Here is a 144179-nt window from a genome sequence, read left to right on the forward strand (position 1 = left end):
TGCAGAAAATTATAAGAGACTAACCAAAAATGGGCAGAAGACCTAAATAGACATTTCTCCAAAGAATATATACTGATTGCCAACAAACACAAGAAAGGATGCTCAACCTCACTTACCATTAGAGCCATGCAAATCATAACTACAATGTGGTATCACCTCACACCAGTCAGAATGGCCATCATCAAAAAATCTAGAAACAATAAATGCTGGAAAGGGTGTGGAGAAAAGCTAACCCTCTTCAACTGTTGGTTGGAATGTAAATTGATGCAGCCACTATAGAGAACAGTATAGAGGTTCCTCAAAAGCTAAAAATAGAACTACTATACCACCCAGCAATCTCACAACTGGGCATATACCCTGAGAAAATCATAATTCATAAAGAGTCATGTACCCCAATGTTCATTTCAGCTCTATTTACAATAGCCAGGGAATGGAAGTCACTTAAGTGTCCATTAACACATCAATGGATAAAGAAGATGTGGCACATATATAAAATGGAATATTACTCAGCCATAAAAAGAAACGCAATTGAGTTATTTGTAGTGAGGTGGATGGACCTAGTGACTGTCATGCAGAGTGAAGTAAGTCAGAAAGAGAAAAAAAATACCGTATGCTAAGACATATATTTGGTATCCAAAAACAAACAAATATTCTTAAAAACCTAGGGGCAGGACAGGAATAAAGACGCAGACATAGAGAATGTTCTTGAGGACACGGCAAGGGGGAAGGGTAAGCTGGGACGACGTGAGAGAGTGTCATGAACATATATACACTACCAAATATAAAATAGATAGCTAGTGGGAAGCAGCCACATAGCACAGGGAGATCAACTCAGTGCCTTGTGTCCACCTAGAGTGGTGGGATAGCGAGGGTGGGAGGGAGACGCAGGAAGGAGGAGGTATGGGGATATATGTTTATGTATAGCTGATTCACTTTGTTATACAGCAGAAACTAACATACCATTGTAAAGCAATTATACTCCAATAAAGATGTTAAAATAAATTGTTCTATTTTTGTGAAAAATGCCATTGGAAGTTTTGCAGGTATTGCATTGTATCTGTATATTGCTTTGCATAGTATGGATATTTTAAAAACATTAATTTTCCAATTCATGAACAATGAAATCCTTTTCCATTTATTTGTGTCTTTTTATTTACTTTCCTTAACGTTTTGTAGTTTTTTAGTATATATGTCTGTCACCTCCTTGGTTAAATTCTTTCTTAGATATTTTATTCTCTTAAATCAATCTTAAATGGGTTTTATTCCTTAATTTCTTTTTGTGATTGCTCATTGTTAATGTAAAGAACCACCAGATATTTTTGAGTACAGATTTTTACCTTGAACTTTACTGAATTTATTCATTAGTTTTAATTTTTTGATGGAGTCTTTAGGGTTTTTTATATATAATATCATATTCTGCAAATAGTAATAGTTTTACTACTTCCTTTCCAATTTAGATTAATTTTCTTTCTTTTTGCCTAATTATTCTGGTAATGACTTTCAAAATGTTGTTGAATAAAAATAATGAAGTTGACATCTTTGTCTTGTTCCTGATCTTAGAAGAAAAGTTTTTAGCTTTTTCCCATTGACTAGGTTGTTGGCTCTGCCAACAAAATTTTATCGAATTTTGTCAAATGCTTTTTCTGCATCTATTGAGAGAATCATATAATTTTGTCCTTCATTTTGTTAATATGATGTATCACACTGACGGATATGGAGATGTTGACCTTACTTGCACCCTTGGAATAAATCTACCCTGATCGTGGTGTCAGATTTTTTAATATATTGTTTTATTTAGTTTCCTAATATTTTGGTAAGGATTTTTGCATTTTTGTTCATCAGGGATATTGGACTGTAATTTTCTGTTTTTCATGTCATTGTCTTCTGGTTTTGGTATCAGGATAATGCTTGCCTTAAAAAATATGTTTATAAAATTTCCCTCTTCTAAATTTTTAATGAGTTTGACAAAGATAGGTATTAATTCTTCTTTGATGTATGGTAGAACTTACCAGTAAAGCAATCTGGTCCTGGATTTTTGTTTGTTAGAAGGTTTTTGGTTACTGGTTTCATTTCATTTCTAGCAATTTGTATGTTCTGATTTTCTATTTCCTTCCGATTAGTTCTTGAAATATTGTATATTTCTAGGAATTTATCCATTTATCCTAGGTTGTCTAATTTGTTGGCATATAATTTTTTATTGAATTCTCTTATGATCCTTTCTAGTTCTGTGGTGTCAACTGTAATTTTTCCTCTTTCATTCTGAGTTTATTTATATGAGATTTCTCTCTTTTTTTCCTTGATGAGTCTGGCTAAATATTTGTCAATTTTGTCTATCTTTTAAAAGAAATGACACTTAATTTCATTGATCTTTTCTATTGCTATTTTGTTTGTTTTCCTCTATTTTGTTTATTTCTGCTTTGATTTTTATTATTACCCTACTTCTACTAACGTTGGACTATATTTGTTCTCTTTTTTTTACTTCCTTTAGGTGTAAGATTAGATTGTTTATTTGAGATTTTTCATCTTTCCTGAGGTAGGCCTGCATCTCTATGAACTTCCCTCTTAGATCTGCATTTGCCACATCCCACAGATTTTGGAAAGCTGTATATCCATTTGCATTTGTTTCAGGGTATTTTTTTTATTCCTTCTATCATTTTTCATTGATCCATTAGTTCTTTACTATCCATGTGGTTTTTATATTTTTCTTGTTTTTTTTCTTGTAGTTGATTTCTCGTTTCATACTGTTGTGGTCAGAAAAGATGTTTGATATGATTTCAATTTTCCTATTTATTGAGAATTGTTTGAAGTCCTAGTATGCGATCTATACTGGAGAATGTTCCATGTACACTTAAAGAATGTGTATTTTGCTGGTTTTTGAATAGAACTATTCTGTAGATATCTATTAACTCCATATGAACTAATGTGTTCTTTGGTTACTGATTTTCTGTCTGGATGATATATTGATTGACATATGTAGAGTATTAAAGTCCCCTACTAGTATTTTATTACTGTGAATTTCTCCCTTTATGTCTGTTAATATTTGCTTTATATATATAGGTACTCCTAGGTTAAGTGCATATATGTTAATGAATATGATTTCTTTTTATATTGACCCCTTTATTGTTATGTAATGCACTTCTCTGTCTTTTGTTACAAACATTGTTTTAAAGTCTGTTTTGGGAGAGACGAGAAGATGGTGGAAGACTAAGAAACGGAGATCACCTTTCTCCCCACAGATACATCAGAAATACATCTACACGTGGAACTGCTACTATAGAACACCCACTGAACTCTGGCAGAAGACCTCAGACCTCCCAAAAGGCAAGAAACTCCCCACGTACCTGGGTAGGGCAAACGAAAAAAGAAAAAACAGAGACAAAAGAATAGGGACGGGACCTGCACCAGTGGAAGGGAGCTGTGAAGGAAGAAAGGTTTCCACACACTAGGAAGGCCCTTCACAGACGGAGACTGTGTGGGGTGGAGTGGGGGAGCTTCAGAGCCACAGAGGAGAGAGCAGCAACAGGGGTGCAGAGGGCAAAACAGAGAGATTCCCGCACAGAGGATTGCTGCCGACCTGCACTCACCAGCCCCAGAGGCTTGTCTGCTCACCCGCTGGGGTGGGCAGTGGCTGGGAGCTGAGGCGGGGGCTTCTGTTGGATCGCAGGGAGAGGACTGGGGTTGGCAACAAGAATACAGCCTGAAGGGGTTAGTGCACCACAGATAGTGGGAGGGAGTCCGGGAAAAGGTCTGGAGCTGAAGAACAGGCAAGAGACTTTTTCTTGCCCCTTTGTTTCCTGGTACACAAGGAGAGGGGATTGAGAGCGCTGCCTAAACGAGCTCCAGAGACGGGCGAAAGTTGCGGCTATCAGCGTGGACCCCAGAGAGGGGCATGAGACGCTAAGGTTGCTGCTGCTGCCACCAAGAAGCCTGTGTGTAAGCACAAGTCACTATCCACACCGCCCGTCCCGGGAGCCTGTGCAGCCCAACACTGCCAGGGTCCCGTGATCCAGGGACAACTTCCCGGGAAGAACGCACGGTGCACCCCAGGCTGCTGCAATGTCACGCTAGTCTCTGCCTCTGCAGGCTCGCCCTGCAACCGTACCCCTCCCTCCCCCTGGCCTGAGTGAGCCAGAGCTCCCAAATCAGCTGCTCCTTTAACCCCATCCTGTATGAGCAAAGAACAGATGCCCTCAGGCGGCCTACACGCAGAGGCCGGTCCAAATCCAAAGCTGAGCCCTGGAGCTGTGCGAACAAAGAAGAAAAAGGGAAATTTCTTCAAGCAGCCTCAGAAGCAGCTGATTAAAGTTCCACAATCAACTTGATGTACCCTGCATCTGTGGAATACCTGAATAGACAACGAATCATCCCAAATTGAGGAGGTGGACTTTGGGAGCAAGATATATTATTTTTTCCCCTTTTCTCCTTTTGGGGAATGTGTATGTGTATGCTTCTGTGTGAGATTTTGTCTGTATAGCTTTGCTTTCACCATTTGTCCTAGGATTCTGTCCGTCCATTGTTTTTTTTCTACTTTGAAAAAATTTTTTTCTTAATAATTATTATTTATTTTAATAAATTTATTTTATTTTAACTTATTTTATTTTATTTTATTTTATCCTCTTTCTTTTTTCTTTCTATTTTTTCTCGCTTTTACTCTGAGCTGTGTGGATGAAAGGCTCTTGGTGCTCCAGCCAGGCATCAGGACTGGTCCTCTGATGTGGGAGAGCCAACTTCAGGACACTGGTACACAAGAGACCTCCCAGCTCCATGTAATACCAAACGACGAAAATCACCGACAGATTTCCATCTCAACACCAAAACCCAGCTTCACTCAACGACCAGCAGGTTACAGTGCTGGGCACCCTATGCCAAACAAATAGCAAGACAGGGACACAGCCCGATCCATTAGCAGAGAGGCTGCCTAAAATAATAATAAGGCCACAGACACCACAAAACACACGACCAGATGTGGACCTGCCCACGAGAAAGAAAAGATCAGGCCTCATCCACCAGAACACAGGCACTAGTCCCCTCCACCAGGAAGCTTACGCAACCCACTGAACCAACCATAGCCACTGGGGCCAGACAACAAAAGCAACAGGAACTACGAACCTGCAGCTTGAGAAAAGGAGACCCCAAACACAGTAAGATAAGCAAACTGAAAAGACAGAAAACACACAGCAGATGAAGGAGCAAAGTAAAAGCACACCGGACCTAACAAATGAAGAGGAAATAGGCAGTCTACCTAAAAAAGAATTCACAATAATAATAGTAAAGATGATCCAAAACCTTGGAAATAGAGTAGACGAAATGCCAGAAACGTTTAACAAGGAACAAGAAGAACTAAAGAGGAACCAAGCAACGATGAAAAACACAATAAGTGAAATTTAAAATACTCCAGAAGGGATCAATAGCAGAATAACTGAGGCAGAAGAACGGATAAGTGACCTGGAATATAAAATAGAGGAAATAACTACTGCAGAGCACAATAAAGAAAAAAGAATGAAAAGAACTGAGGACAGTCTCAGAGACCTCTGGGACAAAATTAAACACACCAATATTCGAATTATACAGGTCCCAGAAGAAGAAGAGCAGGACTGAGAAAATATTTTGAAGAGATTATAGTTGAAAACTTCCCTAATATGGGAAACGAAATAGTTAATCAAGTCCTATATGCACAGAGAGTCCCATACAGGGTAAATGCAAGGAGAAACATGCCAAGACCCATATTAATCAAACTATCAAAAATTAAATACAAAGAAAAATATTAAAAGAAGCACGGGAAAAACAACAAATAACATTCAAGTGAATCCCCATAAGGTTAACAGCTGATCTTTCAGCAGAAACTCTGCAAGCCAGAAGGGAGTGGCAAGACATATTTAAAGTGATGAAGGAGAAAAACCTAAAACCAAGATTACTCTACCCAGCAAGGATCTCATTCAGATTTGATGGAGAAATTAAAATCTTTACAGACAAGCAAAAGCTGAGAGAGTTCAGCACCACCAAACCAGCTTTACAGCAAATTCTAAAGGAACTTCTCTAGGCAAGAAACACAAGAGATGGAAAACACCTACAAAAACAAACCCAAAACATTTAAGAAAATGGGAATAGGAACATACATATTGATAATTACCTTAAATGTAAATAGATTAAATGCTCCCACCAAAAGACACAGACTGGCTGAATGTATACAGAAACAAGACCTGTATATATGCTGTCTAAAAGAGACCCACTTCAGACCTAGGGACACATACAGACTGAAAGTGACGGGATAGAAAAAGATATTCCATGCAAATGGAAATCAAAAGAAACCTGGAGTAGCAATTCTCATATCAGACAAAATAGATTAAAAAAAAAAAGACTATTACAAGAGACAAAGAAGGACACTACATAATGATCAAGGGATTGATCCAAGAAGAAGTTATAACAAATGTAAGTATTTATGCAACCAACATAGTAGCACCTCAACACATAAGGCAAATACTAACAGCCATAAAAGGGGACATTGACAATAACACAATCATAGTAGGGGACTTTAACACCCTACGTTCACCAATGGACAGATCATCCAAAATGAAAATAAATAAGGAAACACAAGCTTTAAATGATACATTAAACAAGATGGACTTAATTGATATGTATAAGACATTCCACCCAAAAACAACAGAATACACATTTTTCTCAAGTGCTCATGGAACATTCTCCAGGATAAATCATATCTTGGGTAACAAATCAAGCCTTGGTAAATTTAAGAAAATTGAAATCGTTTCAAGTATGTTTTCGGACCACAACACTATGAGACTAGATATCAATTACAAGAAAAGTTCTGTAAAAAATACAAAAACATGGAGGCTACACAATACACTACTTAATAACGAAGTGATCACTGAAGAAATCAAAAGGGAAATCAAAAAATACCTAGAAACAAATGACAATGGAGACACGATGACCCAAAACCTATTGGATGCAGCAAAAGCAGTTCTAAGAGGGAAGTTTATAGCAATACAATCCTAAATTAAGAAACAGGAAATATCTCAAAGAAACAGGAAATATCTCAAATAAACAGCCTAACCTTTCACCTAAAGCAATAAGAGAAACAAGAACAAAAAAACTCTGAACTTAGCAAAAGGAAAGAAATCATAAAGATCAGATCAGAAATAAATGAAAAAGAAATGAAGGAAATGATAGCAAAGATCAAGAAAACTAAAAGCTGGTTCTTTGAGAAGATAAACAAAATTGATAAACCATTAGCCAGACTCATCAAGAAAAAAGGGAGAAGACTCGAATCAATACAATTAGAAATGAAAAAGGAGAAGTAACAACTGACACTGCAGTAATACAAACGATCATGAGAGATTACTACAAGCAGCTCTGTGCCAATAAAATGGACAACCTGGAAGAAACGGACAAATTCTTAGAAATGCACAACCTGCCGAGACTGAACCAGGAAGAAATAGAAAATATGAACAGACCAATCACAAGCACGGAAATTGAAACTGTGATTAAAAATCTTCCAACAAACAAAAGCCAAGGACCAGATGGCTTCACAGGCGAATTCTATCAAACATTTAGAGAAGAGCTAACACCTATCTTTCTCAAACTCTTCCAAAATATAGCAGAGGGTGGAGCACTCCCAAACTCATTCTACGAGGCCACCATCACCCTCATACCAAAACCAGACAAAGATGTCACAAGAAAGAAAACTACAGGCCAATATCACTGATGAACCTAGATGAAAAAATCCTCAAGAAAATACTAGCAAACAGACTCCAGAAGCACATTAAAAGGATCATACACCATGATCAAGTGGGGTTTATTCCACAATGCAAGGATTCTTCAATATACGCAAATCAATATACGTGATACACCATATTATCAAATTGAAGGAGAAAAACCATATGATCATCTCAATAGATGCAGAGAAAGCTTTCGAAAAAATTCAACACCCATTTATGATAAAAGCCCTGCAGAAAGTATGCATAGAGGGAACTTTCCTCAACATAATAAACGCCATATATGACCAAACCACAGCCAACATCGTCCTCAGTGGTGAAAAACTGAAACCATTTACACTAAGATCAGGAAGAAGACAAGGTTGTCCACTCTCACCACTATTATTCAACATAGTTTTGGAACTGTTAGCCACAGCAATCAGAGAAGAAAAAGAAATAAAAGGAATCCAAATCGGAAAAGAAGAAATAAAGCTGTCACTGTTTGCAGCTGACATGATACTATACATAGAGTATCCTAAGGATGCTACCGGAAAACTAGTAGGGCTAATCAATGAATCTGGTAAAGTAGCAGGATACAAAATTAATGCACAGAAATCTCTTGCATTCCTATACACTAATGATGAAAAATCTGAAAGTGAAATTAAGAAACACTCCCATTTACCACTGCAACAAAAAGAATAAAATATCTAGGAATAAACCTACCTAAGGAGACAAAAGGCTTGTATGCAGAAAACTATAAGACACTGATGAATGAAACTGAAGATGATACAAAGAGATGGAGAGACATACCGTGCACTTGGATTGGAAGAATCAACATTGTGAAAATGACTCTACTACCCAAAGCAATCTACAGATTCAATGCAATCCTTATCAAACTACCACTGGCATTTTTCACAGAACTAGAACAAAAAATTTCACAATTTGTATGGAAACACAAAAGACTCAGAATAGCCAAAGCAATCTTGAGAACAAAAAATGGAGCTAGAGCAATCAGGCTCCCTGACTTCAGACTATACTACAAAGGTACAGTGACCAAGACAGTATGGTACTGGGACAAAAACAGAAACATAGATCAATGGAATAGGATAGAAAGCCCAGAGATAAACCCACGCACATATGGTCACCTTATCTTTGATAAAGGAGGCAAGCCTATAAGTGGAGCAAAGACAGCCTCTTCAATAAGTGGTACTGGGAAAACTGGACAGGTATATGTGATAGTATGAAACTAGAACACTCCCTAGCACCATACATAAAATTAAGCTCAAAATGGATTAAAGACCTAAATGTAAGGCCAGACACTATCAAACTCTTAGAGGAAAGCATAGGTAGAACACTGTATGACATAAATCACAGCAAGATCCTCTTTGACCCAGCTCCTAGAGAAATGGAAATATAAACAAAAATAAACAAATGGGACCTAATGAAACTTAAAAGCTTTTGCACAGCAAAGGAAACCATAAACAAGACCAAAAGACAGCCCTCAGAATGGGAGAAAATATTTGAAAATGAAGCAACTGACAAAGGATTAATCTCCAAAATTTACATGCAGCTCATGCAGATCAATAACAGAAAAACAAACAACCCAATCCAAAAATGGGCAGAAGACCTAAATAGACATTTCTCCAAAGAAGATATACAGATTGCCAACAAACACATGAAAGAATGCTCAACATCATTAATCATTAGAGAAATGCAAATCAAAACTACAATGAGATATCATCTCATACCAGTCAGAATGGCCATCATCAAAAAATCTAGAAACAATAAATTCTGGAGGTGGTGTGGAGAAAAGGGAACAACCTTGCACTGTTGGTGGGAATGTAAATCGATACAGCCACTATGGAGAACAGTATGGAGGTTCCTTAAAATCTAAAAATAGAACTACCATACGACCCAGCAATCCCATTACTGGGCATATACCTTGAGAAAACCATAATTCAAAAAGAGTCATGTACCAAAATGTTCATTGCAGCTCTATTTACAATAGACAGGACATGGAAGCAACCTAAGTGTCCATCATCGGCTGAATGGGTAAAGAAGATGTGGCACATATATACAATGGAATATTACTCAGTCATAAAAGGAAACGAAATGGAGTTATTTGTAGTGAGGTGGATGGAGTTAGAGTCTGTCATACAGAGTGAAGTAAGTCAGAAAGAGAAAAACAAATACAGTATGCTAACACATATATATGGAATCTCAGGAAAAAAAATTTTTGAAGGACCTAGTGGCAAGATGGGAGTAAAGACACAGACCTACTAGAGAATGGACTTGAGGATATGGGGAGGGGGAAGGTTAAGCTGTGACAAAGTGAGAGAGTGGCATGGACATATATACACTACCAAACGTAAAATAGATAACTGGTGGGAAGCAGCCACATAGCACAGGGAGATCAGCTCTGTGCTTTGTGACCACCTAGAGGGGTGGGATAGGGAGGGTGGGCGGGAGAGACATGCAAGAGGGAAGAGATATGGGAACATATGTATATGTATAACTGATTCACTTTGTTATAAAGCAGGAACTAACACACCATTGTAAAGCAATTATACTCAAATAAAGGTGTGGAAAAAAAATAAAAAAATAAGGTCGGTTTTGTCTGATAAGTGTATTCCTACACCGGCATTATTTTCATTTGCATTTGCATCGAACTCCTTTTTCTCAACCCTTCACTTTCAGTCTGTGTGTGTCTTTAGTTCTAAAATGAGTCTTTGTAGACAGCATATAAATGGTCTTTTTTTTCTATCCATTCAGCCCCCCCTTGTCTTTTGATTGGGACATGAATCCTTTTACATTTTTTGTGATTACTGATAAATGTGTACTTATTTTCTTTTTGTTATCTGTATTCTGGTTGTTTTTGTTGTTATTCTCTACTTTTTCTTCTTCTTTTAGCTTCTTCCTTTGCTGTTTGAAGAATTTTCTTAGTGTTATGTTTGGATTAATTTCTTATTGTTTGTTGTGTATCTATTATAGGCTTTTGTTTTATTGTTATGCTGAGATTCATATATATCTGTCTTGCAATCTGCCTCTATCTATCTATCTATCTATCAATCATCTATCTATCCATCTATTTATTTTAAACTGATAATCATTTCAGTTTGAACACATTCTAACACCTCTTTATTTTTTTACTTTCCACTGCACTTTTTATGCCTAATGAAAACCCTTTAACTTTTCTTGTAAGGCTCATTTACTAGTGATGTAATCTTTTAGGCTTTGTTTATCTGGGAAATATTTTATTTCTCTTTCATTTCTGTATAATGACTTTGTAGTGTAGAGTATCCTTGGTTATAGTTTTTTTTCCTTTTAACACTTTAAATATATCATTCCACTCCCTTTGGTCTGCAATGTTTCTGCTGAAAGATATGCTTATCATCTTATGGGAGTTCCCTTGTATATAAAAAGTTGTTTTTATCTTGCTGCTTTTAATATTGTCTTCTTGTCTTCAATTTTGAAATTTTAATTATAATAAATCTTGGAGTGGTTCTCTTCAGGGTGACCTTATTTGGAAATCTCTAGGCTTCCAGGATCTGAATATTTGTTTCCTTCCCCATGTTAGGGAATTTTTCAGTCATTATTTCCTAAAATATATTTTTTGAGCTTTTTTATTTATTTTCTCCTTCTGAGACTATTATAATGCTAATGTTAGTCTACTTAATGTTGTCCCATAATTTCCTTAAGCTATCTACTTTATTATTTTTTTCTTCTTTGTGTCGGTTTCCTTGCCTTGTCTTCAACCTTACTGTTGATTCTTCTGCTTTATCTAGTCTGTTATTGGACCTCTCTAGTGTATTTTTCAGTTAAGTTATTATATTAATCTTCTATGACTTCTTCAGGTACTTTCTTACATTTTCCATCTGATTGTTGAAGTTCATGCTGTGTTCATCCATTCTTCTCCCAAAATCAATAAGCATTTTCATGATCATTACTTTGAGCTCTTTAACAGGTAAACTATTTATCTTCATTAAATTAAGATTTTTTCTGAGATCTTATGTTGTTCTTCCATTTGGAACATATAGCTTTGCTTCTTTATTTTGCTTGACACTCTGATTTGATTTATATGCATTAGATGAAACAGCCACCTCTCCCAGTCTTGAAGGGTTGACCTTGTGCAGATGAAACTTATTGTTCAAACCTGCCCTGGCTCATGTTTTTGTCAAACCTTTGTGACTGTCCAAGCAGCCTATTTTATTTTTCATAATGCCCAGTGGTTGAGGGTGTTTAAGGATTAGTCAGTGTCCCAAAGGATCTCAATCAGCTCCTAGGACCAGGTTGATTTTAAGCCAGACCCTCAGACAGCATATATTAAAGATTACAAATATATGCATTCTTCTTGGACTGCAAGTGTATGTGCCATTGGCCTCCAGAGCAAGGTGATCTGAAAATTTCCCTTGGGCAGCATTCACAATGATTGGGGCTCCAAATGAGTGTATAAGCCCCTTCATGTTATATAGCAATGAGCTGTCATGAATCAGAGGGAGGAAACAAATAAAATATCCCCCAGCCTCCATTCCCTGAAGAAACCTTCATAGCCTCTAGATATGTGCCAAAACTGAAGCTTGGCCCTAGGTTAGAGCTCCAGGATAAGCAAATAGGCCTTGTTCATGGAAAGGCTGGTGGTGTGTTGTAGACTTCTACCTGTGTAAAGTTCTGAAGGTGGTAGCCTGCCTAGACTGTCTCTCAGATTGTTCCAGTCCCATGGGACATAGGAAAACAAGCCCCCTGTCCACCAGAGCAAGTTGATCAAGGGTTATCACCTAAAAACCAGGGTACCAGACGTGTACAAGAGCTCTCCTCAGGTATATACTTGTGCTCTTGATTTTGACAGATGAAGAGCACAAAGATAGTGCCTACCCACTGAGGTCTCAGAAAAGTTTTACAGTTAGCCCCTAGATGTGTGTTTAATGAGAAGCCTGCCTGTCTGGTTGCAGCTATGATGATAATGTAATAAGTCTGTTTCACAGGATGACAGAACTCCTGTGTCTGTTGCTTCTTGCTCTCCCCTGGGAGTTGTAGCTCTTTAAGAACTCTGTTTACATTGGTTATAATTTAGAGAGACCTGTGAATGGAAGACCATCTGGCTACAAGAACCAGGCAATCTGGAGGTATCCCCTGGCAGTAGCCTCAAAAATCATGGCACCAGGCAAGTGTATAAGCTCTTTTCTGGAAGATAATGTGAACTGGAGCTAGTTAGAAGAAGAGAACAAAGATTGCATCCATTGACCTCTATTTCCTGAGAGCACCACTGTAGTCCCCTATAAGTGAGTCAGACCAGAAGCCTGCCCCAGAAGCCAAAGATCCTGGACAATTAAATAAACCTCTTTCTCAGAAAGTCTGGCAGTGTGTTACATTCTGTTACCTGTATAGTGCCCTGGGAGTGGTAGTCTGACAAGAACTATCTTTTAAATTGTTACAGTACCATGGGACCCAAAATATAAGCCAACCTGTGTTGGCTCCAGATCTAGTTGATCAAGGAGCATCATTTGGGTGGCTGCCACAAAAACCAGGTCACCCGACATGGGTTAAAATTCTGCCCTGGGGGTTATTGGCATTCTGGAGCACAGCAAAGAGAGCATAAAGATGGTACCCACTGGCTGGCTTGAGGCAGAGGGGGAGTGCAAAATGGTACCCACTGAAAAGAAAAAAGAAAAAGAAATAAACAAAGTAAAAAGAGTAAAAGGACAGAAGTTTTTAAAAGTAAAAATGAAAAGAAAAAAGAAAGAAAGAAAAAAATTTAAATGGTGCCTGCCAACTTTAGCAGGGCATAGGGAAAGCAGAGAAGATGGTGTTTTTCAGCTGGAACATAAATATAGTACCCTCTAGAAATGAAAAATAAGGAAAGAAGATTGTGTTCACTTGCTTTAGCAAGGCTGAGGGAGAGCAGGAAAAGGGTGCCCACCAGCCTCTGTCCCAGAAACCCTTGACCCACAGACAAAGGTTTTAAAATTAACAAATGAGTCTTTTCCAGAAAATGTCTGGGTGCTCTTCAAAGGTCTGCATCTGCACTAGGCCCTGGGGCAAGACTGCATGCAAGCACTTTAGGAGCTGTTTCTCATTTCACCACAGCCCTCTTGTTTTCATGAGCACAAGGCCCATTTGTTTTGAAAGCCAGATATCATGTGGGCTCTTCTCTCAGGTGCTAGTCTTAATAGTCAATGCGAGGTACAATCTTTCTCTTTTCTGGGAGAAGTTTGGGTTTTGTGGGCCACTGTGGGTGGGGTTTATGAAGAAATCATGACTCAGTCTTTCCTGCTCACTTCAATGTAGTTTCCCTCTCATTTGCCCATTGTGAATGGGTTGATTCATCACTTATTCTTTTTTAGGGAAAACTATTACATATATAGCTATAGATTTGGTGAGTCTGTGGGAGGAGAGGAATTCAGGGTCTTCTTATGAAAACATATTAACATTGGTATTTATCATTAACAATTTCCCTCTTCCCTGCTCCTAATGCATCCCATTAATTTTGGCATGTTGTATTTCCATTTCCCCATATCTCAGGATATTTTAAAATTTCTCTTTTGATTTTTTCTTTGACCCATTGTTTCTTCACAGCATGCTGTTTTATATCTATGTTTGTGAAATTTTAGTTTGCTTCTTGTAATTAATTTCTAGTTTTATACCATCATGGTCAGAATGATGCTTGATATGATTTCAGTCTTCTTATACTCGTTAAGACTTGTTTGTGGAGTGATGTTAGCAACATGGCAAATGTAATGTTACCTTTATCTCTCCCCCAATTCAAACAGTAAAACCTCCACAATGCAGTCCAACACACCAGGACACTGGATAATTCCACACATCTGTACGTCTAAAGGTGGGTGTGCTGGAACACAAAGAGGAGGTGGAGCCAGGGGAATAGCAAAGGCAGTGTGCCTGGAAACCTGGGATTCTGGCTGCAGCAGCTGAGCCAAGAGATCAAGATAATCTGGTAGTAGCTTTGTCCATTAACAAATGAAGGGATAAAGAAGATATTGTATACATATACAGTGGAACACTGCTCAGACATAAAAAGAATAAAATTTTGCCATTTGTAGCAACATGAATGGACTTGGAGGGTATTATGCTTAGTGAAATAAGTTACACAGAGAAGGACAAATAGTGTATATCACTTATATGTGGAATCTAAAAAATATAACAAACTAGTGAATAAAACAAAAAAGAAGCAGACTCATAGATATAGATAACAAACTAGTGGTTATCAGTAGGGAGAGGGAAGGGGGGAAGGCAATATAAGTGGAGGGGATTAAGAAGTACAAATTATTAGGTATAAAATAAGCCACAAGGATATATTGTACAACAGTGAATATAGCCAATTTTTAAAACAACTATAAATGTAATATAACCTTTAAAATTGTTGAATTACTTGAAAATTATATGATACTGCACAGCAACTATACTTCAATTTTAAAAAAAGGGCAGAGGAGCTGAATAGAGCTGAATAGACATTTTTCCAAAGAAGACATACAGATGGCCAACGAGCACATGAAAAGATTTTCAACATCACTAAGTATTAGGGAAATATAAATCAAAGCCACAATGAGATATCACCTCATGCCTCTTAGAATGGCTATTATCCAAAAGGAAAGGAATAACAAGTGTTGGTGCATATGTGGAAAAAAATGAACCCTCATACACTGTTGATGGGAATGTAAATTGGTCCAGGACTATGGAAGACAGTACAGAGATTCCTCAAAAAATTAAGACTAGAACTACCATATGATCCAGCTATCCCAATTCTTGATATTTATCCAAAGAATACAGAAACACTTATTTGAAGAGATATATTTCACCCCTATGTTTATTGCAACATTACTTAGAATAACCAAGATATAAAACCCACACATGTCCATCAATGATGAATGGACAAAGAGGTCATACATATTGAATACTGCCATAAAATGATGAAATATTGAGATATAAAACAACATGGATTGACCTTGAAGGTATTATAGTAAGTGAAATAAGTCAGATGGAGAAAAACAAATAAAGTATGACTTCACTGAAATGTGGGACATAAAAATCAAACAAACAAGCAAAAAGCAAAATAAATGAACAAACCAAACCAAAGAAAAACAAACACATAAAGAAAGGGGAGGGGGAAATTGGTTAAAAAAAATGTATGGTGACTGATGGAAACTAAATTTTTGGTGGTGAGTATGCCGTATGAAATATAGAGATGGAAATATAATATTGTACATATGAAACATATAATATTACAAATCAATGATACGTCAATAAAAATTAATTTGAAAAATTGTAAACAGATTTGTTTTGTGTCCTAACATATGATTTATCCTGAAAAATGCTTCATGTGCACATGAGAAGTGTGTGTATTCTATTGATTTTAGATGGGATGTTCTGTATATACCTGTTAAAGTTTCATGATTTAACATGTTGTTCAAGGCCAATATTTCCTTATTGATTTTCTGTCTCGATGATCTATATGCTGATGTACATGGGGTATTAAAGTCCTCTACTATTACTTTATTGCTGTCTATATCTCTTTCTTTAATATTTGCACTATGTATTTAGGTACTTCTATATTGTGTACATAAATATTCACAAAGGTTATCCTCTCGCTGGATTGACCCCTATATCATTATATAATGACCTTCATTGTCTCTTCTTCCAGTCTTTATATTAAAGTGTACTTTGAGTGATGTAAGTATGGCTTCGCATCTTTCTTTTTGTTACCATTTGCATGGAATATATTTTTCCAACACTTCACTTTCAGTCTGTGTATGTGTCCATACATCTGAAGTGAGTCTCTTGTAGGCAGCATATAGGTAAGTCTTATATATATATTTTAACATCTTTATTAGAGTATAATTGCTTTACAATGGTGTGTTAGTTTCTGCTTTATAGCAAAGTGAATCAGTTATACATATATATATGTTCCCATATCTCTTCCCTCTTGCATCTCCCTCCCTCCCACACTCCCTATACCACCCCTCTAGGTGGTCACAAAGCACCGAGCTGATCTCCCTGTGCTATGTGGCTGCTTCCCACTAGTTATTTATTTAAAGTTTGGTAGTGTATATATGTCCATGCCACTCTCTCACATTGTCACAGCTTACCTTTCCCCCTCCCCATATCCTCAAGTCCATGCTCTAGTAGGTCTGTGGCTTTATTCCCGTCTAGCCCCTAGTTTCCTCATGACCATTTTTTTCTTCTTCTCAGATTCCATATATATGTGTTATCATACGGTATGTGTTTTTCAGACTTACTTCACTCTGTATGACAGACTCTAGGTCCATCCACCACACTACAAATAACTCAATTTCGTTTCATTTTATGGCTGAGTAATATGCCATTGTATATATGTGAAATATCTTTTTTTTAGTTTCATTTTATTTTATTTTTTTAACATCTTTATTGGAGTATAATTGCTTTACAATGGTGTGTTAGTTTCTGCTTAATAAAGTGAATCAGTTATACATATTCATATGATCCCATATCTCTTCCCTCCTGCATCTCCCTCCTTCCCACCCTCCCCATTTCACGCCTCAGGTGGTCACAAAGCACCGAGCTGATCTCCCTGTGCTATGCAGTTGCTTCCCACTAGCTATCTATTTTACGTTTGGTAGTGTATATATGTCCATGCCACTCTCTAACCTTGTCCCAGCTTACACTTGCCCCTCCCCATAACCTCAAGTCCATTCTCTAGTAGGTCTGTGTCTTTATTCCCGTCTTGCCACTAGGTTCTTCATGATCTCTTTTTCCCCCTTAGATTCCATATAAATGTGTTAGCATACTGTGTCTGTTTTTCTCTTTCTGACTTACTTCACTCTGTATGACAGACTCTAACTCCATCCACCTCACTAGAAATAACTCCATTTCCTTTCCTTTTATGGCTGAGTAATATTCCATTGTATATCTGCGCCACATCTTCTTTATCCATTCATCTGATGGTGGACACTTAGGTTGCTTCCATGTCCTGGCTATTGTAAATAGAGCTGCAATGAATATTTTGGTACATAACTCTTTTTGATTTATGGTTTTCTCAGGGTATATGCCCAGTACTGGGATTGCTGGGTCGTATGGTAGTTCTATTTTTAGTTTTTTAAGGAACCTCCATACTGTTCTCCATTGTGGATATATCAATTTACATTGCCACCAACAGGGCAAGAGTGTTCCCTTTTCTCTACACCCTCTCCAGCATTTATTGTTTCTAGATTTTTTGATGATGGCCATTCTGACCGGTGTGAGATGATATCTCATTGTAGTTTTGATTTGCATTTCTCTAATGATTAATGATGTTGAGCATTCTTTCATGTGTTTGTTGGCAATCTGTATACCTTATTTGGAGAAATGTCTATTTAGGTCTTCTGCCCATTTTTGGATTGGGTTTTTTGTTTTTTTATTATTGAGCTGCATGAGCTGCTTGTAAATTTTGGAGATTAATCCTTTTTCAGTTGCTTCATTTTCAAATATTTTCTCCCATTCTGAGGGTTGTCTTTTGGTCTTGTTTATGGTTTCCTTTGCTGGGCAAAAGCTTTTAAGTTTCATTAGGTCCCATTTATTTATTTTTGTTTTTATTTCCATTTCACTAGGAGGTGAGACAAAAAGGACCTTGCTGTGATTTATGTCTGGCCTTACATTTACATCTTTAATCCATTTTGAGTTTTTTTCTGTTCATGGTGTTAGGGAGTGTTCTGATTTCATGCTTTTACATGTATCTGTCCAGTTTTCCCAGCACCACTTATTGAAGAAGCTGTCTTTTAACCACTATATATTCTTGCCTCCTCTATCAAAGATAAGGTGACCATATGTGCGTGGGTTTATCTCTGGGCTTTCTATCCTGTTCCATTGATCTATATTTCTGTTTTTGTGCCAGTATAATATTGTCTTGATTACCATAGCTTTGTAGTATAGTCTGAAGTCATTGAGCCTGATTCCCCCAGCACCATATTTATTTCTCAAGTTTGCTTTGGCTATTCGGGGTCTTTGGTGTTTCCATACAAAATGTGAAAATTTTTGTTCTAGTTTTCTGATAAATGCCAGTGGTAGTTTGATAGGAATTACTTTGAATCTATAGATGGCTTTGCGTAGTATTGTCATTTTCACAATGTTGATTTTTCCAATCCAAGAACATGGTATATCTCTCCATCTATTTGTATCATCTTTAATTTCTTTCAACAGTGTCTTATAATTATCTACATACAGGTCATCTCCTTACGTAGGTTTATTCCTAGATATTTCATTCTTTTTGTTGCTATGGTAAACAGGAGTGTTTTCTTAATTTCACTTTCAGATTTTTCATCATTAGTGTATAGAAATGCAAGAGATTTCTGTGCATTAATTTTGTATCCTGCTACTTTACCAAATTCATTGATTAGCTCTACTAGTTTTCTGGTAGCATCCTTAGGATACTCTATGTATAGTATTATGTCATGTGCAAACAGTGACAGCTTTACTTCTTCTTTTCCGATTTGGATTCCTTTTATTTCTTTTTCTTCTCTGATTGCTGTGGCTAACACTTCCAAAACTTTGTTGAATAATAATGGTGATAGTGGGCAACCTTGTCTTGTTCCTGATCTTAGTGGAAATGGTTTCAGATTTTCACCATTGAGGATGATGCTGGCTTTGGGTTTGTCATATATGGCCTTTATTATGTTGAGGAAAGTTCCCTCTATGCGTACTTTCTGCAGGGCTTTTATCATAAATGGGTGTTGAATTTTTTTTAAAACTTTCTCTGCATGTATTGAGCTGATCATATGGTTGTTCTCCTTCAATTTGTTAATATTGTGTATCACGTTGATTGATTTACGTATACTGAAGAATCTTTGCATTCCTGGGATAAACCCCACTTGATCACGCTGTTTGATCCTTTTAATGTGCTGTTGGAGTCTGTTTGCTAGTATTTTGTTGAGGATTTTTGCATCAATGTTCATCAGTGATATTGGCCTGTAGATTTCTTTATTTGTGACATCTTTGTCTAGTTTTGGTATCAGGGTGATGGTGGCTTCGTAGAATGAGTTGGGGAGTGTTCCTCCCTCTGCAATATTATGGAAGAGTTTGAGAAGGATAAGTGTTAGCTCTTCTCTAAATGTTTGATAGAATTCGCCTGTGAAGCCATCTGATCCTGGGCTTTTGTTTGTTGGAAGATTTTTAATCACAGTTTCAATTTCCGTGCTTGTGATTGGCCTGTTCATATTTTCTATTTCTTCCTGGTTCAGTCTCGGCAGGTTGTGCATTTCTAAGAATCTATCTATTACTTCCAGGTTGTCCATTTTATTGGCATAGTGTTGCTTGTAGTAATCTCTCATGATCGTTTGTCTTTCTGCAGTGTCAGTGGTTACTTCTCCTTTTTCATTTCTAATTCTATTGATTTGAGTCTTCTCCCTTTTTCTCTTGATGAGTCTGGCTAATGGTTTATCAATTTTGTTTATCTTCTCAAAGAACCAGCTTTTAGTTTTATTGCTCTTTGCTACTCTCTCCTTTATTTCTTTTTCATTTATGTCTGATCTGATCTTTATGATTTCTTTCCTTCTGCTAGCTTTGGGGTTTTTTTTGTTTTTCTTTCTCTAATTGCTTTAGGTGCAAGGTTAGTTTGTTTATTCGAGATGTTTCCTGTTTCTTCAGGTAGGCTTGTATTGTTATAAACTTCCCACTTAGAACTGCTTTTGCTGCATCCCATAGGTTTTAGGTCGTCGTGTCTCCATTGTCATTTGTTTCTAGGTATTTTTGATTTCCTCTTTGATTTCTTCAGTGATCACTTCGTTATTAAGTAGTGTATTGTGTAGCCTCCATGTGTTTGTATTTTTTAAGGATCTTTTCCTATAATTGATATCTAGTCTCATAGCATTGTGGTCGGAAAAGATACTTGACACGATTTCAATTTTCTTAAATTTACCAAGGCTTCATTTGTAACCCAAGATATGATCTATACTGGAGAATGTTCCATGAGCACTTGAGAAAAATGTGTAATCTGTTGTTTTTGGGTGCACTGTCCTATACATATCAATTAAGTCCATCTTGTTTAATGTATCATTTAAAGCTTGTGTTTCCTTAATTATTTTCATTTTGGATGATCGGTCCTTTGGTGAAAGTGGGGTGTTAAAGTCCCCTACTATATTTTTGTTACTGTCAATTTCCCCTTTTATGGCTGTTAGTATTTGCCTTATGTATTGAGGTGCTCCTACGTTGGATGCATAAATATTTACAATTGTTAAACCTTCTTCTTGGATAGATCCCTTGATCAATATATAGTGTCCTTCTTTGTCTCTTGTAATAGTCGTTATTTTAAAGTCTGTTTTCTCTGATATGAGAATTGCTACTCAAGGTTTCTTTTGATTTCCATTTACATGGAATATCTTTTTCCATCCCCTCACTTTCAGTCTGTATGTGTCTCTAGGTCTGAAGTGGGTCTCTTGTAGACAAAATATATATGGGTCTTGTTTTTGTATCCATTCAGCCAGTCTGTGTCTTTTGGTGGGAGCATTTAATCCATTTACATTTAAGGTAATTATCGATATGTATGTTCCTATTCCCATTTTCTTAAATGTTTTGGGTTTGTCATTGTAGGTGTTTTTCTTCTCTTGCGTTTTTGCCTAGAGAAGTTCTTTTAGCATTTGTTGTAAAGCTGGTTTGGTGTTGCTGAACTCTCTCAGCTTTTGATTGTCTGTAAAGGTTTTAATTTCTCCATGAAATCTGAATGAGATCCTTGCTGGGTAGAGTAATCTTTTTTGTAGGTTTTTCTCCTTCATCACTTTAAGTATATCCTGCCACTCCCTTCTGGCTTGCAGAGTTTCTGCTGAAAGATCAGCTGTTAACCTTATGGGGATTCCCTTGTGTGTTATTTGTTGTTTTTCCGTTGCTGCTTTTAATCTTTTTTCTTTATATTTAATAGTTGATAGTTTGATTAATATGTGTCTTGGCGTATTTCTCCTTGGATTTATCCTGTATGGGACTCTCTGTGCTTCCAGTACTTGATTAACTATTTCCTTTCCCATATTAGGGAAGTTTTCAACTATAGTCTCTTCAAATATTTTCTCAGTCCCTTTCTTTTTCTCTTCTTCTTCTAGGACCCCTATAATTCGAATGTTGGTGTGTTTAATGTTGTCCCAGAGTTCTCTGAGACTGTCCTCAGTTCTTTTCATTCTTTTTGCTTTATTCTGCTCTGCAGCAGTTATTTCCACTATTTTATCTTCCAGGTCACTTATCCGTTCTTCTGCCTCAGTTATTCTGCTATTGATCCCTTCTAGAGTATGTTTAATTTCATTTATTGTGTTGTTCATCATTGCTTGTTTCCGCTTTAGTTCTTCTACATCCTTGTTAAATGTTTCTTGCATTTTGTCTATTCTATTTCCAAGATTTTGGATCATCTTTACTATCATTATTCTGAATTCTTTTTCAGGTAGACTGCCTATTTCCTCTTCATTTGTTAGGTCTGGTGTGTTTTGACCCTGCTCCTTCATCTGCTGTGTGATTTTCTGTCTTCTCATTTTGCTTATCTTACTGTGTTTGGGGTCTCCTTTTCACAGGCTGCAGGTTCGTAGTTCCCGTTGTTTTTGGTATCTGTCCCCAGTGGCTAAGGTTGGTTCAGTGGGTTGTGTAGGCTTCCTGGTGGAGGGGACTAGTGCCTGTGTTCTGTTGGATGAGGCTGGATCTTTTCTTTCTGGTGGGCACGTCCACATCTGGTGGTGTGTTTTGTGGTGTCTGTGGCCTTATTATGATTTTAGGCAGGCTGTCTGCTAATGGATGAGGCTGTGTTCCTGTCTTGCTAGTTGTTTGGCATAGGGTGTCCAACACTGTAGCTTGCTGGTCGTTGAGTGAAACTGGGTCTTGATGTTGAGATGGAGATCTCGAGAGATTTTCGTCGTTTGGTATTACATGGAGCTGGGAGGTCTCTTGTGGACCAGGGTCCTGAAGTTGGCTCTCCCACCTCAGAGGCACAGCCCTGATGCCTGGCTGGAGCACCAAGAGCCTTTCATCCACATGGCTCAGAATAAAAGGGAGAAAAAAATAGAAAGAAAGAAATAAAGAGGATAAATTAAAATAAAGCTATTATAATAAAAAATTTAAAAAAATTAAGAAAAAATTTATTAAGAAAATTTTTTTTAAATTTTTTAAAATAAATTTATTAATTTTTATAATAAAAATAAGAAAAAAATATTAAGAAAAGTTTTTTTTTATTTTTTAAAATAAAAAATAGAAAAAACTTATTAAGAAAAATTTTTTTTTAATTTTTAAAAATAGAAAATAAGGGAAAAATTATTAAGAAAACATTTATTAAATAAAAAAAATTTTAAGTAAAAAAAAAACGGACGGACCGAACCCTAGGACAAAAGGTGAAAGCAAAGCTATACAGTCAATATCTCACCCAGAAGTATACATATATACACTCACAAAAAAAGGAAAAGGGGTAAAATTAATATATCCTGCTCCCAAACTCTACTTCCTGAATTTGGGATGATTCGTTGTCTATTCAGGTATTCAACAGATGCAGGTACATCAAGTTGTTTGTGGAACTTTCATCTGCTGATTCTGAAGCTGCTGGGAGAAATTTCCCTTCCTCTTCTTTGTTCGTACAGCTCCCGGGGTTCAGCTTTGGATTTGGACCCGCCTCTGCGTGTAGGTCGCCTGAGGGTCCTGTTCTTCGCTCACACAGGACGGGGTTAAAGGAGCAGCTGCTTCTGGGGCTCTGGCTCACTCAGGCAGGAGGGAGAGAGGGGTACGGATGTGGGGCAAGCCTGCGGCGGCAGAGGCTGGCGTGGCGTTGCAGCAGCCTGAGGCGCACCGTGTGTTCTCCCGGGGAAGTTGTCCCTGGATCATGGGACCCTGGCAGTGGCGGGCTGCACAGGCTCCCGGGAGAGGTGGTGTGGATAGTGACCTGTGCTCGCACACAGGCTTCTTGGTGGCAGCAGCAGCATCCTTAGTGTCTCATGCCCGTCTCTGGGGTTCGCACTGATAGCCGCAGCTCACGCCTGTCTCTGGAGCTCCTTTAAGCTCTGCTCTGAATCCCTTCTCCTTGTGCACCGCGAAACAAAGAGTCAAGAAAAAGTCTCTTGCCTCTTCGGCAACTGCAGACTTTTTCCCGGACTCCCTCCCGGCTAGCTGTGGTGGGATAACCCCTTCAGGCTGTGTTCACGCAGCCAACCCCAGTCCTCTCCCTGCGATCCGACCATAGCCCGAGCCTCAGCTCCCAGCCCCCGCCTGCCCCAGCGGGTGAGCAGACAAGCCTCTCGAGCTGGTGACTCCTGCTCGATGCCGATCCTCCGTGTGGGAATCTCTCCGCTTTGCCCTCCACACCCCTGTGGCTGAGCCCTCCTCCGTGGCTCTGAAGCTTCCCCCCTTTGCCACCTGCAGTCTCCACCCACGAAGGGGCTTCTAGTGTGTGGAAACCTTTCCTCCTTCTCAGCTCCCTCCCACTGGTGCAGGTCCCGTCCCTATTCTTTTGTCTCTGTTATTTCTTTTTTCTTTTGTCCTACCCAAGTACGTGGGGAGTTTCTTGCCTTTTGGGAGGTCTGAGGTCTTCTGCCAGCGTTCAGTGGGTGTTCTGTAGGAGCAGTTCCACGTGTAGATGTATTTCTACTGTATCTGTGGGAAGGAAGTTGATCTCTGCATCTTACTCTGCCGCCATCTTGCCAAGTATCCCCCTTGCTTCTACGTTTCATTAGGTCCCATTTGTTTCTTTTTGTTTTCATTTTCATTACTCTAGGGGGTGGGTTAAAAAGATCTTGCTGTGGTTTATGTCAAAGAGGGTTTTTCCTATGTTTTCCTTTAAGAGTTTTATAGTGTATGGTCTTATGTTTAGGTCATTAATCTATTTCGAGTTTACTTTTGTGTATTGTGTTAGGGAGTGTTCTAATTTCATTCCGTTGCATGTAGCTGTCCAGTTTTCCCAGCACCACTTATTGAAGAGGCTGTCTTTTCTCCATGGTATGTTCTTGCCTCCTTTGTCATAAATTAGGTGACCAGATGTGTGTAGGTTTATCTCTGGGCTTTCTATCCTGTACCATTGATTTATATTTCTGTTTTGGTGCCATTACCATACTGTCTTGATTACTGTAGCTTTGTAGTATACTTTGAAGTCAGGGAGTCTCATTCATCCAGCTCCATTTTTCTTTCTCAGAATTGCTTCAGCTATTCGGGGTCTTTTGTGTTTCCATACAAATTGTAAAATTTTTTGTTCTAATACAGTGAAGAATGCCATTGGTAGTTTGATAGGGATTGCACTGAATCTGTAGATTACTTTGGGTAGTATAGTCATTTTCAAAATATTGATTCTTCCAATTGAAGAACATGGTATACTTCTCGATCTGTTTTTGTCATCTTTGATTTCTTTCATCAGTGTTCTATATTTTTCCGAGTTTAGGTCTTTTGCCTCCTTAGGTAGATTTATTCCTAGGTATTTTATTCTTTTTGTTGTGATGGTAAATGGGATTGTTTCCTAAATTTCTCTTTGATCTTTTGTTGTTAGTTTATAAGAATGTAGAGATTTCTGTTTATTAATTTTGTATCCTGCAACTTTTCCAAATTCATTGATGAGCTCTAGTATTTTTCTGGTAGTATCGTTAGAATTTTCTACATATAGTATCATGCCATCTGCACACAGTGACATTTTTACTTCTTCTTTTCCAATTCGTATTCCTTGTATTTTTCTTCTCTTATTGCCATGTCTAGGACTTCCAAAACTATGTTGAATAATAGTGGCTAGAGTGGACATCATCTTGTTCCTGATCTTAGTGGAAATGCTTTCAGATTTTCACCATTGAGAATGATTTTTGCTGTGGGTTTGTCATATATGACCTTTATTATGTTGAGGTAGGTTCCCTCTGTGCCCAGTTTTTGTAGAGTTTTTGCCGAAAATAGGTGTTGAATTTTGTCAAAAGCTTTTTCTGCATCTACTGAGATGATCATGTGGTTTTTATTCCTTAATTTGTTAATACGGTGTATTACATTGTTTGATTTGCATATATTGAAGAATCCTTGCATTCCTGGGATAACTCCCAATTGATCATGGTCATAATCCTTTCAATGTGTTGTTGGATTCTGTTTGCTAGTATTTTGTTGAAGATTTTTGCATCTATGTTCATCAGTGATATTGGTGTGTAATTTTCTTTTTTTGTGATATCTTTATCTGGTTTTGGTATCTGAGTGATGGTGGCCTCATAGCACGAATTTGGGAGTGTTTCTCCATCTGCAATTTTTTGGAAGAGTTTGAGAAGGATGGGTGTTAGCTCTGCTCTAAATGTTTTATAGAATTCTCCTGTGAAGCTATCTGGTCCTGGACCTGTGCTTGTTGGAAGATTTTTAATTACAGTTTCAATGTCATTACTTGTGACAAGTCTCTTTATATTTTCTAATTCTTCCTGGTTCAGTCTTGGAAATTTATGTTTCCAAGAATTTCTCCATTTCTTCAAGGTTTTCCATTTTATTGGCATATAGTTGTTTGTAGTAGTCTCTTATAATCCCTTGTATTTCTGCAGTGTCAGTTGTGATTTCTCCTATTTCGTTTATAATTTTATTGATTTACATCCTCTCCATTTTTTTCTAGATGAGCCTGGCTAAAGGCTTACCAATTTTGTTTATCTTCTCAAAGAACCAACGTTTAGTTTTATTGATCTTTGCTCTTGTTTTCTTCATTTGTATTTCATTTATTTCTGCTCTGATCTTTATGATTTATTTCCTCCTACTGACTTTGGGTTTTCTTTGTTCTTCTTTCTCTAGCTGCTTTAGGTGTAAATTTAGATTGTTTATTTGAGATTTTTCTTGTTTCTTAAGGTGAGCTTGAATTGCTATAAACTTCCCTCTTAGAACTAATTTTTTTGTTTCCCATAGGTTTTGGGTCATCATATTTTTGTTGTCATGTGTTTCTATGTATTTTTTAATTTTCTCTTTTATTTCTTCAGTGACCTCTTGGTTATTTAGTAACACACTGTTTAGCGCCCTTGTATTTGCTTTTTTTACAGTTTTTTTCCTGTAATTTCTTTCTAATCTCATAGCATTGTGGTTAGAAATGATGCTTGATATGATTTCAATTTTTTAAAATTTACTGAGGTTTGATTTTTGACCTAAGATGTGATCTATCCTGGAGAATGTTCTGTGTGCCCTTGAGAAGAAAGTGTGTTCTGCCAGTTTCTCGTGGAATGTCCTATAAATATCATTAAAGCTATCTGACCTATTGTGTCATTTAAACCTTGTGTTTCCTTATTTATTTTCTGTTTGGATGATCTGTCCTTTGGTGTATGTGGGGCTTTAAAGTCCCCTACTATTATTGTGTTACTGATGATTTCCCCTGTTATTGTTGTTAACACTTGCCTTATGTATTGAGGTGCTCCTATGTTGGGTGCACAAATATTTATAATAATTCTGTCTTCCAGCTCACTTATTCGTTCTTCTGCCTCATTTATTCTGTTATTGATTCCTTCTAGTGTATTGTTCATTTCATTATTGTGTTGTTCATCTCTGTTTGTTTGTTCTTTAAGCGTTCTAGATCTTTGTTAAACATTTATTGCATTTTCTTGATCCATGCCTCTATTCTATTTCCAAGATTCTGGATCATCTTTACTATCATTACTCTGAGTTCTTTTCCAGGTAGGCTGCCTATTTTGTCTTCATTTATTTGGTCTTGTAGGTTTTTACCTTGATCCTTCATTTGTAACATATTTTTTTGTCATCTCATTTTTTTTGATGGGTGGGATTGTGTTCCTGTCTTACTGATTGTTTAGCCTGAGGCGTCCAACCCTGGAGTTTGTAGGCTATTGGGGTGAGCTGGGTCTTGGTGCTGAGATGAGGACCTCTGGGAGACCTCACTCCCTGGGGAAGTGATATTCCCTGGGGACTGAGCTTCTCTGTTAGTCCAGTGGTTTGGACTCAGAGCTCTCACCACAGGAGCTGAGGCCCAAGCCCTGGCTCATGAACCAAGATCCCACAAGCAGCACAGAGCAGCAAAAAAAAAAAAAAAGGAAAAAAGAAAACGAAAAAAACTGGAGCAGAACAATAACAAGGAGCAAAAAACTAAATAAGGTTAGAAAACTAGCAGATATGTTAGAAAAAATAAAAATGTAGATGAAACAACAACCAGATGGTAAAACAGAGCCACAATAGCAAAAAAGAGGGGGAAAAAGGCAGAAAATTCCCTTGGGGGTGGGGGCAGGGCTTAGGCTCAGCACAGCTTGAGGGACCCAGAAGTGCCTCTGGTCTCAGAGAGCAGAGGACAAGGTCCAGAACCCCAGCAGGCTTCCCAGGGCCTGAGTGGGTGGGGGAAATTCTAGGTCCCTTCCCCCGATCCTCTGATCCTGAGAGCCCCCACCCCAAGTCCACCTTTTCTCTTTTTTCTCCCGCCACCCTCCTATGCTTCTAGGACCAATGTGACCAGAGGGGGCCCTGGAAGGCGGAGGACCTGGCCTGGGTCCCCAGCGGGCTTCCTGAGGCCCGATTGGGCAGGGGAAATGTTAGCCGCACTTCCCCTGATCCTCCAAGCCCCCAAGGGTCCCTCCAGGCATGGGGATACCTCCCTTCTCCCAGCCACCCCTCAGGGGCGCCAAGCCTGTCCAGCCTCCACTTCTCCTCCCAGCCCCTTGCTCCCTTTCACGTCCTACCCACTCACTCAGGGGCTCATCCCAACTCCTTGGGTGTCGATGTCCCCCACCAGTGTCTGGTAGGCACCCTAGTTGTGGGGAGACACGAACTCTGCATCCTCCCACCCCTCTATCTTGACTCCAACCCCCTGCAATCTCCCCTGATTTTAATAGGGAAATTACCCTCTCCTCCAGCATACACACAGTATTTCTCATTTTTCACCTCTGGAACAAAAGTTAACTTATCCCATCTCTTTCCCTTAAACTTAGACTGTGTTTGTTTCTTTGCCTAGTACAAACAAATATAAAAAGCTATAATGCACTGGGAAGGCACTATTCAGAAGCTTTACATTCATATCTGATTTAATCTTCATTACACCATAAGGTAGCTGTTAATCTTACTTCACAGATGGCAAAACACACTCAAAGACATTAAGTGATTTGTAAAATGTCACAAACATAATGAGTGGTAGGTCTAGGCTTTGAATCCAGATATGCATGATCTGTTCTCCATCAGTGAGCATTCTCTATACCACAGACTCACGTAATGGTCATTTACAATCTAGATAACATATTAAAGGTGAGAAAACGAAATACTTTGGCAAAGACTGTCTCTGATAAATAAGGTTCACTCAGCTACAGATTTTGCTCAAAACTGTAAAGGAGCCTAGATTATGATGATCTACTCTATTAGCTGAGTTCACTGGACCCATAAGATATGCCTATCATGATTAACCTGCATTCCACTGGGTACTTTCAACTAGGCTAGAAGTGCTATGATGACACCTTCAGAATCCACCTGAGTTATGTAGGTGAAAAAGTGCCTGGAATGACTTTTACATTTCACCTACCTCAAGTCTTAAATGCCAAGCTAAAATTCTATCTTCAGCAATCATTCTTCACAAACTCACACCTTCAGCCTACAAAATGGTACTGACTGCATGCCAAGCCCTGTGTTGGGCTCTGACAATACAAAGATGAATTAGAATGACCCTGTTCTTCACGGAGTTCACATCTAGATAGGGAAGAGACATAAAAACCTAACATGTAAAGAGAGTGATATAAATGCTCTGATATTGTTAATCTGTGGAGTGTGGGATTACAAAAGAGCAGCACCAAACATATTTGGGAGTTCAGGGAAGACTTCCTGAAGGAGGTGGTACTTGTCCTGAGCCAGATGGAAAGGGAGTTGTGAAAACATATGCAAAGGTATGGAGGGGAGAGAGACTCTTCCAATAGTTGAGTTTGGTAGGAGTATAACATGTAAGTGATGCAGTGGGCTAGGGATGACGTACAGAGATTTTCAGATCCCCATTATTAGATCGTTGAATACCAGACAAAGTAGATGGGGCTTGAACCTGAAGAAAATGAGAATTCGCAGCAGAGTCACTGGCAGGGAAGTAATATGGTCAGATTTGTATATTAGAAAGAAAACTCTAAAGGAAGGCAGGGTGATCAGTTAGTTATTTGTAGGAGTTCATGAAAATGTCAGTGAGACCTGAGCTAAGGATGTGTCTGAAGGGAAAGGTATTTACTGGATTTGGTGACTATTCATGAGGATGACAGAGAAGGAAGAATCTGGGATGATCTCCATATTTTTGGCATGACTGACTGGGTGGATGAAAATGTCATTCATGAACCTGGAGGAGCAGCAGGTTTGGGAAGATGAGTTTTGGACTTTGAAGGAAACTGAAACATTCACATAGAGATGTCAAATAGGCAATGGATTCAAGTATTTGGAGTTTAGGAGAGAGATCTGGGCTAAAGATTTGACATTCATCAATACTATCTGTTTGTGATCTTATAAGGATTAAATCATATGGATATAGATAATATGTATTGATATATGCTTGTTATTTAGTTGTTTGTTGAACATACTGAGTACACACAAAGGTATATTTACAACACTATTTTCACAGGTACCATTGAAATAAATTATAACAACTATCACTTATAATACACTATTTGCCATGAATTGTGCTAAGTGTGTGATTATCTAGTGTTTACCGTAACTTTTTGATGTAGGAGTAGTTACTCCAATGTTTCTTTCTTTTTTCTTTTTTGTTTTTTACAAGAGATAAGGAGGGACACTACATAATGATCAAGGGATCAATCCAAGAAGAAGATACAACAATTATAAATGTTTATGCACCCAACAGAGGAGCACCTAAATACATAAGGCAAATGCTAACAACCATGAAAGGATAAATTGACAGTAACATAGTAATAGTAGGGGACTTTAACACCCCACTTACACCAATGGTCAGATCATCCAAACAGAAAATAAATAAGGAAACATAAGCTTTAAATGACACTATAGACCAGATAGATTTAATTGATATTTATAGAACATTCCACCTGAAAGTGGAAGAATACACTTTCTTCTCAAGTGCACATGGAACATTCTCCAGGATAGATCACATCTTGGGTCAGAAATCAAGCCTAGGAAAATGTAAGAAAATTGAAATCATATCTAGCATCTTTTCTGACCACAACGTTATGAGATTGGAAATCAATTAGAGGAAAAAAAAACTATAAAAAGCACAAATACATGGAGGCTAAACAGTGTGCTACTAAGTAACCAAGACATCACTGAAGAAATCAAGGAAGAAATAAAAAAAAAATAGAAACACATGACAATGAAAACATGATGACCCAAAACCTATGGGACACAGCAAAAGCAGTTCTAAGAGGAAAGTTTATAGCAATTCAATCTCACCTCAAGAAACAAGAAAAATCTCAAATAAACAATCTAACCCTACACTTAAAACAACTGGAGAAAGAAGAATAAAGAAAACCCAAATCTCTTGTAGGAGTAGTTACTCCAATTTTTCATATGAGCAAGCTGAGTACGGGAAAAAGTGTAAACTGGCCACGGCCATCTAGTGGCAGGGTTGGGAACTTCAAAGTCAGTGTTATATCTCATTTTCTACATTAGGTTACACCAGCACTAACAAAGGATTGCATTGCACATAAGCAGTTGCTGGGAAGACAACTCTGCCTCCATCTCTGGCCCAGAGACCAGCTGGTGATGACATACATGATCCTGTGGAATCGTGGGTAGATACTGAACTTGTAAATGAAACGGTTTCTAAACACTTCCTTGCTTAGTATTTTCTTCGCCTTTTGCCTGGGGTGCATGCATCCCTCAAGCACTAGGACCTTGTGAAATCTAGGCTGCTATAGCACCACTGTTCACAGTCAGAATCCAGTTGCTGCTCCTGCAGGTGGTCGGCTTTCTTCTTGGCCTTGTAGGCCAAGAAGCTCGAGCCTTTGGCAGCCCCAGGTTTCACTCAAGCACCCCAAGGCCTGTGACTGATCCATTACTCCTGCTTTTGGGGATGCAGATGGCCAAGCTGATCCAACAAAGGAAGGTGAGAGTGCAACGCTGGCTGATTCAAAAGAAGGTGGAGGGACAAGTCTTTTAATGGACAACTCCAGGAAGTTTAGTGGTGGTTGTTGTTGTGGTAATGAGTTTGGGCTTGGTGGAAATCAATTTCCTTTCTACCCTCTACTAGGGAGACCTAGGAAAGGCATTCACTGAGGAAAAAAGAGACTTCTGGGAGTTGTAGTATGCGTTTACCCAGAGCATTTGCTGTGGGCATCAGTTGGACTATTTTGGCACCCTTCGTAGTCCTTCCTGTCCATTTGTCCTGTCTGTGAGTAATGATTGTGTGGGACTAAATCAGGTGCGGTTTACAAACTGATTTTTAGTCATGGAATCTCCCTCTCACCCTCTCTCTCTTTATCAATTTCTTTCAGTCCTAGGTCTACCTGATGCTTCTTTTCTAAGGAACTTTTTAATTAAAAAAATGTACTACCTGCATTAGGATAATAATAGCATGGCAGATCATAGTACATGTCAAATATGGTGTTGGGTACTTAAACATATTCTGTCTCACTGATGCAGTTATCTAGGTAATATCCTCATTTTACACATGAGGAAACAGGTAAAAGGATTTGCACACATACACAGAAACAGGTGGAAATTCTTAATCCAAAGATTTAAGCATCTCAAACAGTTGTTTTCTCTACACTTGTTTAGGCAGGAGTATCCATTTCTGTATCATATGAATAGCTAGTTCCCTAGAGGTACTGGACTATAGTCTAGTATTCTTTCTTGATTACCCTCTTGTCTTATCCCTTGGTTCTCTCAATTGCTTTAACTCATTGCTTTATTACGAAAATCTAGAATGTTTATTCACACCCCTGGTAAACTTTCAGTGACGTGTCGTGGTGTGTTCCTATATCCCATTCCAACCCTCTATCCCCCATGCCTGCTTTTGCTAACAGTTGGTGAGACAGTGAGATATAGTAGAAGACAGTAGGCTTCAAATTTTGGTCTACCTCTCTATAGCTATGTGAACATGGAAAAGGGTTGCCATGAAAATTACAGATTATGCCGTATCAAGCACCTGGCACAGAGTAGACTGTGTAGCATAGTGACTAGGATGGAGTCCAGAACCATACTGCGTGAGTTTGGAAATTCTGGCTCTCCTGCTATGTAGCTATGCAATCTCGGAAACATTCCATAACATTTTTTTAAAGGAATTCCTTTATTTTTATTTATTTATTTATTTATATTTGGCTGTGTTGGGTCTTCGTTTCTGTGCAAGGGCTTTCTCTAGTTGCAGCAAGCGGAGGCCACTCTTCCTCGCGGTGCGTGGGCCTCTCACTATCGTGGCCTCCCTTGTTGCAGAGCACAGGTTCCAGACGCGCAGGCTCAGTAGTTGTGGCTCAGGGGCCTAGTTGCTCCGCAGCATGTGGGATCTTCCCAGACCAGGGCTTGAAACCGTGTCCCCTGCATTCGCAGGCAGATTCTCAACCACTGCACCACCAGGGAAGCCCCATAACATTTTTTAATGTATTTTTTTAAACATCTTTGTTGGAGTATAATTGCTTTACAATGTTGTGTTAGCTTCTGCTGCATAACAGCAGATATGTATATATGATATACATATATTCCCATATTTCCTCCCTCTTGCATCTCCCTCCCACACTCCCTACCCACCCCTCTGGGTGGACACAAAGCACAGAGCTGATCTCCCTGTGCTATCTAACTGCTTCTCACTAGCTATTTTACATTTGGTAGTGCATATATGTCCATGCCACTCACTCACTTCGTCCCAGCTTACACTTCCCCCTCCGCATATTCTCAATCCCATTATCTACGTCTGAAACTTTATTCCTGTCCTGCCCCTAGGTTCTTCAGAACCATTTTTATTTTAGATTCCATATATAAGTATTAGCATATGGTATTTGTTTGTCTCTTTCTGAATTACTTCACTCTGTATGATAGACACTAGGTCCATCCAACTCACCAAAAATAACTCAATTTCATTTCTTTTTATGGCTGAGTAATATTCCATTGTATATATGTGCCACATCTTCTTTATCCATTCATCTGTCAATGGACATTTAGGTTGCTTCCATATCCTGGCTATTGTAAATAGAGCTGCAATGAACATTTTGGTACATGACTCTTTTTGAATTATGGTTTTCTCAGGGTATATGCCCAGTTGTGGGATTGCTGGGTCATATGGTTGTTTTAGTTTTAGTTTTCTGAGGAACTTCCATACTGTTCTCCATAGTGGCTGTATCAATTTACATTCCCACCAGCAGTGCAAGAGGATTCCCTTTCATCCACACTCTCTCCAGCATTTAGTGTTTGTAGATTTTTTGATGATGGCCATTCTGACTGGTGTGAGCTGATACCTCATTGTAGTTTTCATTTTCATTTCTCTAATAATTAGCGACGTTGAGCATCCTTTCATGTGTTTGTTGGCAATCTGTATATCTTCTTTGGAGAAATGGCTATTTAGGTCTTCTACCCATTTTTGGTTTGGGTTATTTGTTTTTTTGATATTGAGCTCCATGAGCTGCTTGTATATTTGGAGATAAATCCTTTGTTAGTTGCTTTGTTTGCAAATATTTTCTCCCATTCTGAGGGTTGTCTTTTCATCTTGTTTATTGTTTCCTTTGCTGTGCAAAAGCTTTTGTCTCATTAGGTCCCATTTGTTTATTTTTGTTTTTATTTCCATTTCTCTGGGAGGTGGGTCAAAAAGGATCTTAATGTGATTAATGTCATGCACTATTCTGCCTATGTTTTCCTCTAAGAGTTTTATACTCTCTGGCTTTACATTTAGGTCTTTAATCCATTTTTAGTTTATTTTGGTGTATGTAGTTAGGGAGTGACCTAATTTCATTCTTTCACATGTACCTGTCCAGTTTTCCCAGCACCACTAACTGGAGAGGCTGTCTTTTCTCCATTGTATATTGTTGCCTCCTTTATCAAAGATAAGGTGACTATATGTTCGTGGGTTTATCTCTGGGCTTTCTATCCTGTTCCATTGATCTATATTTCTGTTTCAGTGCCAGTACCATACTGTCTTGATTACTGTAGCTTTGTAGTATCGTCTGAGGTCAGGGAGCCTGATTACTCCAGCTCCGTTATTTTTCTCAAGATTGCTTTGGCTCTTCGGGGTCTTTTGTGTTTCCATACAAATTGTGCAATTTTTTGTTCTAGTTCTGTGAAAAATGCCATTGGTAGTTTGATAGGGATTGCATTGAATCTGTAGATTGCTTTGGGTAGTATAGCCATTTTCCCAATGTTGATTTTTCCAATCCAAGAACATGGTACATCTCTCCATCTGTTTGTATCATCTTTAGTTTCTTTCATTAGCATCCTATAGTTTTCTACATACGGTTCTTTTGTCTCTTTAGGTAGGTTTATTCCTAGGTATTTTATTCTTCTTGTTGCAGTGGTAAATGGGAGTGTTTCCTCAATTTCTCTTTCCGATTTTTCATCATTAATGTATAGGAATGCAAGAGATTTCTGTGCATTAATTTTGAATCCTGCTACTTTGCCAAATTCATTGATTATCTCTAGTAGTTTTCTGGTAGCATCTTTAGGATTCTCTATGTATAGTATCATGTCATCTGCAAAGAGTGACACTTTTACTACTTCTTTTCCGATTTGGATTTCTTTTTCTTCTCTGAGTGCTGTGGCTAAATCTTCCAAAACTATGTTGAATAATAGTGGTGAGAGTGGACAAACTTGTCCTGTTCCTGATCATAGAGGAAATGGTTTCAGTTTTTCACCATTGAGAACGATGTTGTCTCTGGGTTTGTCATATATGGCCTGTATTATGTTGAGGTAAGTTCCCTCTATGCCTACTTTCTGCAGGGTTTTTATCATAAATGGGTGTTGAATTTGGTTGAAAGCTTTTTCTGCATCTATTGAGATGATAGTATGGTTTTTCTCCTTCAGTTTGTTAATATGGTGTATCACATTGATTGATTTTCATATATTGAAGAATCCTTGCATTCCTGGGATAAACCCCACTTGGTCATGGTGTATGATCCTTTTAATGTGCTGTTGGATTCTGTTTGCTAGTATTTTGTTGAGGATTTTTGCATCGATGTTCATCAGTGATATTGGCCTATAGTTTTCTTTCTTTGTGACATCTTTTTCTGGTTTTGGTGTCAGGGTGATTGTGGCCTCATAGAATGCGTTTGGGAGTGTTCCTCTCTCTTCTATATTTTGGAGAGTTTGATGAGGATAGGTGTTAGCTCTTCTCCAAATGTTTGATAGAATTCACTTGTGGAGTCATCTGTTTCTGGACTTCTGTTTGTTGGAAGATTTTTAATCACAGTCTCAATTTCAGTGCTTGTTGTTTGTCTGTTTATATTTTGTATTTCTTCCTGGTTCAGTTTCAGAAGGTTTTGCTTTTCGAAGAATTTGTCCATTTTATTGGCATGAGTTGCTTGTAGAAGTCTCTTAGAATCCTTTGTATTTCTGTGTGTCTGTTTTAACTTCTACTTTTTTATTTCTAATTTTACTGATTTGAATCCTCTCTGTCTTTTTCTTGATGAGTCTGGCTAATGGATTAACAAGTTAGTTTATCTTCTCAAAGAACCAGCTTTTAATTTTATTGATCTTTGCTATTATTTTGTTTCTATTTCATTTACTGCTGCTCTGATCTTTACGATTTTTTTTTCCTTCTACAAATTTTGGGGGTTTTTGTTCTTCTTTCTCTAGTTCCTATAGGTGTAAGGTTAGATTGATTAATTGAGATTTTTCTTGTTACTTGAGTTGGGCTTGTATTGCTATAAACTTCCCTCTTAGAACTGCTTTTGCTGTATTCCATAAGTTTTCGATCGTCGTGTTTTTGTTGTAATTTGTCTCTGGGTATTTTTTGATTTCCTCTTTGATTTCTTCAACGATCTCTTGGTTATTTACTAACCTATTGTTTAGCTTCCATGTGTTTGTGTTTTTTACGTTTTTCCCCCTGTAATTGATTTCTAATCTCATAGTGTTGTGGTCAGAAAAGTTGCTTGATATGATTTCAGTTTTGTTAAATTTACTGAGGCTTGATTTGTGACCCAAGATGGGATCTATCCTGGAGAATATTCCATATGCACTTGAGAAGAAAGTGTAATCTGCTGTTTTTGGATGGAATGTCCTCTAAATATCAATTAAATCTATGTGGTCTATTGTGTCATTTAAAGCTTGTGTTTCCTTATTTATTTTCTTTTTGGATGATCTGTCCTTTGGTGTAAGTGAGGTGTTAAAGTCCACCACTATTATTGTGTTACTGTCGATTTCCTGTTTTTTAAGTGTTAGACGTTGCCTTATGTTTTGAGGTGCCCCTGTGTTGGGTGCATATATATTTATAATTGTTATACCTTCTTCTTGGATTGATCCCTTGATCATTATGTAGTGTCCTTCCTTGTCTCTTGTAATATTCTTTATTTTAAATTCTATTTTATCTGATATGAGTATTGCTACTCCAGCCCTCTTTTGATTTCCATTTGCATGTAATATCTTTTTCCATGTCCTTACTTTCAGTCTGTATGTGTCACTAGGTCTGAAGTGGGTCTCTTGTAGACAGCATATATATGGGTCTGTTTTTTGTTTCCATTCAGTGAGCCTGTGTCTTTTGGTTGGAGCATTTAATCCATGCACGTTTAAGGTAATTAGCAATTTCTATGTTCCTATTACCATTTTCTGAATTGTTATAGGTTTGTTTTTGTAGGTTCTTTTCTTCTCTTGTGTTTCCCACTTAGAGATATTCCTTTAGCATTTGTTTTGTAGAGCTGGTTTGGTGGTGCTGAATTCTCTTAGCTTTTGCTTGTCTGTAAAGCTTTTGATTTCTCTGTCGAATTTGAATGAGATCCTTGTTGGTAGAGTAATCTTGGTTGTAGGTTCTTCCCTTTCATCACTTTAAGTATATCATGTCATTCCCTTCTGGCTTGCAGAGTTTCTGCTGAGAAATCAGCTGTTAACCTTATGGGAGTTCTCTTGTATGTTATTTGTCATTTTTCTCTTGTTGCTTTCAATAATTTTTCTTTGTCTTTAATTTTTTTCAATTTGATTACTATGTGTCTCAGCGTGTTTCTCCTTGGGTTTATCTTGCCTGGGACTCTCTGCACCTGCTGGACTTGGGTGGCTATTTCCTTTCCCATGTTAGGGAAGTTTTCGACTATAATCTCTTCAAATATTTTCTCGGGTCCTTTCTCTTTCTCTTCTCCTTCTGGGACCGCTATAATGCAAATGTTGTTGCCTTTAATGTTGTCCCAGAAGTTCCTTAAGCAGTCTTCACTTCTTTTCATTCTTTTTTCTTTATTCTTTTCTGCAACAGTGAATTCCACCATTCTGTCTTCCAGGTCACTTATCCGTTCTTCTGCCTCAGGTTTTCTGCTATGGATTCCTTCTAGTGTATTTTTTAAAATTAATTAATTACTTTTTAAATTTTTGGCTGTGTTGTGTCTTCGTTGCTGCTTGTGGGTTTTCTCTGGTTGCATCGAGTGTGGGCTACTCTTTGTTGTGGTGCATGTCTTCTCACTCTGTTCGCTTCTCTTGTTGCAGAGCATGGGCTCTAAGCACATGTGCTTCAGTAGTTGTGGCACTCAGGCTAAGTAGTTGTGGCTCACGTGCTCTAGAGCGCAGGCTCAGTAGTTGTGGGTCACGGGCTTAGTTGCTCCACAGCATGTGGGATCTTCCCGGACCAGGGCTCGAACCCATGTTCCCTGCATTGCCCGATGGATTCTTAACCACTGTGCCACCAGGGAAGTCCCCCTTCTAGTGTATTTTTTATTTCAGTTATTGTAATGTTCATCCCTGTTTGTTCTTTAATTCTTCTAGGTGTTTGTTCTTTAATTCTTCTAGGTCTTTGTTAAACATTTCTTGCATCTTCTTTTTTTTTTGTTTTTAAATAATCTTTTATTTATTTATTTATTTTTGGCTGTGTTGGGTCTTCGTCTCTGTGCAAGGGCTTTCTCTAGTTGTGGCAAGCGGGGGCCACTCTTCATCGCGGTGCGCGGGCCTCTCACCGTCGTGGCCTCTCTTGTTGCAGAGCACAGGCTCCAGACACGCAGGCTCAGTAATTGTGGCTCACGGGCCTAGTTGCTCCGCGGCATGTGGGATCTTCCCAGACCAGGGCTCAAACCCGCGTCCCCTGCATTAGCAGGCAGATTCTCAACCACTGCACCACCAGGGAAGCCCCTCTTGCATCTTCTTGATCTTTGCCTCCATTCTTTTTCCGAGGTCCTAGATCATCTTCACTATCATTATTCTGAATTTTTTTTTCCAGACAGTTCCCTATCTCCACTTCATTTAGTTGTTTTTCTGGGGTTTTATCTTCTTCCATCATCTGGTACATAGCCATGTGCCTTTTCATCTTCTCTATCTTTCTGTGAATGTGGTTTTTGTTCTACAGGCTGCAGGATTGTAGTTCTCCTTGCTTTTGCTGTCTGCCCTCTGGTGGATGAGGCTATCTGAGAGGCTTCTGCAAGTTTCCTGATTGGAGGGAGTGGTGGTGGGTAGAGCTGGGGTTTTCTGTGGTGGGCAGAGCTCAGTAAAACTTTAATCCACTTGTCTGCTGATGGGTGGTGCTGGATTCCCTCACTGTTGATTGTTTGGCCTGAGGTGACCCAACACTGCAGCTTACTTGGCTCTTTGGTGGGGCTAATGGTGGACTCTGGGAGGCCTCACGCCAAGGAGTACTTCCCAGAACTTCTGCTGCCAGTGTTCTTGTACTCACGGTGAGCCACAGCCACCCCTCGCCTCTGCAGGAGACCCTCCAACACTAACAGGTAGGTCTGGTTCAGTCTCCTATGGGGTCACTGCCCCTTTCCCTGGGTCCTGATGTGCACATTACTTTGTGTGTGCCCTCCAAGAGTGGAGTCTCTCTTTCCCCCTGTCCTGTTGAAGTCTGCAATAAAATCCCACTAGGTTTCAAAGTCTGATTCTCTAGGAATTCCTCCTCCCATTTCCGGACCCCCAGGTTGGGAAGCCTGATGTGGGGCTCAGAACCTTCACTCCTGTGGGTGGACTTCTGTGGTATAAGTGTTCTCCAGTTTGTGAGTCACCCACCCCGCAGTTATGGGAATTGATGTTATTGTGATTGCGCCCCTCCTACCATCTCATTTTGGCTTCTCCTTTGTCTTTGGATGTGGGGTATCTTTTTGGTTGATTTCCAGTGTCTTCCTGTCGATAATTGTTCAGCAGTTAGTTGTGATTCTGGTGCTCTCACAAGAGGGAGTGAGTGCACATCCTTCTACTCCACCATCTTGAACCAATCTCTCCCCTACTCACATTCTTAACCCTTGGCCTAGGTTTGTCAGATTTAGCAATTAAAAATATAGGACACACAGTTAACTTTCAGTTTCAGGAAAGCAACACATGATTTTTAGTATAATTATCCCCATGCCATATTTAGGGCATACTTATACTAAAAATTATTCACTAGTTATCTGAAATTCAAATTTAACTTAGCATCCTTTATTTCATCTAGAAATTGTGTTTTAATGTGCTTTTATGTTTCTGCTACTCAACTCCTGGGTTTGCAAGGGTGATATATAATGTTGAGGTTCAGGGTATTACTATAGCATGATGTCTATTACTGTTTATTTAATAGAAAAAATACTCACTAGTTGAGTGTATATATATATATTATATATATATATATATATATATATATATATATATAATATCTATGAACTCCAATTTCTATTTACTTTGTTAACCAAGAATTCCTAGACTGGAGACCTGGCTGAAGCAAAAACAAAGCGCTTTTATTTGGGCTTTGTTAAGACTGCAGCTGGGGAAGCACAAATCCAAGAAAGCACTTGAATAGTGTTCTGCCATACTACAAAATGAAGGAAGCTTATAAAGTCAAAAACTGCAAGGTCACATTTAATTACATAAATTGTTTGTCAAGAACGACAGTTGGAACTCACAAGAAGTAAGGGTGCTTGTTAAGCAAGTGTTGGTTGAGCTTTTGAAACAATAATGATTACATAGTTGTGAAACGGGGGTGGGAATTTTGAAACTACATGATTGCAGCTAGCAGCTGCTAGCTGATGCTGTTTTGAAAATGGCTGGTGGCTGGTGGTGTCCTTGAGTTTGATACAGTTCAGAAAGCTCAAGTTCTCAGTTATGCAGGAATGTCTGAAATGACATCTACAATGCCTATCTTGCTCCATTTTGGCTGCTGGAAACATAGTTACTCCGTTTTGATTTTTAAATGATCTTAAATATGTCATCAACATAGAGGGGAGTTTATGCTTTTTATCTCTACTCATTGTTCAGAGCCTTCTAGTACTGGTGTACTTCTGATTTCTTAGCTTCAAAGTAGACATCTTTTACCCCCTCACAGTGGACTGCACTGGCTAATTCACTGAAGATGTCCCAAATGCAAAGTGATTGATGCACATACCAGACTTTCATTAAATACTTGTTGAATGGATGAATTGTTCAGTAAATAAACGCCCACTAACTAAATTATTGTATTTTTCAGGTGAAATGCATAGATGTTGTTCAGATTTTTATCAACAGAATCAAGGATGTGAACCCAATGATCAATGGAATTATCAAGTACAGGTGAACATTTTTACTCTCTCATGGTTTTCATTTATTGCTACTGCCATGCCATCTTGGTGTATTTCCGGGACTCATTTTCTTCCGATTCCTTCCTTTGATTTCCCACTGGGACCTGCCCTGACTTCTTTTTTTTTTAACATCTTTATTGGAGTATAATTGCTTTACAATGGTGTGTTAGTTTCTGCTTTATAACAAAGTGAATCAGTTATACATATACATATGTACCCATATCTCTTCCCTCTTGCATCTCCCTCCCTCACACCCTCCCTATCCCACCCCTCTAGGTGGTCACAAAGCACCGAGCTGATCTCCCTGTGCTATGCAGCTGCTTCCCACTAGCTATTTATTTTACATTTGGTAGTGTATATATGTCCATGCCACTCTCTCACTTTGTCACAGCTTACCCTTCCTCCTCCCCATATCTTCAAGTCCATTCTCTAGTAGGTCTGTGTCTTTATTCCCGTCTTACCACTAGGTTCTTCATGACCTTTTTTTTCCCCCTTAGATTCCATATATAGGTGTTAGCATACTCTATTTGTTTTTCTCTTTCTGACTTACTTCACTCTGTATGACAGACTCTAACTCCATCCACCTCACTACAAATAACTCAATTTCGTTTCTTTTTATGGCTGAGTAATATTCCATTGTATATATGTGCCACATCTTCTTTATGCATTCATCTGATGATGGACACTTAGGTTGCTTCCATGTCCTGGCTATTGTAAATAGAGCGGCAATGAACATTTTGGTACATGACTCTTTTTGAATTATGGTTTTCTCAGTGTATATTCCCAGTAGTGGGATTGCTGGGTCATATGGTAGTTCTATTTTTAGTTTTTTAAGGATCCTCCATACTGTTCTCCATAGTGGCTGTATCAATTTACATTCCCACCAACAGTGCAAGAGTGTTCCCTTTTCTCCACATCCTCTGCAGCATTTATTGTTTGTAGATTTTTTGACGATGGCCATTCTGACCAGTGTGAGATGATTCAGCACTTCCTACCCTTTGTTGAGCTTTTCTATTTATATGTCTGCTTCCTCCAGTCTCCTATTGACTGTAACATGTTTGATGGCAAAGAATAAATTTCATTGGATTTTACATATCTAACATCCAGAAAAAGCCTTCATCATTGATAGCTTACTGAATTAATGAGTCTTTGATAGTGAATCTAATAAGAGAACCCTCCCTTCACCCTACACTTTCCAATGTGTATTTAGTATAGTAGATGGTATTTTGAAAAGGTATTATATATGTGACTTTTACATCTTAGTTGCCAAGTCAACCCTTTTTGAGAGCTATGAGGTATTAAAGGCACAAAACGTGGATTTATTTTCTATGACATCCTACACAGTGACTAGAACAGTTCCTATCATATCATGACATAGTGTGGCGTTTTCTGGGTCTCAGTCATTCATATACCATCTTTAGGATTTTTGTTTTGTTTGCACAGGAACTCTGTTGTTGTTGAATAACATACTTAATACAATTGAATCACTTGTATTAACTTAATCATTTTTGAATGAAAATTTATATTGCTACAAAAAATTGAAAACTGTAATCACTTGACATACATGGTTGCTCTATATTGACCTAAAATAAAACCAGACAGCCAGATATTTCTCCAGCAAAGATGGATTTATTTGGGACCAGGAGAGATTTGTAATTCAAGGTCTGCAACCATGGTGAGCCAAGTGCAAGCCCCTCACAGGACAAGGCTTTTAAAGAGAGGAAAAGGAATTTGGGAAGGCTATAGTGAACAAAGAGTTCATGGCTTTTCTTTGGCTGAGTCTTTACCAGGAAGAAGAGGAGTCTTTCTTCTCCCTGATGGGCTCTGCTATAGTTGCAGGGCATGACAGCTCCCCATTGTAGTCTTCCTACTCTATTTGATTGATGTTTCTGTTTATTAATTTATATATATAAATAAAATGAAAAATAGCCAGTATTGTGAAATTATAAACATTTAAAACACATTTATGAAATGCAAGCGGCACATCAAATGAATTTTTATCCTACTAGTTATTTTATACATGTTTTCTTATTTAATCATTTCAACTGCTTTTACAAAAATTAATGATTCCAGTGTTATAGATGTGAATAGTGTGACCCAGAGAAATTAAATTATTTTCCTCCAGTCACACAGCTGGTATGTGACAGAGCCATGATCCAAATATACAGACATCCAATGCCCAAAACCGAAGTACATAAAGTCCTTATGTTCCAGGAATTCTCCCTTGTCCCTTTCCTTTTTCTATGGACCAGCATTCCACTGGTCCCATCTTCCAACACTTTCAGCAGCTCCTCATACCAGAGATATTTCCCCAGATTTTGCACTGGGTTTTTTATTTGAACTGTAGTTTAGGGTTAAGTTGTTGACAGAATATGTCTTTAAACATTTGAGAAATAGAGGGAAATTCCATTATTTTTATTTCTCTATTACCATTTAAGTAGTATGAGTCATAAGGAGGGAGGTGTTTTGTTGCAGGGCTTGTTTATGTGTGTGAGGATATTAATAAAGTTTTGACAGAATTAAATTATTGTCCTTTGTTGAAAATGATGGTTTGGACTTACAAATAGAGTGGAGAGGTTGCTGGTGGGTAGATAGGAGGGATTGGGCCATCAGAAATTGAAGATTTGGGGGGCAAAGGAAGATGGCAAAATAGGAGGAGGAGGTGGAATTCATCACTCTTAAAAAGTACATCAAGAATACATCTACAAATGGAACAATTCTCATAGAACACCTGCTGAACATTAGTGGAAGACTTCAGACACCTAAAAGGACAAGAAAAATCCCCACACAACTGGGTAGGATGAAAGAAAGGAGAGAAAAAGAAAAGAGGAATCAAAAAAGGGACCAGCAACCCTGGCGGGAAGCTGAAGGTGAGGGGAGGTCCCCACACTCTGAAAAACTCTCTCATGGTGGGGAAATCAGCTGGGACAGCAAAGGACCTTTCAGGGATCTAAGGAGAATTCAGCAGATGGTCTGTGGAAGGCAGGACTGCACACATGCTCTACACCACAGCTCTGTGCATTCCATCCTGAGTCGTGAGTCTACTGTCGTGGAAGGGACTGGGTGCTGGAAAGTGGGGCTTAGAGCATGGACCTATGGAGGGGACAGCTGTTGGCTGTGAAAAGACAGCCTGAAGGGAAAGGAATAAGGAGCTCCACAACCAGGAAAGTCTGCAGAGAAAGCTCGGGACACCATAGAAGCAAGGTGTCATTGTTGAGTGGTGCACAAAAGGTGGAGCTGCCATTACAGCCCCTTTCCCTGCCCACTGCCTTCTTGGACCTCTGTGGGCACTGGGAGGGGCTCTCATTTGAGCAGGCCTGCCCACCCCTCAGGCGGGGGTCTCCTCTTTCCATGGGTTCCGGGGTCCTGTGTGCCACTCATCCCAAAGCCTCCTTGGGTATCAGCACTGGGCACCCCTACCTGCGACGAGAGTCCACTGATGGTGGCAGGGGCTGAGTGCTAAAGCATGGGGTTGGGAGAATGTATCTGGGGAGAGGAGTGCTGTTGACTGCACGGATACAGCAGAGGGGAAGGGAGTGAGGGCATGTCCAGCAAGGAATATTCCTAGAGGAAGTGTGGTCTGCCTAGAAATGAGGCCCCATTGTTGAGAGGTACATGGTGGAGGCAGGGCTGCCACCTGACCCCCCATGACAGCTCCTGCCTCCACAGGCACTGGGAGGCATTCCCACCAAAGCAAGTGCACCACAGTCTGTTACAAGTGCCTGCTGGTTCCACCACCACAGGCAACTTACACACACCCCAATTGTGGCCACCGTACTTCTCCTAGCTTGAGTGAGTAAGCATGCCCCATGCAGTTGCTGCTTTCCCTCACTCTCACCTAGACAAGGAACAGAAGCCTGAGGGGGTGGTGCACACACAGTGGTGGGGTCAAAACCAAAGCTGAGCACCACAGGTGGTGCGACTAAGGAAGAGGAATGGAAATCTTTCCATGCAGCTGCCCAAGCCATGGATAAAATCCCTGAGATTTGCTTGGTAAATCCTGCATCTCTGGAATACCTGAATAGACAATGAGTGTTCCCACAATTGAGAGCAGTCTAGCCTTTGCAGCAGTGGACTTTGGGTGTAAGTACATGTGGGAGTTGGGCCAGGTCAGTGCCTGAGCTGGTCTTACAGTGCCTGCAGCAGGTCCAGAGACTTACCTAGAGGTATTGGAAGGCCTCCTGGGGAGGGGCGGATTGACTCTGGCTCACTGTGTGGGCAAGGACACTGACAGAGGAGGCCCCAGAAAAATATTTATTACTATTATTCTTTTTTGGTTTGTTTCATTTTGTTCAGTTGTTGATGTTGTTGCTTTTATTACTTTTTCTCATTTACTTTTCCTTTATATATATATATTTTTTTTTATTTTTACTTTATTTTTTGTTGTTTTGTGTTTTTTTTCTTGTTTTTTGTTCTTGTTTATTTTATTTATTTATTTTTCTTTTTTGATTGTTTTTATGTGCATATTTTATGCTTTGTTCACTTTCTGTTGTTTGTTTGTTTTCTGTTTTTGTTTTATTTTTCATTTTTGTTTTTGTTAGTTTAGTCCCTATTGGCTGTTCTCATTTTTGAATTATTTTGTTTGTTTGTTCTCTTGTTTTGTTTTGTCTTGTTTTCTCTTTTTTTCTTTTTTCTATGTGTGTGTGTGTTGTGTTGTTGTTGCTGCTGTTTGTTTGCTGTTGTTTTTGCTATTTGCCTTGGGTTTTGTTTGTTTTCTTTTCTTTCCTTTCTTTTTTCTCTGGCTGAATTGTGCAGCTTGTGGGCTCTTGGTTCCCTGGTTAGGAGTCAGGCCTGGGCCTCTGGGGTGGGAGCACTGAGTCCAGGATGATGGACTGCCAGAGAATTTCTGGGCCTAGGGAATACTAACTGGTATGTGTGCATGCTCTTGGAGGTATCTATATCAACACAAAGACCCAGCCCCACAAAGCTGCCTGTAGGCTCCAGTGCTGGAAACCTCATGCCAAACAACCAGCAAGACAGGAACACAGCCCCACTCATCAGCAGACAGGCTGCCTAAAGTCGTACTAAGCTCAAACACACCCCAAAACGGAACACATGATGCAGCCTTGCCCTTCAGAGGAAAAAGACTCAGTTCTACCCACCAGGTCGCAGGCACCAGTCCTTCCCACGAGGTAGCATACACAAGCCCTAGGACCAACCTAACTCACTAGGGGGCAGACAACAGAAGCAAGAGGAACTACGACCTTGCAGCCTGTAGAAAGGAGACAATACACACAGTAGGTTAGACAAAATGAAATGACAGAGAAATATGTTGCAGACAAAAGAGCATCGTAAAATCCAAAAAGATCAAATAAATGAAGAGGAAATAGGCAATCTACCTGATAAAGAATTCAGAGTAATGATAGTAAAGATGATCCAAGATCTTTCAAATAGAATGGAGGCACGTATCGAGAAGATACAAGAAATATTTAACAAGGACCTAGAAGAACTAAAAAACAATCAGTGATGAAAAACAATAACTAAGTGAAAAATACACTAGAAGGAATCAATAGCAGAATAACTGAGGCAAAAGAACGGATAAGTGAGCTGGAGGATAGAATGGGGGAAATAACTGCCAAGGACCAGAGTAAAGAAAAAACAATGAAAAGGAATAAGGATAGTCTCAGAGACAATTGGGACAACATCAAACACACCAACATTGGAATTATAGTGGTCCCAGAAGAAGAAGAGACAGGGGTAGGGCCTGAGAAAATATTTGAAGAAATTGTAGTTGAAAACTTCCCTAATATGGGAAGGGAAATAGACAATAAAGTACAGGAAGCACAGAGAGTCTCACACAGGATAAACTCAAAAAATACATGCTGAGACATATATTAATCAGACTATCAAAAATTAAATACAAAGAAAAAATATTAAAAGCAGCAAGGGTAAATCAAATAATAACATACAAGGGAATCTCCATAAGGTTATCAGTTGATTTTTCACCAGAAGCTCTTCAGGCCAGAAAAGAGTGGCAGGATATATTTAAAGTGACAGAAGGGAAAAAGCTACAATGAAGATTACTTTACCCAGCGAGAATCTCATTCAGATTTGATGGAGAAATCAAAAGATTTACAGACAAGCAAAACTAAGAGAATTCATCACCACAAAACCAGCTTTAAAACAAATGCTAAAGGAATTTCTCTAAGTGGGAAACACAAGAGAAGAAAAAGACTTACATAAATAAACCTAAAACAATTAAGAAGGTGGTGATAGGAACATACATATCAATAATTACCTTAAAAGTAAATGGATGAAATGCTCTAACCAAAAGACACAGACTGGCTGAATGGATGCAAATATGAGACCCATATATATGCTGTCTACAAGAGACCCACTTCAGACCTAGGGCCACATACAGACTGAAACTGAGGGGATGGAAAAAGATATTCCATGCAAATGGGGATCAAAAGAAAGCTGGAGTATCAATACTAATATCAGAAAAGATAGACTTTAAAATAAAGACTATTACAAGAGACAAGGAAGGACACTACATAATGATTAAGGGAATTATCCAAGAAGAAGATATAACAATTGTAAATATTTATGCACCCAACATAAAAGCACCTCAATACATAAGGACAATGTTAACGGTCATAAAAGGGGAAATAGACATTAACACAATAAATGAGGGGGACATTAACACCCCACTTACACCAATGGACAGATCATCCAGACAGAAAATAAATAAGGAAGCACAAGCTTTAAATGACAAAATAGACCAAAGAGCCTTAATTGATATTTATAGGACATTCCATCAGAAAGTGACAATACACTTTCTTCTCAAGTGCACACGGAATATTTTCCAAGATAGATCACATCTTGGGTCACAAATCAAACCTCGGGAAATTTAAGAAAATTGAAATCAAATCAAACACCTTTTCCTTTTTTTTTTTGTCATTTTCTCCAATTATTTTTTGCTGAAGAATTTCACTCTATCCTTTGGGTATGTCCATTTCTTTCTTTTTTATTAACATCTTTATTAGAGTATAATTGCTTTACAATGGTGTGTTAGTTTTTGCTTTATAACAAAGTGAATCAGTTATACATATACATATGTTCCCATATCTCTTCCATCTTGCATCTCCCTCCCTCCCACCCTCCCTATCCCACCCGACTAGGTGGTCACAAAGCACAGAGCTGATCTCCCTGTGCTATGTGTTTGCTTCCAACTAGCTATCTATTTTACGTTTGGTAGTGTATATATGTCCATGCCACTCTCTCACTTTGTCACATCTTACCCTTCCCCCTCCACATATCCTCAAGTCCAAACATAACCCTCTGAGGTTAGAAATCAAATACAGAACACAAAAACTGTAAAAAGTACAAACACATGGAGCTTAAAAAATATGCTGCTAAATAAGCAAGAGATCACTGAAGAAATAAAAGAGGAAATAAAAAAAATATCTAGAAACAAATGACAATGAAAACACAATGACCCAAAACCTATGGAATGCAGGAAAAGCAGTTCTAATAGGGAACTTTATAGCAATATGATCCTACCTCAAGAAACAAGAAAAATCTCAAATCAACAACCTCACCTTACACCTAAAGCAACTAGAGAAAGAAGACAAACAAAACCCAAATTTAGTAGAAGGAAAGAACTCATAAAGATCGAGCAGAAATGAACAAAATAGAAACAAAGTAAACAATAGCAAAATCAATAAAACTATATGGAGATACATGTGTATCTATAGCCGATTCACTTTGTTACACAGCAGAAACTAACACACAATTGTAAAGTAATTATACTCCAAAAAAGATGTTTTAAAAAGCTGGTTCTTTGAGAAGATAAACAAAATTGATAAAACTTTAGCCAGACACATCAAGAAAAAAAGGGAGAGGACACAAAGCAATACAATTAGAAATGAAAAAGGAGAAGTTACAACAGACACCGAAGAAATAAAAAGGATCATAAGAGACTACTACTAGCAACTATGTGCCAATAAAATGGACAACCTGGAAGAAATAGACAAATTATTAGAAAACTATTTTCTACTTCTTCCAAGACTGAACCAGGAATAAATAGAAAATATGAACAGACCAATCACAAGCACTGAAATTGAAACTGTGATTAAAAATCTTCCAACAAACAGAAGTCCGGGACCAGATGGCTTCACAGGTAAATGCTCTCAAATATTTGGAGAACAGCTAAACCTATCCTTCTCAAACTCTTCCAAAAAATTGCAGAGGGAGGAACACTCCCAAATTCATTCTCTGAGGCCACCATCACCCTGATACCAAAACCAGACAAAGATGTCACAAAGCAAGAAAACTACAGGCCAATATCACTAATGAACATAGATGCAAAACTCCTGAACAAAATACTAGCAAACAGAATCCAACAGCATATAAAAAGGATCATACACCATGATCAAGTGTGGTTTACCCCAGGAATGCAAGGATTCTTCACTATATGCAAACCAATCAATGTGATACACCATATTAACCAATTAAGGAATTAAAACCATTTGATCATCTCAATAGATGCAGAGAAAGCTTTTGACAAAATTGAACACCAATTTATGATTTCTTAAAAAAAACTCTCCATAAAGTGGACATAGAGGGAAACTACCTCAACATAATAAAGGCCATATATGACACACCAACAGCAAAATTTATTCTCAGTGGTGAAAAACTGAAAGCATTTCCTCTAAGATCAGGAAGAAGACAAAGGTGTCCACTCTCACCACTTTTATTCAACATAGTTTTGGAAGTCCTAACCACAGCAATCAGAGAAGAAAAAGAAATAAAAGGAATACAAATTGGAAAAGAAGAAGCAAAACTGTCACTTTTGGAAGACGACATGATACTATACAGAGAAAATCCTAAAGAGCCCACCAGAAAGCTACTAGAGCTCATCAATGAATCTGGGAAAGTTTCAGGATACAAAATTAGTGCACAGAAATCACTTGTATTCCTATACACTATCAATGAAATATCAGAAAGAGAAATTAAGGATAAAATCACATTCACCACTGCAACAAAAAAAAACGAAAATACTTAGGAATATACCTACCTACGGAGGCTAAAGACCTGTAAGCACAAAACTGGAAGATACTGATGAAAGAAGTCAAAGACGACACAAACAGATGGAGAGATATGCTATGTTCTTGGATTGGAAGAATCAATATTGTCAAAATCACTGTACTACTGAAAACAATCTACAGGTTCGGTGAAATACCTATCAAATTACCAATAGCATTTTTCACAGATCTAGAACAAAAGAATTTACAATTTGTATGAAAACATAAAAGACCCTGAAATGCCAAAGCAATCTTAAGAAAGAAAAACGGAACTTGAGGAATCAAGCTCCCTATTTCAGACTATACTACAAATCTACAGTAATAAAGACAGTATAATACTGCCACAAAAACAGAAATATACATCAATGGAACAGGATAGAAAACCCAGAGATAAACCCACCCACCAATGATCACCTAATCTATGACAAAGTAGGCTAAAATATACAGTGCAAAAAAGACAGCCTCTTCAATAAGTGGTGCTGGGAAAACTGGACAGCTACATGTAAAAGAATGAATTTAGAACACTCCCTAACACTGTACGCAAAAATAAAATCAAAATGGGTTAAAGACCTAAATGTAAGCTCAGACACTGTAAAACTCTTAGTGGAAAACATAGGCAGAGTACCCTTTGACATAAATTGTAGGAAAATCTTTTTTGACCCACCTCTTAGAGTAATGAAAATAAAAACAAAAATAAACAAATGGGACCTAATGAAACTTAAAAGCCTTTGCACAGCAAAGGGAACCATAAACAAGACAAAAAGACAACCCTCAAAATGGGAGAAAATATTTGCAAAAGAAGCAACAGACCAAGGATTAATCTCCAAAATATACAAGCAGCTCAATCAGCACAATATCAAAGAAACAAACCCAATCAAAAAATGGACAGAAAACCTAAATAGACATTTCTCCAAAGAAGATATACAGATGGACAACAAACACATGAAAAGATGCTCAATATCACTAATTATTAGAGAAATGAAAATCAAAACTACAATGAGGTATCACCTCACAGCTGTCAGACTGGCCATCATCAGAAAATCTACAAACAATAAATGCTGGAGAGGGTGTGGAGAAAAGGGAACCCTCCAACACTGTTAGTGGGAATATAAATTGATACAGCCACTATGGAGAAAAGTATGGAGGTTCCTTAAAAACCTAAAAATAGAACTACCATATGACCCAGCAATCCCATTACTGGGCATATACCCTGAGAAAACCATAATTGAAATAGTCACACGCACCCCAATGTTCATTGCAGCACTATTTACAATAGCCAGGAAATGGAAGCAACCTAAATGCCCATAGAAAGATGAATGGACAAAGAAGATGTGGTACATATATACAATGGAATATTACTCAGACATTAAAAGGAATGAAATTGGGTCCTTTGTAGAGACATGGATGGAGCTACAGAGTGTCATACAGAGTGAAGGAAGTCGGAAAGAGAAAAACAAACATCGTATATTAACATATATATTGAATCTAGAAAAATGGTATAGGTGATCCTATCTGGAAAGCAGAAATAGAGACACAGACACAGAGAACAAATGTATGGATACCAAGGGGGAAAGGGGGTGTGGGAGGAATTCGGATATTGGGATTGACCCATATACAATATTGATACTACATATTAATAGACAGCAAATGAGAACATACTCTATCGCACAGGGAACTCTACTTAATGCACTGTAGTGACCTAAATGAGAAGGAAATCCAAAAAAGAGGGGATATATGTATATGTATAGCTGATTCATTTTGCTGTACAGTAGAAACTAACACAACATTGTAAAGCAACTATACTCCAGTAAAAATTAATTTTATAAAAATTGAAGATTTGGAGAGAGATAAGACAAGTATGGCTCTAGGAGAGACGTTCAGAAATAATTTTATGAAGTTTATTCATGCTAGGTGTAACATCATTGTTTTGTCCTGCCTCTCTTAAAACACCCGCAAATTGCTAATTATAATGTTTCTATTGTCCTTGAAATTAAGAATATTGGAAATAAAATGAAAAAAATATACATAAAGCACCTAGCATACAACCTTAAATCAATCACTCAATGTTAGCTATTTTTTTAACATCTTTATTGGAGTATAATTGCTTCACAATGGTGTGTTAGTTTCTGCTTTATAACAAAGTGAATCAGTTATAAATATACATATGTTCCCATATCTCTTCCCTCTTGCATCTCCCTCCCTCCCACCCTCCCTATCCTACCCCTCTAGGTGGTCACAAACCACCGAGCTGATCTCCCTGTGCTATGCGGCTGCTTCCCACTAGCCATCTATTTTACGTTTGGTAGTGTATATATGTCCATGCCACTCTCTCACTTTGTCACAGCTTAACCTTCTGCCTCCCCATATCCTCAAGTCCATTCTCTAGTAGGTCTGTGTCTTTATTCCCATCTTACCCCTAGGTTCTTCATGACCTTTTTTGTTTTTTGATTCCATATATATGTGTTAGCATTCAGTATTCAGTTTTTCTCTTTCTGACTTACTTCACTCTGTATGACAGAATCTAGGTCCATCCACCTCACTACAAATAACTCCATTTCGTATCTTTTGATGACTGAGTAATATTCCATTGTATATATGTGCCACATCTTCTTTATCCATTCATCTGTAGAAGGACACTTAGGTTGCTTCCATGTCCTGGCTATTGCAAATAGAGCTGCAATGAACATTTTGGTACATGACTCTTTTTGACTTATGGTTTTCTCAGGGTATATGCCCAGTAGTGGGATGGCTGGGTCGTATGGTAGTTCTATTTTTAGTTTTTTAAGGAACCTCCATACTGTTCTCCATAATGGCTGTATCACTTTACATTCCCACCAAAAGAGCAAGAGGGTTCTCTTTTCTCCACACCCAATACAGCTTTTATTGTTTGTAGATTTTTTGACGATGGCCATTCTGACCGGTGTGAGATAATATCTCATTGTAGTGTTGATTTGCATTTCTCTAATGATTAATGATATTGAGCATTCTTTAATGTGTTTGTTAGCAATCTGTTTATCTTCTTTGCAGACATGTCTATTTAGGTTTTCTGCCCATTTTTGGATTGGGTTGTTTGTTTTTTTCTTATTGAGCTGCATGAGCTGCTTGTAAATTTTGGAGATTAATCCTTTGTCAGTTGCTTCATTTGCAAATATTTTCTCCCATTCTGAGGGTTGTCTTTTGGTCTTGTTTATGGTTTCCTTTGCTGTGCAAAAGCTTTTAAAGTTTCATTAGGTCCCATTTGTTTATTTGTGTTTTTATTTCCATTTCTCTAGAAGCTGGGTCAAAAAGGATCTTGCTGTGATTTATGTCATAGAGTGTTCTGCCTATGATTTCCTCTAAGAGTTTGATACTGTCTGGCCTTACATTTAGGTCTTTAATCCATTTTGATTTTATTTTTGCGTACAGTGTTAGGGAGTGTTCTAATTTCATACTTTTACAAGTACCTGTCCAGTTTTCCCAGCACCACTTATTGAAGAGGCTCTATTTTCTCCACTGTATATTCTTGCCTCCTTTATCAAAGAGAAGATGACCATATGGGCGTGGGTTTATCTCTGGGCTTTTGATCCTGTTCCATTGATCTATATTTCTGTTTTTGTTCCAGTACCATACTGTCTTGATTACAGTAGCTTTGTAGTATAGTCTGAAGTCAGGGAGAATAATTCTTCCAACTCCATACTTCGTTCTCTAGATTGCTTTGGCTATTCGGGGTGTTTTGTGTTTCCATACAAATTGTGAAATTTTTTGTTCTAGTTCTGTGAAAAATGCCAGTGGTAGTTTGATAGGGATTGCATTGAGTCTGTAGATTGCTTTGGGTGGTAGAGTCATTTTCACAATGTTGATTCTTCCAATCTAAGAACATGGTATATCTCTCCATCTATTTGTATCATCTTTAATTTCTTTCATCAGTGTCTTATAATTTTCTGCATACAGGTCTTTTGTCTCCTTAGGTAGGTTTATTCCTAGATATTTTATTCTTTTTGTTGCAGTGGTAAATGGGAGTGCTTTCTTAATTTCACTTTCAGATTTTTCATCATTAGTGTATAGAAATGCAAGAGATTCCTGTGCATTATTTTTGTACCCTGCTACTTTACCAAATTCATTGATTAGCTCTAGTAGTTTTTTGGTAGCATCTTTAGAATTCTCTATGTATACTATTATGTCATCTGCAAACAGTGACAGCTTTACTTCTTCTTTTCTGATTTGGATTCCTTTTATTTCTTTTTCTTCTCTGATTGCTGTGGCTAACACTTCCAAAACTATGTTGAATAATAGTGGTGAGAGTGGGCAACCTTGTCTTGTTCCTGATCTTAGTGGAAATTGTGTCAGTTTTTCACCATTGAGGATGATGTAGGTTTTGTGTTTGTCATTTATGGCCTTTATTATTTTGGGGGAAGTTCCCTCTATGCCTACTTTCTGCAGGGTCTTTATCATAAATGGGTGTTTAATTTTGTTGGAAGCCTTCCCTGCATCTATTGAGATAATGATAGGGTTTTTCTCCTTCAATTTGTTAATATGGTGTATCACATTGATTGATTTTTGTATATTGAAGAATCCTTGCATTCCTGGGATAAACCCCACTTGATCATGCTGTATGATCCTTTTAATGTGCTGTTGGATTCTGTTTCCTAGTATTTTGTTGAGGATTTTTGCATCTATGTTCATCAGTGATATTGGCCTGTAGTTTTCTTTCATTGTGATGTCTTTGTCTGGTTTTGGTATCAGGGTGATGGAGTACTCATAGAATGAGTTTGGGAGTGTTCCTCACTCTGCTATATTTTGGAAGAGTTTGATAAGGATAGGTGTTAGCTCTTTTCTAAATGTTTGATACAATTCGCCTGTGAAGCCACCTGATCCTGGGCTTTTGTTTGATGGAGGATTTTTAATCACAGTTTCAATTTCAGTGTTTGTGATTGGTCTGTTCATATTTTCTATTTCTTCCTGGTTCATTCTTGGCAGGTTGTGCATTTCTAAGAATTTGTCCATTTCTTCCAGGTTGTCCATTTTATTGGCATGGAGTTGCTTGTAGTAATCTCTCATGATCCTTTGTATTTCTGCAGTGTCAGTTGTTACTACTCCTTTTTCATTTCTAATTCTACTGATTTGAGTCTTCTCCCTTTTTTTCTTGATGACTCAGGCTAATGGTTTATAAATTTTCTTTATCTTCTCAAAGAACCTGCTTTTAGTTTTATTGATCTATGCTATCGTTTCCTTCATTTCTTTTTCATTTATTTCTGATCTGATTTTTATGATTTCCTTTCTTCTGCTAACTTTGGGGTTTTTCTGTTCTTCATTCTCTAATTGCATTAGGTTCCAGTTTAGGTTGTTTATTTGAGGTGTTTCCTCTTTCTTGAGGTAAGCTTGTATTGCTATAAATTTCCCTCTTAGAACTGCTTTTGCTGCATCCCATAGGTTTTGGGTTGTCGTGTTTTCATTGTCTTTTGTTTCCAGGTATTTGTTGATTTCCTCTTTGATTTCTTAAGTGATCTCTTGGTTATTAAGTAGTGTGTTGTTTAGCCTCCATGTGTTTGTATGTTTTACAGACCTTTTCCTATAATTTATATCTAGTCTCATAGCGTTGTGGCCAGAAAAGATACTTGATACGATTTCAATTTTCTTAAATTTACCAAGGTTTGATTTGTGACCCAAGATATGATCTATCCTGGAGAATGTGCCAGGAGCACTTGAGAAAAAAGTGTATTGTGCTGTTTTTGCATGGAATGTGCCATAAATATCAATTAAGTCCATCTTGTTTAATGTATCATTTAAAACTTGTGTTTCCTTATTTATTTTCAGTTTGGATGATCTGTCCATTTGTGAAAGTGGGGTGTTAAAATTCCCTATTATGATTGTGTTACTGTCGATTTCCCCTTTTATGGCTGTTAGTATTTGCCTTATGTATTGAGGTGCTCCTATGTTGGGTGCACAAATATTTACAATTATTATATCTTCTTGTTTTGATCCCTTGATCATATGTAGTGTCCTTCTTTGTCTCTTGTAAGAGTCTTTATTTTAAAGTCTATTTTGTTTGATAGGAGAATTGCTGCTCCAGCTTTCTTTTGATTTCCATTTGCATGGAATATCTTTTTCCATCCCCTCACTTTCAGTCTGTATGTGTCCCTAGGTCTGAAGTCGTTCTCTTGTAGACAGCATATATACTGCTCTTGTTTTTGTATCCATTCATACAGTCTGTGTCTTTTGTTGGGAGGATTTAATCCATTTATTTTTAAGGTAATTATCAAAATGTATGTTCTGATTTCCATTTTCTTAATTGTTTTGGTTTGTTATTGTAGGTCTTTTCCTTCTCTTGTGTTTCTTGCCTATAGAAGTTCTTTTAGCATTTGTTGTAAAGCTGGTTTGGTGGTGCTGAACTCTCTCAGCTTTTGCTTGTCAAAGTTTTAATTTCTCCATCAGATCGGAATGAGATCCTTGCTGGGTAGATTAATCTTGGTTGTAGGTTTTTCTCCTTCATCACTTTAAGTATATCCTGCTACTCCCTTCGGGCTTGCAGAATTTCTGCTGAAAGGTCAGCTGTTAACCTTATTGGGATTCCTTTGTGTGTTATTTGTTGTTTTTCCCTTGCTGCATTTAATATGCTGTCTTTGTATTTAATTTTTGATAGTTTGATTAATATATGTCTTGGCATGTTTCTCCTTGGATTTATCCTGTATGGGACTCTCTGTGTTTCCAGGACTTGATTAACTATTTCCTTTCCCACATTAGGGAAGTTTTCAACTATAATCTCTTCAAATATTTTCTCAGTCCCTTTCTTTTTCTCTTCTTCTTCTGGAACCCCTATAATTCAAATGTTGGTGCGTTTAATGTTGTGTGAGAGGTCTCTGAGACTGTCCTCAATTCTTTTCATTCTTTTTTCTTTATTCTGCTCTGCAGTAGTTATTTCCATTATTTTATCTTCCAGGTCACTTATCCGTTCTTCTGCCTCATTTATTCTGCTATTGATCCCGTCTAGAGTATGTTTAATTTCATTTATTGTACTGTTCATCATTGCTTGTTTCCTCTTTAGTTTTTCTAAGTACTGGTTAAATGTTTTTTGCATTTTCTCTATTCTATTTGCAAGATTTTGGATCATCTTTACTATCATTATTCTGAATTCTTTTTCAGGTAGACTGCCTACTTCCTCTTCATTTGTTAGGTCTGGTGTGTTTTTACCTTTCTCCTTCATCTGCTGTGTGTTTTTCTGTCTTCTCATTTTGCTTATCTTACTCTGTTTGGGTCTCCTTTTCACAGGCTGCAGGTTCGTAATTCCCGTTATTTTTGGTGTCTGTCCCCAGTGGCTAAGGTTGGTTCAGTGGGTTGTGTAGGCTTCCTTGTAGAGGGGACTAGTGCCTGTGTTCTGGTGGATGAGGCTGGATCTTGTCTTTCTGGAGGGTTGGTCCACATCTGGTGGTGTGTTTTGAGGTGTCTGTGAACTTATTATGATTTTATGCAGCCTCTCTGCTAATGGATGGGGCTGTGTTCCTGTCTTGCTAGTTGTTTGGCATAGGGTGCCCAGCAATGTAGCTTGCTGGTGGTTGAGTGAAGGTGGGCCTTGGTGTTGAGATGGAGATCTCTGTGAGATTTTCGCCATTTGATATTACGTGGAGCTGGGAGGTCTCTTGTGGACCAGTGTCCTGAAGTTGGCTCTCCCACCTCAGAGGCACAGCACTGACTGTTGTCTGTAGCACCATGAGCCTTTCATCCACATGGCTCAGAATAAAAGGGAGAAAAAATAGAAAGAAGGAAAGAAAGAGGATAAAATAAATAAAATAATATTAAGATACAATAAAATAAAGTTATTAAAATAAAAAAAATTTATGAAAAGAATTTTGAAAAGTTAAAAAAAAATAAGAGAAAAGAAAAAAAGAATGGACGGATAGAATCCTAGGACAAATGGTGAAATTAAAGCTATACAGACAAAATCTCACACAGAAGCATACACATACACACTCAGAAAAAGAGGAAAAGGGGAAAAAAAATAATATTTCTTGCTCCCAATGTTCACCTCCTCAATTTGGGATGATTCGTTGTCTATTCAGGTATTCCACAGATGCAGGGTACATCAAATTGATTGTGGAGCTTTATTTCGCTGCTTCTGATGCTGCTGGGAGAGATTTCCCTTTCTCTTCTTTGTTCGCACAGCTCCCAGGGTTCAGGTTGGGATTTGGCCCTGCCTCTGCGTGTAGGTTGCCTGAGGGCGTCTGTTCTTCGCCCAGACAGGACGGGTTTAAAGGAGCAGCTGCTTTGGGCGCTCTGGCTCACTCAGGCCGTGGGGAGGGAGGGGTACGGATGCGGGGTGAGCCTGCGGCGGCAGAGGCCAGTGTGATGATGCACCAGCCTGAGGCGTTCCGTGCGTTCTCCAGGGGAAGTTGTCCCTGGATCACGGGACTCTGGCAGTGGCGGGCTGCACTGGCTCCCTGGAAGGGAGGTGTGGAGAGTGACCTGTGCTCGCACACAGGCTTCTTGTTGGCTACAGCAGCAGCCTTAGCAACTCATGCCCGTCTCTGGGGTCCGCGCTGATAGCCCTGGCTCGCGCCCGTCTCTTGAGCTCCTTTAAGCAGTGCTCTTAATCCCCTCTCCTCATGTACCAGGAAACAAAGAGGGAAGAAAAAGTCTCTTGCCTCTTCGGCAGGTCCAGACTTTTTCCCGGACTCCTCCCAGCTAGCTTTGGCATACTAGACCCCTTCAGGTTTTGTTCACGCAGCCAAACCCAGTCCTCTCCCTTCGATCCGACCGAAGCCTGAGCCTCAGCTCCCAGCCCCCACCCACCCCGGCGAGTGAGCAGACAAGCGTCTCAGGCTGGTGAGTGCTGGTCGGCACTGATCCTCTGTACGGGAATCTCTCCAATTTGCCCTCCGCACCCCTGTGGCTGCACTCTCCTCCACGGCTCTAAAGCTCCCCCCTCCACCACCCACAATCTCTGCCCGCTAAGGGGCTTCCTAATGTGTGTAAACCTTTCCTCCTTCACAGCTCCCTCCCACTGGTGCAGGTCCCATCCCTATTCTTTCGTCTGTGTTTTTTCTTTTTTCTTTTGCCCTACCCAGGTACATGGGGAGTTTCTTGCCTTTTGGAGGTCTGAGGTCTTCTGCCAGCGTTCAGTAGGTGTGCTATAGGAGCAGTTGCACGTGTAGATGTATTTCTGATGTATCTGTGGGGAGGAAGGTAATCTCCCCGTCTTACTCTTCTGCCATCTTTTTCCCGGCCCTAACTCTCCATTTTTGATGGACAGCTTTTCTTTTGGGTAAAGTATTCTTCCTTGGCAGTGTTTTTGTTTCTTTTTTTAATTTTAGGACTCTGTATTTATCATCCCACTCTTTCTTGACCTTTAAGGTTTTTGCTGAAAAGGCACTGAGAGCCTTATGGGAGTTCTGGTGTATGAGATGAGATTTTTTTCTTCAGCTGCCTCCAAAATTTTTAATTGTCTTTGATTTTTCAGTTTTATTATAATGTGTATCTATGAAGTTGTCTTTGCATTCAATTTGTAAGGGAATCTATGAGTTTCATGTACCTTGATATCCATATCTCTTCCCTGATTTGGGAAGTTTTCAGCCATTATTCTTTAAATAATTTTCTGCTTTTTTCTCTCTCTCTTCTCCTTTTGAGAATCTTATAATAGGAATATTATTTTATTTGATGGTGTCCCTTAATTCATGTAAGTTTTCTTCACTCTTTTTCATTATTTTTCTTCATTAACTATATAATTTCAAATGACCCATCTTCAAGTTCACAAATTCTTTCATCTGATGATTGAGTGTCCTGTTGATGCTCTCTATTTCATTTCATTTTTCATTTCATTTATTGTATTCTTTATATTAACAATTTCTGTTTGGTTCTTTTTATGATTTTTATCTCTCTTTGAATCTCTCATTTTGTGCATATACTGTTTTCCTGACTTTACTGTTTGTGTTGTCTTTTAGCTCACTGACCTTCCTTAAAATATTTATTCAATTTATTTTTCAGGCAATTCTTAGGTCTTCATTTCTATGTCATCAGCTTCTGGAAAATTATTGTGTTCATTTGGAGGTGTTATGTTTCTTTGATTTTTAGTGTTCCTTGTATTGATATGTGCACATTTGATAGTGTGGTCACCTCTTCCCGACTTTATGGACTGCTTTTGGTGGGTTAAGACCTTCACCTGTGGGTGAGTTTGAGAGATCCAGCTGTGTGCAGTGAGGTGTTTTTGGCTCTTGGGAATTCCCAGTAGCATAGTCTTTGTGTGGCTCTGCTTAGCTGAGGTTATTGTCAGTGAAGATTGCAGGGATCCTCAGTGGCCAAGGCAGTAAGTGTCTGCAGTGGTGGTGAGGGCTGCTGTGGACATCTTGATTTCTTTTTCTCTTTTTGTTCTAGCTGAGGGATATGTCTTAGAAATGGTTCTGGCTCTCAGGCTTTCTCCCAGTGGTGGTGCCACTGGTGTCTGATGTACAAGTGCTTGTGGAGCAGCCATGAAGCCATTGGCTGAATTGTGGGTGCTTTCAGAGTGACAGCAGCTATAGTGTCTTGGACACTGGCTTGTCTGCAGTCATAGTGGCTCTGTATCTGATGTATGAGCACACATGGAGCCACCACAGTGTCAGGTACTCAAGCATGGGTGCTCATGGAGGGATAGTGACTCAGGGTTCTGTGGCAATGGCACCACACAGTGGCAGTAACTTTGGTGCCTGACACATGGACGCATGCAGACCAGTCATGAAACCTAAGAGTGTGGGCACATGTGGATAGACAGTGTCTCTGTGGTCCAAGTCTCTGGCTAGCCTGGAGCAGTGGAGTGGTGGCTCCTATGCCTGAGACATAGGTGCTCATAGATCAAGCTGTGGAACTGCGATTTGGAAGGCAGGCACATGAAGAGTGGCGACAGAGCTGAAGTCTGGATCACAGATGTGTATGGGGTGGTTGTAGAGTTGGTGTCTGAAGTGTGAGTGTATATGGAGCAGCCATTGCTATGCGGTCTGAGATGTGTGGGGTTGGAGAATTAGCAGTCCTGATTCCAGAGCAGTACAACAACAGCTGTCTTTTGCAGAAGATACAGAAGTGCTTCCCTCTCTGGTGGGTTCAGGATGGTGATGAGTGTCAGTTACCTCAGTGGCAAAAGCTCCTGGTGTCCCCTGCTGAGCAGTCTGTTGGGGTCTGTGGTGACAAACACTACAGGGTTTCCTTTGTGAAACCTTCATGGAGTCCATGGCTATTGTGGGGGTTGTTGAGGTCCTCAGTGGAAAAGACTGCTGGAGTATTCCAGAAAGCAGGCCATTGGGGACCACCTTGGCATCTCCTGCATGGTTGATGCAGATAAAATCTGTCCTCCTTTGTTCCTAGCTGTCTTCTTACCCATGTTGGTGAGTTAGTAATTCTCAGTAAACAAAAGCTAGACAAATATCTCAATAGAATTTCACTAAAATGGGCCTTTTCTCCTCATTGTATCATCTTTTTATACCTTCTGTTTGGGGTTCTTTTTCTCTCTAATAAGAAACATTAATAATACCTGTAATAGTTAACATTTCAATGCTTGCCATGTTCCAGATACTGCTATTAGTGTTTAACTCATATAAACAATCTTGTGAGGTAAATATTATTAGTTTTGTTATTCATATAAGGAAACTGAAATACAGAAAGTTTAGGTAACATGACTAAAGAGACACAGTAAATAGTGGAGCTAGGATACAAATCTATGTATTCTATCTGTAGATTAGCACTGTATAATATAAATAAATGTGAGCCACACATGTAATTTTGAATATTCTAATAGCCACATTTAAAAAATAAAAAGGAATGGGTAAAATTAATTTTAATAGTATATATTATTTAACTGTGTTAAAAATATTATAATTTCAACATATTTATTTATTTTATTTTATTTTTGGCTGCGTTGGGTCTTCGTCTCTGTGCGAGGGCTTCCTCCAGTTGCGGCGAGCGGGGGCCACTCTTCATCACGGTGTGCGGGCCTCTCACTATCGCGGCCTCTCTCGTTGCGGAGCACAGGCTCCAGACGCGCAGGCTCAGCAGTTGTTGCTCACGGGCCCAGTTGCTCCGCAGCATGTGGGATCCTCCCAGACCAGGGCTCGAACCCGCGTCCCCTGCATTGGCAGGCAGACTCCCAACCACTGCACCACCAGGGAAGCCCTAATTTCAACATATTTTACTAGTCACTTTTCAAATGTTCAGTAGAAATGTATGGCTTACATCTACTATGTTGGACAGCTTAACTCTAGAGTCTGTGTTCTTAGGCTTCAGAACCAAATAAAATTAGTACAAAGTCATGGTTCTGTCATTTATTATCTGTGTGATCTTGAGCACAATTCTGAATGTCTTAGAGCCTGCTTTCTCATGTGTAAATTCTGCATAATAATGATACCTATTTCACATGATTGCTAAGATTGAGTGATTATACAGTGTTTAGAGTACTGCTGGGCACATATCAATGATTGTTAACTATCATCATCAAAATCATCATTATCATTTATTATCCTAGCACACTCTAGAATTTACGTTTCTTCCTATTCTGGCATATTGTCTAACACATCTGGCACTGATAAATCTTCTTTAGGGACTCCTAACAGTACTTTGCACCAATTTTCTCCCTGCATCCTCATAACCACACTGCTAATTAGATATCCCAATTTTTCAATTTAGGGAATGGAAATTCAGTGAGATGAAAGAACTTGCATAGATCACAGAAGTACTAAATAAGAGCTCTAGAATTTTTCTTCGACTTGAAGGCATAGACTTATTATTGTTTGAATACTTTGAATATTTTTTGAAGTAATTAATAAACAACATTAATACTTCCATTCATCCCAAAGGTACTTTTTTTTAACATCTTTTTTTTTCCTTTTTAATTTTTATTTATTTATTTATTTATTTATGGCTGTGTTGGGTCTTTGTTTCTGTGCGAGGGCTTTCTCTAGTTGTGGCAAGTGGGGGCCACTCATCATCACAGTGCACGGGCCTCTCATTATCATGGCCTCTCTTGTTGCGGAGCACAGACTCCAGACGCACAGGCTCATTAATTGTGGCTCATGGGCCTAGTGCTCCGCGGCATGTGGGATCCTCCCAGACCAGGCCTCGAAGCCATGTCCCCTGCATTGGCAGGCAGACCCTCAACCACTGCGCCACCAGGGAAGCCCCTTTTTTAACATCTTTATTGGAGTAAAATTGCTTTACAATGGTGTGTGAGTTTCTGCTTTATAACAAAGTGAATCAGTTATACTTATAATGTTCCCACATTTCTTCCTTCTTGCAACTCCCTTCCTCCCACCCTCCCTATCCCACCCCTCTAGGTGGTTACAAAGCACAGAGCTGATCTCCCTGTGCTATGGGGTTGATTCCCACTAGCTATATATTTTACGTTTGGTAGTGTATATATGTCCATGCCACTCTCTTACTTTGTCACATCTTACCATTCCCCCTCCCCATATCTTCAAGTCCATTCGCTAGTAGGACTGTGTCTCTATTCCTGTCTTGCCACTAGGTTCTTCATGACCTTTTTTTTCCCGTAGATTCCAGATATATGTGTTAGCATACTCTTTTTGTTTTTCTCTTTCTGACTTACTTCACTCTGTATGACAGACCCTAACTCCATCCACCTCAATACAAATAACTCCATGTCGTTACTTTTTATGGCTGAGTAATATTCCGTTGTATATATGTGCCACATCATCTTTATCCATTCATCCGATGATGGACATTTAGGTTGCTTCCATGTCTTGTCTATTGTAAATAGAGCTGCAATGAACATTTTGGTACATGACTTTTTTTAATTTATCGTTTTCATACGGTATATGCCCAGTAGTGGGATTGCTGGGTCGTATGGTAGTTCTATTTGTAGTTTTTTAAGAAACCTCCATACTGTTCTCCATAGTGGCTGTATCAATTTACATTCCCACCAACAGTGAAAGAGGGTTCCCTTTTCTCCACACCCTCTCCAGCATTTATTATTTATAGATTTCTTGATGATGGCCATTCTGACCAGTGTGAGATGATATCTCATTGTAGTTTTGATTTGCATTTCTCTAATGATTATTGATGTTGAGTATTCTTTCATGTGTTTGTTGGCAATCTGTATATCTTCTCTGGAGAAATGTCTTTTTAGGTCTTCTGCCCATTTTTGGATTGGGTTGTTTGTTTTTTTCTTATTGAGCTGCATGAGCTGCTTGTAAATCTTGGTGATTAATCCTTTGTCAGTTGCTTCATTTGCAAATATTTCTCCCCTTCTGAGGGTTGTCTTTTGGTCTTGTTTATGGTTTCCTGTGCTATGAAATAGCTTTTACGTTTCATTAGGTCCCATTTGTTTAGTTTTGTTTTTATTTCCATTTCTCTAGGAGGTGGGTCAAAAAGGATCTTGCTGTGATTTATGTCATAGAGTGTTCTGCCTATGTTTTCCACTAAGAGTTGGATAGTGTCTGGCTTTACACTTAGGTCTTTAATCCATTTTGAGTTTATTTTTGTGCATGGTGTCAGGGAGTGTTCTAATTTCATACTTTTACAAGTACCTGTCCAGTTTTCCCAGCACCACTTATTGAAGAGGCTGTCTTTTCTCCACTGTATATGCTTGCCACCTTTATCAAAGAGAAGTTGACCATATGGGCGTGGGTTTAACTCTGGACTTTCTATCCTGTTCCATTCATCTATGTTTCTGTTTTGTGCCAGTACCATACTGTCTTGATTACTGTAGCTTTGTAGTATAGTCTGAAGTCAGGGAGCCTGATTCTTCCAGCTCCATTTTTCTTTCTCAAGATTGCTTTGGCTGGGGCTTCCCTGGTGGCGCAGTGGTTGAGAATCTGCCTGCTAATGCAGGGGACACGGGTTCGAGCCCTGGTCTGGGAAGATCCCACATGCCGCGGAGCAACTGGGCCCGTGAGCCACAACTACTGAGCCTGCGCGTCTGGAGCCTGTGCTCCGCAACAAGAGAGGCCACGATAGTGAGAGGCCCGCGCACCGTGATGAAGAGTGGCCCCCACTTGCCGCAACTGGAGAAAGCCCTCGCACAGAAACGAAGACCCAACACAGCCAAAAATAAAAATTAATTAATTAATTAATTAAAAAAAAAAAAAAAAAAAAAAAAGATTGCTTTGGCTATTCGGGGTCTTTGGTGTTTCCATACAAATTGTGAAATTTTTTGTTCTAGTTCTGTGAAAAATGCCAGAGGTAGTTTGATAGGGATTGCATTGAATCTGTAGATTGCTTTGGGTAGTAGAGTCATTTTCACAATGTTGATTCTTCCAATCTAATAACATGGTATATCACTCCATCTATTTGTATCATCTTTAATTTCTTTCATCAGTGTCTTATAATTTTCTGCATACAGGTCTTTTTTCTCCTTAGGTAGGTTTATTCCTAGATATTTTTTTCTTTTCGTTGCAATGATAAATGGGAGTGTTTTCTTAATTTCACTTTCAGATATTCATCATTAGGGTATAGGAATGCTAGAGATTTCTGTGCATTAATTTTATATCCTACTACTTTACCAAATTCATTGATTAGCTCTAGTAGTTTCCTGGTAGCATCCTTAGGATTCTCTATGTATAGTATCATGTCATCTGCAAACAGTGACAGCTTTACTTCTTTTTTTCCGATTTGGATTACTTTTATTTCTTTTTCTTCTCTGATCGCTGTGGCTAAAACTTCCAAAACTATGTTCAATAATAGTAGTGAGAGTGGGCAACCTTGTCTTGCTCCTGGTCTTAGTGGAAATGGGTTCAGTTTTTCACAATTGAGGATGATGTTGGCTGTGGGTTTGTCATATATAACCTTTATTATGTTGAGGAAATTTCCCTCTATGCATACTTTCTGCAGGGTTTTTATCATAAATCGGTGTTGAACTTTATTGAAAGCTTTCTCTGCATCTATTGAGATGATCATATAGTTTTTCTCCTTCAATTTGTTAATATGGTGTATCACGTTGATTGATTTGTATATATTGGAGAATCCTTGCATTCCTGGAATAAACCCCACTTGATCATGGTGTATGATCCTTTTAATGTGCTGTTGGATTCTGTTTGCTAGTATTTTGTTGAGGATTTTTGCATCTATGTTCATCAGAGATATTGGCCTGTAGTTTTCTTTCTTTGTGTCATCTTTATCTGGTTTTGGTATCACGGTGATGGTGGCCTCGTAGAATGGGTTGGGGAGTTTTCCCACTCTGTTATATTTTGTAATAGATTGAGAAGGATTGGGGATAGCTCTTCCCTAAATGATTGATAGAATTCGCCTGTGAAGCCATCTAGTCCTGGGCTTTTGTTTGTTGGAAGATTTTTAATCACAGTTTCAATTTCAGTGTTTGTGATTGGTCTGTTCATATTTTCTTTTTCTTTCTGGTTCAGTCTCGGGAGGTTGTGCATTTCTAAGAATTTGTCCATTTCTTCCAGGTTGTCCATTTTATTGGCATAGTGTTGCTTGTAGTAATCTCTCATGATCGTTTGTATTTCTGCAGTGTCAGTGGTCACTTCTCCTTTTTCACTTCTAATTCTATTGATTTGAATCTTCTCCCTTTTTTTCTTGATGATACTGGCTAATGGTTTTTCAATTTTGTTTATTTTCTCAAAGAACCAGCTTTTAGTTTTGTTGATCTTTGCTATTGTTTCCTTCATTTCTTTTTCATTTATTTCTGATCTGATCTTTATGATTTCTTTCCTTCTGCTAACTTTGGGGTTTTTTGTTCTTCTTTCTCTAATTGATATTGGTGCCAAATTAGGTTGTTTATTCTAGATGTTTCCTGTTTCTTGAGGTAGGCTTGTATTGCTATAAACTTTCCTCTTAGAACTGCTTTTGCTACAGCCCATAGGTTTTGGGTCATCGTGTCTCCATTGCCATTTGTTTCCAGCTATTTTTTGATTTCCCCTTTGATTTCTTCAGTGATCACTTCGTTATTAAGTAGTGTATTGTGTAGCCTCCATATGTTAGTATTTTTTACAGATCTTTTCCTGTAATTGATATCTAGTCTCATAGTGTTGTGGTTGGAAAAGATACTTGATACGATTTCAATTTTCTTAAATTTACCAAGGCTTGATTTGTGACCCAAGATATGATCGATCCTGGAGAATATTCATTGAGTACTTGAGAAAAATGTGTATTCTGTTGTGTTTGGGTGAAATGTCCTATAAATATCAATTAAGTCCATTTTGTTTAATGTATCATTTAAAGCTTGTGTTTCCTTATTTATTTTACTTTTGGATTATCTGTCTATTGGTGAAAGTGGGGTGTTAAATTCCCCTATTATGATTGTGTTACTGTCGATTTCCCCCTTTTATGGCTGTTAGTATTTGCCTTATGTATTGAGGTGCTCTTATATTGGGTGCATAAATATTTACAAATGTTATATCTTCTTGAATCGATCCTTTGATCTTTATATAGTGTCCTCTTTGTCTCTTATAATAGTCTTCATTTTAAAGTCTATTTTGTCTGGTATGAGAATTGCTACTCCAGCTTTCCTCTGATGTCCATTTGCATGGAATATCTTTTTCCATCCCCTCACTTTCAGTCTGTATGTGTCCCTAGGTCTGAAGTGGGTCTCTTGTAGACAGCATATATATGGGGCTTGTTTTTGTATCCATTCTGCCAGCCTGTGTCTTTTGGTGCGAGCATTTAATCCATTTACTTTTAAGATAATTATTGATATGTATGTTCCTATTCCCATTTTCTTAAATATTTTGGGTTTGTTATTGTAGGTGTTTTCCTTCTCTTGTGTTTCTTGCCTAGAGAAGTTCCTTTAGCATTTGTTGTAAAGCTGGTTTGGTGGTGCTGAACTCTCTCAGCTTTTGCTTGTCTGTAAAGGTTTTAATTTCTCCATGAAATCTGAATGAGATCCTTGCTGGGTAGAGTAATCTTTTTTGTAGGTTTTTCTCCTTCATCACTTTAAGTATATCCTGCCACTCCCTTCTGGCTTGCAGAGTTTCTGCTGAAAGATCAGCTGTTAACCTTATGGGGATTCCCTTGTGTGTTATTTGTTGTTTTTCCCTTTCTGCTTTTATTATGTTTTCTTTATATTTAATTTTTGACAGTTTGATTAATATGTGTCTTGGCGTGTTTCTCCTTGGATTATCCCGTATGGGACTCTCTGTGCTACCAGGACTTAATTAACTATTTCCTTTCCCATATTAGGGAAGTTTTCAACTATAATCTCTTCAAATATTTTCTCAGCCCCTTTTTTTTTTCTCTTCTTCTTCTGGGACCCTATAATTCGAGTGTTGGTGAGTTTAATGTTGTCTGAGAGGTCTCTGAGACTGTTCTCAGTTCTTTTCATTCTTTTTTCTTTATTCTGCTCTGCAGTATTTTTTTCCACTATTTTATCTTCCAGGTCACTTATCCGTTCTTCTGCCTCAGTTATTCTGCTATTGATCCCTTCTAGAGTATTTTAAATTTCATTTATTCTGTTTTTCATTATTGCTTGGTTCCTCTTTAGTTCTTCTAAGTCCTTGTTAAATGTTTCTTGCATTTCGTCTATTCTATTTGTAAGATTTTGGATCATCTTTACTATCATTATTCTGAATTCTTTTTCAGGTAGACTGCCTATTTCCTCGTCATTTGTTAGGTCTGTTACGTTTTTACCTTTCTCCTTCATCTGCTGTGTGTTTTTCTGTCTTCTCATTTTGCTTATCTTACTGTGTTTGGGGTCTCCTTTTTGCAGGCTGCAGGTTCATAGTTCCTGTTGTTTTTGGTATCTGTCCCCAGTGACTAAGGTTGGTTCAGTGGGTTGTGTAGGTTTTCTGGTGGAGGGGACTAGTGCCTATGTTCTGGTGCATGAGGTTGGACCTTGTCTTTCTGGTGGGCTGATCCACGTCTGGTGGTGTGTTCTGGGGTGTCTGTGGCCTTACTGTAATTTTAAGCAGCCACTCTGTTAATGGATGGGGCTGTGTTCCTGTCTTGCTAGTTGTTTGGCATAGAGTGTCCAGCACTATAGCTTGTTGGTCGTTGAGTGAAGCTGGATCTTGGTGTTGAGTTGGAGATCTCTGGGAGATTTTCGTCTTTTGGTATTACGTGGACCTGGGAAGTCTTTTGTGGACCAGTGTCCTGAAGTTGGCTCACCCACCTCAGTGGCACAGCCATGATGCCTGGATGGAGCACCAAGAGCCTTTCATCCACACGGCTCATAATAAAAGGTAGAAAAAATAGAAGAAAAAAAAAGAAAGAGGATATAATAAAATAAAGTAAGATAAAATAAAATAACGTTATTAAAATCAAAAAAATAATTATTAAGAAAAAATAAAGAAAATTTTTAAAGTATAACAAACAAACCCCCAAAAAACCAGACGGACAGAACCCTAGGACAAATGGTGAAAGCACAGCTATACAGACAAAATTTCACACAGAAGCATACACATACACACTCACAATACGAGGAAAAGGGGAAAAATAATATATCTTTCTCCGAAAGTCCACCTCCTCAATTTGGGATGATTCTTTGTCTATTCAGGTATCCCACAGATGCAGGTACATCAAGTTGTTTGTGTAGCTTTACTCCGCTGCTTCTGAAGCTGCTGGGAGAAACTTCCCTTTCCCTTCTTTTTTCGCACAGCTCCCGGGTTTCAGCTTTGTATTTGGACCCGCCTCTGTGTGTAGGTCACCTGAGGGTGTCTGTTCTTCACTCAGACAAGTCGGGCTTAAAGGAGCAACTGCTTCAGGGGTTCTGGCTCACTCAGCCCGGGGAGAGGGAGGGTTACAGATGCAGGGCGAGCCTGCGGTGGCAGAGGCCGGCATGCCGTTGCAGCAGCCTGAGGCGCACCATGCATTCTCCCGGGGAAGTTGTCTCTGGATGACGGGACCCTGGCAGTGGCAGGATGCACAGGCTCCCAGGAAGCGCAGTGTGGATAGTGACCTGTGCTCGCAACACAGGCTTCTTGGTGGTGGCAGCAGCAGCCTTAGCGTTTCATTCCCTTCTCTCGGGTCCACGCTGATAGCCGCGGCTCACGCCCATTTCTGGGGCTCGTTTAGGCGGCGCTCTGAATTCCCTCTCCTCACGCACCAGGAAACTAAGAGGCAAGAAACAGTCTCTTGCCTTTTCAGCAGCTCCAGACCTTTTCCCGAACTCCCTCCTGTCTAGCTGTGGTGCACTAACCCCTTCAGGCTGTGTTCATGCAACCAACCCCAGTCCTCTCCCTGCAATCCGACTGAAGCGGGAGCCTCAGCTCCCAGCCCCTGCCCTCTCTGACAGGTGAGCAGACAAGCCTCTCGGGCTGGTGAGTTCTGGTGAGCACCGATCCTCTGTGCGGGAATCTCTCCGCTTTGCCCTCCGCACCCCTGTTGCTGTGCTCTCCTCCTTGGCTTCGAAGCTTCCCCCCTCTGCCACTCGCAGTCTCTGCCCACGAAGGGGCTTCCTAGTGTGTGGAAACCTTTCCTCCTTCACAGCTCCCTCCCACTGGTGCAGGTCCCGTCCCTATTCTTTTGTCTCTGTTGTTTCATTTTTCTTTTGCCCTACCCAGGTACGTAGGTAGCTTCTTGCCTTTTGGGAAGTCTGACGTCTTCTGCCAGCATTCAGTGGGTGTTCTATAGGAGCATTTCCACGTGTAGATGTATTTCTGTTGTATCTGTGGGGAGGAAGGTGATCTCTGAGTCTTACTCTTCCGCCATCTTCTCTTCTCTCCAGCCCAAAGGTTCTTTAACAAAGTTACTTTTTAACTTACATGACTGCTTATTTACAGGATTTAAAATTCCTCTTTTGAAGAATTAATGCTTGAGATACTGAGAAATTCCATTGGCATCACATAATTTAGTGATTGTATTACCACATACACTCAAACTGTTATTTTAGGTGTTTTGATTTAATTGTATGTTTCTGAGAATTGCTGTAATTTATGCTTGTCATAGGATATTTGCAAAAGACAAAAAAATTTACCCATAATCTTAGCACCATAAGACTTGGTTATTCACTATTAACATTTGTTTTGTTTACAGTGCATGTACAATGTCATGTGTAATGCATGAAATGTGAATTTTTCAGATTGGAATTAAACTAGAAATATAACATTGTAACCTTCTGTTTTCATTTAAATTAAATCATTTTATATCCTAAGAATTTCCAAAGGGCAGTACAAACTTTTAAGGAACACCATTATTATTGACTACACAGTTATCCATAATAGATATCTATAATAATTTATTTGGCAGCAGTCAGGTTGCTTTCACACTTTTTCCAGTATAAATAATGATGTACTGACTATCTTTCTGTGTGTATTTTTTTTAGTATGTTGGATTATTGTACTTTTGATGCATTCCTAAAAGGAGAATCACTGGCTCAAAGGGTCAGCTTTATAAAGTTCTTGACATTAATTTCAACATGTCAATCCATTTTATTTTAGTAAAGTTGAGTAGATGGCTACTTTTTGTGCTTTATGTAACTCTGTTTCATTTCTTTCTAGGTTTGAGGCAGCTAAGAAGGAGGTCATGCTGTAGATAAAAAGCTTGAAGAGAAGCAGGAAGATGAAGCCATCCTGGAAAAGAAATGGCCTTTCCTTGGGGTTCCTTTGACAGTCAAGGAAACTTTGCAGCTAAAAGGTATTGTTCTTTTTATTTTCTTTCCTTAGACACATGGTTTGGACTCACAAATGCCATATATTTTCTGGACTTATAAACTGAAAAGGAGATTTGATTTCCATCAAAGTGGAAAACTAAACTTCTTCATCAGTTTTGAAATGAGGGAAATTGTTCTGCAAATTCCATTGGAATGAGAGATAATAACGACCATCATCTGTATAGCATATGAGGGGCTATGCTCAGTGTCCGTTAATCCTCAAAGCAGACTATAAGAACTGTAAGAATAGTCTTATCTCATTTTTCACATAAATAAATTGAGACTCATGAACCCAATGTAGCTAGACAAAAGCCAAGCTGTAACTCTGATAAAAACCTGTGTTCTCTCTATAATGCAATTCTTATTTAATAACTTCTGGCTAACCTCAAAAGTAAATGAAAATCCAAAATGTTTGGAAATTAAACAACATACTTCTAAATAACTGATGAGTCAATGAAAAAAATTCAAAAGGGAACTTTTGAAGTGAAGGGAAACAAAAGAACAATATAACAAAACTTATGGGATGCAGCTAAAGAAGTACTTAGAAGGAAATTTATATCTTCAGATGAGTATAATTGAAGAAAAGATTTAGAATCAATAATCTAAGTTTACACCTTAGCAAACTTGGAAAATGTGGGCAAACTAAACTTAAACCAAGTAGAAGGCAAGGAGACAATAAAGATTAAAGTGGAAATCAGTGAAATAGAAAACACTAAAACAATAGATAAAATCAATGAAACCAAAAGTTTGTTTGAAAATATTAATGAAATTTTCAAATTTTTATCTACATAAAACAAAAATCAATAAAATCAAGAATGGAAAATGTGGCACAAGTACAGTTTTTAATCATATTAAAGAGATTATAAATTAATAATATGAGGAAGTTCATGTAAACAAATTATATAATGTAAGTGAAGTGGAAAGATTCCTAGAGAGACAGAAAAAGACAAAAGTGACTCAAGAAAAAAGGAAAATGTGAATAGACATATAGCAAGTAAAAAGATTGAATCAGTACTTAAAAATCCCCCCACAAAGAAAAACCCAGGCCTAGATGACTTCACTAGCAAATTCTATCACATTTTTAATGATGACATAATACAAATTTTTTTAAAAACTCTTCTAGAAAATTAAGAAGGAGGGAACAAAAAAAGAAATCTGTAAACCAATATCCCTCATGAATGTAGGTGTAAAAATCTTCAACAAAATATTTTTTTAAATGAAGCCAGGAATATCTAAATAGGATTATATATTTTGACCTAGTGGAATTTATCAAAGGAATGTAAAGTTTGTTTTGTAACAGTGAAAATGCTAGAATTATTCGACCAGTTCAACATGGTCACAAAGTACAAACACATTAAAGTTGATTTTAAAAGTAGAGTAAATAAGGAAGTTGGAGGATTATCCTAAACCTGTAATCTTTTCTTCTCTGATAAGTGAGAGGGAGCATAGTAGAATTTAAAGAAAAAAGACTTGGAGTCACATGGACTTATAATTTAATTCTGGCTCTCCATTTTCTTGTCTGTGTGACCTTGAATCCACTTTTTAAATAAATTTGAACTTCGTATGTGAGAGTGACATCATCAAGATGGCAAAGTAGGAGTTTTCTACTCTCATCTTCCCATAGGACTTCAATTTTGGCAGTCACAGAGACATGAGAGTACCTTTGTGGGAGTCAGGGAGTCCAGCAGATAAGTTCCAATGCACCTTTGGAGCAAAATATTCTTGGACACATTAAAGAGGTAAGATGAACAGTTTCACTTTGCCCCCATCACCCTTCCTCTAACACAGCAAGGGTCAATGACAAGATAGGTTCCTGCAGCCTGTGATTTCTCCAACGAGGAATTGAGAGCATGTGAAGCAGTGCATGACTTCTTCAGTCATGTGGGTTGCTGTCTAAAAGGCCCACCCAGGGGCTTCCCTGGTGGCGCAGTGGTTGAGAATCTGCCTGCCAATGCAGGGGACACGGATTCGAGCCCTGGTCTGGGAAGATCCCACATGCCGTGGAGCAACTAAACCCATGCACCACACCTACTGAGCCTGCGCGTCTGGAGCCTGTGCTCCACAACAAGAGAGGCCACAACAGTGAGAGGCCCGTGCACTGTGATGAAGAGTGGCCCCCACTCACTGCAACTAGAGAAAGCCCTCACACAGAAACGAATACCCAACACAGCAAAAATAAATAAATAAATAAAGTCATCAGCCTGGGGCAAAAAATAAAAAAGTAAAAGGCCCACCCAGATTCTTTCTTTCTTGCCTCACCCAGATTATCAACGTAATCAGCAAGGTGGAAGGACTGGATGAGACTGGGAACATAGTAACCAGGGCTTGGAACATCAAAGGATTGCTATTAACTGCTTCTAAGTTCTTTCTACCAAACCATACACAGAATCCATCAGGAAGCCTGACCTTAAGCTACTGAGGATGCCTCACATGCAGTTCTCTCCCAACTGGCCCATGGGAACACCCAACGTTCTTCACACTTCATCCATGCTCCTCCCACACCCATATGGCCAGCTCTCAGTGCACACTTCTACATAAAGTGATCGTGAGACATTGGAAATGGTTAGCAAGCAAATGCTGAAAGCAGGCCTGACTGCAGGATTGGAAAAAGTCTCATAAACTTGAACATTTCAGGGTGCTGCACTAAAGAAGACAAATGGGAGGTTGTCAACACCCAGCCTGGCTTTGTGGGATTGAGAGAAAACATATAGTTTTAAGAATTCCCCCCAAGAAGAAATAAGATGTGTACAGTTGGCACATTGTAGAAAACGTCTGAGAAAGTCCCAGAATCCCAAGCTAGACTGGCAGGTGAAGGTATCTATCTCTTGAAGCTAGTCAGTAAGGAGTGGAGGAGGTGATTGCTTTTGAAAATGCAAAGACAGTACCATAAGACTTCAAGGAACATGAAAATTCAAGGAAATATGACACCATCAAAGAACAAATAATTTTTCAGTAAATAGACCCCAAAGAAATGAAGTTCTATGGATTGCCTGACAAATAATTCAAAATAATTGTACTACAAGGGAACACATGTAGGCAATTTAACAAAATTGGGGAAACAGTACGTGAACAAAATAAGAGTTGCAACAGAGAGATGGAAATCATACAGAAAAACCAAAACGAAATTCTAGATCTGAAAGATACATTGAATGAAATGAAAAATGCAATAGATGACATCAACAGCAGACTCAATCAAACAAAAGAAAGAAGGAGTGAACTTGCAGATGTGTCATTTGAAATTATACAGTCAGAGGAAAAAAAGAAGAATGAAGAAAGCCTGCATGAATTATGAGACTCCATTAAGTAAACAATATTCTTATTATAGAAGTACTGCAAGGAAAAGAATGTGAGAGAAAGGGACAGAAAGATTATTTAAAGATGTAATGGTTGAAAAATTCACAAATCTGGGGAGAGATATGGACATCCAGGTACATGAAGCTCATAGTTTTCTACAGAGATACAACCCAAAGAGGACTTCTACTGAGACACTTTACTTAAAAATTGTCAAAAGTAAAAAACAAACGAAGAGAGAATTTTGAAAGCAGCAAGAGAACAAACAAACAAACAAAAACAAACCTCATCTCAACAGGGGAACTTCCATGGGGTTATCATCAGATTTTTCAGCAGAAACTTTACAGGTCATGAGAAAGTGGAATGATAAATACAAAGTGCTGAAAGAATAAAAAAACCTGTCAATCTCTTGCCAACTACTTTACCCTGAAAAACTGTCCTTCAGAAATGAAGGAGAGATAAAGTCTTTTCCAGACAAAAACGGAGGGAAGTCAGGACCACTAGACCTGCCTTACAAGAATGCTAAAGAGAGTTCTTGAAGCTCAAATGAAAGGATCCTGATTGGTAACATGAAAATATAAAACTCACTGGTAAATGTAAGCGTAATTAAAATCAGAATTCTTTAATACAGTAATGTGGTGTTTAAATCACTTACCTGTAGTACAAAGGTTAAAAGACAAATATTTTAAACATAATTATAGCTACAATAATTTGGATATTTTATTGTACAATGGATACACATATAAAAATATATAAATCATGACATCAAAAATGTAAAATGTTGGGAGGGGAAAGGATAGAGTTTTTTAATGCCATCAAAGTTAATTGTTATCAGATTAAAATAGACTTATAAGATGTTTTATGTAAGCCTTATGGTAACCACAAAGCGAAAGCCAATTGTAGGTCGATAAAAGAAAGAAATCTAAGCTTACCACTGTGGCAGATCACTAACTCACAAAGGAAGAGAGAAGAAAAAGAAAAAGGAAAGTAAAAAACAGCTAGAAAACAATTAACAGATTAGAAATAGTAAGTCTTTACCTATCAATAATTACTTTAAATGTAAATGGATTAAATTCTCCAATCAACAGACATAGAGTGTAACACATGTAGAGCACTGTTTAACAACACATGTAAAAATATGCTTGTAAAAATGCCTTGCTTGCTATGTTAAGAAAAGAGTTATTTTCAGGGGGTAGATGTGATGAAAATTCTGTAATGTATATAAAGAAGTGTTTAAGAACATTTCTGGAAAATATATACAGAGTGGAAAAAATATACAGAGTGGCTGAATGAATAAAAATACAAAACTCAACCATATGTTGCCTACAAGAAACTCACTTCAGCCTTAAGGAGGCAAAAAGATTGTAAGTGAAGGGATGGAAAAAATGTTCTGTGTAAATAAAAACCAAAAGTGCAGGATTATTTATACTTAGACAAAAATACTTTATTTCAACAAGTGTAACAAAAGACAAAGAAGGTCATTTTATAATGATAAAGAAGTCATTTTATTAAGAGGATATAATAGTTATTAAAATACATGCCCCACCATCACATCACTTAAATATATGAATCAAATATTAACCGATCTGAAAGATGAAATAGTCAGCAAGCACTAATAGTAGGGGCTTTAATACCACAATTTCACAAATGGGTAGGTCATCCAATCAGAAAATTAATAAAGGATTGAACTAATGCTACACCAAGTGTACCTAACAGACATATACAGAACAAGCAAGCAATAGCAGAATACACATTTTTCTCAACTGCACAGTGAACATTCTCCAGGAGAGATAAATTGTTAGGTCACAAAACAAGTCTTGGGAAACTTAAAGATATTGAAATAATATAAAGTACCTTTTACTAATAATGGTATGAAACTAGAAACCAATAGTGGAGGAAAGCTGGAGAATTTACAAATATGTGAATATTAAACAATACACTCCTAAGCAACCAATGGGTCTTTAAATAATCAAAAGGAAAACCAGAAAAAATATATTGTGACAAATGAAATTGGAACATATCAAAACTTATGGGAAACACAAAAAGTCATTGTTGAGGCAAGTTTATAGTAATAAATGCCTGCTAAGAAAAAAGAAGGATCTCAAATGAACAACCTAACTTTAAGCCTCATGGAAGTAGAACAAGAACAATAAACTAAGCCCAAGGTTAGCAAAAGGAAGAAAATAGCAAATATCAGAGCATCAATAAATGAAATAAAGACTCAAAAATAACAGATAAGATCAAGGATAGCAAAAGTCAGGTTTTTTTAATAAAGATAACACATTAAAAAAGATTTCTAGGTTTTTTTTAAACTTTGGGTTTATTTATTTATTTATTTATTTATTTATGGCTGTGTTGGGTCTTCGTTTTTGTGCGAGGGCTTTCTCTAGTTGTGGCAAGTGGGGGCCACTCTTCATCGTGGTGCGTGGGCCTCTCATTATTGCGGTGTCTGTTGTTGCAGAGCACAGGCTCCAGATGCACAGGCTCAGTAATTGTGGCTCACGGGCCTAGTTGCTCCGCGGTATGTGGGATCTTCCCAGACCAGGGTTTGAACCCGTGTCCCCTGCACTGGCAGGCAGATTCTCAACCACTGCGCCACCAGGGAAGCCCCCTAGGTGTTTTAAAAAATAAAAATCCTTAGCTAGACTAAAAGAAAAGAGAAAATCAAATAAATTCAGAAATGAATGAGAAGACATTATAACTGATAACACAGAAATGCAAAGGGTCATAAGAGACTAGTATGAACAATTATATGCCAACGAATTGCATAACCGAGAAGAAATGAAAAATTCCTATAAACATACAATCTTGAATCATGAAGAAATAGAAAATGTGAATAGACCTAGAACTAGTAGAGAAATTCAATCAATAATCATAAAATTCCCCAACACAGAAGTGTTGAGGGATAGATAACTTCCCTGGTTATTTCTATCCAATATTTAAAGACAAATAACACCAATATTTCTCAAATTCTTCCAAAAAATTGAAGAGGAGGGAACACTTAATAAACACATTTTATGAGGACAGTGTTAACCTGATTTTTTAAAAAAGCCAGACAAAGAAAATACAAGAAAATAAAATTACAGACCAATATCTCTTACGAATATAGATACAAAAATCCTCAACAAAATACTATCAAATACAACTCAATAGTACTTTAAGTGGATCATGCACCATGATAAAAAGGGATTTATCCCTGGGATACAAGGATTGTTCAGTGTAACATTGTTTTATGCAAAACAATAAACAGGATATACCACATTAACAGAATGAAAATAAAAATCATATTATCATTTTAATAAATGCAGAAAAAATTGAGAAAATTCCACATCCTTGTATGATAAAAAACTCTCAAGAAACTAAATGTAGAAGAAATGTTCCTCAACAGACTAAAGGCCATGTATCATAATATTATATTTAACTGGTTAAAGCTAAAGGCTTTCCTCTTAGATCAGCACCAAGAAAATGATGCCTAATCTCAAGACTTCTACTCAATATAGTACTGAAAACCTATGTAGAGCAATTAGACATGACAAAGAAGTAAATAGCATCCAAATCAGAAGAGAAGAGGTAAAATTGTCTTAGTTTGCAGATATCATGGTCTTATATGTAGAAGATGATAAAAATTCAACAAAATTGCTGTAAGAACTAATAAATAAATTCAATTAAGTTACAGGTACAACATCAGTATTAAAAAAATCAGTTGTGTTTCTGTATATTATCAACAAACTATCTGAAAGAGAGCTTGAGAAAGCAATCACATTTTCAATTGCATCAAAAATAATAAAATAATTAGGATTAAATGTAACCAGGGAGGTGAATGAGATGTAAACTGAAAACTGTGACATTGAACCAAACTAAAAAAGACACAAATTAATGAGAGTTTATCTCATGTACTTGGATTAGAAGAATTAATATTGTTATAATGATCATACTACCCAAAGTGACCTACAGATTCAATGGAATCACTGTCTAGGTTCCAATGACATCTTTTCACAGAAATAGAAGAAACAATCCTAAATTTTGTATGAAACCAGAAAAGGCACTGTATAGCTAAAGTACTTTTGAGACTAAAAAAAAAAGCTGAGACATGACACTTCCTGACTTCAAACTATATTACAAACTATTGTAATCAAAACAGTATGATACTGGTATAAAACAGGTTCATGGACCAATGGAACAGAATCAAAAGCCCAGAAATGAACCCATGCAACTAATCTCTGAGAAGGGTGTCAAAAACACACAATAGGGAAAGGTTAGTTTTTTTCATTAAATTGTGTTGGGAAAACTGTATATCCACAAGTAAAAGAGTGAAACGGGATCCCTGTCTGACACAACTCATAAAATTTAACTTGAAATGGATTAAAGACCAAAAGCTCCTTCACATTGGTCTTGGCAATTATTTTATAAATACAATACCAAAACACAGGCAATAAGAGCAAAAATAAAGTGGGACTACTTCAAACTAAAAAGCTGCTGCACAGCAAAGGAAAAAAATAAAAAAAAAATAATAAGGATCAATCTAGAGGATGGCTGGAAATATTTGTAAACTGTATACCTGATAAAGGGTTAATATCTAAAATATATAAGGAATTCATACAACTTAATAGCAAAAAACAAATAATCCAATTTTTTAAATGGTCAAATGACCTGAATAGACATTTTTCCAAAGAAGACATATAAATGACCAACAGGTTCATGAAAAAGTTTTCAACATCACTAATCATCAAGGAAATGAAAATTAATGCCATAATGAGAAATCACCTCACACGTGTTAGGATGGCTATTATTGATAACAGAGTGATAAGAAGTGTTGGGAAGGATTTGGAGAAAATGGAACCCTTGTACAGTATTGGAGGGAATGCAAATTGGTACAACCATTATGGAAAATAGTATGGCGCTTCCTTAAAATTTAAAGGTAGAACTATGATATGATCCAGTATTTCCACATCTGGGTATATCTGAATGAAACAAAATCAGTATCTTGAAGAGATATCTGCATTCCCATGTTCATTGCAGCATTATTCACAATAGCCAAGATAGGAAATAACCTAAATGTCTGTGGATAGTTTAATGGATAAATAATGTATGATATATACACACACAGACATAATGGAATATTGTTCATACATTAAAAAGAAGGCAGTCTTGCCATTCGTGACAACATAGATGAACCTTGAGGGCATTAGGCTAAGTTAAGTAAACCAGACAGAGAAAGCCAAACTCCTAGAAACAGAGAGTGGAATGTTGGTTGCCAGGAGGTGGGGGTGGGGGAAAATTGTCAAAGTCTACAAGTTGAATAAGTACTGAGAATGTAACTTACATTATGGTGACTTTAGTTAATAATAATATATTGTTTACTTGAAATTTGCTTAGAGAGTAGATCATAAGAATTCTTACAAAAAAGGCAATGTATACACTAATTATCTTGATGTAGTAAATATTTCACAATATATTCATATATTGAATCATTATGTTGGATGATTTAAATATATACAATTTTACTTGTGAAGTATACTTCAGAAAAGGTGAAAAATCTTCTTAATGTGGAAATAATTTCAAACTAATACAAAAATTGAAAGAATAACACCAATAATTCTAATATATCCATTATCTAGATTAATCAATTGTTGATATTTTTCCACATTTGTTTAATTTCTCTGTTCCCTTTTCATGGCCTTGCATTTTCCTCCCCTATCCCCTCTCTTCCACTCTTTCTCTCTCTCTCTTTGCCTTTTTCTCCCTCCTTCCTTCTCTCTCACTCTCTCTTGTTTACTCCTAAATAATTCAGCAGTCTGTTTCTTAAGAACAAGAACTCATTTTTACATAAGCACATTATAGTTGTAAAATTCTGTAAATTTAACATTAAAATGATACTATTATCTAATTGACAGTCAATATTCTAATTTCATTAATTGTTGCAATAATATCCTTCATAGATATCTTTTTCCTCGTCAATGATCCTATCTATGATCACATATTGAAATAATTCTAAATCTCTTTTGTGTTCTTTAATTTGAGGCAGTTTCTCATTCCTTCTCTGTCTTTCATGATATTAACATTTTTGAAGAATACCAGCCATTTCTTTTGTAGAATGTTCCTAGTTTGGATTTGTCTAGATTTTCTTTATGATTAGATTAAGTTCATGCATTTTGTTGAAATTTTGCAGGTGAGAGGAATCATTTCTTTTTTTAATTGAAATATATTTGATATATAACATTGTGTAAATTTAAGGTGTACAACATGATAATTTGACACATTTATATACTATGATATGATTGCCATTGTAGCAAGAATTAGCACCTCTATCACATTACAAGTTACCGTTTCTTTTTAGATGTTGGAATAATTAAGTTCTAAGTCTCTTAGCAAATTTGATGATTATAACACAATATTGTTGTCTATATTCACTACACTTTCTATCAGATATCTAGGACTTACTACTTGTAAGTTTGTACCATTAAGCAACATCTGTCCTATCACCCACCCAATCCCCTGGTAACCACCAATTTATTCTCTATTTCTATGAGTCTGGCTTTTTGAGATTGATTCTACATATGAGTGATGCCATATAGTATTTGTTTTTCTCTGATTTATCTCACTTAGCATAATGTCCTCAAGGTCTGAACGTATTGTTGCAAATGACAGGGTGTCTTTCTTTCTCACGGCTGAATAATATCCGAGTGTGTGTATCTATAACTATAGCTATATCTATAGCTATATCATCATATCTTCTTTATCCATTCATCATTGATGGGTTCTAGTTTCCATATTTTGGCTATTGTGAATAATGCTACAGTAAACATGAGAGTGAATATATCTATTTGATAACCTATTTCTATTTCCTTAGGGTTATATATCCAGAAATGGAATTGCTGGATCATAGGTAGAACTATTTTTAATTTTTTGAGGAAACTCCATACTCTTTTCCATGTATCTGAGACAATTTATACTCCCACCAACAGTGAACAAGGGTTCACCTATTTCCACACCCTGGCCAACAATTGTTATCTCCCATCTTCCTGATGACAGCCATCCTAACAGGTGTGAGGTGATATTATATTGTGGCTTTGATTTGCATTTTCCTGATGATTAGTGATGTTGAGCATGTTTTAATAGACCTGTTGGCCATTTGGATATCTTCTTTGGAAAAAATGTTGATTTAGTTCTTCTGCCCATTTTAAATTGTTTGGTTTTTGTTACTGAGTTGTATGAGTTCTTTATATATTTTGGATATTAACCCCTTATCCAATATATGGTTTACAAAAATTTCTCCCATCTGTAGGGTCCCTTTCCTTTTAGTAATTCTTTATTTTCCAGTGCAGAAACTGTTACGTTTGATATAGTCCTGGTTATTGATTTTTGCTTTTGTTTTTTGTGCTTTTGGTGTCATAGTCCAAAAATCATTGCAAAACCAACGTCAAGGAGCTTCTTCCCCACTTTTTCTTCTAGGAATTTTATGATATTTGTCTTATGTTTAAGTCTTTGATTCACTGCAAGTTAACTTATGTTGTTGGTGTAAGAGAAGTTTCCAATTTCACTTTTCTGATGTTTTTAAACAGTTTTCCCAATACCATTTGTTGAAGAGACTATCCTTTCCCTATTGGGTGTTCTTGGGCCTTTGTCAAATATTTGTTGACCATATATGCAGGGGTTTAATTATGGGTTGTCAATTCCATCATTGGTCTATATGTCTCTCTTTATGCCAGTACCATACTGTTTTTATTATTACAACTTTACAGTGTAGTTTGAAATCAGGAATTGTGATGTCTTTTGCTTTGTTATTTCTTCTCAGGATTATGTTGTCTATTCAGGTCCTTTTGAGGTCCCATACAAATATTACTATTGTTTTTTCTATTTCTGTCAAGAATGCTAAGGGAATTTGCATATGAATTGTACTGAATTTATAGATGGCTTGGCTTTGTATGAACATTTTAACAGTATTTATTCTTTCAATCCATGCACATGGGATGTCTTTCCGTTTGATTGTCATCTATTTCTTTCAACAAAATCTTAGTTTTTGTTGGGCAGATCTTTTACTTCCATGGTTAAATTTGTTCTGAGGTATTTTATTGCTTGATGCTATTGTGAATGGGAAAGTATTTTATTGTTCCTTTCAGAAAGTTCATTATTCATGCAGAGAAATGCAACAGGTTTTTGTATGTTGATTTTATATCCTGCAATTTTACTGAAAGTGTTGAGAAGTTCTAACAGATTTTTTCATTTAATCTTTGGGATTTTCTATATATAAAATCCTATCATCTGCAAGTAGTGACAATCTTGTTTCTTCTTTTTTGATTTTGAAGCCTTTTATTTTTTGCCTTCTGTAATTAATTGCTTTAGCTATCACTTCCACTACTACATTGAATAAGAGTGGTGAGAGTGAGCATCCTTGTTTTGACCTTATCCTAGAGGAAAAGCTTCAACTTTTTCACCATTAAGTATAATGTTAACTATGTTTGTCATATTTGTCCTTTATTAGGTTGAGGGATGTTCCTTCTATCCAATCTGTTGACTTTTTTTTTTAATCACGAATTGATGTTCTTTGTCAAATGATTTTTCTGCATCTGTTTCAATGGTCATGTGATTTTTATCTTTCATTTTATTAATGGCATGTATTACATTTATTGATTTGTTTATGTTGAATTATCCCTGTATCCAAGGGATAAATTCCACTTGGTCATTGTGTATAATACTTTCAATTTCAACATAATACTTGAATTTGGTTTGCTTATTTTGCATCTATATTCACAAGGAATATTGGTCACTAGTTTTCTTTTTTTGTAGTATCCTTATTTGGCTTTGGTGACAAGGTAATGCTGACCTCGTACAAAGAGTTTAGAAGTATTTCCTCCTCTTCAATTTTTTGCAAGAGTTTGAGAAGGATTTGCATTAATTCTACATTACATGTTTTGTAGAATTAGCCAATGAAGCTGTGTTGTCCTATGGCTTTTCTGTGTTGGGGGGATTTTCATTATGAATTCAGTCTCTACTCATTATTCATCTGCATAGATTTCTTATCTTATCCTGATTGAGTCTTGGTAGGTTGTGTGTCTCCAGGAATTTATCCCATTTCTTCTATCTAATCTGCTGGCATATAATTGTTAATAGTAGTCTTGTATGATGCTATATGGTTCTGTGGTATCAGTTTTAAACTCTATTCTTTCATTTAAATTTTATTTGAATTCTCTTTTTCTTAGTCTACCTAAATTTTTGTCCTTTGTTTATCCCTTTCAAAACCAGCTCTTAACTTTGTTGATTAATTCTGTTGTTTTTATGGTCTCTATTTCATTTATTTATGCTTTTATATTTAATATTTCCTTCTCTCTGCTAACTTTGAGTTAATTTCTTTTTTTTTCCTTGAGGTTTAAAGTTAAGTTGATTATTTGAGATCATTCTTTATTTGTAATATATGCTTTGATTGCTATAAACATTCCTCTCAGAACTGCTTTGGCAACATATCCTAGGATTTGATATGTTGTATTTCTATTTTTATTTTATTCTTTTGGAGTATAATTGCTTTACAATGTTGTGTTAGTTTCTGCTGTACAGTGAAGTGCATCAGATATAAGTATACATATGTCCCCCTCCTCTTGGACCGCCCCCACACCCTCATCCCACCCATCTAAGTCATCACAGAGCAGCAAGCTGAGTTCCCTGTGCTGTGCAGCAGGTTCCCAATAGTTATCTATATTACACATGGTAGTATATTTATGTCAAACCTAATCTCCCACTTCATCCCACTCTCCCTTCCCACCTCATGTCCACACATTCATTCTCTACATCTGCATTTCTATCCCTACCCTGTAAATATGTTCATCTGTACCATTTTGCTAGATTCCACATATATGCATTAATATAGGATATTTGTTTTCTCCTTCTGACATACTTCACTCTGTATGACAGACTCTAGGTCCATCCACATCTCTACAAATGACCCAATTACATTTCTTTTCATGGCTGAGTAATATTCCATTATATATAGGTACCACACCTTCTTTACCCATTCATGTGTCAAAGAACATTTATGTGGTTTCCATGTCCTGGCTTTCTTAAATAGTGCTGCAATGAACATTGGGGTACATGTGTCTTTTTAAATTATGGTTTTCTCAGGGTATATGCCCAGGAGTGGGATTGCTGGGTCATATGGTAGTTCTATTTTTAGGTTTTTAAGGAACCTCCATACTGTTCTCCACAGTGGCTCTATCAATTTACATTGCCATCAACAGTGCAAGAGGGTACCCGTTTCTCCAAACCCTCTCCAGCATTTATTGTTTTGTAGGTTTTTTGATGATGGCCACTTTGACCAGTGGGAGGTGATACCTCATTGTGGGTTTTTTTTTTAATTAATAAATTAATTTTTTAATTTTTAAAAAATTTTTAAAAAATAAAAAAAAAGCTGAGTCTCCTGTGCATCGACTTCAACAAGAACCTGAACGGGGACGTGACCTTCCTGCCATTCACGTGCGAGGAGCTGGCTGTGTGTGGGCCCCGCGGGGTAGTCGAGAGGCGTCCGTGTGCCCTGCCCCCGGGAGGGCCTTCTTCTCCTGAAGCACTCAGAGTGTTTGGGTCCCAAGGTTCTGGATCCATCCTAGGGGAAGACGGCGGTCTGTCTACCAAGATTCTGACCCGAAGGAGGTTGTCCCTTGAGACCCAGCCCCGCCCCTGCTCTCTGTGATATTTCTTTATTTTTTTTTAAACATCTTTATTGAAGTATAATTGCTTTACAATGGTGTGTTAGTTTCTGCTTTACAAAAAAGTGAATCAGTTATACATATACATATGTTCCCATTTCTCTTCCCTCTTGCATCTCCCTCCCTCCCACCCTCCCCACCCCACCCCTCTAGGTGGTCACAAAGCACCAAGTTGATCTCCCTGTGCTATGCGGCTGCTTCCCACTAGCTATCTATTTTACATTTGGTAGTGTATATATGCCCATGACACTCTCTCACCCTGTCACATCTCACCCCTCCCCCTCCCCATATCCTCAAGTCCATTCTCTAGTAGGTCTGTGTCTTTATTCCTGTCTTGCCACTAGGTTCTTCATGGCCTTCTTTTTCCCCTTAGATTCCATATATATGTGTTAGCATACTGTATTTGTTTTTCTCTTTCTGACTTACTTCACTCTGTATGACAGACTCTAACTCCATCCACCTCATTACAAATACCTCCATTTCATTTCTTTTTATGGCTGAGTAATATTCCATTGTATATATGTGCCACATCTTCGTTATCCATTCATCCGATGATGGACACGTAGGTTGCTTCCATGTCCTGGCTATTGTAAATAAAGATGCAATGAACATTTTGGTACATGACTCTTTTTGAACTATGGTTTTCTCAGGGTATATGCCAAGTAGTGGGATTGCTGGGTCATATGGTAGTTCTATTTGTAGTTTTTTAAGGAACCTCCATACTGTTCTCCATAGTGGCTGTATCAATTTACATTCCCACCAGCAGTGCAAGAGGGTTCCCTTTCCTCCACACCCTCTCCAGCATTTATTGTTTCCAGATTTTTTGATGATGGCCATTCTGACCAGTGTGAGATGATATCTCATTGTAGTTTTGATTTGCATTTCTCTAATGATTAATGATGTTGAGCATTCTTTCATGTGTCTGTTGGCAATCTGTATACCTTCTTTGGAGAAATGTCTATTTAGGTCTTCTGCCCATTTTTGGATTGGGTTGTTCGTTTTTTTGTTATTGAGCTGCATGAGCTGCTTGTAAATCTTGGAGATTAATCCTTTGTCAGTTGCTTCATTTGCAAATATTTTCTCCCATTCTGAGGGTTGTCTTTTGGTCTTGTTTATGGTTTCCTTTGCTGTGCAAAAGCTTTTAAGTTTCATTAGGTCCCATTTGTTTATTTGTGTTCTTATTTCCATTTCTCTAGGAGCTGGGTCAAAAAGAATCTTGCTGTGATTTAAGTCATAGAGTGTTCTGCCTATGTTTTACTCTAAGAGTTTGATAGTGTCTGCCCTTACACTTAGGTCTTTAATCCATTTTGAGTTTATTTTTGTGCATGGTGTCACGGAGTGTTCTAATTTCATACTTTTACATGTAGCTGTCCAATTTTCCAAGCACCACTTATTGAAGAGGCTGTCTTTTCTCCACTGTATATGCTTGCCTCCTTTATCAAAGATAAGGTGAACATATATGCGTGGGTTTATCTCTGGGCTTTCTATCCTGTTCCTTTGATCTATATTTCAGTTTTTGTGCCAGTACCAAACTGTGTTGATTACTGTAGCTTTGTAATATAGTCTGAAGTCAGGGAGCCTGATTGCTCCAGCTCCATTTTTCATTCTCAAGATTGCTTTGGCTATTCGGGGTCTTTTGTGTTTCCATACAAATTGTGAATTTTTTTGTTCTACTTCTGTGAAAAATGCCAGTGGTAGTTTGATAGGGATTGCATTGAATCTGTAGATTGCTATGGGTAGTAGAGTCATTTTCACAATGTTGATTCTTCCAATCCAAGAACATGGTATATCTCTCCATCTATTTGTATCATCTTTAATTTCTTTCATCAGTGTCTTATAATTTTCTGCATACAGGTCTTTTGTCTCCTTAGGTAGGTTTATTCCTAGATACTTTATTCTTTTTGTTGAAATGGTAAATGGGAGTGTTTTCTTAATTTCACTTTCAGATTTTTCGTCATCAGTGTATAGAAATGCAAGAGATTTCTGTGCATTAATTTTGTATCCTGCTACTTTACCAAATTCATTGATTAGCTCTAGTAGTTTTCTGGTAGCATCTTTAGGATTCTCTATGTATAATATCATGTCATCTGCAAACAGTGACAGCTTTACTTCTTCTTTTCCGATTTGGATTCCTTTTATTTCTTTTTCTTCTCTGATTGCTGTGGCTAACACTACCAAAACTATGTTGAATAATAGTGGTGAGAGTGGGCAACCTTGTCTTGTTCCTGATCTTAGTGGAAATGGTTTCAGTTTTTCACCATTGAGGAAAATGTTGGCTGTGGGTTTGAAATATATGGCCTTTACTATGTTGAGGAAAGTTCCCACTATATGTACTTTCTGCAGGGTTTTTATCATAAATGGGTGTTGAATTTTGTCGAAAGCTTTCTCTGCATCTATTGAGATGATCATATAGTTTTTCTCCTTCAGTTTGTTAATATGGTGTATCACATTGATTGATTTGCGTATATTGAAGAATCCTTGCATTCCTGGGATAAAACCCACTTGATCATCGTGTATGATCCTTTTAATGTGCTGTTGGATTCTGTTTGCTAGTATTTTGTTGAGGATTTTTGCATCTATGTTCATCAGTGATATTGGCCTGTAGTTTTCTTTCTTTGTGACATCTTTGTCTGGTTTTGGTATCAGGGTGATGGTGGCCTTCTAGAATGAGTTTGGGAGTGTTCCTCTCTCTGCAATATTTTGGAAGAGTTTGAGAAGGATAGGTGTTAGCTCTTCTCTAAATGTTTGATAGAATTCACCTGTGAAGCCATCTGGTCCTGGGCTTTTGTTTGTTGGAAGGTTTTTAATCACAGTTTCAATTTCAGTGCTTGTGATTGGTCTGTTCATATTTTCTATTTCTTCCTGGTTCAGTCTCGGCACGTTGTGCATTTCTAAGAATCTGTCCATTTCTTCCAGGTTGTCCATTTTATTAGCATAGAGTTTCTAGTAGTAATCTCTCATGATTGTTTGTATTTCTGCAGTGTCAGTGGTTACTTCTCCTTTTTCATTTCTAATTCTATTGATTTGAGTCTTCTCCCTTTTTCTATTGATGAGTCTGGCTAATGGTTTATCAATTTTGTTTATCTTCTCAAAGAACCAGCTTTTAGTTTCATTGATCTTTGCTATTGTTTCCTTCATTTCTTTTTCATTTATTTCTGATCTGATCTTTATGATTTCTTTCCTTATGCTAGCTTTGGGGTTTTTTTGTTCTTCTTTCTCTAATTGCTTCAGGTGCAACGTTAGGTTGTTTATACGAGATGTTTCCTGTTTCTTGAGGTAGGCTTGTATTGCTATAAACTTCCCTCTTAGCACTGCTTTTGCTGCGTCCCATAGGTTTTGGGTCGTCGTGTCTCCATTGCCATTTGTTTCTAGGTATTTTTTGATTTCCCCTTTGATTTCTTCAGTGATCACTTCCTTATTAAACAGTGTATTGTGTAGCCTCCATGTGTTTGTATTTTTTACAGATCTTTTCCTGTAATTGATATCTAGTCTCATAGTGTTGTGGTCGGAAAAGATACTTGATACGATTTCAATTTTCTTAAATTAACCAAGGTTTGACTTGTGACCCAAGATATGATCTATCCTGGAGAATGTTCCATGAGCACTTGAGAAAAATGTGTATTCTGTTGTGTTTGGGTGGAATGTCCTATAAATATCAATTAAGTTCATCTTGTTTAATGTATCTTTTAACGCTTGTGTTTCCTTTTTTATTTTCATTTGGGATGATATGTCCATTGGTGAAAGTGGGGTGTTAAAGTCCCCTACTATGATTGTGTTGCTGTCGATTTCCCCTTTTATGGCTGTTAGTATTTGCCTTATGTATTGAGGTGCTCCTATGTTGGGTGCATAAATATTTACAATTGTTATACCTTCCTCTTGGATCAATCCCTTGATCATTATATAGTGTCCTTCTTTGTCTCTTGTAATAGACTTTATTTTACAGTCTATTTTGTCTGATATGAGAATTGCTACTCCAGCTTTCTTTTGATTTCCATTTGCATGGAATATCTTTTTCCATCCCCTCACTTTCAGTCTGTATGTGTCTCTAGGTCTGAAGTGGGTCTCTTGTAGACAGCATATATATGGGTCTTGTTTTTGTATCCATTCAGCCAGCTTGTGTCTTTCGGTGGGAGCATTTAATCCATTTACATTGAAGGTAATTATCGATATGTATGTTCCTATTCCCATTTTCTTAAATGTTTTCAGTTTGTCATTGTAGGTGTTTTCTTTCTCTTGTGTTTTTGCCTAGAGAAGTTCCTTTAGCATTTGTTGTAAAGCTGGTTTGGTGGTGCTGAACTCTCTCAGCTTTTGCTTGTCTGTAAAGGTTTTAATTTCTCCATCAAATCTGAATGAGATCCTTGCTGGGTAGATTAATCTTGGTTGTAGGTTTTTCTCCTTCATCACTTTAAGTATATCCTGCCACTCCCTTCTGGCTTGCAGAGTTTCTGCTGAAAGATCAGATGTTAACCTTATGGGGATTCCCTTGTGTGTTATTTGTTGTTTTTCCCTTTCTGCTTTTAATATGTTTTCTTTATATTTAATTTTTGACAGTTTGATTAATATGTGTCTTGGCGTGTTTCTCCTTGGATTTATCCTGTATGGGACTCTCTGTGCTTCCAGGATTTGATTAACTATTTCCTTTCCCATATTAGGGAAGTTTTCAACTATAATCTCTTCAAATATTTTCTCAGTCCCTTTCTTTTTCTCTTCTTCTTCTGGGACCCCTATAATTCGAATGTTGGTGTGTTTAATGTTGTCCCAGAGGTCTCTGAGACTGTCCTCAGTTCTTTTCATTCTTTTTTCTTTACCTTGCTCTGCAGTAGTTATTTCCACCATTTTATTTTCCAGGTCACTTATCCGTTCTTCTGCCTCAGTTATTCTGCTATTGATCCCATCTAGAGTATTTTTAATTTCATTTTTTGTGTTTTTCATCGTTGCTTGGTTTTTCTTTAGTTCTTCTACGTCCTTGTTAAATGTTTCTTGCATTTTGTCTATTCTATTTCCAAGATTTTGGATCATCCTTACTATCATTATTCTGAACTCTTTTTCAGGTAGACTACCTATTTCCTCTTCATTTGTTAGGTCTGGTGTGTTTTGACCCTGCTCCTTCATCTGCTGTGTGTTTTTCTGTCTTCTCATTTTGCTTATCTTACTGTGTTTGGGGTCTCCTTTTTGCAGGCTGCAGGTTCTTAGTTCCTGTTGTTTTTGGTATCTGTTCCCAGTGGCTAAGGTTGGTTCAGTGGGTTGTGTAGGCTTCCTGGTGGAGGGGACTAGTGCCTGTGTTCTGGTGGATGAGGCTGGATCTTGTTTTGCTGGTGGGCAGGTCCACGTCTGGGGGTGTACTTTGTGGTGTCTTTGGCTTTATTATGGTTTTAGGCAGCCTCTCTGCTAATGGATGGGGCTGTGTTCCTGTCTTGCTAGTTGTTTGGCATAGGGTGTCCAGCACGGTAGCTTTCTGGTCATTGAGTGAAGCTGGGTCTTGATGTTGAGATGTAGATCTCTGAGAGATTTTCGCCGTTTGGTATTATGTGGAGCTGGGAGGTCTCTTGTGGACCAGTGTCCTGAAGTTGGCTCTTCCACCTCAGAGGCACAGCCCTGATGCCTGGCTGGAGCACCAAGAGCCTTTCATCCACACAGCTCAGAGTAAAAGGGAGAAAAAAATAGATAGAAAGAAAGAAAAAAAGAGGATAAAATATAGTGAAGTAAAATAAAGCTATTATAAAGCAAAGCTATACTGACAAAATCTCACCCAGAAGCATATACATATACACTCACAAAAAAAGGCAAAGGGGAAAAATTAATATATCCTGCTCCCAAAGTCCACCTCCTCAATTTGGGATGATTCATTGTCTATTCAGGTATTCAACAGATGCAGGTGCATCAAGTTGTTTGTGGAGTTTTAATCCACTGTTTCTGAGGCTGCTGGGAGAGATTTCCCTTTCTCTTCTTTGTTCGCACAGCTCCCGGGGTTCAGCTTTGGATTTGGACCCGCCTCTGCATTTAGGTCGCCTGAGAGCCGTTGTTCCCTGCCCAGACAGAATGGGGTTAAAGGAGCAGCTGCTTCGGGGGCTCTGGCTCACTGAGGCCGGGGGGAGGGAGAGGTACAGATGTGGGGCCAGCCTGCGGTGGCAGAGGCTGGCGTGACGTTGCAGCAGCCTGAGGCGCACCGTGCGTTCTCCCGGGGAAGTTGTCCCCGGATCACAGGAGCCTGACCGTGGCAGGCTACACCGGCTCCCGGGAGGGGCGGTGTGGAGAGTGACCTGTGCTCGCACACAGGCTTTTTGGTGGCGGCAGCAGCAGCCTTAGCATCTCATGCCCGTCTCTGGGGCCCGCGCTGATTGCCGTGGCTTGCGCCCGTCTCTGTAGTTCATTTTGGCGGCGCTCTGAATCCCCTCTCCTTGCGCGCCACGAAACAAAGAGGCAAGAAATAGTCTCTTGCCTCTTAGGTAGCTGCAAACTTTTTCCCGGACTCCCTCCCAGCCAGCTGTGGTGCGCTAACCCCTTCAGGCTGTGTTCATGCTGCCAACCCCAGTCCTCTCCCTGCGATCTGACCGAAGCCTGAGCGTCAGCTCCCAGCCCCCGCCCACCCCGGCGGGTGAGCAGACAAGCCTCTCGTGCTGTTGAGTGCTGCTCGGCGCCAATCCTCTGTGCTGGAATCTCTCTTCTTTTCCCTCTGCGCCCCTGTTGCTGTGGTGTCCGGGCTGATAGCCGCGGCTTGCGCCCATCTCTGGAGCTCGTTTAGGCGGCGCTCTGAATCCCCTCTCCTCGCGCACCAGGAAACAAAGAGGGAAGAAAAAGTCTCTTGCCTCTTTGGCAGCTGCAGAGTTTTCCCCAGACTCCCTCCCGGCTAGCTGTGGTGTGCTAACCCCTTCAGGCTGTGTTCATGCCGCCAACCCCAGTCCTCTCCCTGCGAGCCGACTGAAGCCTGAGCCTCAGCTCCCAGCCCCCGCCCACCCCGGCGGGTGAGCAGGCAAGCCTCTCGGGCTGGTGAGTGCTGCTCGGCCGAGCCTCTTTGCGGGAGCCTCTCTGCTTTGCCCTCCGCACCCCTGTGGCTGTGTTCTCCTCCGTGGCTCCGAAGCTTCCCCCATCTACCACCCTCTGTCTCTGCACATGAAGGGGCTTCCTAGTGTGTGGAAACCTTTCCTCCTTCACAGCTCCCTCCCACTGGTGCAGGTCCCATCCCTATTCTTTTGTCTCTGTTATTTCTTTTTTCTTTTGCCCTACCAAAGTACGTGGGGAGTTTCTTGCTTTTGGGAGGTCTGACGTTTTCTGCCAGTGTTCAGTGGGTGTTCTGTAGGAGCAGTTCCATGTGTAGATGTATTTGTAATGTATCTGTGGGAAGGAAGGTGATCTCCGCATCTTACTCTTCCGCCATCTTCTCCTCCTCTCATTGTGGTTTTGATTTGCATTTCTCTAAAGATTAGCAATGTTGATCATCTTTTCATGTGTTTGTTAACCATCTGTGTGTCTTCTTTGGAGAAATGTCTATTTGGGTCTTTTGCCCATTTTTGGATTTTTTCTTCTTTTTTTGATATTGAGCTGCAGGAGCTGTTTGTATATTTTGGAAAGTAATACTTTGTCCGTTGGTTCATTTGCAAATATTTTCTCCCATTCTGAGGGTTGTCTTTTCGTCTTGCTTATGGTTTCCTTTGCAGTGCAAAAGCTTTTAAGTTTAATTAGGTCTCATTTGCTTATTTTTGTTTTTATTTTCATTACTCCAGGAGGTGGGTCATAAAAAATCTTGCTGTGATTTATGTCAAAGAGTGTTCTTCCTATGTTTTCCTCTATGAGTTTTATAGTGTCCAGTCTTACAGTTAGGTCTTTAATCCATTTTGAGGTTATTTTTGTGTATGGTGTTAGGAAGTGTTCTAGTTTCATTCTTTTACATGTAGCTGTCCATTTTTCCCAGCACCATTTATCGAAGAAACTGTGTTTTCTCCATTGTATATTCTTGCATCATTTGTCATAGATTAGGTGGCCATAGGTGCGTAAGTTTATCTCTGGGCTTTCTACCCTGTACCATTGATCTATATTTCTGTTTTTTGCCAGTACCATAGTGTCTTGATTACTGTAGTTTTGTAGTATAGTCTGTAGTTGGGGAGCCTGATTCCTCCAGGTCCATTTTTTTTTCACAATATTGTTTTGGCTATTCGGTGTCTTTTGTGTCTACATAAATTGTAAAATTTTTTGTTCTAATTCTGTGAAAAAGGCCACCAGTAATTTGAAAGTGATTGCAGTTAACCTGTAGATTGCTTTGGGTAGTATAGTCATTTTCACAATATTGATTCTTCCAGTCAAGGAGCATGGTATATCTCTCCATCTGTTTGTGTCATCTTTGATTTCTTTCATCAGTGTTTTATAGTTTTCTGAGTACAGGTTTTTTGCCTTCTTAGGTATGTTCATTCTTAGGTATTTTATTCATTTTGTTGTGATGGTAAATGGAACTGTTTCCTTAATTTCTCTTTCTGATCTTTTTTTGTTAGTGCATAGAAATGCAAGAGATTTCTATGCATTAATTTTGTATCCTGCAACCTTACCAAATTCATTGATTAATTCTGGTAGTTTTCTGGTGGCACCATTAGGATTTTCTATGCATAGTATCATGTCATCTGCAATCAGTTTCAGTTCTTCTTTTCCAATCTGTATTCCTTTTATTTCTTTTTCTTCTCTGATTGCCATGGCTAGGACTTTCAATACTATGTTGAATAATAGTGGTGAGAGTGGACATCCTTTTCTTGTTCTTGATCTTAGAGGAAATGCTTTCAGTTTTTCACAATTGAGAATGATGTTTGCTGTGGGTTTATAGTATATGGCATTTGTTATGTTGACATAGGTTCCCTCCATGCCCATTTCTGGAGTTTTTCTTTTTTATCATAAATGGTGTTGAATTTTGTCAGAAGCTTATTCTGCATCTATTGAGATGATCATATGGTTTATATTCCTTAATTTGTTAATATGGTGTATCACATTGATTGTTTTGCATATATTGAAGTATCCTTGCATCCCTGGGATAAATCCCACTTGATCATGGTGTATGATCCTTGTAATGTGCTGTTGGATTCTGTTTGCTATTATTTTGTTGAGGATTTTTGTGTCTGTGTTCATCAGTGATATTGGCCTGTAATTGTGTGTGTGTGTGTGTGTTATCTTTGTTTTGGTATCAGAGTAATTGTGGCCTCATAGAATGAGGTTGGGAGTGTTCCTCCCTCTGCAATTTTTCAGAAATGTTTGAGAAGGATAGCTCTTCTCTAAATGTTTGATAGGATTCACCTGTGTAGCCATCTGGTCCTGGACTTTTGTTTGTTGGAAGATTTGCAATCACAGTTTCAATTTCATTATTTGTGATTGGTATGTTCATATTTTCTATTTCTTCCTGTTTCAGTCTTGTTTTATTGTACTTTTCTAAGAATTTGTCCATTTCTTCCAGGCTGTCCATTTTCTTGGCATATAGTGGCTTGTAGTAGTCTCTTATGATGGTTGGTATTCCTGTTGTGTCAGTTGTAACTTCTCCTTTTTCATTTTTAATTTTATTGACTCCAGCCCTCTCCCTTCTTTTGCTGATGAGTTTGGCAAACGGATTATCAATTTTATTTATCTTCTCAAACAACCAGTTTTTAGTTTCATTAATCTTTTCTATTGATTTCTTCATCACAATTTCATTTATTTCTGCTCTGATCTTTATGATTTCTTTCCTTCTACTAACTTTGGTTTTTTGTTGTTGTTGTTGTCTTTGTTGTTGTTCTTCTTTAGTTGCCTTACGTGTAAGGTTAGTTTGTGGATTTTTTATTTTTCTTGGTTCCTGAGGTAAGATTGTATTGCTATAAATTTCCCACTGAAAACTGCTTTTGCTGCATCCCATATGTTTTGGATCATCGTGCTTTCATTGTCATTTGTCTCTAGGTTTTTTGATTTCCTCTTTGATTTCTTCAGTGATCCATTGGTTGTTTAGTAGCATATTGTTTAGCCTCCACGTGTCTGTGTTTTTTACAGTTTTTTTCTTTTAGTAGATTTCTCATTTCATAACTTTCTGGTTGGAAAAGATGTGTGATATGATTTCAATTTTCTTCAATTTACCAAAGCTTGCTTTGTGGACCAGTGTGTGATCTATCCTGGAGAATAGTCCATTTACACTTGAGAAGAATGTGTATTCTGCTAATTTCGGATGGAATGTCCTATAGATATTAATTAACTCCCTCTGATCTAAAGTATCTTTAAAGGCCTGTGTTTCCTTATTGATTTCCTGTTGAGATGATTTGTCCATTGATATAAGTGGGGTGTTAAAATCACCCACTATTGTTGTGTTTGTTGATTTCTCTTTTTTTTGGCTGTTAGCCTTTGCCTTATATATTGAGGTGCTCCTATGTTGGGTGCATATATATTTACAATTGTTATATCTTCTTCTTGGAGCAATCCCTTGACCATTATGTTGTGTCCGTCTTTGTATCTTTTAACAGTCTTTATTTTAAAGTCTGTTTTGTCTGATATGAGTATTGTTACTTCAGCTTTCTTTTGATTTCCATTTGTATGGAATATCTTTTTCCATCCCCTCACTTTCACTCTGTATGTTTCCCTGGATCTGAAGTGCGTCTCCTGTAGACAGCATATATTCTGGTTTTATATCCATTCAGCCAGTCTTTGCTTTTGGTTGTAGCATTTAATCCATTTACATTTAAGGTAATTATCGATATGTATGTCCTTATTGCCATTTTGTTAATTTTGGGGGTTTGTATGTCGTTTTACTTCTCCTATTTGGTTCTATTCTTTTTTGGTTGATATCTATCTTTACTTTTGTGTTTGGAATGCTTTTTCTTTTTTGTGTGTATATCTATTGTAGTTTTTTGGTTTGCATTTCCCATGAGGTTTTGATATAGCTGTCTATATATGTATACAAGATTGTTTTAAGTTGCTGGTCTCTTCATTCCTAATGAATTTCCAATGACCTGTATTTGAACTCTCCTCTTCTCACAGGTTCTTGTTTGGATATCATACATGTGTGGATGATTTTCTACCTTTACTGTATGTTTGCCTTTACTGGTGGGCTTTCTCAGTCTTAATTTTCTTGTTTCTAGTTGTGGCCTTTGCTTTTCTACCTAGAAAAGTTCCTTTAGCATTTGTTGTAAAGCTGGTTTGGTGGTGCTGAACTCTCTTATCTTTTGCTTGTCTGTAAAGCTTTTTATTGCTCCATCGAATCTAACACCTTGTTGGGTATTCTTGGTTGTAGGTTTTCCCCTTTCATCACTTTTTATATATCATGCCACTCCCTTCTGGCCTGCAGTGTTTCTGCTGAAAAATCAGCTGATGACCTTATCAGGATTCCCTTTTATATTATTTGTTGCTTTCCTCTTGTTTCTTTTAATATTTTCTTTTTGTCTTTAATTTTTGTCAATTTGATTGCTATTTGTCTCAGCGTGTTCCTCCTTGGGTTTACCCTGTATATGACTCTCTGGGCTTCCTGGACTTGAGTGAGTGTTTCCTTCCACATGTTATGGAAGTTTTCAGTTATTATACCTTCAAATATTTTCTCAGGCCCTTCCTCTCTCTCTTCTCCTTCTGGACACCTGTAATGCAAATGTTGCTGTGTTTAATATTGTCCCAGATGTCTCTGAGGCTGTCCTCATTTCGTTTCATTTTTTTTCTTTGTTTTGTTCTGTAGCAGTGATTTTTACCAGTCTGTCTTTCAGCTCAGTTATTAGTTCTTCTGCCTCATTTATTCTTCTCTTGGTTCCTTCTAGTGTGTTTTTCATTTCAGTTGTATTATTCATCTCTGTTTTTTTGTTCTTTAAATTTTCTAGCTCTTTGTTAAACATTTCTTTTATTTTCCTTTTCTGTGTCTCCATGCTTTTTCTGATATCTTGGATCATCTTTTCTGTCATTATTCTGAAATCTTTTGCAGGCAGATTGCCTATCTCAACTTCACTTAGTTGTTCTTCTGGGGTTTTATCTTGTTCCTTTCTATGGAATATATTTCTCTGCTGTTTCATTTTGTGTAATTTTCTGTGTTTTTGTGCCCCATTCTGCAGGTTGAAGGATTATAATTCCTCTTGCTTCTGGTGTCTGCCCCCTGGTGGGTGAGGTTGGTCCAGGGACTTGTGCAGGTTCCCTGGTGGGAGGGACAGGTGCTTGCCCACTGTTATGTGGAGCTGGATTTTGTCCCTCTGGTGGGCAGGGCCTTGTCTAGTGGCATGTCTAGAGGTAGCTGTGTGCTCTGGATGCCTTTAGGCAGCCCGTCTTTTGATGGGTTGGGCTGTGTACCTACCCTCTTGGTTTTTTGGCGTGAGATTTCCCAGCAGTAGAGCCTGCAGGCCGTTGGTTGGAGCCAGGCCTTGGTGCCAAAATGAAGACCTCTGGGAGAACTCACACTGAGGAATATTCCCTAGGGCAGGGGTCCCCAATCCCTGGGCCATGGACTGGTAGTGTTCCATGGCTTGCTAGGAACTGGACTGCACAGCAGGTGGTGAGTGGTGGGCGAGTGAGCAAAGCTTCATCTGCTACTCTCCATCACTCTCATTATTGCCTGAACCATCCTCCCCCATTGCTTACATTACCACCTGAAGCATCCCCCGCCATCACTCACATCACCCCCTCCCTGTCCGTGGAAAAATTGTTTTCCACGAAACCAGTCCCTGGTGCCAAAATGGTTGGGGACCACTGCCTTAGGGGCTCCACCACCAGTGTCTTGCCTCTGTAGTGAGCCACAGCCAATCCCTGCTTCCCTGGGAAACCCTTTAAGACCCACAGATAGGTCTTGCACAGGGTCCTATGGAGTCACTGCTCTGTGGTGGGTCTCAGTGCACATGAAACCTTGTGCATGCCCTCTAAGATTGTAGTCTCTGTTTCCCCCAGTCCTGTTATGCTCCTACACTCAAACCCCATTGGTCTTCAAAGCCTAATGCTCTGAGGCTCCTTCTCCCAATGCCAGACCCTCAGGCTGGGGAGCCTGACATGGAGCTCAGGCCTCTCACGCCTGTGGGAAAACCTCTGTGATATAATTATTTTCCAGTTTATGGGTCTCCCACCCCTGGATATGGGATTTGATTATATTGAGAAAGCACCCCTCCTACCATCTCATTGTAGTTTCTTCTTTGTCTTTGGATGTAAAATATCTTTTTTGGTAGGCACCACATCTTTTTTGATTAATAGTTGTTCGGCAGTTGGTAGTGATTTTGATGTTTTCATGAGAGGAGTTGTGCTCAAGTCCTACTCTGTGATCTTGTCACCAATCTCCTGCCTGGTAAACTCTTAACTGCAAGCGCTTCTCAGAGAGAACTGCAGTCAAGCCACACTCTAGTGTGGAGCCTTAGTGGTGTACATCATGATGGGAATGGGTACAATTCAGTCAACCTACTGTCTACTGAGTAATTTGTAACTGAAATAAGTGCCATCACTGTTCAGATCTTGCTGCTGTGCTCCAGGTTGCCATCTCACATCACCTCCCTGATGCATGGGTGGCACCCTGTTCAACATCCTTTGGTTGCATCCCTCTTGGTGTTCAGGAAGCGAGTGTCCTAGGACCGTGCGCCCATACCTGGGGCTGCTCTTCAGTTCATCACCCATTTTTCTAGAAACGCTGCTGTTGCCCCAGTGAACTAACAAGGAGCATGGGGATCCGGGATAGTACCAACTTACCTCACGGTGTGTGCTCCTGGGTCTGAGAGTGCTCTACCTGTTGGTAGCTGCATCCCTTCTAGTGTTTTTTAAAATTTTTCATTTATTGTATTCTTCAGATCTATTTGGTTCTTCTTTATATTTTCTACTTGCTTTTTAGCACCTTCTATTTTCTTACTCTGTTTATCCATTCTTCTGAGTTCTTTGAACATCTTTATTATTGTTACCTTGAAGTATTTGTTGGGGTAGGTTGCTTATCTCCACTTCACTTAGTTTACCTCTCCTGGGGTTTTATGTTGTTTCTTCTTTTGGAGCATATTCCTCTGTTCCCTCATTTTGCCTAATTCTCTGTTTTTATTTCCATATATTTGTTAGGTTGGTCATATTTCCTGATCTTGGAGAAGTGTCTTTATGTAGGAGATATCCTATGGAGCCCAGAAGTGCACTCCCCTCTGGTGACTAGAGTTATATGCTCTAGGAGTGCCCTATATGTGGGCTACATGGTCTCTTCTGTTGTGATAGGCTGACTTCTATTGCATGCTGGTAGACATGGCTGGCTTTTGGTCTGGTTGGTTGCCAGGTCCTGCCAAGTGCTGAGTCTGCTGGTGTGCTGGGCCAGGTCCTGACACAGCTGGCTGCATGGTCTGTGGTATCCTATTCCTAATGCCAGCCCACTGGTGGATGAAGAAAAGTCACAAGGTGGCTGGCTGCAAACCCCTGTTGTGTCCCATGACTAGTACTGGTCCACTGGGGGACAGAGCCATGTTCCAGGGAGGCTGGTGGTGGGGCTGGGCTTCCTGAACATATGTCGACTTGCTGGTGGGTAGGGCCATGGCACAAATTGTCCTGGGGCTTGTTTCTGTCTGCTGATCTATGGGCCCAGTTCTTGACATGACTGACTGTTGAGTCTATGGTGTCCCAGAACTAGTGTTGGCCTGCTGCTGTGTGGGCCTTTATCCAGGGTACTGGTGCTGTTGCCTCCCCATTGGTGGGTGGAGCTGGATTCAGGGGACTCTGGCTGTGGCGCTTAGGTTTCCTGGATCTGATGTCAGCCCAATTATGTGCAGGGCTGGGTCCCAGTGACTGACTGTGGGTCCCCAGTTGTCCCAGGGATAATGCTGACCCACTGATGTTTGGCTATGTCCTGGGCCCTCTGGTGGACATATCTGGGTCCAGGGGTGACTGGAGACCCCAAGGGGTCCTATGGCAGCTGGCTTGCTCATGGCTGGCACCCCTGGTTAGCTGCTTAGTCAGGGGTGTCCCAGGACTGGGGCAGATTGGCTCATGGTCAGGGGTGTGTCCTGGTGCTAATAAGCTTGAGGGAGGATTCCAAAATGGCTCTTGCCAGCACCAAGTCTTACCCAAGTTCCTTTCAAATTATTGTTTCTGTCTTGAGTTCAGAGTCTGTGAGATTCTGTGTGCACTTTTTAAGAATGGAGCTTTTATTTCCTACAGCCCTCTGGCTCTCCTGAGAGTAATCCCCAGTGGCCTCAAAGGAAAACATTCTAGAGGGCTAGCCTTCACAGTGCAGCCCCCCTAGGCTGGGAATCACAATGTGGCTCTCAGACCCCTTGCTCATTGGGGAGAACCTCTATAATTGTGATTATCCTCCCCTTTGTGGGTCGCCTAACTGGGAACATGTGTCTTGACTATACTGTGTCTCTGCCCCTCCTACCCCTCTTATTATGGTTCTTTCTTTATATTTTTAGTTGTAGAAGATGTTTTCTGCTAGTGTTCAGATGTTTTTATCAATAGTTTCTCTTTAAATAGTTGTAATTTTGGTGTGTTAATGGGAGGAGCTGAGTTCAGTCTTCCTATTCTGCCATCTTGGCCACTCCTTTAAGAACCATGCTTCTTTAATGTCTTTTAATATTCTTATCTGCTTCCTTCTTTTTCCCCTTCATCCCCCCAGTCATGGAGCTTCTTCCTCAGAAATCTAGATGCTACTGGAGAGAAATAGGTTTCTCCAATTGCAACCTGCATAATTGTGAGAGCTGGGCAGTCACTCACCACTTGCTTTTAACCTCCTTTGCAGGAGAGGTTGCTTCATTTTACTTCCTCTGCTAGAGAGGTCATTGATGCTGCAACCAAAAGCCCAATCCCTTGCAGTGTTGGCTTGGGAGGGGGATTGCCTGGTGATTTCCTCCCTCTCCTCTGTCTCCAACTTTGTGTCTATCTTGTGTTGATTACATGCTGGAATCTACCCTCAGCCAGACCGGACTTGTCCAAATTCTGTCTTTCCTGTTGCTACTACTCAACTTTGCATTCTCCATATTTTTTCCCTCATCATGACGAATGGAGTGTGGTATGGGTTCTTTGATTCTCTTTGAGCCACAGTTCTTACTGAGGTCTCATTTGTTTATTGTCATATGCACAGGTGGCTACAAACCTTCTGTGTCCCCTGGTGTAATATGTAGAAGTAATTTTTTGGTTATGGATGTCCAATTAGTTGTTTTAAAAAGGGAGAGAGAAGAAAAATGACTTATGACACCCTGTTGCTGATGTTCTATGTGATATTTCTTAATCTTTTCTAGTTTTAACACCAACTCTGTGGACACCAAAAATTAATGTCACCCCAAGGATAAGTAAGAAAAAGCAAGATAAAATGTGTGAAGTAGGCTATAATTTGCATCTCCAATCAATTTAGTCTGCATTTATTATTTAACATATTCATGACCCTTTTCATCATTTCATTTTCCTTAATAATAAGACTTTTTCCTAAATAGTTTAAAATCTCAGATATATAATAAATTAACTTGCCTATCTCTTACTATGAATTTGTCTCATACAAGCAAAAATTAGAATTTTGAAAACTTACATCTACCACAATGAGCTTGGTAGCCTCACAGTACTTAAGGACTTTACTTAGAGATCAATAGTGATATAAATGAAGTTTTGTAATGTACAATGAATATTTATAGTGCATAATATATATTTTAGTGAACCAATGTTTTTCAGATGACCAATGCATGGTGTTACAAAATCATGAATGGGAAAAAGATTGACTCAGAATAGGAGACAGATCAATGAATTGTAGTGTAACAGAGTATGGAAATTCAGTGATAAAAATTTTAGATTCACCATTGTAAATATCCTATCAGAAGCCAGCATTTGTCTTGATTTGATCAACAAAGAATATGAAAAATTATCTATAAATGTTCTTAAAATATTTCTGCTTTTTTCAACTAATTATCTGTTTGAAGTTGATTTTTTTTGTATATTTCACACAAAATTACATATTGCAATGCAGAATGCAGAAGCAGATATAAGAGTCCATTTGTTTTTCTCTTAAACCAAATACTAAAGAGAATTGCAAAAATGTAAAAGAATGAGCTTCTCCTCACTAAATATAATGCATTTTTGTTTTAGAAAATATAGGGTTTTTTTAAAGAGAAACTTTAAAAAAAATATTTATTTACTTATTCATGTTTGGCTGTGTTGGGTTTTTGTTGGTGCGTGCGGGCTTTCTCTAGTTGCAGCAAGCGGGTGCTACTCTTCTTTGGGGTCTGCGGGCTTCTCATCACGGTGGCTTCTTTTGTTGTGGAGCACAGGCTGTAGAGCGCAGGCTCAGTAGTTGTGGCTCATGGGCTTAGTTGCTCCGCGGCATGTGGGATCTTCCTGGACCAGGGCTCGAACCCACGTCCCCTGCATTGGCAGGTGGATTCTTAACCACTGTTCCACAAGGGAAGCCCTGAAAATATAGTTATTTTTATTTAAATATGTTATTGTGTTAACATATAGTGGACTTACTAGTATTTTTAAACACATTATAAATAATTTAGTATAAATATTTTAGCGTCTTAGTTTCAATTTCTAATATGTGAAATATCTATATATTTAACTTGCATAAACAAAGGTTCTTTGGAGTCTTGAATAATTCTGAAGAGCATAAAATGATCCTGAAGCCAAAAAATTTGAGTCACTGGTTTAGTGATTAAGAGCATAGTCTGGGGAGCTAGTCTGCCACTTTGTAGTTATTTGATCTTAGGCAAGATACTTAATGTCTCTCTGCCTCTGTTGTCTCATCAAAAATAGGTATAACTAAGACTACCTATTTCATAAGGTTGTTATGAGAATTAAATGAGTTAATGTTTGTAAAGCTCCTAGAAGACTATCTGACACATAGTAAACACTATTAAATATTTTTTATATTAAATAATGAGGGCATGTATGAAACACATACAGATAGAATCATGCTTATTGGTGAAAACTGCAAACTTTTCTCCTAAGATCAGGAACAAAGAAAAGGTGTTTGCCTTTGCTGCTTCTATTCAATATTGTACTGGAGCTTCTAGCCTCCAGGCTTAAGACAGATTAAACATGATGAAAAACAACATTCAGGGATCATGTCTTATTTTGGACAGCTGACCTATGTGTTTAAACTTTCAGGTGTGGTCTCCAACAAGGGTCAGTTTCCCATGGCCAGGGGAGCCCAGGAGATGTTTATGTTCACTGGCCCAATGTGCCGCTATGCTGAGGGTTATGGCATGACCTGGGATGAAAAAGTATGTTTGCCTCTTTATTTCCTCTCTCTCCTGTCCAGACCTTCATTTTTCCCTTTGTTTATCAGAGACATAGTGGTAAACTTGCAGTCAACAACCAAAGAATTATTATGTATTTTATGAGATAGCTTTTGCATATGTGATTATCATGTTTCACAAATTAGAAAGATAGTTTGTAATAATATTTTACTGGGTAAAAATATTATGCAAAGAGAGTCTTTACTTTGGGATGAAAACAGTGGATTTTTTGTTGTTGTTCATTTGGCAATTTGAGTATAAAACTTAGCTCACTTTAAATTGAGCCTTTCTTGTTCTTCTGCCATCTATCTGTCACCACCAACATGTTTCCTAATCTCACCTAGGCCAATGACGCTGCTTGGAAATCTGTTTCCTTAGATAGCTCTTTATCACATTATCCACAGCAATGATATCAAAGTGTTTCCATTTCCATCACACCTGTGATCTCTTCATTTCCCGTTTTCCCTCAGAAAATGACGCCATGTTCTAACTCACCAAGAAAATGCAATCTGTGTGGAACAGCAGTTTCTTACTATCAAAGTTTTCTAAGTCCCCAGCCATCAATTCCTCTTTTTAGCCTCTTAGAGTGGAGAAAATGTCTTTCCTTTTTTGCTTTGGTATATAAATTTACCTATGCCTATAAGTCACACATACACTATACACAAACCTCTTCTCTCATATACATATGTATATACACACTTACACACACACTCAGTATATTTATATATACACACACACATATTTATACAGTGCTCCCCATTTGTTATTGAACATGCCTAAGTGTGTCCCATCTTAAAAAGATACACTTTTTCTTTTCTCAAATACACATTCCCTATTCACCTACAGCTACTACACTGTGTCTCTTTTTGTGCTCATTGCCAAATATCAGTTATTTATGATCATGAATTTAAATTTTCACACCACCTTCTCATTTCTCAACCCACTACATACCGGTTTCCATCACTGAAATTATTCTTGCCAAGGTCTCTGAACTTTCTCTCTTTTTTGCCAAAATTAATTACTACATTTCAATACTTATCTTATATGACCTCTTTGTAACTGGTGACACTTGACTACTCCTTCCTTCTTGAAACAATATGTACCCTTGGTTTTTGTGATTTACACTCTTTTGATATAACTCCTGTAACTATAGCTGTCCCTTTTCATCTCCCTGGGTGGCTTTTCTCTTCCTGCTTATCCCTTAAATATTGGTACTTTAGAGGGTTCTGCATTCTTTCCTCTTTTCTCTCTACCCACCCTCCCAGGATGACTCCATTTACACCTGCTATATAAATTGCCTCTCATACACAGAGGATACACAAATCTGTATCTCCAGCTTACTTTTCTCACCTAAGCTATATTCACTGGCATACTGGGCATCTCAGGGACCTGGAACTCAGTATGTCTAAAACTGATTTCATTCTTTTTCCTAGCCCAAGTAACCTGATTTGATATCTCTATTCTTCCCCAATTTCAGTGACTGGACTATGATCAATCCAATCACTAAAGCCTGATTTCCCTTCTCTATTACTCCTTACATCTAAACAACCACCAAGTCCAATGAAGACTACCTCCTAGATATTTCTCATATATTTTTATTTATCTTTATCACTATGGTTACAATTCTAGTTCAGGCTATAATAATTTCTCACCTGGACTACTACCACAACCTTCTGACTCGTCGCTTCATTTCCAATCTTGACCCATTTAAAACTGTTGTCTCTCTTGTAGCCAGAATAATATTCTTAAATGCAAATCTGAATTCTAAAGGTTAGCACTGTTTCTGGAACACGGTTCTAGGGAAAACCAAAATTCCATTAGATCTGAAACTCAGTTGTTAAGACTGAACCAATAAGCTTATATAATTTGTCGACATTATTTTCTTTTTAATCCTCCACAGGTTAAAACTCAATGGAAAGGTACATTTAAGGGATTTGAAATTTTACTAGATGGAACATAATGGAGGCTCATATTTAATGTCAAAAGTGGACCAATATCTCATTCTGGCTCAGAAGAAGGTAATTATAAAAAGAATATCTTTAATGCAATTCATTTTTAGTCAAAGAGATACCATTCTAACCCCATTCCTTCATTGCTTGCCAGATATTTATGTGTGAACATACAGAATTTAGGTGATCAGAGTAGTTGTACTAAGTAATTTTTGGTGTGATTTTTCGTAGTCATGTTAGATATTTTAATTGTTTTTTAATAATAAAAAGGAAGATTTTTGAAAGTAAAGTAAGATAAAGCAAAGAATGAAATTGCTCAGAGATAACTGCTACTAATATTTTGGCATATTTCTGTCCAGTCATTCTTCTATCCATATGTGTAGATGTAAATTTTACATGATGGAGATCATATTATGCATATAATAATTCTAATCTGCTTTTTATTTTTAAGTGCTTTTGTAATCAGATGAAATAAATTTTAAAAATTGCCTTTTAAAAGGAAAAGCTCATTTGAGAAAGAAGAGTAATAAGAGGAAGAGTTCTGTCAAATTCTAAAAATACCTTTTAAAAAACTACAGTAAAACAGCATGTGGCACCATTTAAAAATAACACAGATTATTATTTGGAAAAAAATATAATTGTATTACTCAGACCACATGACAATTCATGTAAAAGCTCTGACAGTAAGAATTGACAAAATGTCTTAAGGAAAGTCCTATAATCCCTAATTTAGAATCATCTCAATATACCAGAAACGACTAGTAAAAAATGATTTTAAAATACCTATGAATTAGCTGAAACATACATGCGAAACTTAGATGGAGACAGTTACAAACTTGAGTACAATAAAAGATGGCTTTACTATGTGAAGATGTCACTGTGTTATGGGATTTGAGGACCATGTTATAAATGTATACCTTATTTTAAATCTGCAGATTAAAATGTAATTCAAATAAAGACTCAAAGGATCTTTTTGTAGGTTTTTTTTAACCTTTATTGGAGTATAGTTGCCTTACAATGGTGTGTTAGTTTCTGCTCTGATTCACAAAGTGAATCAGTTATACATATACATATGTTCCCAAATTTCTTCCCTCTTGCATCTCCCTCCCTCCCACTCTCCCTATCCCACTACTGTAGGTGGTCACAAAGCACCGAGCTGGTCTCCCCATGCTATGCGGCTGCTTCCCACTAGCTATCTATTTTACGTTTGGTAGTGTGTATATGTCAAGGCCACTCTCTCACTTTGTCCCAGCTTAAACTTCCCCCTCTCCATAGCCTCAAGTCCATTCTCTAGTAGGTCTGTCTCTTTATTCCCCTCTTGCCCCTAGGTTCTTCATCACTTTTTTCCCCTTAGATTCCATATATATGTGATAGCATACAGTATTTGATTTTCTCTTTCTGACTTACTTCACTCTGTATGACAGACTCTACATCCATCCACCTCACTACAAATAACTCCATTTCATTTCTTTTTATGGCTGAATAATATTCCATTGTATGTATGTGCCACATCTTCTCTATCCATTCATCTGTTGATGGACACTTAGGTTGTTTCCATGTCCTGACTATTGTAAATAGAGCTGCAATGAATATTTCGGTACATGACTCTTTTTGAATTATGTTTTTCTCAGGGTACATGGCCAGTAGTAGGATTGCTGGGTCGTATGGTAGTTCTATTTTTAGTTTTTTAAGGAACCTCCATACTGTTCTCCATAGGGGCTGTATCAATATACATTCCCACCAACAGTGAAAGAGGGTTCCGTTTTCTCCACACCCTCTCCAGCATTTATTGTTTGTAGATTTTTGATGATGGCCATTCTGACCGGTGTGAGATGATATCTCATTGTAGTTTTGATTTGAATTTCCCCAATGATTAATGATGTTGAGCATTGTTTCATGTGTTTGTTGGCAATCTGTATATCTTCTTTGGGGAAATGTCTATTTAGGTCTTCAGCCCATTTTTGGATTGAGCTGTTTGTTCTTTTGATATTGAGCTGCATAAGCTGCTGGTAAATTTTGGATATTAATCCTTTGTCAGTTGCTTCATTTGCAAATATTTTCTCCCATTCTGAGGGTTGTCTTTTGGTCTTGTTTATGGTTTCCTTTGCTGTGCAAAAGCTTTTAAGTTTCATTAGGTCCCATTTGTTTATTTTTGTTTTTATTTCCATTTCTGTAGGAGGTGGGTCAAAAAGGATCTTACTGTGATTTATGTCATAGAGTGTTCTGTCTATGTTTTCCTCTAAGAGTTTGATAGTGTCTGGCCTTTCATTTAGGTCTTTAATCCATTTTGAGTTTATTTTTGTGTATGGTGTTAGGGAGTGTTTTAAATTCATACTTTATTGGCATAGAGTTGCTTGTAGTAATCTCTCATGATCCTTTGTATTTCTGCAGTGTCAGTTGTAACTTCTCCTTTTTCATTTCTAATTCTATTGATTTGAGTTTTCTCCCTTTTTTTTTTTGATGAGTCTGGCTAATGGTTTATCAGTTTTGTTTATCGTCTCAAAGAACCAGCTTTCAGTTTTATTGATCTTTGCTATTGTTTCCTTCATTTCTTTTGCATTTATTTCTGATCTGATCTCTATGATTTCTTTCCTTCTGCTAACTTTGGATTTTTTTGTTTTTCTCTCTCTAATTGCTTTAGGTTTAAGGTTAGGTTGTTTATTTGAGATGTTTCTTGTTTCTTAAGGTAGGATTGTATTGATATAAACTTCCCTCTTAGAACTGCTTTTGCTGCATTCCGTGGGTTTGGGGTCATAGTGTTTTTATTGTCATTTGTTTCTAGGTATTTTTTGATTTCCTCTTTGTTTTCTTCAGTGATCTCTTGGTTATTAAGTAGTGTATTGCTTAGCCTCCATGTGTTTGTATTTTTTAGATTTTTTTCCTGTAATTGTTATCTAGTCTCATAGCATTGTGGTCAGAAAAGGTACTTGGTACAATTTCAATTTTCTTAAATTTATCAAGGTTTGATTTGTGACCCAAGATATGATCTATCCTGGAGAATGTTCCATGAGCACTTGAGAAGAATGTGTATTCTCTTGTTTTTGGATGGAATGTCCTATAATTATCAATTAAGTCCATCTTGTTTATTGTATCATTTAAAGCTTGGGTTTCCTTATTTATTTTCATTTTGGATGATCTGTACATTGGTGAAAGTGGGGTGTTAAAGTCCCCTACTATGATTGTGTTACTGTCGATTTCCCCTTTTATGTCTGTTAGGATTTGCCTTATGTATTGAGGTGCTCTTATGTTGGGTGCATAAATATTTACAATTGTTATATCTTCTTCTTGGATTGATCCCTTGATCATTATGTAGTGTCTTTCTTGTCTCTTGTAGTAGTCTTTATTTTAGTGTATATTTTGTCTGATATGAGTATTGCTATTGCAGCTTTCTTTTGATTTCCATTTGTATGGAATGCCATTTTCCATCCCTTCACTTTCAGTCTGTATGTGTCCTTAGGTCTGAAGTGGGTCCCTTGTAGACAGCATATATACGGGTCTTGTTTTTGTATCCATTCAGCCACTCTATGTCTTTTGGTCGGAGCATTTAATCCATTTACATTGAAGGTAATTATCGATATGTATGTTCCTATTACCATTTTCTTAATTGTTTTGGGTTTGTTATTGTAGGGCTTTTCCATCTCTTGTGTTTCCTGCCTAGAGAAGTTCCTTTAGCATTTGTTGTAAAGCTGGTTTGGTGGTGCTGAATTCTCTTAGCTTTTGCTTGTCTGTAAATGTTTTAATTTTTACATCGGGTCTGAATGAGATCCTTGCTGGGTAGAGTAATCTTGGTTGTAGGTTTTTCTCCTTCATCACTTTAAATATGTCCTGCCAGTCCTTTCTGGCTTGCAGACTTTCTGCTGTAAGATCAGCTGTTAACCTTATGGGGATTCCCTTGTGTGTTATTTGTTGTTTTTCCTTTGCTGCTTTTTAATATGTTTTCTTTGTATTTAATTTTTGATAGTTTGATTAATATATGTCTTGGCGTGTTTCTCCTTGGATTTATCCTGTATGGGACTCTCTGTGCTTCCTGGACTGGATTAACTATTTCCTTTCCCATATTAGGTAAGTTTTCAACTATAATCTCTTCAAATATTTTCTCAGTCCCTTTCTTTTTCTCTTCTTCTTCTGGGACCTCTATACTTCGAATGTTGATGCATTTAATGTCTTCCCAGAGGTCAATGAGACTGTCTTCAGTTCTTGTTATTCTTTTTCCTTTATTCTGCTATGCAGTAGTTATTTCCACTATTTTATCTTCCAGGTCACTTATCCATTTTTCTGCCTCAGTTATTCTGCTATTGATCCCTTCTAGAGAATTTTTAATTTCAGTTATTGTGTTCTTCATCTCTGTTGGTTTGCTCGTTAGTTCTTCCAGGTCCTTGTTAAACGTTTCTTGTATTTTCTCTATTCTATTTCCAAGGTTTTAGATCATCTTTACTATCATTATTCTGAATTCTTTTTCAGGTAGACTGCCTATTTCCTGTTGATTTTTTAGGTCTGGTGGGTTTTCGCCTTGCTCCTTCATCTGTGGCGTGTTTCTTTGTCTTCTCATTCTGCTTTACTGTGTTTGGGGTCTCCTTTTCGCAGGCTGCAGGTTTGTAGTTCCTGTTGTTTTTGGTGTCTGTCCCCAGTGGCTAAGTTTGGTTCAGTGGGTTGTGTAGGCTTCCTGGTGGAGCGGACTAGCATCTGTTTTCTGCGGGAGGAGGTTGGATCTTGTCTTTCTGGTGGGCAAATCCACGTCTGGCAGTGCGTCTTGGGGTGTCTGTGGCCTTATTATGATTTTAGGGAGCCTCTCTGCTAATGGATGGAGTTGTGTTCCTGTCTTGCTAGTTCTTTGGCATACGGTGTCCAGCACTGCAGCTTGCTGACCGTTGAGTGAAGCTGGGTCTTGGCGTTGAGATGGAGATGTCTGGGAGATTTTTGCCATTTGATATTATGTGGAGCTGGGAGGTTTCCTGTGGACCAGTGCCCTGAACTTGGCTCTCCCACCTCAGTGGCACAGCCCTGATGCCTTGGTGGAGCACCAAGAGCCTGTCCTCCACATGGCTCAGAATGAAAAGGAGAAAAAACAGAAAGAAAGAAAGAAGAAGATAAAATAATGTAAAGTGAAATAAAATAAAAAAATTATTAAAATAAAAAATAATTATTAAGAAAAAACAATTTTTAAGTTAAGAAAACAAAAAACAAAAACGTACAGACGGAACCCTAAGACAAATGGTAAAAGCAAAGTCATACAGACAAAATCACACAAAGAAGCATAAACATACACACTCACAAAAAGAGAAAGAGGGAAAAAAATATATATATATCATTGTTACCAAAGTCCACCTCCTCAATTTTGGATGATTCATTGTCTATTCAGGCATTCCACAGATGCAGGGTACATCAAGTTGATTGTGGAGATTTTATCCGCTGCTCCTGAGGCTGCTAGGAGAAATTTCCCTTTCTCTTCTTTGATCGCACATCTCCCGGGGTTCAGCTGTGGATTTGGACCCTCCTCTGGGTGTAGGTCGCCTGAGGGCGTCTTTTCTTTGCTCAGAGAGGACAGGTTAAAGGAGCAGCTGATTTGCGGGCTCTGGCTCACTCAGGCCACGGGGAGGGAGGGGTATGGATACAGGGCATGCCTGCGGCAGCAGTGGCCAACGTGACGTTGCCACAGCCTGAGGTGCTCTGTGTGTTCTCCCTGGGAAGTTGTTCCTGGATCACAGGACCCTGGCAGTGGCAGCCTGCACAGGCTCCTGGGAGGGAAGGTGTGGATACTGACCTGTGCTTGCACACAGGCTTCTTGGTGGCGGCAGCAGCAGCCTTAGCATCCCATGTCCGTCTCTGGGATCCGCACTGATAGCCGCAGCTCGCGCCCATCTCTGGAGCTCCTTTAAGTGGCACTCTTAATCCCCCCTCCTCACGCACCAGGAAACAAAGAGCCAAGAAAAGTCTCTTACCTCTTCAGCAGCTCCAGACCTTTTCCTGGACTCCCTCCCATCTAGCTGTGGCACACTAGCCCCTTTCAGGCTGTGTTCACGCAGCCAACCCCAGTCCTTTCCCTGGGATCTGAATGAAGCCCGACCCTCAGCTCCCAGCCCCCACCCGTCCCAGTGGGTGAGCAGACAAGCCTCTGGGGCTGGTGAGTGTTGGTCAGCACTGATCCTCTGTGCGGGAATCTCTCCACTTTGCCCTCCACACCCCTGTTGCTGCGCTCTCCTCCGTGGCTCTGATGCTTCCCCCATCTACCACCCTCTGTCTCTGCCCATGAAGGGGCTTCCTAGTGTGTGGAAACCTTTCCTCCTTCACAGCCCTCTCCCAGTGGTGCAGGTCCCATCCTTATTCTTTTGTCTCTGTTTTTTTCTTTTTTCTTTTGCCCTACTCAGGTATGTGGGGAGTTTCTTGCCTTTTGGGAGGTCTGAGGTCTTCTGCCAGCGTTCAGTAGGTGTTCTGTAGGTGCTGTTCCTCATGTAGATGTATTTCTGATGTATTTGTGGCGAGGAAGTTGATGTCTGCGTCTTACTCTTCCATCACCTTGAAGCTTCTCTCCGGTTGAATCAAGGGATATTTTAAATTTCTTTTTTTTTATAGTTTCTTGTGGAAAAATAAAAGAAAAATAAGATCTGCATGATAAGTTATAAACCCATAAATAAACTTTTTATATATTACCTTTTTATATGTATTAAGATAGCTTCACAATTTTCCATTAATACTATTGTAATGGAAGAAATTACCGGAAATATTGGCCATAAAAATGATAAAGGGTTATTAAACCTTTATCATTTTTATAGGCTATAACTTATGACAAGAGAAACATCAAAAGTGTCATAAGAAAAGGAGAACAGTAAAATATGAAAGAAGACATATACATGAATAATGACAACATGAAAAATGTTAAACATTACAAGTAATGAAAGAAAAAAGCTATCAAAAAGCTAATATTCAGTGATTACTTGGATTGAAAAGACTCGAATAGTCATATAATGCCAGTAACAAAGCAAACTGGTTAATTTTGGAGGGAGCATGATTCAGGGGAGATCATTGTAAAGTCATGAAGCCAGGAGCAGGAGAAAGGAGAAGAAGTGCGTGCGTGGAAGTAATTAATCACATTGACTCCTGTGTCAGCCCCATTCTCTCACTGCAGAATGACACCTCCTACCACCTTTCAGTAAATTAAGCAAACAGTTTAATAACTTACTATATAGCTTCTTTATCTTCTTTACTGAATTCTCCAGCCTACTTAGTAGGCAGAATCCTTCCTTTGACCATATCAAAACAGTCTTTGCTGGCCTGAAATTTGTATGTACTGTATGAGTGGTCCATTGTCTTAAGTGATTTTTCCACTGTTGATACTAATCAAGAGTCTCACTTTGAATTACTGGGACTTTCCCTGGAGTGTCAGGTGTGAAAATAATTAAGAACTAATGGCTGGTCAGCATTAGCTAGCAGGCACAGTCACCATGAAACAGTTTAAATAACAATTGAAAGTAGTCATATACTTTATAAGAGACAGACTGAATAAAATGTAAAACCCCAGGAGAACTTCAAGATGGCAGAGGAGTAAGACGTGAAGATCACCTTCCTCACCACAAAAACATCAAAAATATATCTACACGTGGAGCAACTCCTACAGAACACATACTGAATGCTGGCAGAAGACCTCAGACTTCCCAAAAGGCAAGAAAATCCCCACATACCTTGGGTACAACAAAAGACAGAGACAAAAGAATAGGGACGGGACCTGCACCTCTGGTAGGCAGCTGTGAAGGAGGAAAAGTTGCCACACACTCGGAAGCCCCTTCACTGGAGGAGAGAAGGGGTGAGGGGGTGGGAGAAGCTTCAGAGCCACAGAGGAGAGCTCAGCAACAGGGGTGCAGAGGGCAAAGTGGAGAGATTCCCAAACAGGGGATCAGTACCAAACAGTGCTCACCAGCCTGAGAGGCTTGTCTGCTCACCCAGCGGGTCAGTTGTGGACAGAGAGTTGAGGCTCAGGCTTCAGAGGTCAGAACCCAGGGAGAGGACTGGGGTTGGCTGTGTGAAACAGCCTGAAGGGGCTAGTGCACCACAGCTAGTCAGGAGAGAGTCCGGGAAAATGTGTGGACTGGCCTAAGAGGCAAGAGACCATTGTTTCAGGGTGCACGAGGAGAAGGGATTCCTTCCCTGTCTGCCCACAGAAGGCAGAGCATTGAATAAACGAGTTCCAGAGACAGTGCGAGTTGCGGCTATCAGCTTGGACACCAGAGACAGGCATGAAACACTAACGCTGCTGCTGCAGCCACCAAGAATCCTGTGTGCAAACACAGGTCACTATCCAAAGCCCCTTCCTGGAAGCCTGTGCAACCCATCACTGCCAGGGTCCCATGATCCAGGGACAACTTCCCCGGGAGAACACATGGTGTGCCTCAGGCTGTTGTAACAACATGCTGAACTCTGCCACCTCAGGCTCACCCCACATTCCAATTATAACTACCATACCCTTCCCTTCCCCCAGCATGAGTGAGCCAGAGCCCCCTAAACAACCGCTGCTTTAATCCCCTTCTGTACGGGTGGAGAAAAGATGCCTGAGGGTGACCTACATGCAGAGGTGGGGGCAAAACCAAAGCTGAACCCCAGGAGCTGTGTGAACAAAGAAAAGAAATGGAAATTTCTCCATGCAGGCTCAGAAGCAGCAGATTAAATCCCCACAATCAACTTGATGTACTCTGCAACTGTGGAATACCTGAATAGAGAGTGAATCATCCCAAAATTGAGGCAGTGGACTTTGGGAGCAACTGCAGATGTGGGGTTTTCTGTCTTCGACTGACTTGTTTCTGATTTTTACGTTTATCTTAGTATAGTTTTTAGTGCTTGTTATCATTGGTGGATTTGTTTATTGGTTTGGTTGCTCTTTTCTTTTTTTATTATTATTAGTTTTTAATTTTCTTATTTAAAATTTTTTATTTTAATAATTTTACTTATTTATTAATTTCTTTATTATTCTTTATTTTTCTTTCTTTCTTCTCCCTTTTCTTCTGAGCCTTGTGGCTGACAGGGTCTTGGTGCCACGGTCTGGTGTCAGGCCTGAGCCTCTGATGTGGGAGAGCCGAGTTCATGACATTGGACCACCAGAGATCTCCCGGCCTCATGTAATATCAATCAGTGAGAGCTCTCCCAGAGATCTCCGTCTCAACACTAAGACCCAGCTCCACCAAACGGCCAGCAAGCTCAGTGCTAGAGGCCTCATGCCAAACAACTAACAAGACAGGAACACAACCACACCCATTAGCAGAGAGGCTGCCTAAAATCATACTAAGTTCACGGACACCCAAAATCACAACACCGGATGCAATGCTGCCCACCAGAAACACAAGATACAGACCCCACCCACAAAAACACAGGCACCAATCCCCTCCACTAGGAAGCCTACACAACTGACTGAACCAACCTTACCCACTGGGGTAAGACATCAAAAACGATGGGAACTACAAGCCTGCAGCCAGTGAAAAAGAGATCCCCAAAAAAGTATGTAATGCAAAATGAGAACACAGAGAAATATAGAGTAGACGAAGGAGAAAGATAAAAACTCACCAGACCAAACAAATGAAGAGGAAATAGGTAGTCTACCTGAAGAAAAATACAGAGTAATGATAGTAAAGATGATCCAAAATCTTGGATAGAACGGAGAAAATACAAGAAACGTTTAACAAGGATCTAGAAGAAGTAAAGAGCAAACAAACAGTGACGAACAACACAATAAATGAAATGAAAAATTCCTAGAAGGAATCAATAGCAGAATAACTGAGGCAGAAGAATGGATAAGTGACCTAGAGATAAAGTAATGGAAATAAAGGCTGCAGAGCAGAATAAAGAAAAAAGAATGAAAAGAATTGAGGACAGTTTCAGAGACATCTGGGACAACATTAAACTCACCAATATTCGAATGATAAGGGTCACAGAAGAAGAAGAGAAAAAGAAAAGGACTGAGAAAATATTTAAAGTCATTATACTTGAAAACTTCGCTTACATGGGAAAGGAAATAGTCAATCAAGTCCAGAAAGTGCAGAGAGTCCTATACAGGATAAATCCAAGGAGAAACATGCCAAGACACATATTAATCAAACTATCAAAAATTAAATACAAAGAAAAATATTAAAAGCAGCAAGGGAAAAGCAACAAATAACATACATGGGAATCCCCATAAGGTTAAGAGCTGATCTTTCAGCAGAAACTCTGCAAGGAGAAGGGATTTGCAGGACATATTTAAAGTGATGAAAGGGAAAAAACTACAACCAAGACTACTCTACCCAGCAGGATCTCATTCAGATTTGATGGAGAAATTAAAATCTTTACAGACAAGCAGAAGTTAAAAGAATTCAGCACCACCAAACCAGCTTTACAACACATGCTAAAGGAACTTCTCTAGGCAGGAAACTTAAGAGAAGGAAAAAACCTACAATAACAAACTCAAAGTGATTAAGAAAATGGTAATAGGAACATGCATATTGGCAATTACCTTAAATGAAAATGGATTAAATACTAAAACCAAAAGGCAGAGACTGGATGAATGGATACAAAAAGAAGACCCATATATATGTTGTCTGAAGGAGATGCACTTCAGACCTAGGGGCACATACAGACTGAAAGTGAGGGGATGGAAAAAGATATTCCATGCAAATAGAAATCTAAAGAAATCAGGAGTAACAATTTTCATATGAGCATAAAATGGCTGAGTAATATTCCAGTGTATATATGTGCCACATCTTCTTTATCCATTCATCTGTTGATGGACACTTTGGTTGCTTCCATGTCCTGGCTATTGTAAATAGAGCTGCAAAGAACATTTTCGTACATGACTCTTTTTGAATTATGGTTTTCTCAGGGTGTATGCCCATTAATGGGATTGCTGGGTCATAAGGTAGTTCTATTTTTAGTTTTTTAAGGAACCTCCAGACTGTTCTCCATAGTGGTTGTATCAATTTACATTCCCACTAACAGTGCAAGAGGGTTCCCTTTCCTCCACACCCTCTCCAGCATTTATTGCTTGTAGATTTTTTGATGATGGCCATTCTGACCCGTGTGAGATGATATCCCTAAAGACTGTCATACAGAGTGAAGTAAGTCAGAAAGAGAAAAAAAAAAATACCGTATGCTAACACATATATATGGAAACTAAAAAAACAGAAAAAAGAAAAAAAAATGGTAAGAAGAACCTTGGGGCAAGACAGGAATAAAGACGCAGACCTACTAGAGAATGGACTTGAGGATACGGGGAGGGGGAAGGGTAAGATGGGACAAAATGAGAGAGTGGCATGGACATATATACACTACCAAACATAAAATAGATAGCTAGTGGGAAGCAGCCGCATAGCACAGGGAGATCAGCTCGGTGCTTTGAGACCACCTAGAGGGCTGGGATAAGGAGGGTGGGAGGGAGGGAGATGGAAGAGAGGAGAGCTATGGGGACATATATATATGTATGACTGATTCACTTTGTTATAAAGCAGAAACTAACACACCATTGTAAAGCAATTATACTCTAATAAAGATGTTTTAAAAAATGGACCTTAAAATAAGCACTATTAGAAGAGACAGAGAAGGACAGTGCATAATGATCAAGGGATCAATCCAAGAAGAAGATATAACAATTATAAATATTTATGCACCCAACATAATAACACTTCAATACATAAGGCAAATGCTAATAGCCATAAATGGGGAAATCGACAGTAACACAATGATAGTAGGGGAGTATAAAACCCCAATCTCATCAATGGACTGATAATCAAAGATGAAAATAAATAAGGAAACACAAGCTTTAAATGACATATTAAAGCCAATGGACTTAATTGATATTTATAGGGCATTCCATCCAAAAGCAACAGAATACACTTTCTTCTCATGTGCTCATGGAACATTCTCCAGGATAGATCATATCTTGGGTCGCAAATCAAGCCTTGGTAAATTTAAGAAAACTGAAATTGTATCAAGTATCTTTTCCAACCACAGCACTATGAGACTAGATATCTGTTAAAGGAAAAAAAACTGTAAAAGATGCAAACACATTGAGACTAAACACCACGCTACTAAATAACCAAGAGATCACAGAATAAATCAAAGGGAAATCAAAAAATGCTTAGAAACAAGGGACATGAAAAAACGACGACCCAAAACCTATGGGATGCAGCAAAAGCAGTTTTTACAGGGAAGTTTATAGCAATACAATCCTACCTCAGGAAACAAGAAGCATCTCAAACAAACAACCTAAACTTACACCTAAAGCAGTTAGAGAAAGAAGAACAAAAAATCCCAAAATTAGCAGAAGGAAAGAAATCATAAAGTTCATATAAGAAATAAATGAAAAAAAATGAAGGAAACGATAGCAAATATCCATAAAACTAAAAGCTGGTTTTTTGAGAAGAAAAACAAAATTGATAAACCATTAGCCAGACTCATCAAGAAAAAAAGGGAGAAGACTCAAATCAATATAATTAGAAATGGAAAAGAAGAAGTAATAACTGACACTCAGAAATACAAAGGATCATGAGAGATTACTGCAGGCAATTATATGCCAATAAAATGGACAACCTGGAATAAATGGACAAATTCTTAGGAAAACACAACATTCTGAGATTAAACCAGGAAGAAATAGAAAATATAATCCGACCAATCACAAGCACCGAAATTTAAAATGTGATTAAAAATCTTCCAACAAACAAAAGCCCAGGACCAGATGGCTTCCCAGGCGAATGCTATCAAACATTTAGAGAAGAGCTAACACCTATCCTTCTCAAACTCTTCCAAAGTATAGCACAGGGAGGAGCACTCCCAAACTCACTGTACGAGGCCACCATCACCCTGATACTAAAATCAGGCAAAGATGTCACAAAAAAAGAAAACTACCAGCCAATATGACTGATGAACATAGATGCAAAAATCCTCAACAAAATACTAGCAAACAGAATCCAACAGCACATTAAACAGATGATACACCATGATCAAGTGGGGTTTATTCCAGGAATGCAAGGATTATCAATATACACAAATCAATCAATGTGATACACCATATCAAAAAACTGAAGGATAAAAACCATATAATAATCTCAATAGATGCAGAAAAAGGTTTCGACAAAATTCAACACCCATTGTTGATAAGAACTCTCCAGAACGTACACATAGAGGGAACTTACCTCCACATAATAAAGGCCATATATGACTAATCCATAGCCAACATCGTTCTCAATGGTGAAAAACTGAAACCATTTTCTCTAAGATCAAGAGCATGACAAGGTTGCCCACTCTCACGACTATTATTCAACATAGTTTTGGAAGTTTTAGCCACAGGAATCAGAGGAGAAAAAGAAATAAAAGTATCAAAATCAGAAAAGAAGTAAAACGGTCACTTTTCACAGATGACATGATGCTATACATAGAGAATCCTAAAGATGCCACCAGAAAACTGCTAGAGCTAATCAACGAATTTGGTAAAGTAGGAGGATACAAAATTAATCTGCAGAAATCTCTTGCATTCCTATACACTAAAAATGAAAAAGCTGAAAGAGAACTTAAGGAAACACTCCCATTTACCATTGCAACAAAAGAATAAAATACCTGGGAATAAACCTACCTAAGGAGACAAAAGACCTGTATGCAGAAAACTATGACACTGATGAAAGAAATTAAACCTGATACATGCAGATGGAGATATATACAATGTTCTTGGATTGGAAGAAGCATCATTGTGAAAACGACTCTACTACCCAAAGCAATCTACAGATTCAATGCAATCCCTATCAAACTACCACTGGCATTTTTCACAAAACTAGAAAAAAAATTTCACAATTTGTATGGAAACACAAAAGACCCCGAATAGCCAAAGCAATCTTGAGAAAGAAAAACGGAGCTGGAGGAATCAGGTTTTCTGACTTGAGACTATACTACAAAGCTACAGTAATCAAGAGAGTATGGTACTGGCACAAAAAGAGAAATATAGATCAATGGAGTAGTATAGAAAGCCCAGAGATAAACCCACGCACTTATGGTCACCTTATCTTTGATAAAGGATTCAAGAATGGAGAATGGAGAAATGACAGCCTCTTCAATTAGTGGTGCTGGGATAACTGGACAGCTACATGTAAAAGCATGAAATTAGATCACTTCCTATCACCATACACAAAATAAACTCAAAATGAATTAAAGACCTAAACGTAATGCCAGACACTATAAAACTCTTAGAGGAAAACATAGGCAGAACACTCTTAACTTAAATCACAGTAAGATCCTTTTTGTCCCACATCCTAGAGAAATGGAAATAAAAACAAAAATAAACAAATGGGGCCCAATGAAACTTCAAAGCTTTTGCACAGCAAAAGAAACCATAAACAAGATGAAAAGACAACCCTCAGAATGGGAGAAAATATTTGCAAATGAAGCAACTGACAAAGGATTAATCTCCAAAATTTACAAGCAGCTCATGCATCTCAATATCAAAAAAACAAACAACGCAATCGAAAAATGGGCAGAAAACCTAAATAGACATTTCTCCAAAGAAGATATACAGATTGCCAACAAACAAATGAAAGGATGCTCAACATCACTAACAATTAGAGGAATGGAAATCAAAACTACAGTGAGGTATCACCTCACACCGGTGAGAATGGCCATCAAAAAATCTACAAACTGTAAATGCTGGAGAGGGTGTGGAGAAAAGGTAACCCTCTTGCACTGTTGGTGGGAATGTAAATTGATACAGCCACTATGGAGAACAGTATGGAGGTTCCTTAAAAAACTAAAAATAGAACTGCTGTATGACCCAGCAATCCCACTACTGGGCATATGCCCTGAGAAAAATATAATTCAAAAAGAGTCATGTACCACAATATTCATTGCAGCTCTATTTACAATAGCCAGGACATGGAAGCAACCTATGTGTCCATTGGGAGACGAATGGTTAAGGACGATGTGGTTGATATATACCATGGAATAGTTCTCAGCCATAAAGAAACGAAATTGAGTTATTTGCAGTGAGGTGGATTGACCTAGAGTCTGTCATACAGAGTGAGGTAAGTCAGAAAGAGAAAAACAAATACCATATGCTAACACATATATATGTAATCTAAAAAAAAAAAGTTTTTGATGATCCTAGTGACGGACAGGAATAAAGACGCAGACGTAGTGAATGGACTTGAGGACACGGGGAGGGGTAAGTGTAGCTGGGACGAAGTGAGAGTGTAGCATTGAAGTTTATACACTATTAAATGTAAAATAGATAGCTAATATGAAGCAGCCACATAACACAGGGAGATCAGCTCGGTGCTTTCTGACCACCTATGGGGGTGGGAAAGGGAGGGTGGGAGGGAGACACAAGAGGGTGGGGATATGAGGATATATGTATACATATAGTTGAGTCACTTTGTTATACAACAGAAGCTAACACAACATTGTAAAGCAATTATACTCCAATAATGATATTAAATTTAAAAAAAAAATGTAAAGCCATTCAAGAGTTTCAGTTCATATGTGCAAAATTTAGAACGGGCACTTGTAAAGATGGGTGTAGGGAAGACAAGGATCTATAATATTGTGACATATCTTATCATTTGGCCAATAAGAGAGATTTATAACCTCAATATTTACCCAAAAGACATTTTATAAAACTCAAATATCTGTCCTTGATTAAAGAAAAAAGAATCTTAAAAACTATGGTTGTCATACTGTGGTTTTTTTTTAATTGTACATAAAATCTAGTGGAATTCTCAGTAAAATTAAGACTAGTATAAGCATGTATACTTTATTTATAAAGTGTACCTGAAAGAGAAAGTAGAAATAAAAGGCATAACTCTGTGAAAGAAAAGACAAACTTACAATTATTTGTAAATTAAGATACGAGTTTATTCTTGGCATACTTGAGAGTTATTATTAAAAATGTTTTAGCATAAATGAGTTCAACAAAAGTAAATTTTAAGATGAATGTGAGGAAAATCATAGCTGACATATATATCAATAATAACCAGTTAGAAAGTATAATGTGGGAAACAAAGCCTAAAAGAAACAGAAAAATCCACAAAATAACTAGGGACTCTAAAGATATAAGACCTACCTGAGAAAAATTACAAAACCTTACTAAGAGTTCTAAAATGAGCTTTGAATAAAGGAGAAACCTAGATTTATAGCTTGGACTTGTTGGTAATTGTGCCCCATAAACCTGTATAATCATGGTGTTACTGGGATTACAATTACTATTCCATTTTTAAAATTATTTATTTATGGCTGTGTTGGGTCTTCATTTCTGTGCGAGGGCTTTCTCTAGTTGCGGCAAGTGGGGGCCACTCTTCATCGCGGTGCGCGGGCCTCTCACTATCGCGGCCTCTCTTGTTGCGGAGCACAGACTCCAGACGCGCAGGCTCAGTAATTGTGGTCCACGGGCCCAGCTGCTCTGCGGCATGTGGGATCTTCCAAAACCAGGGCTCGAACCCGTGTCCCCTGCATTGGCAGGCTGATTCTTAACCACTGCGCCACCAGGGAAGCCCACTATCCTATTTTTTAATGTCCCCAGGCACATCAGAAATCTACATCACAGTCACAAAGAGGTTTCTGAAACACTAACAGGCATGTTGTCTTATGAAGTAAACCTTCATTTGATGCATTAGTTTATTCCTTTTCCATGTATCTTTTTTTGACATATTGAGGAAGGTGAGAGTGAATGTTGTGTGTATCTGAGTAGGGAGGAGGTCAATGGAGAAAGACATTATTACACTTGGTTAAGGGTGATGGCAATAAGGATGTGTGTCACCTTCAGCTTTCCCAAGATTTTGCCAGAAAAGATCATGTTTGGGGATGGGGTGGCCATATTTCATATCAACTAAAATCAAATTGGTAATTTTTCTTATGGAAGTTGAAAAAATGATATTAATCTTCTGCCAGAGTAAACAAGGGTATAGTCGTCTAGAGTTTTGAAGTGCCATAGTATACTTAAATATTTCCCTAAGGTTCATAACTTTATGAAGCAATTTGAAGTTTAGCCACTTCCAGGTTCAATAAAAAAACAGAACTGTTTTGATTTTATAGGCAGATACTCAATAGCTGCTAACATGTTGGTATTTAACTCTTCCTACATTCAGTAGGAAAAGGAAGACATTAGGGCATCTAACTTTGTTGAGGATATTTTATGTCTCAGTTCTTGAATAATTTCTTTATTTCATAGCGACACCAAGAGGCAGGTATTATTTTTACCCATTTTATAGGAAAAAATTTGTCAAAAATTTGTTGGCAAATTTTTTTATTAATAGTCTTATTTGTAGAAAAGTTATAGATTTACATAAAATTGAGCAGATAGTACAGGGTGTTCACATTTACCCTGTTTTCCCTGCACACAGATTCCTCTATTATTAATATCTTGCATGAGTGGTGCATTTGTTATGTATCCACCATTACAGTATCATACAGAATAGTTTCACAACTCTAAAAATCCTCTGCCCTTCACCTATTCTTTCCTACCCTCTTTACACTTCCTGTGGAAACCACTGAGTTTTTGTTGTCATTATAGTTTTGCCTTTTTAAGAATGTGACGTAGTTAGAACCATGCAGAATGTACCCTTTTCAGACTGACTTATTCCACTTAGAAATATGCATTTAAGATTCCTCCATGTCTTTTCATGCCTTGATAGCTCAGGTTTTTATTTTTTGATTGCTGAATAATATTGTATTGTCGAGATACGCTCCATTTGTTTATCCATTCACCTAGTGAAGGGCATCTTGGTTGCTTTCAGTTTTTGGCATATGTGAACAAAGCTTTCTTTTGTAGTTTTTTGTGTGGACATAAATTTTCTATTCAGTCGGGTAACAACTAAGGAGCACAATATGCTTAGCTTTGTTAGAAACTGCTGACTGCAAAGCAGTCTTCCAAAGTGGCTCCTCCAGTGTTCTCCAGAGAAACGTATTTTATATTTATTTTAAGGAACTGGCTTGCCCATTGCAGTTGTGGGGGCTGCCAGATCTGAAATTTGCAGAACACACAAGCAGGCTGGAGACTCAGGGAAGGGCTGATGTTGCAGCGAGAGTTTGAAGCAATCAGGAGGCAGAATTTTCTCTTCCTTGGGGACTCTCAGTCTTGTTTTTCACTTGGGGCTTTCAGCTGATTAGATGAACCCAGTCTGCATTATGGAGGATACTATACTTTACTCGAACGTATGTTAATACATTTAAATGTTAATATTATCTAAAATATACCTTTAGAGCGACATTTAGACAGGTGTGTTGGGGAAGCTAGTAAAATAGTCTTGTTAAAGCTTCAGAGGCAACAATAGGCCTTTGACTAAACAAAGACCCTGAACTGCTAAACTTGCTTAACATGCTGAACTGCTAGACTACGTGCAGGTCAGCAGAAACGGTGCTAGCAAGTCTTGGGAACCAACAGATAAAGAAGGGAGTAAGTCACGAAGCTTCCTGGGCCTTGGTAATCTGGTCAGTTCCCGGGGATCAGCGAACATTCTGAGACAACTAAAAAGTATCAGAGAATTTGCGATAATAGTCAGAGCTGCATATTTGCTTGCAAGCTGATGACTATCAGCTTGTGACTTGGCATTAAAAGCAGGACTCCTTTGGGCGGCACTCTGAAGTCTCACCCGTGGGGTGGACGCTCCGCCCGGGGCCTTCCCAATTGGGACTCCAGATTGATGTTCAAGGGACTTCCCAGCTGATGCTTGGATCTGGAAATAGGTGTTGGCCCAATTCGGTGATGTATGCTCTGTTATATACTCTGTTAATATTCTTATTCCTTTCCCTTTAATGATTGTATACTGAAATTTATGTACTCTGTTAATATTCTTATTCCTTTCCTTTTAATGATTGTATATTGAAATTCAGTTAAATCACCTTCTGTTAAAGATTTGATTGAAGTTGTTTATTTGTGTGTGGTTATTTTGCCAGCGAATCCAACGAACCTTAAAACCAAAAGCAGGCTTTCAGCAAAACATGGTGCTTGTCTAAATATATGGTCTAGCCAAGCTGACATATAAAATTAAAACTTATTAGTTTTTTTTTTCCATGGTGAATTCTACCTAACAGTTTTTCTGGCTTTATTGGGGTAAAAATTGACAAATAAAAATTCTATATATTTAAGGTACATAGCATTATGTTTTGATATATGCATACATTGTGAAATGACTACCACAATCAAGCTAAGTAACATATCTATCACCTCACATTTTTTACAATTTTTTTGTGTGGTGAGAACACTTAAAGTCAACTCTCTTAACAAAATACTATACTGTATTATTAACTATAGTCACTATGCTACAAATTAGATCTCCAGAACTTATTCATCCTGCATTACTGAATATTTTAACCCTCTGACCAACATTTCTCCAGTTCCCCTACTCTTCAGCCCCTGACAACCACCATTTTACTCTGCTTTTATGAGTTGGACTATTTTAGATTCCAGATATAAGTGAGATCATGCAGTATTTGTCTTTCTGTGTCCTGCTTATTTCACTTAGCTTAACCATTACAAGTCAAACTCTTGACAACTTGGCACTCATATACGTCTCCTTAAATCATACTTAATCTTCAAATAAAGACAATCTCAAGGTCATGCTTTCACGTAACATAATATATACAACTGAAAACATACTAACTAATTCACCAGAAGAGGATGTAAAGTCCATGGGTGATATTCACTCATCTCTTGGATATCTTCAAAGTTGAATAGTATGATGAAAAATTAACAGTACTTAAATACTATGATGTAAATTCAATACATCTTATGTTACATAATAAGGGATAAGAAAGAGAAGAAAAACTAGATATTTGCTTAATTACACATACATGCATATTTATAAAAAGAAAGGAAGAAATCTTCGTGTTTATTACGGTCCTCATTTTTGTAACAGGTGACATAGTCATAGCTGGTATTTATATTTATATATATTTTTAACATCTTTATTGGAGTATAATTGCTTTACAATGGTGTGTTAGTTTCTGCTTTATAACAAAGTGAATCAGTTATACATATACATATATCCCCATATCTCCTCCCCCTTGCATCTCCCTCCAAACCTCCCTATCCCACCCCCCTAGGTGGTCAAAGAACAATAAGCTGATCTCCCTGTGCTATGCGGCTGCTTCCCACTAGCAATCTATTTTACATTTGGTAGTATATAAGTCCATGCCACTCTCTCACTTCATCCCATCTTACCCTTCTCCCTCCCCATGTCCTCAAGATATCTACATCTTTATTCCTGTCCTGCCCCTAGGTTCTTCATAACTTTTTTCCTTTTTTTAGATTCCGTATATATGTGTTAGCATATGGTATTTGTTTTTCTCTTTCTGACTTACCTCACAATGTATGACAAACTCTAGGTTCATCCACCTCACTACAAATAACTCAATTTTGTTTCTTTTTATGGCTGAGTAATATTCCATTGTAAGTATGTACATCTTCTTTATCCATTCATCTGTAGATGGACACTTAGGTTGCTTCCATGTCCTAGCTATTGTAAATAGAGCTGCAATGAACATTGTGGTACATGACTCTTTTTGAATTATGGTTTTCTCAGGGAATATGCCCAGTAGTGGGATTGCTGGGTCATATGGTAGTTCCAATTTTAGTTTTTTAAGGAACCTCCAGACTGTTCTCCATAGTGGCTGTATCAATTTACATTCCCACCCACATTGCAAGAGGGTTCCCTTTTCTCCACACCCTCTCCAGCATTTATGGTTTATAGATTTTTTGATGATGGCTATTCTGACCGGTGTGAGGTGATACCTCACTGTACTTTTGATTTGTATTTCTCAAATGATTAGTGATGTTGAGCATTCTTTCATGTGTTTGTTGCCAATCTGTATATCTTCCTTGGAGAAATGTCTATTTAGGTCTTCTGACCATTTTTGTATTGGGTTGTTTGTTTGTTTGATATTGAGCTTCATGAGATGTTGTAAATTTTGGAGATTAATCCTTTGTCAGTTGCTTCATTTGCAAATATTTTCTCCCATTCTGTGGGTTGTCTTTTCATCTTGTTTATGGTTTCCTTTGCTGTGCAAAAGCTTTTACGTTTCATTAGGTCCCATTTGTTTATTTTTGTTTTTATTTCCATTTCTCTAGCAGGTGGGTCAAATGGATCTTGCTGTGATTTATGTCATAGAGTGTTCTGCCTATGTTTTCCTCTAAGAGTTTTATAGTGTTTGGCCTTATGTTTAGGTCTTTAATCCATTTTGATTTTATTTTTGTGTATGGTGTTAGGGAGTGTTCTAATTTCATTCTTTTACATGTAGCTGTCCAGTTTTCCCAGCACCACTTATTGAAGAAGATGTCTTTTCTCCATTGTATATTCTTGCCTCCTTTATCAAAATAAAGGTGACCATATGTGCGTGGGTTTACTATGGGCTTTCTATCCTGTTCCACTGATCTATATTTCTGTTTTTGTGCCAGTACCATACTGTCTTGATTACAGTAGCTTTGTAGTATAGTCGGAAGTAAGGTAGCTTCACTCCTGTAGCTTCATTTTTCTTTCTCAAGGTTGTCTTGTCTGTTCGGGGTCTTTCGTGTTTCCATACAAATTGTGAAATTTTTTGTTCTAGTTCTGTGAAACATGCCAGTGGTAGTTTGATAGGGATTGCATTGAATCTGTAGATTGCTTTGGGTAGTAGAGTCATTTTCACAATATTGATTCTTCCAATCCAAGAACATGGTATATCTCTCCATCTGTTTGTATCATCTTTAATTTCTTCCATCAGTGTCTTATAGTTTTCTGCATACAGGTCTTTTGTCTCCTGGGTAGGTTTATTCCTAGGTATTTTATTTTATTTTATTTTATTTTGCAATGGTAAATGGGTGTGTTTCTTTATTTTCTCTTTCATGTTTTTCATCATTAGTGTATAGGAATGCAAGAGATTTCTGTGCATTTATTTTGTATCCTCCTACTTTACCAAATTCGTTGATTAGTTCTGGTAGTTTCCTGGTAGAGTCTTTAGGATTCTCTATGTATAGTATCATGTCATCTGCAAACAGTGTCAGCTTTGCTTCTTCTTTTCCGATTTGGGTTCCTTTTATTTCTTTTTCTTCTCTGATTGCATAGCTGGTATTTATAATTACCTTCTTCCACTACTCATTCTGTATTCCCTTTGCCTTCAGCTAGCACTGCAGCTGATTGTGGTTCTTTACCTGGTGAGGTGACCTTTGAAATTAAGACCTTTAAGCCAGCAGAGAACAAGGTTGGGGAACAGGAAACAAAAATTGTGCTGGTAGATCACTAAGGGTGTTAATGAGTGGTGTCACTCCCTTTTCCACCCTTTGATTACTAGACTGATGAATTCTGACTATGGGAGAAACAGCATCATATACTGGACACTGACACAGAGCATATACAGACTCCTGGAAACCCTACCCTAGCCTTACAATGTTTTGTTCCCTGGCTTGCACTGTAACTGAGTCATCAAAATGCAATTTCACCATTTTATCAAGCCAGCTGTATCAGGATGGTGGGTGTATTTGTCAGCTTGGGCTTGCATAACAAAATACCAAAGATTGGGTGGCTTGAACAATAGAAATATATTTCTTCAGTTATGGAGGCTGCAAATCTCAGTGCCAGCATGGTTAAGTTCTGCTGATGTCTCTCTTTCTGGCTTATAGACAGCTGTTTTCTCACTTTGTTCTCACATGGCAGATCTCTCTCTCTCTCTCTCTCTCTCTCACACACACACACACACACATTTCTTATAAGGCCACAATCCTATTGGATCACTGCCCTACTCTTATGACCTCATTAACCTAAACTACCTCCTAAGGACCGTATCTCCAGATACAGCCACAGTGGGCATTAGAGATTCAACATATGAATTTTGAGGGCACACAATTCAGTTCACTGCATTTGGGAACATGGTAAGGCCAGTGATTTCCATAAACATGGGCCATAGCTGCACTTCATTTGCTGTGAAATGAGTTTCTTGATCAGAAGAAATCCTATGTACAATAACATGATGGTGATAAGTCATTCTGTAAGTTAGTCCATGGATGGTGGTTTTGGCAGACAAATTCTGTGCAGGGAAGGCAAATGTATATCAAGATTAAGTGTCTATTCCATTAAGAAAAACAGTTTTCCCCTTCCATGATTGAAGTGCTCCAATGTAGTCAACCTGCCATCAGTACTTGGCTGATCACCCTAGAAAATGTTGCTATATCTGGGATTCAGTGTTGTTCTCTGCTGCTAACAGATTGGAAACTCAGCAGTGACTATAATGAGGTCAACCTTGGTAAGTGGAAGTACATATTACTGAACCCATGCCATCCCTGCCACCATGGCCATTGAGCCCATTGAGCAATGACAGGTGTAGCTGTGGAAAGAGGCTGACTAATATTTACAAAACAAATTCTATCCACTTATTAAAATCTTCTTCTGCCTAGGTCATCCTTTGGTGAGCATTCACATGAGACACAAATACCTTTATGTTTTTTTACCTATTCAGGGAAATATATCCACAAATCTCTTCCCTTACCTCTTTAACATTAATTTCCCAATTGTTTCCTGTCCAAGCCCCAGGCAACAACCCATTGGCAACAACACATGAATTCATATGTGATTTTACATATGGTCACTTTTCCTTCCAAGCAAAATGAACATTCAGGGGTCCTATTCAAACTTCTGCCCATGGGGAAGATCACCCTTAACCACTGTCCTTCAGGCATGTCCCAGAAAAGGGCTGCAGTGCTACAGCTGTACACTTTTGGGTGATGCCTACATATCGCACAGAACAATCTGTAAGCCAGGTCCAATTTTTGTCTTCCTTTATCAACTGGTTGCAAGGAACTCTCCAGGAGGCTGTATATGCTGGCTTGGATTGAGAAGGTGGTGTAACAGGAATGGGCACTATAAGCATTTAGGCAACTTCTTGATGTAACTTATTTGTGCCTTGGGGACTGCTCCAACACAATCTGTATATAGCAATTCCATTTGATGACAGAGTGCTGCTGTGCACTCCCAACTTTATGGATTGATGGACCAGACAACACCCAGTTCATCATGGTCAGCTCAGGTATCATGGTAATTTGGTGGCCCATGTTTAAGCATTCAGTCTCTACTAAGGACCAGTAACAAGGCAAAAGCTGTTTCTCGAAAGGAGAGTAGTTATATCAAGAGGATGGCGGCTCTTTGCTCCCAAGTCCTAAGGTCGTAAATTATGATTCACCTATAGGAGCCAGCCAAAGGCTCCAAACAGCTTCCTTTTCTGCCACTGTCACTTCAAGCAAAATTGAATCTGCTGGATCATATGGCCCAAGTAGCAACGCAGCTTGAAGAGCAGCCTGGAACTTCTGCAGAATCTTTTTTTGTTCTGGGCCCCACTGAAAGCTAAGTCACTTGGTAAATGCGGTGAAATATTACACCCATATGAGAAATATGTTACCCCCACATCCAAAAAGGCCCACTAGACATTGTACCTCTTTGGTTTAGGAGGGACAGATGAAACAACTTATCCTTCACCTTATGAGAGATATCATGACAATAACAGCTATAAATTTCAATGAAATGGAGACTCTTGAACTTACATTTATTTCTCACCATCTGATGTGTAAATGTCTTTCCAGTAAGTCTGGAGTAGTTGCTACTTACTGCTCACTAAATCCAATGAGCATTAGGTCATTATAATAATGGACTAGTGTGATGTCTTGTGGAAGGGAAAGGCAATCAAATTCCCTGAAAACTAAATTATGACAAAGGGCTAGAGAATTGACTTTGCATGAGGCAGGATAGTGAAGATGTATTGCTGGCCTTGCCAGCTGAAAGCAAGCTGCTTCTGGTGGCCTTTACTAATAGATATGGAGAAAAAGTATTTATCAGATCAATAGCTGCCTATCAAGAACCAGGGAATGTGTTAATTTGCTTAAAAAATGAAATCACATGTGGTATAGCAGCTGTGTTTGGAGTCATCACCTGCTTAAGTTGATGATAATGTTCTGTCATTCTCCAAAATCCATCTATTTTCTGCAGAAAACAGATAGATGAGTTGAATGGGTGTGAGGTGGGAATCCTTCAAGTCCTTGTTGGTGGAATCAATCTCTGAAATCTCTCCAGGAATGTGGTATTGCTTTTGTATTACTATTTTCCTAGATAGAGGCACTTCTCATGGCTTCCACTTGACTTACCTGCCATAACAGCCCTCTCTCCACAGGTCAGAGAATCAATGTGCAGATTCTACCAGTTTTTGAGTAGCTCTTTTGCAATTAAGCATTCCAGAACTGGGGAAATAATAATATGATGGTTTTAGAGACCCACTCAACACACTGAGATTAATTTGAGCTAAAATTCCACTGATTACCTGACCCCCAGAAGACCCTACTCTGACGGACCATAGTGATATTTTGGGTCTCCTGGAATTAGTGTCAGTTCAGACCTTGTGTCTAGTAATCCCCCAAATTATCATTATTTAATTTTCCCCTAATTTACAACCCAGTAAAAGACTATGGGCCCCTTTGGGGAAAGCTGTGAGAAAGACTAGCAGTATAAAATTTTGGCAGTGTAGCGGGATCCTTCCTCCAGGGTACCTGACCTCCCTTTCATTCACTAGGTTATGGGTCCACATTTATGTTTCCCAGTTCAATGGCAGCAGTTCTTCATGTAAATTCTGATCTACAGAGAAAGGTGATCACACAGCTCTTCAAGGATGCTGGAGTTCCCCTCCCAAATTTATTTTTCACAATTGTGGTGAAAGGTTGTTCTCTGAAATCTCCTCGTATGGTTTACCAGGTCTTAAGTGGTAAATCTCACTAAGTCTTTGGATCTTTTCCTCTATGGTATATCAAGGGAGAGATGGCATTTCAACTTCATTTAGTGTAGGCCATCTTTTGGTCCATGTTTCAGCCAAATAGCCAAACAATCTCTTAGAGCCCTTTTGACCCCCAGAGTGGCAATATTAAATCCAGAATTTCTTTTTTTATTATTGGGGTATAGTTGTTTTACAATGTTGTGTTAGTTTCTACTGTATAGTGAAGTTAAGTAGATTTCCCTGTGCTATACTGCAGGTCCTCATAGCAATCTGGGGGAAAAAAAAAAACACAGCTGGAGGAATCGGACTCCCTGACTTCAGACTATACTACAAAGCTACAGTAATCAAGACAGTATGGTATGGGCACAAAAACAGAAATATAGATCAATGGAACAGGATAGAAAGTCCAGAGATAAACCTACGCACATATGGTCACCTTATTTTTGATAAAGGAGGTAAGCATATACAATGGAGAAAAAACAGCCTCTTCAATAAGTGGTGCTAGGAAAACTGGACAGCTACATGTAAAAGAATGAAATTAGAGCACTCCCTAACACCATACACAAAAATAAACTCAAAATGGAATAAAGACCTAAATATAAAGCCAGACACTATAAAATTCTTAGAGGAAAACATAGGAAGAACACTCTTTGACATAAATCACAGCAAGATCTTTTTTGACCCACCTCCTAGAGTAATGGAAATAAAAACAAAAATAAACAAATGGGACCTAATGAAATGTAAACGCTTTTGCACAGCAAAGGAAACTGTAAACAAGGCGAAAAGACAGCCCTCAGAATAGGAGAAAATATTTGCAAACGAATCGACAGAGAGAATTTCTGTTTAGTGTGTTCATATCATAAATTCGATCTGATCCAACTTTATGTTCCTTCCAGCTTTTTCCCACAGCCTTCATAGCCATTCCCATGCATATTCTCTGGGTTTATTTCTGTACAATTTGGAAAAATCATGTAGCTCTTTTGGAGTGTAGTGTACCTCTACATGGGTCACTCTTTCTTAATGGCCTGCTTGGACTTGAGTCTAGGTATAAGACTAGAAGCAAAAGTATGGATGAGTGGGTCCTTAGGATAATCAACAATGTTTTGCATTGCTTAAGAAAAGCCACTACATTTTTCTCAGGCAAAGCAGAGTTAATCTCCTCAGATGGGAGTGGAGCAGCTGCTTCTACTGACAAACAAGCCTCATCAGAATTTAGGGGTTCAGTGTCCCCAGCTTTACCAGGATCTTCCCATATATCTCCACTTCGATTTTCAGGATACGATTCATACCAAATCAATGCCCTCCCTTTAATAGCAGACAGGCTGAGAGGGTGGGAATTCAATTTGTTTTGTAATTCAGGCACTTGCAGGAGGAGATTCCAGGTTTGGTTTGCAGCAAACTCAGCTCTATCATTACAGGAGATAAGGGCTTTGATTTAGTGCACAAATAGAAATTTTCATATAATTTGTATGGTGCTTGAGCTGGGAATTCGTATCTCGGAGGTCATCCTTTACTTTCCCCACTTTGTAAGGTGCAATTACTAGCAACCAGCCAATCCTATCATATGCATTATTTTGACAAAAGTATTTAAAGGTGTCATATATACATGGTCACCAAGAACATTGCCTTTTATTAATATGTGATTAGGAGTATCTAATGTGATATTTTGTGTATCTCCATTGTCATATCATGCCATGGACTATCAGTACTCTCTTTACTACTAGAAGTAGAGTCATTAACATCTTTAAATACAGTTATATTAGAGAGCCTATTCCAGAAATCCCAGAACTAGTTCCTGAAATCCTTAAGATTCTGTTCATCTAGAAACACTTTCAGTACCAAAATGTCTATTAGAGTTCTCTAGAGAAACATAATGAACAAGGTATGGAGGGAGAGAAAGAGAGGTAGAGGGAGGGAAGAGGAGAGACAGAGAGAAATGCTTTGAGGTTCATCCATGTGGTTACATGTAAAATCAATGTGTAGCTTTTTATTGCTCATTAGTATTCCATTGTAGAAATACACCACACTTTATTTATACACTTATTGCTGAATATTTGGGTTGTTTTTGATTTGGGCTATTGCAAATAAGGGTGCTGTATACCTCTTTTTTGTGGACATGTAGTTTTATCTCTCTTGGATAAACACATGAGTGGATTTATTGGACTGTAATGTATATTTATTTTTAAAAAAACTGTCAGTTTTCCAAAATAGTTGTACCATTGTACAATCAAACAGTAATTTATGAGATTTCAAATTGCTCCAAATCCTTGTCTAACATTTAATGTTATCTGATTTCCTTTGTAAACATTCTAGTATGGGTGAAATTATGTCGTATTGCGGTTTTAATTTGTATTTTCCTGACAAGTAAAGATATTGAGTAACTTTTTATGGGCTTACTGGTCATCTATATATATTCTTTTGTGAAGTATCTGTCTTAGCCCTTTTTACTGGGTTATCTTTTTATCATTTATTGGTAGGAATCCTTTATGTATCTTATATATTTTCCCAGTCAGTGGCTTCCTGATTCATTTTTTAAGTGATAGCTTTTACAAATTTTAAATTTTAGTGAAGTGCAATTTAATATTTTTTTTCTTTCGTGGTTAGTGTTTTTATGCCTTACTGAAGATATCTTTACATATCTCACAGTCAAAAATAATTATGTTTTTTTCTAGACATTTTATAATTTTACATGTTATGTAAAATTATATGATCCATTTTGAGTTACTTTTTATTTATGGTGAGAGGTTGGGGTTAAGGTTTATTTTTAATATAAATGTTCTATAATTTGATCAATATTTGTTAGGCTTTCCTAATCATTAATGAATTCACATGAAGCCTTGGTCAAATATCAATTGACCATTTATGTACAGGTCAATTTTTGAATATTTTTCTCTTCCTGTTAATTTATTTCTATTTTTAGGTCATCACCTAACCACCTTGATTACTGTAACTTTATAGTAAGTCATGAAATCAGGTAGTGTAAACATTCCAACTATTTTCCTCAAGATTATTTTTATTCAGTATAGTTAACATGTTCAAATAAATTCTTATGAATTTCTTCAAAAGAGGATAATGCAATTTTTTAAAAAACATCTTTATTGGGGAATAATTGCTTTACAATGGTGTGTTAGTTTCTGCTTTATAACAAAGTGAATCAGTTATACATATACATATGTTCCCATATCTCTTCCCTCTTGCATCTCCCTCCCTGCCACCCTCAATATCCCAACCCTCTAGGTGGTCACAGAGCAGAGAGCTGATCTCCCTGTGCTATGAGGTTGCTTCCCACTAGCTATCTATTTTACGTTTGGTAGTGTATATATGTCCATGCCACTCTCTCGCTTCGTCACATCTTACCCTTCCCCCTCCCCATATCCTCAAGTCCATTCTCTAGTAGGTCTGTGTCTCTATTCCCGTCTTGCCACTAGGTTCTTCATGACCTTTTTTTTCCCCTTAGATACCATATATATGTGTTAGCATACTGTATCTGTTTTTCTCTTTCTTACTTATTTCACTCCGTATGACAAACTCTAACGCCATCCAACTCACTACAAATAATTCCATTTCGTTACTTTTTATGGCTGAGTAATATTCCATTGTATATATGTGCCCCATCTTCTTTATCCATTCATCCGATGATGGACATTTAGGTTGCTTCCATGTCCTGGCTATTGTAAATAGAGCTGCAATGAACATTTTGGTACATGACTCTTTTTGACCTATGGTTTTCTCAGGGTATATCCCCAGGAGTGGGATTGCTGGGTCGTATGGTAGTTCTATGTTTAGTTTTTTAAGGAACCTCCATACTGTTCTCCATAATGGCTGTATCAATTTACATTCCCACCAACAGTGCAGGAGTGTTCCCTTTTCTCCACACCCTCTCCAGCACTTATTGTTTGTACATCTTTTCATGATGGCCATTCTGAACGGTGTGAGATGATATCTCATTATAGTTTTGATTTGCATTTCTCTAATGATTAATGATGTCGAGCATTCTTTCATGTGTTTGTTGGCAATCTGTATATCTTCTTTGGAGAAATGTCTATATAGGTCTTCTGTCCATTTTTGGATTGGGTTGTTCGTTTTTTTGTTATTGAGCTGCATGAGCTGCTTGTAAATCTTGGAGATTAATCCTATGTCACTTGCTTCATTTGCAAATATTTTCTCCCATTCTGAGGGTTGTCTTTTGGTCTTGTTTATGGTTTCCTCTGCTGTGCAAAAGCTTTTAAGTTTCATTAGGTCCCATTTGTTTATTTTTGTTTATATTTCCATTTCTCTAGGAGCTGGCTCAAAAAATATCTTGCTGTGATTTATGTCATACAGTGTTCTGCCAATGTTTTCCTCTAAGAGTTTGATAGTGTCTGGCCTTACATTTAGGTCTTTAATCCATTTTGAGTTTATTTTTGTGTATGGTGTCAGGGAGTGTTCTAATTTCATACTTTTACATGTACCTGTCCAGTTTTCCCAGCACCACTTATTGAAGAGGCTGTCTTTTCTCCACTGTAGGTGCTTGCCTCCTTTATCAAAGATAAGGTGACCATATGTGTGTGGGTTTACCTCTGGGCTTTCTACCCTGTTCCATTGATCTATGTTTCTGTTTTTGTGCCAGTACCATCCTGTCTTGATTGCTGTAGCTTTGTAGTATAGTCTGAAGTTAGGGAGCCTGATCCCTCCAGCTCCATCTTTCGATCTCAAGATTGCTTTGGCTATTCGGGGCCTTTTGTGTTTCCATACAAATTGTGAAATTTTTTGTTCTAGTTCTGTGAAACATGCCAGTGGTAGTTTGATAGGGATTGCATTGAATCTGTAGATTGCTTTGGGTAGTAGAGTCATTTTCACAATGTTGATTCTTCCAATCCAAGAACATGGTATATCTCTCCATCTATTTGTATCATCTTTATTTTCTTTCATCAGTGTCTTATAATTTTCTGCATACAGGTCATTTTTCTCCTTAGGTAGGTTTATTCGTAGATATTTTATTCTTTTTGTTGCAAGGGTAAATGGGAGTGTTTTCTTAATTTCACTTTCAGATTTTTCATTATTAGTGTATAGAAATGCAAGAGATTTCTGTGCATTAATTTTGTATCCTGCTACTTTACCAAATTCATTGATTAGCTCTAGTAGTTTTCTGGTAGCATCTTTAGGATTCTCTATGTATAGTATCATGTCATCTGCAAACAGTGACAGCTTTACCTCTTCTTTTCCAATTTGAATTTCTTTTATTTCTTTTTCTTCTCTGATTGCTGTGGCTAAAACTTCCAAAACTATGTTGAATAATATTGGTAAGAGTGGGCAACCTTGTCTTGTTCCTGATATTAGTGGAAATGGATTCAGTTTTTCACCATGGAGAACGATGTCGGCTGTGGGTTTGTCCTATATGGCCTTTATTATATTGAGGAAAGTTCCCTCTATGCCTACTTTCTGCAGAGCTTTTATCATAAATGGGTGTTGAATTTTGTCAAAAACTTTCTCTGCATCTATTGCGATGATCATACGGTTTTTCTCCTTCAATTTCTTAATATGGTGTATCACGTTGATTGGTTTGTGTATATTGAAGAATCCTTGCATTCCTGGAATAAACCTCACTTGATCATGGTGTATGATCATTTTAATGTGCTGTTGGATTCTGTTTGCTACTATTTTGTTGAGGATTTTTGCATCTATGTTCATCAGTGATATTGGCCTGTAGTTTCCTTTCTTTGTGACATCTTTGTCTGGTTTTGGTATCAGGGTGATGGTGGCCTCATAGAATGAGTTGGGGAGTGTTCCTCTCTCTGCAGTATTTTGTAAGAGTTTGATAAGGATAGGTGATAGCTCTTCTCTAAATGATTGATAGAATTAGCCTGTGAAGCCATCTGGTCCAGGGATTTTGTTTATTGGAAGGTTTTTAATCACAGTTTCAATTTCAGTGCTTGTGATTGGTCTGTTCATATTTTCTATTTCTTCCTGGTTCAGTCTCGGCATGTTGTGCATTTCTAAGAATTTGTCCATTTCTTCCAGGTTGTCCATTTTATTGGCATAGAGTTGTTTGTAGTAATCTTCATGATCGATTGTATTTCTGCAGTGTCAGGTGTTACTTCTCCTTTTTCATTTCTAATTCTACTGATCTGTGTCTTCTCCCTTTTTTTCTTGATGAGTCTGGCTAATGGTTTATGAATTTTGTTTATCTTCTCAAAGAACAACATTTTAGTTTTATTGATATTTGCTATTGTCTCCTTCATTTCTTTTTCATTTATTACAGATGTGACCTTTATGATTTCTTTCCTTCTGCTAACTTTGGGCATTTTTGTTCTTCTTTATTCAATTGCTTTATGTGCAAGGTTAGGTTGTTTATTCGAGACATTTCCTGTTTCTTGAGGTACGCTTGTATTGCTATAAACTTCCCTCTTATAAGTGCTTTTGCTGCATCACATAGGTTTTGGGTCATTGTGTCTGCATTGGTATTTGTTTCTAGGTATTTTTTGATTTCCCCTTTGATTTCTTCAGTGATCACTTCGTTATTAAGTAGTGTATTGTGTAGTCTCCATGTGTTTTTATTTTTTACAGATCTTTTCCTCTAATTGATATCTAGTCTCATAGCATTGTGATCGGAAAAGGTACTTGATACGATTTCAATTTTCTTAAATTAACCAAGGTTTGATTTGTGACCCAAGATACGATCTATCCTGGAGAATGTTCCAGGAGCACTTGAGAAAAATGTGTATTCTGTTGTGTTTGGGTGGAATGTCCTATAAATATCAATTAAGTCCATCTTGTTTAATGTATCATTTAAAGCTTGCGTTTCCTTATTTATTTTCATTTTTGATGATCTGTCCATTGGTGAAAGTGGGGTGTTAAAGTCCCCTACTATGATTGTGTTAGTGTCGACTTCCCCTTTTATGGCTGTTAGTATTTGCCTTATGTACTGAGGTGCTCCTATGTTGGATGCATAAATATTTACAATTGTTATATATTCTTCATTAATCAATCCCTTCATCATTATATAGTGTCCTTCTGTGTCTCTTGTAAAAGTCTTTATTTTAACGTCCATTTTGTCTGATGTGAGAATTGTTACTCCAGCTTTCCTTTGATTTCCATTTGCATGGAATATCTTTTTCCATCCCCTCATTTTCAGTCTGTATGTGTCCCTAGGTCTGAAGTGGGTCTCTTGTAGACAGCATATATATGGGTCTTGTTTTTGTATCCATTCAGCCAGTCTGTGTCTTTTGGTGGGAGCATTTAATCCATTTATATTTAAGGTAATTATCGATATGTATGTTCCTATTCCCATTTTCTTAAATGTTTTGGGTTTGTTATTGTAAGTGTTTTCCTTCTCTTGTGTTTCTTGCCTAGAGAAGTTCCTTTAGCATTTGTTGTAAAGCTGGTTTGGTGATGCTGAACTCTCTCAGCTTTTGCTTGTCTGTAAAGTTTTAATTTCTCCATCAAATCTGAATGAGATCCTTGCTGGGTAGAGTAATTTTGGTTGTAGGTTTTTCTCCTTCATCACTTTAAATATGTCCTGCCACTCCCTTCTGGCTTGCAGAGTTTCTGCTGAAAGATCAGCTGTTAACCTTATAGGGATTCCCTTGTGTGTTATTTGTTGTTTTTCCCTTGCTGCTTTTAGTGTGTTTTCTTTATATTTAATTTTTGATAGTTTGATTAATATATGTCTTGGCATATTTCTCCTTGGATTTATCCTGTATGAGACTCTCTGTGCTTCCAGGACTTGATTAACTATTTCCTTTCCCATATTAGGGAAGTTTTCAACTATAATCTTTTCAATCTTTTCTCAGTCTCTTTCTTTTTCTCTTCTTCTTCTGGGACCCCTATAATTCGAATGTTGGTGCATCTAATGTTGTCCCAGAGGTCTCTGGGACTGTCCTCAGTTCTTTTCATTCTTTTTTCTTTATTCTGCTCTGCAGTAGTTATTTCCAGTATTTTATCTTCCAGGTCACTTCTCCGTTCTTCTGCCTCAGTTTTTCTGCTATTGATCCCATCTAGAGTATTTTTAATTTCATTTATTGTGTTTTTCATTGTTGCTTGGTTCCTCTTTAGTTCTTCTAGGTCCTTGTTAAATGTTTCTTGCATTTTGTCTATTCTATTTTCAAGATTTTGGATCATCTTTACTATCATTATTCTGAGCTCTTTTTCAGGTAGACTGCCTATTTCCTCTTCATTTGTTAGATCTGGTGTGTTTTTACCTTTCTCCTTCATCTGCTGTGTGTTTTTCTGTCTTCTCATTTTGCTTATCTTACCGTGTTTGGGGTCTCCTTTTTGCAGGGTATTGGTTCGTAATTCCTGTTGTTTTTGATATCTGTCCCCAGTGGCTAAGGTTTGTTCAGTGGGTTGTGTAGGCTTCCTGGTGGAGGAAACTAGTGCCTGTGTTCTGGTGGATGAGGCTGGATCTTGTTTTTCTGGTGGGCAGGTCCACTACTGGTGGTGTGTTTTGTCGTGTTTGTGGCCTTATTATGATTTTAAGCAGCCTCTCTGCTAATGGATGGGTCTGTGTTCCTGTCTCGCTAGTTGTTTGGCATACGGTGTCCAGCACTATAGCTTGCTGGTCGTTGAGTGAAGCTGGGCCTTGGTGTTGAGATGGAGATCTCTGGGAGATTTTCGTCCTTTGATATTATGTGGAGCTGGGAGGTTTCTTGTGGACCTGTGTCCTGAAGTTGGCTCTCGCACCTCAGAGGCACAGCCGTGATGCCTTGATGGAGCACCAAGAGTCTTTCATCCACATGGCTCAGAATAAAAGGGAGAAAAAATAGAAAGAAAAAAAGAAAGAGAATAAAAAAAATAAAGTAAGATAAAATAAAATGAAGTTATTAAAATAAAAAATAATTATTAAGAAAAAAGAAAAAAAATTTAAGTAAAAAAAAGAAAACAAAGAAAAACGGACGGGCACAACACTAGGACAAATGTTGTAAGCAAAGCTATACAGGCATAATCTCACACAGAAGCGTACACATACACACTCACAAAAAGAGGAAAAGGGAAAAAAATAGTATATTTTGCTCCCAAAGTCCACCTCCTCAATTTGGGATGATTCATTGTCTATTCAGTTATTCCACAGATGCAGGTACATCAAGTTGTTTGTGGACCTTTAATCCGCTGCTTCTGAGGCTGCTGTGAGAAATTTCCCTTTCTCTTCTTTGTTCACACAGCTCCCGGGGTTCAGCTTTGGATTTGGACCCGCCTCTGCGTGTAGGTCACCTGAGGGTGTCTGTTCTTCGCTCACACAAGACGGGGTTAAAGGAGCAGCTGCTTTGGGGGCTCTGGCTCACTCAGGCCGGGGGGATGGAGGGGTACGGATGCTGGGCGAGCCTGCAGCAGAGCCTGGTGTGACGTTGCACCAACCTGAGGCACGCTGTGCATCCTCCCGGGAAAATTGTCCCTGGATCACTGCACCCTGGCAGTGGTTGGCTCCACAGGCTCCCTGGAGGGGTGGTATGGATAGTGACCTGTGCTTGCACACAGGCTTCTTGGTGGTGGCCACAGCAGCCTCAGTGTTTCATGCCCGTCTCTGGGGTCCACAGTAATAACCGTGGCTTGCACCCGTCTCTGGAGCTTCTTTAGGCGGTGCTCTGAATCCCCTCTCCTAGCGCACCAGGAAACAGCACAAAAATGTCTCTTGCCTGTTTCGCAGCTCCAAACGTTTTCCCGGACTCCCTCCCGGCTAGCTGTGGTGTGCTAACCCCTTCAGGCTGTGTTCATGCTGCCAACCCCAGTCCTCTCCCTTGGATACGACCTCGGAAGCCCGAGCCTCAGCTCCCAGCCCCTGCCCGCTCCGGTGGGTGAGCAGACAAGCCTCTCGGGCTGGTGAGTGCTGGCCGGCACTACTCTGCTGTGCAGGAATCTCTCTGATTTGCCCTCCGCACCCCTGTTGCTGTGCTCTCCTCCACGGCTCTGAAGCTTCCCCTCTCCGCCACCTGCAGTCTCTGCCCCCGGAGGGGCTTCCTAGTGTGTGGAAACCTTTCCTCCTTCACAGCTCCCTCCCACTGGTGCAGGTCCCATCCCTATTCTTTTGTCTCTATTGTTTCTTTTTTCTTTTGCCCTACACAGGTACGTGGGGAGTTTCTTGCCTTTTGGGAGGTCTGACGTCTTCTGCCAGCGTTCAGTGGGTGTTCTATAGGAGCAGTTGCACGTGTAGATGTATTTCTGATGTATCTGTGGGGAGGAAGGTGATCTCCGTGTCTTACTCTTCCGCCATCTTTTCCTCTCCTCCGATAATGCAATTTTGATATAGATAGTGTTGTATCTATAGATTAATATGTGGAGAATAGATAAAACAATATTTAGATAATGTGTCTATATATGAATTTGGGGAGAATGGACATCTTAATAATAATGAATTTAGTGTATCTTTTCCTTTATTTGGGTCTTTCATTTATCTGTGTGGTGCACAGGTCAAAAACAATTTTCACTAGCTTTATTTCCAGTCATCTTTCTTTTTATACTATTATAAGTGGTTATTAAAATTTTATTTTCCAATTATTTATTGCTAGTATATAGAGATATAACAAATTTTTTCTAAACTATGGTTTTGATTTCAATCTTCTTGAATTTTCTGACTTGTTTTCTTTCTTAACTTATGCGTTATTGTAGTAAATGTTCCATGTATACTTGAGAAGAATGTGTATTCTACTGTTCTTGGATGGAATGTTCGTATATTTCTGTTAGGTTCATTTGGTGAATAGAGTGTTGTCCAAATCTCCTATTTCAGTTTTGATTCTCTGTTAGGAATGGGCTATTAAAGTCACCAACTCTTTTTTTTTTCTGTTGATTTATCATTTTAGTTCTGTTAGTATTTTTTGTTGTTATGTATTTACGTGCTCTGATGTTTGGTGCATAAGTACTCACAATTGTTCTATCTTCCTGATGAATTGACCCCTTTATCATTATATAATGACTTCTTTGTTGCTTTTGACAATGTTTTAAAATCTTTAGGAGAGATTTTTCCTTTTTTTCTTTTTTTTCAGTTGAAGAATAGTTGATTTAAAATACCGTATTAGTTTCAGGTGTATAGCACAGTGATTCAGTTATACATACATATATACGTGTGTGTGTATATATATTCCTTTTTAAGATTCTTTCCCCTTATAGGTTATTAAAAAACAATGAGTAAAGTTCCCTGTGCTATACATTAGGTCCTTGCCTGTTATCTATTTTATATATAGTAGTGTGTATATGTTAATCCCAAATCCAAATCCCTAATTTATCCTCCCACTCCCCCTTCCCCTCTGGTAACCATGAGTTTGTTTTCTATGTCTTTTAGTCTCTTTATGTTTGGAAATAAGTTCATTTGTATCTTTTTATTTTTTATTGTTTTTAGATTCCACATATGAGCAATATCATATGATATTTAACTTTTTCTGTCTGGCTTACTTCACTTAGTATGATAATCTCCAGGTTCATCCATGTAGCTGCAAATGGCATTATTTCATTTTTTTTATAGCTAATATTCTATTATATATATGTACCACGTCTTCATAATCCATTCATCTGTCGATGGACATTTAACTTGTTTCCATGTCTTGGCTATTGTAAATAGTGCTGCCATGAACATTGAGGTTTAGGTATCTTTTCAAATTATGGTTTTCTTCAGATATATGCCCAAGAGTGGAAATGTAAGATCATATGATACCTCTACTTTTAGCTTTATAAAGGAACCTCCATCCTGTTCTCCATAGAGGCTGTACCAATTTACATTGCCACCAACAGTGTAGGAGGGTTCCTTTTTCTCCACACCCTCTCCAGCATTTATTATTTGTAGACTTTTTGATGATGGCCATACTGACCAGCATGAGATGATACCTCATTGCAGTTTTGATTTGTATTTCTCTAATAATTAGTGATGTTGAGGATTTTTTCATGTGTACTTTGGCCATCTGTATGTCTTTTTATGGAGAAATGTCTATTTAGCTCTTCTGGTTTTTGAAATTACGAAATGAGAAAGCTCACCAGTAAAGGTAAACATACAGTAAAGGTAGGAACTCATCCATACACATATATAATAGCAAAACCAGTAATCGTGAGAGGAAGAGCGTACAAATGCAGGATATTTGAAACGCATTTGAAATTAAGCGGTCAGCAATGTAAAACAATCATGTATACATATGGACTGCTATACTAAAACCTCATGGTAACTGTAAATGAAAATTCTATAACAGATATACACACAAAAGAGAAAAAGGAATCCAAACACAACACTAAAGATAGTCATCAAGTCACAGGAGAAGAGAACAAAAAAAGGAAAGGAAGAAAAAAGACCTACAAAAACAAATCCAAAACAATTAAGAAAATGGCAATAAGAACAAACATATCGATAATTGCCTTAAATGTAAAAGGATTAAATGCTCTGACCAAAAGACATAGGCTGGATGAATGGATACAAAAACAAGAGCCATATATATGTTATCTACAAGAGATAAACTTCAGATCTAGAGACACATACAGACTGAAAGTGAGAGGATGGAAAACATTATTCCATGCAAATAAAAACTAAAGGGAAGCTGGAGTAGCAATACACATATCAGACAAAATAGACTTTAAAGACAGCTGAAAAAGAGAAAAAAGAAGGACACTACATAATGGTTGAGGGATCAATCCAAGAAGAAGATATAAGAACTGTAAATATATGTGCACACAACACAGCAGTACCTCAGCAGGGGACTTTATCATCCCACTTACATCAATGGACAAATCACGCAGAGAGAAATTCAACAAGGAAAAACAGGCCTTAAATGACACATTATACCAGATGGAC

The 144179-nt window shown here is 38.3% G+C and overlaps 1 protein-coding gene across 1 annotated transcript; it reads left to right on the forward strand.

Moving 5' to 3' along the window:
* Window positions 1–29544: 29544 nt before the first annotated feature.
* FAAH2 (fatty acid amide hydrolase 2) lies at window positions 29545–105895 on the forward strand. The gene is given in 7 exon segments (XM_059910384.1): window positions 29545–29658; window positions 31435–31632; window positions 41062–41167; window positions 71539–71652; window positions 103648–103735; window positions 103737–103763; window positions 105679–105895. Coding segments are annotated over 7 exon segments (864 nt in total).
* Window positions 105896–144179: the final 38284 nt, after the last annotated feature.

The sequence above is a fragment of the Balaenoptera ricei genome, chromosome X (assembly GCF_028023285.1).
Source record: "Balaenoptera ricei isolate mBalRic1 chromosome X, mBalRic1.hap2, whole genome shotgun sequence".
NCBI lineage: Eukaryota > Metazoa > Chordata > Mammalia > Artiodactyla > Balaenopteridae > Balaenoptera > Balaenoptera ricei.